The sequence below is a fragment of the Peromyscus californicus genome, unplaced genomic scaffold (genome assembly GCF_007827085.1).
Source record: "Peromyscus californicus insignis strain IS unplaced genomic scaffold, ASM782708v3 Scaffold_9__1_contigs__length_137607984, whole genome shotgun sequence".
Lineage (NCBI taxonomy): Eukaryota > Metazoa > Chordata > Mammalia > Rodentia > Cricetidae > Peromyscus > Peromyscus californicus.
The window spans coordinates 78698843-78816643 of NW_026294617.1; the positions used below are offsets into that span (position 1 = coordinate 78698843).

At 45.2% G+C, this 117801-nt stretch overlaps 1 protein-coding gene and 2 long non-coding RNA genes across 4 annotated transcripts; 2 read left to right on the top strand and 1 right to left on the bottom strand.

Moving 5' to 3' along the window:
* The first annotated feature begins 3989 nt into the window (after positions 1 to 3989).
* Vtcn1 (V-set domain containing T cell activation inhibitor 1) lies at positions 3990 to 95650 on the top strand. The gene is made up of 7 exons (XM_052732212.1): positions 3990 to 4028; positions 4394 to 4440; positions 73687 to 73751; positions 82328 to 82675; positions 88126 to 88404; positions 91614 to 91783; positions 94078 to 95650. Exons 1-6 carry the CDS (start codon positions 3990 to 3992, stop codon positions 91736 to 91738), a joined length of 903 nt encoding a protein of 300 aa, XP_052588172.1. The 3' UTR covers positions 91739 to 91783; positions 94078 to 95650.
* On the top strand, positions 23136 to 28322 carry LOC128106191 (uncharacterized). 2 transcript variants are annotated; one of them, XR_008216622.1, is made up of 3 exons: positions 23136 to 23501; positions 23634 to 23745; positions 23976 to 28322. It is a non-coding gene; the product is annotated as an uncharacterized LOC128106191 (long non-coding RNA). The 2 variants fall into 2 exon arrangements; XR_008216623.1 differs by having other exon boundaries at positions 23979 to 28322.
* Positions 39369 to 43553, bottom strand: LOC128106193 (uncharacterized). Its single transcript, XR_008216624.1, has 3 exons — positions 41906 to 43553; positions 41198 to 41392; positions 39369 to 40099 (listed from the first exon to the last, which is right to left on the bottom strand). It is a non-coding gene; the product is annotated as an uncharacterized LOC128106193 (long non-coding RNA).
* Positions 95651 to 117801: the final 22151 nt, after the last annotated feature.

Here is a 117801-nt window from a genome sequence, read left to right on the forward strand (position 1 = left end):
CCAATGAGGACTCTCCACCTCTCTCCTAGTTCAAACTACCTACTCCCTTCTCTATTTTGACAAGCTAGCCCCCTAAACAACATTCCTGTGTGACCACATGCCTCTGTTCTCAGGTTTCCTGTGTCATGAAAAATTCCTGTTCATGCAAAAAGAAGTTTATGGACAAAGATCTCTAACCACAGAGATGGACAGTCATCAAAAAGAGGATTCTATGTAGAGTTTACTAAGCTATTCTACAAAAAGTTTAGGTGGCTGTCTCAGCGTTTCATTGTGTTGTCCCTACATGGACAGTCATTTAAAAGTTGGGACTTTGTTGCTTTTCTGTTGGCTTAGCAGCTGCACATGAACTTACTGATATTTTAATTATTGTCTTCAGCCCCTTGGCTCCACACTTGGTGCCCTGCTGGCCATTCAGGCCATGGCCTGGCAGGGCTTTCAGCTCTGCCGCCACAGCAGAGCCAGGGCCATGACATGCAGGTTTAAATAAAGTCTCTGTTGTTCTATTTATCAATAAGATTTGGGAGTCAAAGGCTGGGGGTGAAAACCTACTAGCTCAGAGAGGCTGAATAGCAACTAGCCAACCTTGCTTTTTGGCCAGAGACACCGCAAGAGGCACATCTCTTACTTTGTCTCAGAGCCAAAAGGAAGCACCAAACTCTAGTTCCCACCCTTTCCTTCCTGTGCATCTTCTCTATCCAAATTGCTGGCTTCTCTATGGCCAATTCCAATCAGCTAGTCGCTGGCTCTGTCCCCTGATTCAAGGTTTAACTTTATTGGCAGTCTCAGGAGTGTGCAATCAAAATATCCCACAACAGGGCTTGGTCTATGATTTCCAGATCACGTTATAGACACTGTTTTCTTTCTCACATTGTCCAAGAGGTGCCTATATTAATTCCTCCTACAGCTTATAAGCGGTGCTGGTTCAATATGGAACTCAACAGGCAGCATTTAGACCCCACAGGGAACTTTCAGGATGCTGGTAACATATAGAATATATAACAAAGATGAAACTGAAGCAATTTCATTGTTTGTAGGCAAAACAGGGCATTGGACCAGAAGATCTCCAAGGAGTTTTCTAACTCTGAAAGTTTATGGTTTCTGGGCAGATGAGAACAATTTCAAGTGAATTGTGGAAGAAATAAGTTGAGGTTCTTTGTTTCACACACACACAAAATAAATAAATAAAATAAAATAAAATAAATAGAGTACCATAGTAACAAAGCTTAAAAAGAAATCTCAAAGCTTATCCCTGAAGCTTTAGAACGTTTGTCGTCTCATTTTTCTTGAAACGGCAAAGCAAATGGTCTCTTCCATCCCTTCAGGACAGAGGCCACAGTACTGACAGCTGTTCTGTACGGTCAGTAGGACCAAATGAGGACAGGAGACACCTTCCCTAGATGCTAAGTGTGTCCAGCATGAAAGTTGTACTGGCTAGTTTTTATTGTTGTTGTTTTGTTTGTTTGTTTGGTCATCTTTACACAAGCTAGAGCTATCTGGGAAGAAAAAATGCCAACTGGGAAAAATGCCTCCATCATAGTAGCCTGTAGGGCCTTTTCTTGACTAATGATCAATGTGGGATGGCCCAGCCCGCTGTGGGCAGGTGGTCCTGGGTTGCATAAGAAAGTCAGTCAGATGAGAAGCCATGGAAAGCAAACCAGTAAGCAGAGTTCCTCCATGGCTTCTACTTCAATTCCTGCCTCTGGTTCCTGCCTTGAGTTCTTGCCTTGACTTCCCTCAGTGATAGAGTGTGACCTGAGAGTTGTAAGCTGAAATAAACACTTTCCTCCCCAGGTTGCTTTTGGTCACAGTGTTTATCGTAGCAACAAGAAGGGAACTAGTTTCTTGGTAAATCATTTCAGCTCTATCTGTGGGCTGGAATTAAAAGATGTGTTTGCTTAAACCATCAAGGGATAGGAGGTTAGGTTATCAGGCTAGATTCCAAGAGCCTGTTATACTGTAATTATAAAAGGATCATTCAAATTTTCAGTCTGTACGCACAAAGATTAATTGATAATGCCTTGATAGAAATCCATGTCTCATTCCCTTTGTGGCTGTGTCTCCCGCAGCCCAGCAGTAGATGCTGACATGCTTGTGGTGGAGTTTGCGGTTAGAGATCTAATCAGACGGCTGCAGCCACACACTGTTCACCAAAGTTTGCATCTCCATAAAAAGGCAAAGTTTAATCAAACTGGAGAACGAGGAAGAATCACTCGGGAAGATGGCGTTCTAGGAGCCAGTACTCCCCACCCCTGTTTCAACTGTGCTATAAATTGATTACTCATAAGAAGCTGCATGTCTCTGCATTTATTTAGAATGTTTTGAGACCCTGATTGAGGACTCAAAGGATTTGTTTTGTCCTTTGTTGTGATTAGTAGATGGTTTTATGTTCCTTGATTATGATAGATTTGTTTTTGAAACCCATTATACTATCTAAATTGATCATTATCACAAACGGGTGTCAGTGCTTGGCTGTCAGTATTTTTCTTTGGGCAGAAATGAATAAACTAAAATTTTAAAATTAATATCGTTTGGGTTTCTGTTTTAACTACAGCAAGAGGGAAAAAACAGAGAATGATAAAGTATATTTTGAACTAAATGTGAACTCAATCATTTATTCAATAAACTTTTGTTGAGTATCAGCCATTGGGCTAAGTGCTTTGAAGGGTGTGATGGGGAATAAATCACATTGCCTGCATTTGTGGAAGTTATAGATTTGCGGAAATAAGACAGATGAATAAAAGTAAAATGAACAAATGCCTTAAGAGATGACGGGGTGCTCTGAGCTCAAGGGGGATGGAGACAAGTTCAGCTGAGAAGGAAGAAGATTCCAGAGATGTTGGCACATGATCTTTGTCTAGAGGTAGAGAGTCAAGATCTAGGAAGTGATGAAAGGGTGCTCTGGAGGGGAAGGGAAAGAAACCATGGATGATTTTAGAAAGGAGACGTGGCGTGGGTTGGCTGTGACATGGGTTGCCCACGTGGTGGAGAAAGCACAGATTTTAGCTCAGCAGCTGAGGCAGTGGCTTCATTGAAGTCTCACAGCTGACCCAGGTATGAGATCGAAAATGCATGCAGAGACCCAGATTCGGAAGTTGTTTGGGAGGCAGGATCAGCCCACCTTGGGGGCTCGGTGGAAACAGGGGGTGGAGGCACAGATTTGGAAATCAGCAAAAGAAATTCTTGAAACCAAAGAAGAGCCCAGGAACTCGGCTTACTGTGTGGAGAGTGTCAGTCACACTCAGCTCTGAGCATAGGAATCTGTACTTCTAAGGATCCCCAGAGGGGCTAGGCCCAGGGCTTGTCCTGTGATCAGAGACATTTACTGTGCCGTGGGAACCCTGCAGTGGAAACAGAAGTTACTGAGACAATGGATGAAAAACATAAGGTGAATGAGGATGACCCTTTGTGAATCTTCTGCAGCCAGGGATGGGGAAGAAAATTCCACTGTAAAGCTCCTACGGTGAGCTATGTCTCTGCTCTTCCAGGAGAGACCTTGTCATCTTGGAGCCTACATTCTAGTGCAAAATTATACACACGATAGACAAATAAACACATGAATTAATGTTACGGATTTTTATAAGCCATGGTAAAAATAAAGCAGGATGAATCTAGAGAGCAGTTGAAAAAATTGATTAAATAAAAAAGTCTCTAAATTGAAAAAGAAGAAAAGAAAATCACTCAGGACAGGACATTTGGGTAGAAATGGGAAGGAGGTTTTTCTAGAAATATCTGGAGGGAGAGTGCAGCAGGCAGAGGAAGGATGTGGCTAGATTCTGAGAGGAAAAACAGCTTGTGTTTGGGGAAAGGACAGGGCCAGGCCTGGTGAGAGCGACGGAGAAGAGGTCAGAAAAGCAAGCAGGACCCGGTGGTGAAGAAAGGCTTCCTCACAGAGCTGTTGGAGGCCACAGTAAGGGTCTCGGGGCATTAGGAAACTCATGCTAAGAGCTAGAGTTTGGAAACTCACTGGGGACTTTGAGTAGGAGAGTGACATGGAAGGATCCCTGGGCCTGCTGTGGGCGGTAGAGAACGTAAGTAGAAGAGGAGGCCAGTTCAGTGAGTAGCATGGGGACACATCTGGAAAGAAGAAATGACACCAGTGGCTGATGATGGTACTTGTGGAGGGTGAGGGGGGTTTGTAGGTTGTTGTCTGGAAGAAGGAACGGTTGGACACGTAAGAGGTGAGCTGTGTGATGGGATTGGAACTGGAGGAAAAAGCAGCAGACTTTAACGACTTGGCGTTCCTAACATCTCTCACTATGGTGCATGGGAACCCCTGAGTATTCAATTTATCTTTCCTTCTATTTATTTGTTTTTATAACAAGGTCTTGCTACCTTACCTTGCTGGTCTTCAACTCCTGGGCTCAAATGACCCGACCACCTCAACCTCCCGAAGAGCTGGAAGAACTGGTGTGAACTACTGAATGAGGCAGACACCTTAGGGTGAGTTCTTAGATTAATGCACCTCCAAAGCATCCTTGCATTTATTTTCAGCTAAAACTTGATGGTGCAAGTATAGCATGGATTGTTTAACTGAGCATGCTCAGACATTCCTATGTAGCTGTGAACAGACTCCCTAAGGGAAATCTCCATGACTGTTTTGTTTGCAGAAGGCCTTGATTTGAAAACAGCTCTGGTGTACTCCTTTCCTACTGCAGGAAACATATGTCTTAGCTGTGTTTGTTTTAGAATTCGTGATTGTTGAAATGCAAGGTTCTTGTGTTCAGTTACACGGGTGTACACCACTGGACTTGGCAAAAAATACTTCTCCAGTGAATTATCAGATGACTCATTACTTCAGCAAAGGCAAGGAGGTGTGGATTGGAAAGAGTCTCTAGAGGATGTGAGAAGGTTTGTTAGGAGATGGGTGGAGGGTTAACTAGATGGCACTAGAGGAAACTATGGTTTGGGGACCAGAAGAGCATAGATAGTATATAAAGGGTGTTGGAAAAATCAGCAGTAGAGAACAGGTCATCGTTGGGGTTAGTCAATACAGATGAAGGAAGGAAGCAGGGCTCTGGGCCTAGGACAGTAGCATAACCATGGCCAGGGAAAAACATCTGACACCCTATAGCAGTAGTTCTCAACCTGGGGTAGGTCTCAACTCCTTAGGGGGCCCCATATCACATATCCTGCATATCAGATATTTTCATTATGATCATAACAGTAGCAAAATTACAGTTATGAAATAGCAATGAAAATAATTTTATGGTTGGGGACTACCACAACATGAGGAACTGTATTAAAGGGTCATAGCATTAGGGAGGTCAAGAACCGCTGCCCTAGGGGAAGCTTAAATCTTTTTACTTTTGTGGTGTGTGTGTGTGTGTGTGTGTGTGTGTGTGTTATCCATGAGAACAGTCTTTGTTAAGAGCAGAGAGTGTTATATTTATGGAGATACATTTCTGTCAGCAAATTGCAGGTTTTTTGAGCAATTTTGTCCCATCCATTTGCCTCTTCTCTCTCCATCCTTTCTTCCTTCCCTCTTCCATGCATATTCCTTCATTAGTAATTTTTATACTGATTGTGTGCTGAAAAGATACTACTTTGAATGTATTTGACTAAAAGCACATCACTTGTTTCTTTTTACCTTTGTTGTTGTTGAGGCAAAGTCCTGCTCTGCTGCTCAAGCTCCTTCCTCATTCTCCCCGGCAGCTGTTTGAGCAGCATTTGCCAGTGTGTCCAACAAGCGTTTCTCTTTACTTATTTATATGTAGAGCCTCATACTCCCTCTGTAGCAATGAGCCTGCCTACCTTTAAAGATGTTCAATAAATGAGTGAAAATAACCTACGGAAGGAGGATCTAATTTAAATATCCTCTTAATCAAAGGGTATATAGGAATTTTGGCCAATGTCTGATTTTTCACATGGCTGAGGGTCCTATGGAATGTTGTCTCAGGTTGAATTGGCAGTATGAAGTGCTTCCAAAGAGCCTGTGGCTATGGTGTGACTAACAGGTCACTGGAAGTGTATTAAACATAAATGAACTCCTTCAAACCACTTCTATCAGAAGAAATACTTTCCAAAGCTCATGTATGTCAACCACCAGCATCCATCATTGCCGAGAGGCCAGGGTTCTGAATAAACAGTTCATTTGCATAACTGCTGGGTAGCTAGCAGGGTACCAGACCTCAAGGTGATGGAGGGTAGACCCTGTCCTAACAGTCAGCAGCTTGTGAGGTAGCCTGATCCTGTACCAGCTACTTGCTGTAGGCCTTGGAGTCCCAGCTCCCTGGCGCCTCTTCTACACCAAACCAGTCCACTGACATTGGAGGAACAGGAGCTTCACTACAGTTGGAGCTTGGGGGAGTGGGGTTAGACTGTTCAGCTCAAAGAAAGTTTGGCCAAAGGAAAGGTTTGGAACTGCGTAGGTGTCGGGTTAAGGTCCCCAGACTCAGCAGAGTTCTTTGTCCCACATGTGTTCTTTGGCCTGCAGATCTGGAGGCCTGAGGCTGGCTTGCTGTGGGATGTCTTTCAGTGTGCCGTGAACATATGTCGTTCCCACTGGTTAGTAAATAAAGCAGCATTGGCCTATGGCAGGGCAGGATGGAGCCAGGTGGGAAAATCCAAGAGAGAGAATGAGAGGAGAAAGGAGAGTGGGAGGAGATGCCAGCCACCGCCCAAGGAGCAGCAAGATGCCACCAGACTGGGAACACCACGGCTATGTGGCAACTTATAGATGAATAGAAATGGGTTAAGCTATAAGAGGTAGCTAGCAAGAAGCTTGAACCTTAGGTCATCCAGTTCATAATTAATATAAACCTCTGAATGATTATTTTATAGGCGGCTGCAGGACCACAGGGCTGGGGTGAGACCAGAGAAACTTTTGGCTACACTTGCTCTGTGGTTTTCTTGAAAATCAGCTCTCTGTCCTTGTATTGAAATTAGACTACAAAAAAAACAAACCAAACCAAATAAGGCAGGCAGTGGTGGCGCACGCCTTTGATCCCAGCACTCGGGAGGCAGAAGCAGGTGGATCTCTGTGAGTTCGAGGTCTACAGAGCGAGTTCCAGGACAGCCAGGGCTATACAGAGAAACCCTGTCTCAAAAAACAAAACAGAGACCAGACTTGTCTCTGCTCTAAGTTACCCGACATTGTGTAAATCAGTGTTCTTCAGGCCTGCCCTGAGACTCCACCTTATAAGCAACCTTTGACTCTATTTTGAGTATAAACACAGAAGCAGGATGACTCTGTGCCTTGATGGGCATATAGACAGCTCCAGCTATCCAACACAACCTAGAAGACACAGACTGACAGTTTACCCCTAAAAGTAAAATGTATACTATCCCATAAATTTATCAAAAAAAAAATGGACTCATATAAGCTCATGGATGTATTAAAATCATACGAGGAAAACCAGGCCTGAGAACTTATCAAGGAAAGGGTGCATCCCCTTCACCTGGACTCCATAAAGAGAAGGATTCCTAACACTGTGGTGATGGTGGCCCCACTGACCCATGATCTGTGCATCTGGTGTGTGCCTCAAGGGACCAGCCGTCAGAGAACTTCCAGGGGCTCCAGCTCAGCTGTCTCCACCACGGATGCGGCCTAATCAGCTGCTGTCTATGTGTCTATCCATTCATCCTCTGGAGCTGGCTCCACCTGTCTGGCGTCCACATCTTACACTTTGCTTCTGCTGCCCCATTTAACAAAAGGCTCAGTTCAACTCGGACCTCGTTTCTTGGCTCTGGGGCAGCACTCCAGCACCGATGGCCTTTGCATTTCTATCAGTTTCCCGCTTCTGTCTGTCAATCAGGCCTCTTAGGCTCCCTTCCGACTATGCCGTGCCTTATTCAACCCTTTGTAGCAGGCTTTAACCTGCAGATATACAAAAATACATGGACGATTTACTAGGTGATAGGCAATGTGTGATCTTAGAGTTAAATTTAGTAGCTACTATTGGAATCAAAGAACCTATCTCTGCCTTGGCCAGATAGCAAGGGAATTGGGACTATTTGGCAAATTGCAGCCAATGAATCAAGATGGCTTGTGAACTTATTGCTAGCCAGTAAGTTCTGATATGGAGAGAGAGAACAGGTCATGTTTGTCGGTGCTCCTGACAGAGCTCCTTCACAACCCCTGTTACCATGCTCATTTTGCAAGTGAAAACAATGATAGGTAAATGAAGGGGAAAGTGTAGCAGTCGTCGCCCCTTAGAGTTTGAAATAGCAGCTGATGGAGGGAGGAAAGCCTCACGGTTGCCTCCCTTTAGAATCTGAAATACTGTGATCTCTCACCCCTCATCTCTCTGCTGCAGATGGAGGTTATTCCAGGCAATCACAACTGGTCCGAGTGCAGAGAATAAGTGGCTGTGAAGTGGGACATTCCTAATACAGCCTCTCAACCCTCAGAGAACGTCATGGAAGGGGGTGGGGTGGGGCAGGATGACTAGGTAAGAACCAATGGACTGGGAGAGCCGCTGGGAACTAGTGTCCCCTGGACATAACAGGGTTGTTGTTGTGCTCATGAGCTCTCAACAACATGGCTGCCCACCCAAGCCATTCCCGAGACCTTCATCTTGGCTGCCATCAAAGCAGGGGTGGGGGAAGGGCTCACAAGGCCCCGCCCCTAGGTGAAGAGCTATAGGCAGTGAGTGACTGCTGAGAGAGAAACACAATTTTCTTCAGGGATGAGCCCATACCCAAGTGGTCAGCCCTGCATCCATGTACTTATCAGCAACACAAACTGGACTCAATAGTGTGTGTGTGTGTGTGTGTGTGTGTGTGTGTGATTACAGAAGCACAGAACACAAATTTGAGATGAGTTGTGGGGTGATGCAGAAGGGAGGGAGGAGTGGACATGACAAAAGAACCATTGTACTTATGTATGATATTCTCAAACAATTTAAAATAGCAGATGAAACGAGAGCTATAGTTTAGACAAAAGGGAAGGTGGAGGCGACGGGGCTTTGTGGAGTCCCAGCAAGGGAAGGCTGTTGTCTCCTGACAAAGCATGCCCATTTTTATAAATTCTCGTCTCTCTTTAATTATTTTCCAGCTTCTCCGTTACATGATTTCTAATCAAAAGACTGAGTCTGTCAATCATCAGGACAGGAAAAAGCCCGCCCCCCCAAGCTATCTGATTGAGAAACTTTGGAAGTAGGGTATAGCCTGCTTGACATGCAGGCCGGCGCAATTCCTGCTTTACCTTGTCATATGTTCTACCTAGCTTCTACACTGTGCTTGGTGACTGTCTAGACTATTTCCACGGGGATCACAGGGACCAGGGAGCTGGGGGTAGACCAGATTGAGCGTCTGGAACATGGCATTTAATCTTTGCTAAGTGGACCACTGAACTGGTTTAGAGTGTCTTGTAAAATGAGGCCGCCTGTTGGGTTTGCACCACTGGAAATTTAAATAATAGAGCATACAGGCTTTCCTCCCAGTGTCAGGGCTTGAGGAAGGAGAGGAAGATGGAGCATTAAGTCAAAAGGAAAAGGGAAGGAGGCCCCTCAATCTGGGATCTAATTTGCCTTTTCTATTGACTGGTAATTAAAAAAAAAATCTTCAAGACAATTAATAAAGCCAAAATTGCCTACAGAGATAATGTTTGTTTTCCTAAATACCTCTCAATCAAGACTGTTAAAAACAACAAGAACATTCTGCTGATGGGGAAATTGGGGTCCCCTCTTGGGGTCCTTAGCCCCATTAATAAAGAAGTTAAGAATGGACTCCAACAGAAGCACAGCAACAATTTTATTAGAATTTAAAAGACAATCTCCAGGGCAGGCCAGCTGTAAGTCCCAGGAGCTGCCATTAGGAGGATCATGGAGGGAAGCAGAAAAGGGTCATGCTGTTTAAGTTCCCAAGCCATGGGCTCTGTCACATAGCAGGCAGGTAGTCACAGGGCAGGGAAGTGGGGCTTGAGAGGGGGCAAAAAAAAAAAAGGACGTCCAAAATCTCAGGAAAAGCATACTTAGCTTTGGCCAGCATCCAAGAGAAAGAGACAGAAAAACAAAAAGAGAGTTGCTGGATTCCCACTCAGATGGGCAGACCCAATGAGCACCCTCCTGGCGACTTGAAGACACTCTGCTAGGAAGTGGGGGTGCCGGCATGGAAGAGCACAGATTCTCATGAAAGGAAGATTGATCCCACCTGTTTCTTTAACAGGGCTTAAGGTCACCCTAGTTTCCTAAGGGCAGCCCTTCCTCCTGAGGGGAGGTCCCTTGGCCAGGTGATTAGCTCACCTAGCTAGAATGTTAGGTCTCCCCCGGGCCAGGACTTGACCATAATGGGCCTTTATTGCTACTCTAACACTTACTTAGGGCCATATGTTTATATCCTTGATATTAGACCACATCAGCCCTCTTCTCTCATCCCTAAACCTAAACAGTACATCTCACAAACCCTTTAATGATTCTGTAACAAAAGAAAATTCTTTAAGATTAAAAAAATATATATAAGTAGCCAGACGATGGTGGCACACACCTTTGATCCCAGCACTCGGGAGACAGAGTTTTATAGAGCCAGTTCCAGGACAGCCAAGGCTACACAGAGAAACCCTGTCTCAAAAAATAAATAAATAAATAAAACAGGCCGGGAGGTGGTGGCGCACACCTTTAATCCCAGTACTTGGGAGGTAGAGGCAGGTGGATCTCTGTGAGGCCAGCCTGGTCTACAGGGCAAGTTCCAGGAAAGGCTCCAAAGCTACGCAGAGAAACCCTGCCTCAAAACAAAACAAAAAACAAAAAAAAGAAAGAAAAGATAAAAGAGAATTAAGCCAGCTTATGTGTTTCTACTTAACTTTTAAACCCCACTTAACTTTTAATCTCTGCTTCACCTTTTATTTTATTTTAAGGGATAGAGACTGTAGTTTGCAGGCTATGAGCTATATTTGTCAAATCTATCAACCAAGAGACTGCAACTAATATGGGGGAAAATGGACACATCTAACATCTCAGAATTTCATTGCTGAGCAAGCCTGAGTTGCCAGCTTCCTGGCTGCTACACTCGTGTCTGGAAACGCTGCATTTTATAACCCCTGGATCTGCCTAGAGAGACCCGAATTTTTGGCAGTCTTGCAAAATCACAAGAGTTTTAATTAAATTGCTTTCAACATAGCTTGACTTAATGAGTCGTAGGACAAAATGTTGAATTAACACAAAGAATTTCCTAATGGAGTGAAAACAAATAGGAGGTGGCTTCTCTGAGCTTTCTATAATTGGAATCACCAATCAGAAGTGTCAGCTGAAGGCTCCCCGAAGAAATCCTTTGTCTCTGAGTCAGCATACAAAAATCAAATGCTGAAAAAAAAAAAAGAGTGGACTTCTCAAGTGCAAAATCGTTCAGGGTCAGACAGAGATGGATCGGGCTTTCCTCACTTGCTGAGAACTCATAATCTAGATGTGGAGGTCAGAAGTGGACACGTATAAGATGGCTATAAATTTCAGTTGAATGTAAGAGACCTAAATATAAACACTCAGTGGCTTAAGTAGGGTGGAGGGTCATCGGATTGTTCACTGCAGGGTTTGGTGGGGACCAAGGGTGCTTCCTGAGCCTGTCCAGGAGGTAAGGGTAATTATGTTGGGATGGGTAGACAGTCGGGGTTTCAGGTGAAGAGACTGGTTCTTGTCCAGCTGACACAGAGATGAAAGACCGAGAGGTACTCCAGCCTCAGTGGAGCAGGGCGATCCACAAGGAAACTGCATGCCTTCAGGAATGGGCGGGGGGGAGCTGGAGATGGCTCAGCTATTCAGTACACCTGCTGCTCTCGCAGGGCACCTAAGCTCAGTTCCCAGCACTGGACACCTGCAGTCACCTGCACACAGACACGTGCATGTGCATAACTAAAAATACAATACATCTTATTTTAAAAGAAGGGCATGGGTGAATTGAGGATTAGATGGAGAAGGGGGCTGAGAATAAACAGAAATTGTACTTCATCCCGTAGGAAGGGAGAGTAATACTTTCGTGGTTATACTTACAGAAAAGCCAAGGTTCTCTAGACTGCCTTACAGGGAGAAAATAATAATAAGAGAAATAAGCCAAGACTCCTGAAATCGTTCGGCTGAGACCAGAAAGCTCATGCTGGCACTGTGGCAATAAAGATATTAAGAAAAGTGTAAGTGAGATGTGGGTTCAATAAATAAATCTGGAGGCTGGGTATGTAGCTCAGTAGTAGAGCACTTATCTAGTGAATGTGGGCCCCTGGATTCCATCCCTAGTACCATAAAATAAATAAACACATCCGTGTTTTCTTTAGTTTGACACCGATATTTCAAATTTTTATTTATTTTGTTTATGTATTTGAGTGTGGTATGCCAATGTGTGCATGTGTGTGTTAGGGGGATGCTTACCAGTGTAAGTGCATGTAGAGAGCAGAGGTCAACTTCCGGTGTCTTCTTCTATCGCTCCCTATTGTTTTGAGACAAGGTCTCTCACAGAACCTGGTGCTCACTGTTTCAGTCGGACTGGCAAGCCATCAATTTTTATGCTCCCACCACCCCAGTGCTGGGATTATGGGCACGTGCCATATGTCTAACTTTTGTGTAGGTGCTAGGGGGTCTTAGTTTAGGTCCCCATGCTTCTGCAGCAAACACTTTACCCACAAAACTGTCTCCTCATTCCAATTTCTAATCATTGTGTTCTCCAAACACTGCTCTGTTGCATATCAGAACCTCACTAGTGACCATTTAACAAAGATCTCAAGCAGCTGACATGTACATCCAGTTGTATATATGACCACCCTCAGCATGACCTTTTTCCTCAGTTTCCATTAGTCCTGAATCCTATTGGCCACCTCTGCACATTTCTCAGTGAATTCACTTTAGGGGGAATTGGTGTGAAAATGACTTTGATTCTACTCACTGGTCTATGGTGAGTTGTAATGGTACATGACACACTGCATGTGCAAGAATGGGGGTGTTCTTGGCATTAACAGCTGCAAAGGGAGATGTTACAGCCAATTTCCCAGGAACCCCTGAAGCCAAGGTGGCCTGCAGAAGGGGGTCAAGTTGAAGCCACTTGGCTACTTCTTTAGCCAACGAAGATCCTAGGTTTCCAAAGGAAGGGAACATGGCCTTGGTCAACGGATGCTCTTTAAGGAAATCGTGCAGTGGAAGCTGTTAAATGGATTCCATCGTTTCTGAGGAGGGATCCGAGCAGCTTGTCACAGTGCCAGAACGAACTTATTGAACCCCCCAGGAAGAACAGGTAGGGTGAGTGTTCATGATACCCAAGAGACAAAGCAAAGCAGAATCAGTTACACAAACCCTCATGTGCAAAGTTCTCCATCTGCATATTCACCCAGTGTCTGCAAGCAAAGCCCTGTGCTGGGTGTGCTAAAGGCTGGGATGTCACACACAATGCGGTCAGGCCTCAAGAAAGAGAGAACATCGGCACAGACACCCACCATGCTCCAAAGCAATGTCTTACAACTTAATGTGTATCCTAAGTGGATGCTTATGGAGGGAAAAGAGGGTGAAAACCCCACCCCTGTTGTGGAATATTATTCTAAGGTGTGTTACTTTTGTTTATATTGCATTTGTTTAACTCTGTGAAGCTGTGTTACTGTGCCTGTCTAAAACACCTGATTGGTCTAATAAAGAGCTGAATGGCCAATAGCAAGGCAGGAGAAAGGATAGGTGGGGCTGGCAGGCAGAGAGAATAAATAGAAGGAGAAAACTGGGAGGAAAGAGATCGAGGAGACAGAGAAGGAGGATGATTCCAGGGGCCAGTCACCCAGCTACACAGCCAGCCACGGAGTAAGAAACAAAGAAAGGTCTACAGGCAGAGAAAAGGAAAAGCCCAGAGGCAAAAGCTAGATGGGATAGTTTAAAGTTAAGAAAAGCTGGCAAGAAACTAAGCCAAGCTAAGATCAGGCATTCATAAGTAATAAGCCTCCGTGTGTGAATTTATTTGGGAGCTGGGTGGCAGTCCCCCCAGTACAGCAAAAGACCAAAAACCCCTAACAACAATAATTTGCTCAAAAAAGAGCAGAAACAAATAACAACATACCCTATGTGGGGGCAGGACTGAAACAATCTTCGTGGCTTCTGTGGTCTGAACAAGGGCTAATGCTGAGCAAAGACGTGGGAAAGATAGCTAAGCACAGAGGCAGCAGGCAGAGGCTCAGATGTAGGAACTCCTGAGCCCTGGGCTCAAACCTTCTACGAGCTCTGAGGTTGGAGGCTCAACTGCACATCCCTCAGATGCCATCGGACCCGGGGTGCGCTAGCCAAACCCTGGAAAATCAAAGTTTTGCCTTTCAGCCTGCTGATCCTTCAGCTTCACGGGGTGAGTCACGCAATCCTATATGACTTCTGCTATTAAAGCTCTAACCAGCCAGTCTCTCCAGCCATCCAAACTATAAATCAGGCCATTGTATTAGGAAGCAGAGTGAGGGTTATACAGAACAGAGGCGCTGGCTTTGTTTGCTTTGAGAAGTTTAGAATCGGAGCTGGGGGGACGGCTCAGTGGCGAAGGTAGCTTCTGGGCAAGCGTGAGGACCTGAGTTCAGATCCCCAGCACCACCCAGATGGGCATGGTGGTGCAAACCCATAACCCTACTGCTGGGGTCGGGGCAGAGACAGAGGTCCCTGGGGCTTGCTGGCAAGTCAGTCTAGTTGCAAATGTGAGCTCCAGGTCCAGTGAGAGACTCTGACTCAAAGAGAAAAAAAGGCAAATGATAGGGGCAGACACTGGATGTCAAATTCTGGCTTCTACACGAGCGCGCGCGCACGCACACGCACACACACACATACACACACACACACACACACACACACACACACACACACACACACACACACACACACACGTGAGTGCACCTGCACACACACATGCACATGTGCACACACACCCAAAAATTTTTTTTCAACCTTAAGAATCAAACAAGTAAGGACATGGGGCTGGAGAGATGGCTCAGAGGTTAAGAGCACTGACTGCTCTTCCAGAGGTCCTGAGTTCAATTCTCAGCACCCACATGGTGGCTCACAACCAGATCTGGTGCCCTCTTCTGACCTGCAGTCATACATGCTGTATACATAATAAATAAATAAATAAATCTTTTACAAAAATAAGTAAATACAAAGCTCTAATGCAACCTTGCGGATGAAGAAACTGAGGCAGAGGACAGTGAAAAGGCATCTTCAAGGTCACACAGCACAGTGGTATTAGAGGTGAAGCTTAACAATAAGCACACAGCCTCTGTGTCCCTCCAGTGACCTCCTAAATCTATGGCCAGGCCCCCCTTGTCAAGTCTGTCGCCTCTTTCTTTAATTACTAGTCACAGAGCCACCGGCCAACGGTCTTGCGGGGTCACATGGCAGCTCTCCTCTAAGTCGAGCCACTGCCCAGAGGAATGACAGTGGCTGAATTAGTTTTGCAGTGTGTTTTCCTGGAGCTCATGAATGGCAAAGCCAGAAATAATCTATGGGCTTTATTGTTGGGGTAAGAGAATGATTTACAAGGCCCCGGCAGAGGTCATCAGCCTTGGCTTTGATGGGAAATAAGAAATTGCTCAAAGCCTGTAATTCCAGAGAGTGATAAACACGGTAGTCACCTGAAACCATGGTTTCAGCTTGAGGTTCCAACTCGGCTTTGTGTCTGCCCACCAGTTCATTAATGTGTTTGCTTAACTTAATCAACGTGGGGACCTGCTTCCTGATAGGCTTCTAAAACCGTCTCCCCAGTTCCCTCCTACAAAGGACTCTGGCATTTCTTAGGGACCTAGATCCCTTTGATTGTTCTGTGGTGACCTCATTTTAACTCAGGGTGTGCGGGATACCTTGTGACCAGAAAGGAGCAAGATGAGGACTGGGTGCCAACCACGGTGAGTGTGTGACCAACCGGAAATGAAACAATAGAAAGTGTGTTCTCGGGACTCCTGAAACTTGAAAACAGGTTAATGTTTATCACTTGTCCCAAACGGGATGACTTCTGACCAGTGAAGAAAATAAACGCTTTTTCCTCAAGAGCAGTCCAGGTGGTCACAGATCCTGGGTATGAGCTGCTTGAGTCTTCTTGCTTGTTTTGTTTTGAGACAGTGTTCTGCTGCACAGTCAAGGCTGGCCTCAAAGTCTTCATCCTCCTGCCCCAGCCTTCTGAGTGCTGGAACTATAAACATGTGCTACCACATGAATCTTTTATTCCTAACTGTGGGGATTCAAATGTGTTAAGCCTGACTTACTAGTTCTAGCAGGAGCCAAGCACATGTAGAGGAGGCTTTGTGGGTCCCCGTTATTCTGTCTGTGAAGGCCCTCCACAGTGCCGGTTTTGAAATGAAGACTTGGGTAGAATGAAACTTTATAGAATTACATTCAGCTTTACTATCGTTACTTACAGATGTCTCCAACAAGTGTTGGACCAGGCAGAAACAGTCACACAACACTCTGATGCTGAAAGCCTGGAGAGTTCCTGGAGAACTTCTAGACTTCAGTCCATGTTAGAAGCCCAGAGACACTGGTTCCAGTAACAACAGAGGGTCAGCAGTGGCAGCAACAGGTAGATGAACGGGCCAGGAAAAGTGAAGGCTAATCTAGAAAGAAGCCCAGTCTCTCATCTTCCACTCTCCCTGTCGTTCACTTCTTTATGCCCAACGTTTGCCAAATTGTAGGGTTCAAAGGTTAACCAGGCTGGGAACTTACCCATTTTTCATGTGCTAGTTATCTGCTCCTTTTATTCTCCACATGGCTAGAAACATGCTCAACTTAATCACTTCTTAAAATTCAGATTTAACCAAGATGGGTGTGGTGGGACTTGCCTGTACTCTCAGCATCCAGGAAATGGTAACGAGAGTTCAAGGCCAGCCTCAAAACATCGTGAGTTTAAAAACATAATGGGCTTCGTGACTCCTTGTCTGTTCCCTGTCGCACAAAATTTAGATGTAACCAAGATATGTTGGGCTGAAGGGTAGCTCAATGATAGAGGACTTATGTTGCATGTGTAAGGTCCTGGATTCAATCCCCAATACTGTAAAAGAAACAACCAAGGTGTGCCCTGATGGGGGCCACATGATGATATGTGAGTCTACATGAGACACAGATTGACTCACTTCATCCTGCAAGCATCCATGTTCACCTGGCTCGGGGCATGAGATATATTTGCATGAATAGTATGCCGGTAAGAGACAGGAGAGGAAAAAATAGAGGTTAAAAATTAGCTATGACAGGCATCAGGAAAGAGCGCAGAAGAGAGAACGTCAGAGTGTCCAAGTATAGCCAAGCTTCTTATGACGCCACCATCCTGGAAAGAATGAGTCTGTGGCTCTGCCATACATTTTTGATCCTAACAGAAAGCTTCCAAGCAGCCATTGTAGCCTCTTTTCCTCCCCTCCATCCTCCCCTCATCACTCTTTCCTTCCCTCCATCTCCTAGTCTAGCAGACTTTGGCTTTCTTGGTGTTTAAGCAATTTCTGCACTTCACTGAAGCCTCTGGCAGCAGCAATTGGGGAATACAGCAACAGCCCGAGGTGCGTGGCATGTAGCAACCCAACGATCCACTGATGGCTGACTAGTCTATGCTGAGATTTCCTGCCTTTAAGGATCTTGCCAATCTCAAGGCTTGTTGGGAAGGTTAAATAGATAAGTATGTGGTAACCTATGATACACAGTCAGACTCGCTCAGTCACGGAAGTTTGTGAATCTGAGCTCATAAGGGTCTTTCTGCTACTGTTGAGTTACACCTGCCATTATCTATTTGGGCTAGGTAGATGTGTCCTTAGTCACCCATATGTAAGACTGTATACTGGAAAGTGGATATATTCCTAGTTGTGGGAGGCTGTCATAGAGTGCAGAACCCCATTTTTCTATTAGGACGTAAGCTCTGAGATTGATTACATTGGGCTGATACTTCTGAATCCATCTAATTGCATCTATGGATGCCAGTCAGTTTTCCTCCCTAATCTGTGTCCCATGGTCCTTCAGGGCACCTACATTTTCAAGAACCTAGCATTGCTACTCAGAACTCTGAGTGATGGAGCTGTAAGGAAGACCCGAAGATTTACTGTGAGCTGAGAGTTTTCTATGCAGCAATTCTGAGCTTGCCTATTTACCTCACTTACAAAGATGAATAAAGCAATTCCTGTCCATAAAGAACACAAGGAAATAAAATATACAGACACATTTTCCAAAAGATGGAAAATTATTCCAAGCACATGACAAGTGGAAGTCAGGGCAATAAGAGCAACAAGAATTTAGAAAAGGTTAACGCTAAGGGGCGTGGTCATGGATGTTTTCAAAGGTGAAGGTGGGCTGATTTTAGACTCTAAAGGATGGGAAATGTCTGGGCTATGAGAGAGAAGAAAAGTAGACCATGTGCCAGGATTGTGAAGAAACCTAAAGACAGGAAAGAACCTCACGTGTGCCTAGAAGACAGTGAAAAACAGACACAAGCAAAGGCAAAAGCGTGCGTGCGTGCGTGCGTGCATGCGTGCGTGCATGTGTGTGTGCATGTGCGTGCCTCTAGAGCTGGCGTCACGCACTGACATCTTGGCTAGCTTTTCATAGCAGCACACATCGGCATCCTTATCCTCCTACGTGTATGCACAGCATTCTATGGCTTGGATGACTCTCGCTCACTCATCTATTTCCCCTTGGGGACTGCTTAAGTTGCTGCCGGATTCTTGCTATTGGGAACGGCTGAAGGGAATCACATTGGGCCTTCGGTTTGTTGGTCCATTTGTAGGAGAAACCTCTAAAATGGCAATTACTGGACTAAACTACTTGTGTATTTCTAATTGTCACTGGTCGTACCAAATTGTCCTGTTGGACACTCCCATCTGTATCATAGAAGAGTGCCTGTCTCCCTATCCCATGGCCAGCACAGCCTGCTGGCCAGTCTGGAACATTAAAATGCCTATAGCTTTACTTGGCATTAATCTTATGGCTGAAATTACATTTTCACACATATTGAATGCTATTTGTGATTCCTTTTTAACGAAGAGTAAACTCATATCCTGCAGCCATTTTTCTCTGGGATTATCGGGAACTTTTATGTGAGAAACAGCTCTTCAGGGAAAGAGCTGTGAGACCTTCCCCCATTTACCGTTTGTCTTTTGATTCTCATTTGGTTTATTGCATCAATGATATTTTTTTTTCCCCTGTGTCACAAACCACCGCAGAAAGCATTCACTTGAAACAATGGCCACTTGTTTGCTCACGATGGACTCAGCTGAGGCAATACCTCCAGGTTCCACCAGGAGCCCTTGCCCTTTGCGGTCAGTGGAGAAGCCGGACGTAGCCAGCCACCTGGTAGTCCAGAAGCCTTCTCAGGGTGCTCACAAGACAGTTAGAAAAAGCTTTAAAAACAAGCAAAATACCAGCAAGTGAGTCAGTACCAGTATCCGTGTGTTTGAAGTCTCTGGGTTGTGTCTGCTGCTGACCCAATGACCACAGGAAATGAGAGTTCTGCGGCTGGAGACTGGACGAGAAGACAACACAGGAGAGTAAAGAGAAGAGAATGTGAGGTCATCAGCCCACCAGCTAGAACCCAACCTAAGTTCTTTTCCTTATTGATTCTCCTGGGATACTTTCTGGTTTTGTGCTATTTATCACTTTCTATGGTCTTAGGTTCTGGATTTTGAGCTGTATTTGGGAAGCCCTTCCCCGTTCTAAGATTACAAAGGTAATTATCATCTTTGTTTAGTCCTGTTGTAGACTCATAAACTACACTTAAACTTTGACTCACGTGGAATTCACCCTGTGTTTGCTACACAGTTGCAGATTTATGTTCTTTTTCTTGCAGTGCTGGGAATCAAGCCCAGGGTTTCCTCAGCAAGGCTTTACCACTGAGGTACAGCCACAGAACTGCACTTACTAATTAAAGCTCAGTTTTTCTCTATTTGAAAAGGTTGTGACATTAGCCAGGATTGGCAAGGCCAAGGCCAAAAACAAACACCTGTTAAATCTCAGTGGCTTTGGCACAAAAGGTGTTTTCCATGCTCATGCTCCACACCTACCATGGGTGAGCCCAAATTCCAGGCATCAGCTGTAAGGCCAGGCTGAGGAGCCACTCCCACCTAAGGGAACAGTGAGTCTTGCACCCCGCAAGAGTAGTCAAACCCCAACAGTCTCTGACAGCTTCCTACCGGGAGCACATGTCCCGCCTACACACATTCCATTGGCTAGGAAGGCACAGGACCAATCCCGTCCATAGGTTGAGGAAGACTTCTCCTCCCTTGAGTGACAGCAACGGCTCCTGGCTGTCTGTCTGTGGATGGGTAGCTTTGGGAATGACATGCTGACCTGAGGCCGCTGAGGACCTGGTCTCCCCCACGAAGTCCTGTGGTTATGAATGTCAGAGCTATCTCAGCCTCTTATCCAGCCTCTGGCCCCCACGTCTTAGACGCTGCTGAGAAAAGAGAATGGCCAAATAGACCGAGGCAGGGGCATTCAGGAAAGGAAGAAAAGAGGGCCTCAGCCAGGGGCTGTAGAGTTTACTGGCTGCCTTGGAACTGACTCTGTAGACCAGACTGGCCTCCAACTCACAGAGATCCTCCTGCCTCTGGCTCCCGAGTGCTGGGATTAAAGGCGTGCACCACCACCCTCTGGCCAAGGGGCTGTAAAGTTTTGTTCCAGCGTTTTGAGTTGTCACCTTGGGCTGCCATAACAAAATACCACATTCCAGGCAATAAACAACATTTGTTTCTCAGAGTTCGAGGGCTGGAAGTCCCAGACTGAGGTTCCATCATGGTCGAGGTTCGATGGGGGACTATTCTGGGATAGAGACTGCTAACCTTTTGTGGTTTCTTCACGTGGCAGAAAGGAGGGAGCAAGAGTTGTCCCTGGGGTTCCTTCTAGCAAGGCATTGATCTGATCCTAACTCAACTCCCCAAACACCCCCCCAATGCCCTGCAGGTTCAGATTTCAGCGTATAGGGAGGGTACTGGGGGTGTAGCTCAGTGCTGAACACTTCCAGAGCATACAAGGTTCTGGGTTCAACTCTCAGCTCTGCAAAGGGCTGACACAAAAAGATATCATTTCAACATGTGAGTTACGAGGAACAAAAAGATTTCGGCACCCACCAAAAGGATATATTGGAGCCTTGACAACCCCTCCCTCCTCAGGAGCCCAAAATGCGACCTTTGTTGGAAAGAGTCTCCTTACAGAAGTAACTGTGTTACAGTGAGGTCATCTGGATGGGTTATACACACAGGCGACAAGGGAGACATCCAGACATATGTGCCCAGGAGACAATGTGAAAGGAGGAATGGGGTCACCACCTATGGGACAAAGACAGACTCTCGTCCCACAGCCCTCAGAAGGAACAAACCTGCCATTACTTTCCCACTTCAGACCCTGCACCCAGAGATGTTACTCTCTCTCAGCCAGCCTCTTTGGTACTGACGACCTCCATGGACCACAACAGCCACCTCCAACTGCTGGGTAAGAGATGCCTGCTTGCTGTTCTCACGGGCACCATCCCCACTCCGATAGGAAAAGGGAACCGTGGCCAGTTAGCAATGTCTCCTAAGACTTGGCGGGGTGGCACTGAACTTGGAGTCAGCTGACCAGAGATTTCACCCAGCCTCCAATGTACTCCGCCTTAGTGAGTATTGCAAGGATGACATGAAACTGTCAGCTGCTAAGCCCATCATAGGTGGGCTTCCAGGAGTCTATGTCTGGGGGCTTGGGCTGAAAGGGAAGACTGAGAGAAGGCATGGCATCTGCCTCAGACACTGTTCTCCTCAGAGGAAGTGGTAGCTCCTTAATTTTTTTCGGGACTGTGGCTTGAAGCCAAGGCCTTGCACGTGCTACGTGAGTGCTTTATCACTGGACTGTATTTCAGTCCAACTCCTGAATATTGACTAAACAGCAGCAACCCTTGCTGAACCCTTTGAGGCTTGCAGTGATAAAATTACAAGGTCTGTTCTTGCTAGTTCTGCTGAGCATTATGATCTTCCCTCTAAATGTGCTTGACAATAATCGGTGGTATGTTTCAAATAACTAGTAGAGATAATCTGGAATCTTCCTCAACACAAGGCAAGGACGTATGACTGAGATGATATAATGCCAGTGACTCTGATCTGACCAGTTAAACTACACATGTACTAAATGTTACTCTGTCCTCTATAAAAATAGGTACAATTGCCGGGCGGTGGTGGCGCACGCCTTTAATCCCAGCACTCGGGAGGCAGAGCCAGGCGGATCTCTGTGAGTTCGAGGCCAGCCTGGGCTACCAAGTGAGTTCCAGGAGAGGCGCAAAGCTACACAGAGAAACCCTGTCTCGAAAAACCAAAAAAAAAAAAAAAAAAAAAAAAAAATAGGTACAATTAATTACTATGTATCAACTACAAATAAAAATACATTTAAAAAGCTGACTCTGTTGGCAGAGGTGCAGGTGAGGTAGCCCTGAGCGTACGAGAGTGGGATAGCTGGTCACACACCCCTGCCTGCCACGTGGTGGTGATGGCAAGGGAAAGGTGTCCTCCCCCTACCTTGACCCTGCCACCTGTGGTGAGTGATGGAGCTGGCCCTCCCCCTTACCAGCTGCAGCACTCAGGAAAGAGGACCCTGCACCTCAACTGGGCAGCACAGTAGAGCTGACCCTGGTGGCGGAGGTATGGGTGAGCCAGCTCTGATGTTGTGATCATGGGAGAGCTGTCCCCATTACTCATCTGTCACGGGGCAGCATGGGCGAGGGAGAAACCCCCACCCCTACTCCAACCCCCACCCCTAACCCCACCCCTACTCCCCTGCCCATCAAGCCTGAGGCGGGTGGAAGAACTGGCCCTGAGGTCATAAGAGAGAGAGACCAATCATTCTTTGCGATGAAAACCTGCATTTAAAAATATATGGGTAAAGGGGTCTACTGAGTGACTCACTGTGTCACACTGCAGCTTCCATGACGAGATGTTTCCCCTTCACCCTTCTTTCCCCTTTTTTCTCTCAAATTTTATTTTGTTTTATATTGGGGGAGGGGAGGGAGATGGGTGGGAGTGGGAGGCATGAAGTGAAAGGCACAAAGAATAAATAAAAAGAAAGTTAATAAAAAGTACATTTAAAAATATCTTCTCTAATAAACTATCTTAAAAAAAAAACAAAGCTTCGTGATATACTAGTCACTTTTCTGTTGCTGTGATAAAACATCCTGACCAAGGCAATCTATAGAAGAAAGAGTTCACTGGGGCTTTGGTTCCAGAGGGCTAAGAGTCCCTGGTGGTGAGGAGGCACCGCAGCAGGAAGCTGAGAGCTTCCATCTTTAAATTCGGCAACTCGGCAGAGAGAGCAAACCGGAAGTGGGGTGTGCCTATGTAATCTTCGTCCAGCAGGGCTGGGCTCCCTAAGCCTCCCCAAACAAGCAGAGAACCTCCTGTGCAAACACCCCAGCCTGTGGGGAACATTTCTCATTCAAACCACCACACCTAGCTAACCACAGGGGATTATTTTTAGAGCTGGTCTTGAGTTATAGAAGAGTGCCTGAAATCTTTCTGAAAAAAAGGTCTGTCTGGCTCTGGCTTCGGACAGCTGAGGGTCCTAGTATGGTTCGTGTATTGAGAGTCCTCCTGAAAGTTTGTGTGTTGAAAGCTTGCTCACGTCTAACTTCACCGAGGGCTTACACCAGAGGTGAGTTCAGAGTGGGCTGTTAGCGGCGAAGGCTTGGCTGGAGGAAGTAGGTCACTAGGCGTGTCTAGGAAGGGTCTACCATGCCTCGGCTTCCCTGTCTTACACTCTTTTCTCTTTCCTGGTGGCCATGAGGTTAGCCTCTCTGTGCCAGCACATCTGAATGCCATGATATTGCACCTTGCCTCAGGAGGAGGTGAAAGCGGAGGAGACAGCTGATCTTAGAACCATGAAGACATGAGCCAAGGTAGAGCCTTCCTATTTGACCCGGTTTTGCTTGGCTGTTTGTCAGAAAGACAAAACCTAACTAACATGGGCACCTCTGTATTGCTTCCCTGCATCCAGATCCAATAACAATTTTTTTTTCTTTTTTAAAACTCTGCGGCATGCATAGGCATGGTTGTATATGGGCACGCGGGTGTAACATTGTATCAGCATGCTTCCAGTTAGAAGCAGTGTTTCCGTTTTTTTTTGCAGCAGATGTTATGGTTGACTTAGTGTGTCCCGGCAACAGTGAAATGACACAGTAGGTTGCTCCAGAGAACTTCAGAGAGAAATGTGGAGCAGAGTAAGGTAAAGAACATGTATCTGTTTCCTACTGCTTACATAACAAACCACCCCCAAATGTAGTACCTCGAGACCACAGCCCTTTATTTGTTCACTGTTATGTAAGCTGGGCTGAGCTGATAGGTTCTTCTCACCCGAGGTTATCTGTGTGGCTGAAATCAGCTGCCAGGTCGGGTGAGGCTGTTGTTCCAGGGGTCTCAGCCGGAATGGCCGATCACATTTCCCCCTTTTCATGGGGCAACAGAAGAGTGCTCCATGGCCAGATAGGCCACCCCACCCCCGTCTGTCTGTCTGTCTGTCTGTCTGTTCATGTTACGGAAGCTGAGCATCAGTGCGAGCCTGGATTGCTCAAAGGCACCAGTATAGGAAAGCATGTTCCTAGGGGGCGGCCCTTGGTGGGTGAATCCTCAACAGTTTTTCTGAGACACTTTAGGCAATGTCTTAGCTAAGACTACGAAAGGTAAAGTTTAGAGATAAGCTGGAAGTTTGGTTTTAGAATTCAGGTTCAGGAACTTTGAAATCTGTGTTACTTTTGTTAGTATGATCCCATGTATACACATAAGCAAATAAGACCTAGGGAAACTCACACTGGTTGGCTTTGAACAGCTCTCTCGGTCCCTAGGGTTTAGTCTCTCCCGATTGTAAAACTCCTCGCCAAGGTTATTTGTGGTAAGGGTCGTGTGAGCTCAGGGTCTTCTGTGAGAACAGTGGAAGCCTCACACAGGTGTGGATGCTCTTCCTGTCATGGCCAGGATCCACTGTTTCAGGAGACATTAAGCCTGGTGCACAGAAAGACGTATGATACTCAGTGAGAAGTCTGAGGCCCAGCTGTGTAAATCACCTTAAAAATTCATGAGAGGACTTTTTTTTTTTCATTCCATATGCGTTAAATTTGTCTCTGTCACTTTCTCTCCCTAAGATCAATAAAAAGGAAACTGATTTTATTTCAAAAAACCAATTATTTCTGCTTTCGCTTTTGTGCTCAAGCCTAAATGGCTCCTTCTTTTCCAACACAGCATGTTTTCTTCTGCCTCTAATGGTGTCAATCCAACTCACCAGACAGCTCCAGGAAGTGCTTGATGGATCACAGCCCAAGCTGCTCCCTGTTCCCCATCCATCAAGTGTTACCAAGTCCTTTTTATGTCTGGGTGGGTGCTAGGACCTGGTGACAAAGAAAAAGATGGTTTTTATCCTCCAGGAGCTCACAGACCAGCAGCAAGACAGATGTAGAAACAGGAAACAGTGCCATGCTTGTGCACTTTGAAAGGAGCAGATGTGTCTATTCAGCAAATATTTAACGATCGCTTGTTCTGTGCATGCCTCAAGTTAGTGTGAAATACAAAGAGGGTTAAGAGACCTCTTCTGTTTTTATGGTGTGACTGGTCGAGGAGAGAGACAAGTCAACAGTCACAATTCAGACAGAACCTCGGGAGTCAGCACCAGTGTTGCGTGGGAGCAGAGAGAACAGAACCTGCCAGGTAGAAGTGGTTGGGGAAGATTTCCCACAGTTTCGTATAAACCAAGAAAAAGGCAGGGGGAGATTCCAGGGGGAGAGATATAGCCAGGTTGAGTGGCCTGGGAAAGTAGGACACTTGAGAGAAAGCAGTGCAGCCTGCCTGGCCCACAGAGTGAGAAGGGGCCAGGAGAGGGAAATCTGGAGAGCTGGGCAGAGGCCAGAGCCCAGGAGGAAGATAGATAGTTTCATTGGATCTTTGTTTTAGAAAGATCATTGCAGAAGTGGGTCAAATGCCCCCTAGGGGCTGCCTCAGGGAACAATGGCACTTGTAAACTAAATTTTTGTTTAATTCATATTTATTTTCTTTCGTATGTGTATGTGTACCTGAGTGTATGTGTATGCACATGTGTGTGCACGAACCCACAGACATCAGAGGAGGTCACGGAACTGAAGTCACAGATGGTTGTGAGTCACCTGTCAAATAGCTCTGCAGAAGAAGACTGCGAAGATTTAAGACCCCAAGCCAAGGCGAGGGGGTGGGCTTCAGGAGACATGGAGCCTGTCCACACATCATCCACAGACTGAACACCCAGCCTGTCGCACTTTGTTCTGACCACCGTACCAAAGCCATCAAAGCGGAAGAGTCAGGAGATGGGTGGACGCAGGGATGTACGGAGCAAGGGAAGAGGGAGGAAAACGTGACGCTCAAGTTCCTGACTTGTGCAGCCCCATGCTGAGCCTCAAAGGACGATACCACCCAAATACGGTGTTTGGAGACACAGGAAGCATTTGGCCTAGAGGAAAAGCTTGCTGCTGTCCACCCATGACTGAGTGGAAGCTCTGGAATTTCCCATCTCTGTTAAGAGAGCGCTGCCTTCCACCCTACGGTGAAGCCCCGGCAAGTCAGTGAGACTGAAAGGATAATGTCTCTCCTTGTGCACCTTCAAATTCCACAGAGGCCTCTTGGAAACCTCCTAATAAGCGCCTGTGAGCCTCTGAAACTGTCCTTAGAGCAAACAGGGCACCATGGTTTTTAATAATGTCAAGTGGGGGACTGTATCACTCCTGCGACTCTCCCTGTGCATGCATGCCTTTCTCCTTCTGGTTGTGAATCAATTGTGTGCCTTTTCTTTTTAATGGTCATCAGCTTATTCCCTTGGCCTTGACAATAGCACACAGGGCTGCTGTGTTCCGAGAGGTGTAACAAGGCAGACTGGCGAGGCTGCAGACGTAGATGATGCTGTCTGCTTGTGGCGTCTCTGAGGGAGAGCGCAGTGGAGATGAGCAGCTGGCTGTGTGGGGTCGGAGCTCAAGGGGCATGAGCCCAGGATGTGGTGTTGGGGATTCCAGATACAGGGCAGCTGAAGCAGAGCAGTGGTTGAGGCCACTCTAGGGGCATCGTGCTGTGTAAAGAGTGGGCAGAGGACTTAATCCCAGAGAAGCCCATTGCTTACGAGAGAGTGAAGGAAAATGACGGGGCATTAGCAGAGAGTCGTGGAGAACAGTGTCATGTCCCTCAAGTGCTGAAGAGGGATCAAAGCTTCTGGCATTCTGTCTGTCTCTCTGTGTCTACACACACACACACACACACACACACACACACACACACACACACACGCACGCACGCACCAATGCCCTTTCCCATTTCTTCATTGCGTTTACTGTTCCAGTTTCACAGCCAGAGCTGGAGTGATATCAGTTTACTTCTCCAGAAATGGCAGAATCTTCCCCCTGGTGACTTGCTCTCTCAGAGGGCTGTCTACTGGGTTGTCCTGCTTCCTTCCAGGGCCTTCCTTAGACCTTCCCTTGGTGACAGCCTGTGGCTGCTGAAGGAGTGTTGGGGGCGGGGCCCCTCTTCTTAGGGCTCTGTGCCTGAGTCAGAATGTATAGATCTAGGGAAGCTATGGCCTCCAGTGACCTCAGCTTCCCAGTCCCTACAAGTCCCATCTTCACGGGCACTTTGGATTCCAGGGCATTGCTCTTAGCTTTTTTTAGGGAGAGAGAAAGCACCGAACCCTCTCCTGAACCCACTAACCCTGGAAGAGATGCATTAGAGAAAGGCAGAGTGTTCATCTTGAAACTATCCAGGAAATTGACCTGCCTGTCCTTGACTGCAACGATCAGTTCCCAGGGAAACAGTCTCTCGTCTGAAGTCGTCTCTTCTTGCCACTCAGTCCTTCCTCCTCAGCTCTACTCCTTGGTGATTCCAAAAGCCCCTGGTCCAATCTGGAATGACCACAGAAGGCCTGAGGCACCTCTCCTCCTCTCCTATAAAGTCACTTTGCCATCGAGGACTTTCCCCTTCCAAGAGTAGAGGAGACAATATGTAGGAAGCAAGCTTTCTTCCTTTGGAAGCATCCTAGGCTGTAATACCAGTGCTTAGGAGCTAAGGCAAGAGGATTAACAGAAGTATGAGCCAGCCTGGGCTACATAGAGAGCTTAGTGAGTTTGAAGCCAGTCAGCCAGGACTAGTGTGAGATTCATCTCAGAGACCGGAGAGACCCAGAGACAGAGACAGAGAGACTGATCTGCCTTGCAGTTAAAAATCGGAATGCTAATCCATTCACTTTGAACAATTTTCCCTGCAATGTATCCTCAACATCTCTGGAACCTCAAAACAGCAACAAGAAATGGGGGTTTGGGGTGGGAGGACAGCAAGGAGGTCCTTTTCACTTTCACTGAAAGAAAACCAGAAGAGATTTGCTCATATGCTGGACTTTGTCAGAGATCTTCAGTAACATAATAGGGTTCTTGTCTCTTCAGCTAGCCTCTCTGTGGTGCCCCAGCATGAATCAGATGTGTGAGAATGACTCTATGGCATGGGGGGGGGGTAAAGAGGGGGTAAGGGGGGGGATGACGAGCCAGTCTACTGTCAGAGGTCAGCACTGGCCAGGATCAGATGCAGCAGAGAGAGACTCTATGGGGTGACCCAGCCTATGTCTGAGGTCAGCATCGGCAGGAATGGGCACTTCTATACCCCTGCAGTCTCCTGGACTCCTCTGACAGACTGTGAGCTTGGATCCCCCTTAGCTAGCTCTCCCTTATGCAGTTGGAAGCTAAAGACCTGTCTGAATTCAGGCCCCCTCCCCCTGCCCTCTGAGGTCGGGGCTGGGAAACTTCTCCTCATTCTCTCACAGGTTGGGGCCTGGACGGCTTCCCTGGGCCTTGGCTCCACGGAGCTGTTTCCTCATACCTGAGCTGTCCACAGCTGCATACACCCCTCCCGGCCTGCATTATTTAAAGCCGGCCCACAGGTGCTCCTTGTGAGTCACAACACGCAGGAGGGCAGCGGCAGGCAGCTCCACTCACCACCCCACTCTTCCCTCACCATGGCTTCCTTGGGGCAGATCATCTTCTGGAGGTAATGTGCCTGCTCATTCTCTCTCTCTCTCTCTCTCTCTCTCTCTCTCTCTCTCTCTCTCTCTCTCCCTCCTCCCTCCCTCCAGATTAAGAACAGGGATGGGGTCTTTGGGAGATACTGAGAACTTCTGGGCTGTGCTACAGGCCACACTTGCACCCTTATCTGATGCAGCATTGGGTCAGGAAGAGGTTAGTCAAATTCAGCAGTGCACACACAGCCTCTTGGGCACCTGCTCAGACTCAGGGAAGGTTCTGGTTGGTGGTTTATCGCAGAAGGTTTTATCATCCCTACTAGGGCAGTTGTGGGCTGAAAACTGTGTGCACCACACTTGGGGACCTCACGGAGATGTTCGGGCACACTAAAACCCAGTGGCATGGGGCTGCATAGAGTGGATGGAGAGCAGGGACTGGTGGTGGGTTTAACACAGGACACCCTCTATGCAGCCCTCAGGAGGAAGCAGGCAAATGTTCTTCGACTCTCCTGTGGTATGATTTCTCTGTACTACCGAGCAACTCACACCAATGCCCCTACCCCAGACCTGGCTGGAAATGGGGTCCCTTGCTTTCCCAGGAGAGCCTGGAGAGGAGACCCTGGTGTCCGTTGCTGCCTAACCCCCCCCCCGAAATGGAAACAAAATACAGTAAAAAAGAAGCAAGCTCCTCTGCCGCCTTTTGCTCCTCAGCTCTGTTCCAGTTGCCTTTCTCCTCAGGGCATCATTTACCTTTCTGACTGGAAAGAGATGGAAAATGAATGCTTTTGTTTTCCCTGAAATAGGTGGTGATTCGATGTCAGTCCCAACTCATTACAGTTTTTAAGATGATATGTATGCTGGTTCTAGGGGTTGTTTGAAGGACCAATCCTCCCATTTTTATGTGGCTCTTCCAGATTTAAAAAAAAAAAAAAAAAAGGAAAGGAAAGGAAAGAAGGCGAGGTAGAAAGGAAAATGATTAACAATGAGAAGTCTATAAAAAGACCAAGTGAACATCACTTCCCACAGACAGCCTAGAAAATTCTTTTCCCTGAAGCAGAATTCCCCCTCACTCAGGTTCAGCAAGAGAGGGGACAGGGCTCCACAGGACCAGCAGAGGGGGTCTGGACAGCACCCCTTCCGCACAGTGCTGGGCCAGTGCCCTGGAGAAGTAACAGGTGGCCGTCACCTCCATCTAGCATCCCAGCCTGTGAATGTCGTCAGAAAGTGCCTGTGTCAGGGGCTAGCCTCCTGCAAGCACCTCTTCTCCTGCCTTCTACCCACTGCCTTCTCATGGCATCTGAAATCTCACTATCCCTTGTGAAGGTTCAGTCACCTCAGAGAAATCAGTCATTTGTTCGCAGCCCTGGAGCTATGTGTATAAGGGGCAGGGCAGCTTTGAACCCACTCACCCTGCAAAGCCTATGAGATGCTCGCTCCTGCTGCCACCATCGCCCTCCTGCCCCATCACCCAAGCTTAGGTCCCCAGAATGGGAAACAAGAAACAAGTGTCTCTGTTGTTCCAAGGACTGGCGTGTGGGCTTTCTAATAATACATTACAACCAGCCCGGCTGGTTTTGCTGGTGGGCCAGCCAGAGGTGGGTGTTGAAAATGTGGGTCCTCCACCCTTTAAGGTTTAGAGGCCCATTAGGGTCAACAGAGGCTCCTCTTGTTGGCTCTGGTTGCCTTGTTCACTATTTAAATGCTGCATTGCAAAAACAGAGACAAACCATGAGGGTGACAGTCTGGGAAGGGAGCACTGAACATCTCAGTGGAAAGAGGGGCCAGAAGCTTTCCTCTAGATACAAAAAGAACCCACTTGGGGAAACCCAGTATCTTCCCTCAGTGCCAACCAATCCCCTCCCTTTTTCCATAATCCCCTTTATGGTTCCTCTCATTAACAATAGTTCCACGGCATAGCTCATGGGAGGGTCTGCCATCTTCTGCAGACCGAGCAGATTGCTCCCTTAATAGAGAGTTTAATCCCTTCAAACCTCTCTCTCAGAATGTATGCTCCCCAGGGGTAAAATGCCCTGGCACATGAGGAGCTGTGTGATCCAGACTCCCCTACCATCATGGCTGTCCATGACACCAGCCAGCCTTCACTCATGAAACTTCCGTCAAGTGCTGCTTGGAGTCCAAGGTTGGAGAAGTTAGACTCCCTTCTCTGAAGGTGTTGTGTTCTAGTGAACAATATATCAGGGTTTCTATTCTCTGTGGGGTGTTGCATTAGCCACTGGGACAAAGACACCAAGATGTTGACAAGTGTATGGTCTAACAATAGTCAAAGGCTCCCAAAGATGTCATGCCTATGTTATGGGATGATAGGCTCAGGATGCCAATGGGAGTCCTTTCTTGCTCAGTGCCTTGGGGAGGGTTGCCTAAGCCAGATGTCTGGGCTCCTTTAAAAGCGAGTTCGTAGGGACCAAGTTAAAAAGGGGTGAGAAAGTCACTCTCCAGGAAAGGAGGGGGACGAACTAAAACCTATGATCCAACACAGGAAGCTGCTCGCCACTGTGTCATACCATGACAACGTGAATTCTGAGAAGCGCTGAGAAATGGGGCAGGGAGGTGGCACCAGGTCACATGAGGCCTGATTTAGCAGACTGAGAGCTAGGGATTGGTTATTGGTGATGATGGGCCCTCCAAGATTCTCAAGCAGAAGAATTTTCACCCTAGGTAGGCAGAAGTCTGGAGGCAATGAGAGCAAATGGGAGGCAGCTGCCGTCAGAACGATAGGGGCAAGGAAGAGAGAAAAAAATACTAGAACCCGGGGGAAGGGAAATAGATTCGAGAAACGTGAGGAAGAGGTGAAGGGCAGACCCCGGAATGAGGTCCCTGGCCCTGGATGGGGCAGAGTGAGGGGGAGGAAAGGGGCATTACAGAGGAGTTCCTCTAAGTTTGGTGCATAATGAGTCTGAGGCTCCTCTGGGCCCATCAGGTGAAGGTGTTAAGGAAAGCAGAAAGTGTAAGGAAGAAACCAGGATGGGTCATGGATAGGGATTAAATGGTCAGCAGCTCTCAGGCAGGGAATGGTTACATAGGGGTGTCTCCTAAGGAAAGCCCTAAGAGGACAAAGGGCCAGGGACAGAGGGGTGAAGAACACTGCCATTTAGGGGTAGGCAGGGAAGGGAAGTGGGGGAAAGATTGACTGTCCGGAGAGGTAGAGAGATCAGAACCGAGAAATCACAACTATCCGCAGAGTAGATTTCCACGGACCACCAAAGCCTGGGGCTCCATGAAACCCCTCTCTCTGAAATTCAAGAAGATCATAGGACTGATAAAGACCTCCAAAGAAGAAAAGTACCGGACAGAAAAAGGGTGGGTGTCTCTCTATCGCATGAAGGTGGCTAAAATAGATGGAAACTTGAGCAAAGGAGACTCACGGGAGCTTTGCTCTGAGTCCTGGTCTTCCATGTCCCCCCACGAATTCAAGCTAGACAATCAGACAGAATGCCTGCCAGCACTGTCCACGCTTGTCTGGCTAGAGAGCTCAGCCCTGATGAGGTTAACACTTCAAACCCCACAGAGACAATACAAGATGAGTCCAACTTTTATCTCTCGGAGCCTATTAAACTGAAGGCTCCAGGGTCATCGGCTCCCATGAGTACTTGTGTATCATCTGAACACGTGCTTGTCCACACCTCTGCCCACTGTGGTGACTCTCATTTTTTCACCAGCCAGATCCTGTGCCACTTCAGCTTTGAAGTCCCCTTCGGCTTTTTCTAGGTATCTTAATTGCCTCTTTTATGTTTCCAGCCAGACGTGCTTATGAATATATGTTCCTGGGGCTTTTACTTCCCTCACTAAGGATCTGACATGATCATTTTTGTCAGGAAGAAGGGAATAGTTATCACTCTAGATACATATCTGAGCTCTGGCTTTAGACTACCTGGGCTGATATCATTGTGAATGCTTACCCTCCATACGCCTCAGTTTCCCTACCTGTAAAACAGGGCTGGTGACAGTAAATAACTGCTTGGGTTGTGTGAATGACATGTAATAATTATGTACCTGACACATCCTAATGTTCTACAGATATCAGCCATTACTATATTTATTTTATGCAAGTTCCTCTATAAAGTCCATTACGTGGCTGGCTGGCCATGAGATCCTATCTTCAACTCTGGCCATTGGTGTTTCTGTCCTTAACAAACAGATGCTGTAGTGATGGCATTGAGGATTTTTAAATAGCTAAGCATGTATGTGTGTGTGTGTGTGTGTGTGTGTGTGTGTGTGTGTGTGTGTGTGTGTACATGCATATGCACACACATGAGCATGCAGAGACCAAAGGACATTGGCTGTTTTCCTCTATTATTTTTGTTCTTTGTTTTTACGCTTGATCTGAGCCAAAAGGCTGAGAGATGATATCACTGGTTATCAATGATTAGAAGTGGGGTACCTGTTTGTCAACTTGACACATACTAGAGTCGTCCAGAAAGAGGGAATCTCAGTTGTTGGATTGCCTTTATCAGATGGCCTCTCAGTGAGTCTATGGGACATTTTCTTGATTAATGATTATGTGGGAGGTCTCAGCCCACTATGGGCAGTGCCACTCCTGAACAAATGGTCCTGGGTTGTATAAGAAAGCAAACTGAGCAAGCCATGAAGAGCATACCAGTGAGCAATGTTCCTCTGTGGTTCTGCTTTTCAGTTCCTGCCTCCAGGTGCTGCCCTGCCTTCCTTTTGAGACAGACTGTAACCTGTAGTATGTAATCCCACTACCCTCTGCCAAGTTGGTTTTGGTCAAGTGTTTATCACAGCAATAGACAGCAAGCCAGGTCAGTCTCTTACTGAGCCCAAGGCTCATTTTTTCCTGCTAGACTGGCTGGTCAGCCAGCCCCTGGGAGTTCTGCCAGTCTCTGTCCCCCAATTCTGGAATTATTGGTGCACCTGGCAGTGCCTTATTTTTACATGGGAACTGGAGGTTTGAACTCAGGTCCTCTTGTTTTCATAGCAAGTGCTCTTACCCACTGAGCCATCCCCCACTCCCCACGGTAGTCCATCTTAACAACACTCTATCCACGGAGTTTTTTTGAGGAAAAAAATGAAAGTCAAGTGGATCACACCTTTCACACCTGTCTGTGGATATGAGACTGTCATTTCTCAAATCCTCACCTGAGAAAACCTGTGTCTGACTGCAGCATTGAGCATCCAGACACAGTGGCCAGGGGCTTCCAGGTGAGCTTGGGAGGCCCTACTGTGTGCACAGCTCAGCATCTACATCTTCTGATGATACAATGTTGGTGACAAGTGTCAACCCACCCTGCAGCCAGGGAGGCTGTTTCCCAGGCTCGAAGGATATTTCAAAGATGTGATGTATGGGGACAAGTAGGGGACTCTAGGTGCCTGAGCTCAAATAGTGCAAATTATTTTTATTATTAAAGCAAGCAAAACATGAGGTGATGTTTACAGTTAGCTTAAGCAAAGCCAAATACAGTGAGGGAATATACATGGTTTTATATATCTTCTTATCTTTGGTCATGTGAAAAGAACCAAGAATATTTTTCCCAGGACTGTCTTTTCCACAGAGATAATGTAGACATGTTGGGGCACTTTCTTTTAAAAATCCTTGTTTTTAAGTGTATTTACATATATGTAACTTTTTTTAAAAAAAAAAAAAAAAGAAGAAGAAGGCTGCCTTGTGGGAAGAACTTCTTACACTCTGGCCCATCCAAGGTTTACAGTAAGTTCATAGCTTTCTTATACAGGTTTCCACAACAAAAGCAACACCCACCAGAACACAGTTAGAGCTGTGGGCCAATGACCCATAATGGTCACGTAGCTCAACTGCATCACACTTCTAATTATCTCCATTTCATAGCTGCAGATACTGAGGCATGATTGCCTCTCTGCCAACCCATGCTGGGAACCCACATGGTCCTAGCTTGTGCTGTCTACTGAGTTATAAAGATAGTCCTCCTTCTAACCAACTTGCTTCATCTCCTGCCACTAAAGCAGAACCCAACTCAATACTGTCAAAAACTCACTTCTTCAGTGACCAGTGACTGCCACTGCAGAAGACTCCAGGGGGCTGGCTGATGGGGAGTTAGGCTGAAGCCCCAGATTGGGGTCTCCATTATTTCAGTAGTTGCTCTATAGATGGTATCTTAGTGAGGGTTTCTACTGCTGTGAAGAAACACAATGACCATGGCAACTCTTATAAAGAAAAACATTTAATTGGGGTGGCTCACTTACAGTTCAGAGGTTCAGTCCATTATCATCATGGTGGGACATGGCAGCATGCAGGCAGACATGGTGCTGGAGAAGTAGGTGAGAGTCCTACATCTTGCAGGCAACAGGAAGTGGACTGAGACACCAGGCGGTATCCTGAGCATAGGAAACCTGAAATTCTGCCCCCACAGTGACACACTTCCTCCAACAAGGCCATACCTACTCCAACACAGCCACATCTCCTAATAGTGTCACTCCCTACGAGATTATGGGGGGCAATTACATTCAAATTACCACAGATGGTAAACATAGCAACAAAGAAGCATACTCTCACAGCACTTGAACTTTGTGTCTGTATACTCCTCAGGCAACTAAAATGAAGTATGTGGCTTCTCTGAAGTCATGCAGTTAAAGAATCACAGAAAAGGACATTTTCAGGGTCCTGTGACACTAGTTGCCTTAGATAAAAGCTGTGCTGCCCTAAGAAGATTGTTTTACTCAAGCATCGGGGTCTTCAGATCTGAGCATCCAAAGCTTCATTCATATTTACCCCTGATGTATGGAGAAATACTGGAGTTAGTTCGACCAGTCCCTTTCTCCATTTACTTGCTGTGTGACGTAAGTAAGCTATTCAATCTCTTTGTTCTTATTCCTCATCAGTAAATTGGGTGTCAGTAGCTCCCTAGCCTTTCGGGTTGATGTGAGACCTAAGTGAACTGGTAAAGGACAGACTTCTGCATTGTGTAGAATTGGCACTCAATGGGTCCCTGCTCTTGCTGAATTGTTCCTTCCCTATGTTTTCTGGAGAAAAACAATGATTTGGAGGGAGATAGGATCAGGACCATTCCAAGAAGAACCTTTGTGTCTAGAATGTTCTAGGTTTCACCAGATCAGAGGTGTCTTCTTCTTAGTCCTTGCTCTGTGAGACGTAGGAGAACTCTCTGTCTCCAGAGATGTTGAACTGGGTGGACTTGAAACCACATACCTTTCCATAGTCAACCCAATATTCCAAGTGTGGCCCGCATCAGCAGCACCTGGGAGCTGTTGCAAGAGCACATTCTTAGCCCCTCCAGGTCTACCGAACTGGAGTGGGCCCAGTGATCCCCACTCAATGGTCCCTCTAGGTGCCTCTGATACCCACTCAGGCTCACAGAGCCACGCAAAGCAGTTTCACTCAAGTCTGTGATGCCCCAGCAAAAGGGCAAAAGTTTAATCCAGATGGACATAAACTTCACCTGAGATCAGTTATGCCATATTCCTCTTTAAAAAAATGTTTAAAAGATAAAAAATGAAGGCAAAGGCATGGATTTCTACAGGTAAGAAGTCCTCATTCTGTTTGCCTTTATATTTTTACCTTTCGAAATCCCAAGCCTAGCATATGTCAAGATTTACGATAGCATCCTTTCCAGCTCGTTTCTGCTAGTCCCAGCAAGACAGTAACAGGAGAGAAGTTTCCTTTCTTTTTCTGTAGATTTAAAATGAAAAATTTCATGGAATAAAAGCCAAAGAAGACTTGAGAAACAGCGTCAGTAATATCTGGGGGCATCGAATGGTGCCTTTTATCTAGCTATCCTGATTCCTTGTTGTGTTTTCTTCCCACCCCTGCTCCCAGAATGGCTGTTCCATACATCTCATCTCTTGTCTCTCTTCGGTCCTCTGACAAACCCATACCTTCTCATCACCTTGGTCTCAGATGATTGTCTGACTTCATCCTTCATGGAGAAAATGGAAATGACCAGACAGGCACTCCTTTACCTCCTCATTTCCCAGCTGCCACATTCATGGGTGCCCTTTCTCTGACCTCAGACTAGACATCTGGGTACAGATTTGCCCAGCATTATCAAGGTCATTTCCACATGCTCCCCATCTGTCTCATCTCCCAGCTCATGCACACTTCCTCTAGCTGGCCCCATCAATCTTCCCTGTACCTCTATTTCCCCCAATCAGCACACAGACCAGGCATCAGGATTTTCCATCTTAAAGAGAAAAACTGTCTCTCAGCCTCACACCTGCTCTGGCTGTCCACCCCATCTTGCTCTTTCCATCCTCAGCAAACCTATTGCAAGGCTGGTCTGCAGGGATTGATCTGATGGGTCGGTGTCCTGGGGGTTCTGAACACAGAGTGGACCTAGCACATCTGTCCATTCCTGGGTAAGCTACTTTCTTACTGTGTGGCCTTGGGTGAGCTTCTTCTCTTCTTTGTGCCTGGTCTCCTGATCTGGGAACCATCTCTGAGCCAATACTACAGGATCGTGTGGGAAATATGCAAACTGAGTCTGTTCTTGCTTCTTTCTTCTTCCTTTACTTGCCTTTACAACAGCTCTCAATACAGATGCCCTATGACCTCCTGGAAATACTTCCTCCTTGGTTTCCATGACAGCATGGTCTTCTTTCCTGTTCCTTCCCTCCTCACCACGACATGGGCCCCAGCTCTTGGGGCCAGCCTCGGCTTCTCTACACCTGAGGTAGCAGTTAACATCCTGTAGCCAGGGAACTCGCCTCTGGCACAAGGACCCAGCACATCATTCCTGTCCTATGTTTGACGATGGATTCTTTCCTTTGCCAAAAGGCTTCAGGCTCCAGGAGCAGAAGGTAACAGCACTGGGACCATCACTCTTTGCAGTGACTGTCATACCTTTCATAAAGCACCATAAGGTGTGGGAGGGTGAGTCAAGTAAATAACAGACAGGGCTGGGCATGGTGCCTCATGCCTGTGATCACAGGGGTCTACCATGAGTTTAAGGCCAGCCTGAACCCTGTCTCAAAAAAAAAAAGAATGAAATTCATTCTTTTAAATCAAGCACTATGTAGTGTAGGAAGGAGCATCCTGGAGACCCCAGAATAGCCTCAGTCAAATGCCCTTAAAGTTTGGGACATTTCCAGACAGGTCCTGATGGAAAGCACTGTGGAGGGAGAGTCGGGTGAGGAATCACTTCAAGCAAGAAGCTGGTCTTTGATTTTAGCTTCTACCTGTCCAGAGAATCCATTTCCCATCCCTTTCTCCTTTTCTTCGAAGACAGGATATGTCTTGGTGACTGTCTTTTCAGTTAAAAAGATGCCACAGTCAATGGGAAAGTCTCGCTGTCCTCCTATTGGCTTGAGGCCAGGTGACCTTCATCTAATATCTTTAATGCAAGCTTGTGGAAATTTAGCAAAAGTCAGCCAAGGCCCTCTCCTTGCTGCCACAGACACCTTCATTTGGGGGCGAGCTCTGTGGGGCTCCGCTGCAGAGGAGCTCCACCTGGTGCTTATTAAGTCAGCCCCCTCAAAAGGACAGTGCATGAGGAATATGGGAGGTGGGCTTGCCAATCACTGCCAGACCAGAGCTTGTGACCTAGGCTTCATCTGGGAGCAGAACAGAAGGGAGAGAAGGAAATCAGACCCTCCAGAACATCCTTTATGCAGAGAAATTCCCCACTGAGGTCTGAGGAGAAAGGGCCTTCTTCAGTTAGCTGGGCCTTTCTGAGCAGCCCTTGCGGAGCTATAGTATCAAGGCTGTTCCGCAGGTCAGGCTTTGCCTGAAGGCATGGGCAGAGGAACTCCTGTGTGTTGTGATAAGGACATCCTCCACCAGCATCCCAACACTGCTGCAGCAGTGCCCTAAGTAAGAATGAGAAGCCGCTTTCCATGGCAACCGCTTTCTGAATGCCAGCCAGGTGCCAGATGAACCCACAAGGCTCTTCTGAGTGCTAGCTGTAACAGTGCACTTATGTTACTGCTGCTCTCCGCTGTCACTTCCCCTGCTAAGTGTACAGTATTTTGAAGCATTAAGATTCAGTGTTTGAGGCCTTGCTGAGACAGCTAATCATCCTATGTAAAGAGTGTGGCTATTTCAAAGAAAAGACTTAGAGGCTTTGGGAAGGAGCTATTGGCAGCCGAGGAGATAACTCAGAAGAGTGCTTGCTGGGCATACACAAGGACCTGAGCTCAGATATTCAACACCCACATAAAAAGCCAAGCAAGGCTGTGCATAGCTGTAATCCTAGCACTGAGGTGGTGGAGGTCGGAGGATCCCTATTGCCCAATCTGTGAGCTCCAGGTTCTGTGAGAGACCCTGTCTCAAAGAACCAGGTAAATGACAATAGAGGAAGACATCCAACACTGACTTCAGCCTTGCATAGTAGCATGAACGTGTGTGCACACTCCTACACAAATGTGCACACACATGAACATGTACACACATACCTTAAATGCGCACACATGAGCTGTTGTGTGCTGGGAATGACTACAGGTTTTAGAATCTATGTGGGTGGGCTGCTTCTGGGTGGGGGGGAGCTGCTCAAAGGATAACACTTTACCTTTAGGTCTTTTACTAGTGACTTTTCTCTTCTTTGTGACCTGATATTTGATAAGAGACAACTTAAGGGAGGAAGGATTTATTCTGGCTCACAGTTCGAGGGAACAGAGTCCACTGTAGCGAGAGCTGCACTTATCTGTGGGTATAAGGGTGGGTATTTAGAATGCAGTTAGAAATTATATTGAATAAATTAGGGAAACGGAAGTAATAGGCTCTCCTCTAGAATCGATGACTTCCTTAGCTATGGTTGGTTGGTTAGGTTAGTCAACATGGCCAGGAAGGCACGATGGCAGGTAGGATGACTGCAGGAACCCATGCCAGGGCTTGCTCACATCTCAGTATACCAGTGGAGAGGGAAGAATACTGGTACTCAGCCGGCTTTCCCCTTTTTAATTCAAGGACCCCAATCCATGAGATGATGTCATCCACATTAAAAGCTGATCTAACCCCCTTCAGTTAATTCTCTCTGGAAACACACTCATAAATACTTCCAAAAGTGTACTTTCTTAATGCCATTGGTGTTCTTAACCCAATCAAATTGGCAAATGAACCTTCCATCACAGGTGTTCAATTCTGCCCAGATCAGTAAGGAGGCTGGGAGGTCTCAACATGGTCATGCCTGGTGGTCTTCTCTTTGATCTTTCTCTCCCACCTGGAAAGATGGGAACAGGATCTTTGGGATTTGTCTCAGAGGATAGTCTGGTATGGACTCAAACACTGAAGGAATAATGTGTCGTCTGCATTTTGACCAGTTGGGGATCTCTGAAGTAGTCTCCACCTGTTGGAAAAAAAATTTCTTTGATGAGTGAGAGCTACCTTTATCTGTGGGCATAAGGATAAGTATTTAGAATACAGCTAGAAATTGTATCTAATGGTTTAGGGAAATGGAAGTAATAGGCTCTGCTCTAGGATCTAGGACTTTAGCTCTTGGTGGTTGGTTAGCTTTACACTATTACACATGAATTCCTTCCTATTGAGTGGGCCTTCAGTCCATCTAGACAGCTGTTGGCTACCCCCAAGATAAAGGTGTCATGATTGCACCACTGGAGACATCTTGCTGGGTGGGTCATAGGCTTTGCGACTGGGAAGGAATACTGATGGCTTTTCTCCCTTGGTAGCTTGCATAGCATTTTCCAATGCTCTGAGGGCTAGCTCTCAGGAAGGAGGCTTCCAGGTTAGTTCCAGCTTGATCCTTCCAAGTCCTGTGTCCAAAGTGTGTGGTGTCTTTAGCAATAGGGTCTCACATTCTTTTCTGGCTTCAGGGGCAATGAAAACTAACTATACTTTTTTGTAGTACCTTGGACTCCCATGACCAAGAATCAAAGGGAGGTTTCTCATGCCTAACACAAGGGTTTTGGTGAATCTATGGCTGTTGGAATATTATCATCCCATGTGTGTATCCTGCGGGGTGGTGTGTGTGTGTGTGTTTAAGTAAGCTTATAGACTAATGTTCTCTATGACTTTAAAAATATTCTTAGTGATATTTCTCTTTCCTTCCTCCCTCTCCCTTTGTTTTACCCTCCCTCCTCTTCCCCCTTTAAAGTGCTCCCCATTTTTCCCATTTCCTGCTTCTTAGCACCTGTTTCACTGTGAAATACAATTGTAACATTTAAGGAAATGCTGAAAAGAAAAAAACCCAAAGTCATTCATGGATTACTCACTGGAAGTATTTTCTTTTTGTTTCTTCCCTTTTAAAGCCAACTACAAATAATTTAAATAGTTGTTAATACTGGGGAAACCCTTTTATAGTCTGCTTTTCCTATTGAACGTTTGTGTTAATAAAACTAAATTTGAAAGTCATTGCACAATTAAGGAATTGTTGCTTAATGCTGCAACAGTCATAACCCTATATGGGAATATGTCTTTGTACTCCTACCCAGTTAGAAAATGCCATATTAGGCCACGTGTATTAGCTACTTTTGACATCACTCTGATGAAACTCTTGATGGAAGCAACATAAAGAAGACGATATTTCTTCTTGGCTCATAGTTTCCATCATGGCATGGAAGGCATGATGGCTGGTACGGCTTGGTCCATGGGAGTGGGAACTTAGAATGTAGCATGTTCACACCTTGAAGGAAAAGAAGAAGAGAACTTTTAAAGGCCTTCCCCAGTGAGCCACCAGCCAGGCTTCACAGCCTCCCCAAACAGAAAACCAACTGTGGTCGACATGTTCAAGCACACGACCCTGCGGAAGACACTTAGATCCAAACCATAACGACACTGCTCTTCCGGAAAACTTGTTCTCGAGACCTGATGGGATCCACCCTTCTGCTTTTTAGAAAGCAGTTCTACTCAACCCAGTGTCTAGTTGAATATGAGCTCCATGTGGGTTCAAGTAACATGCATGACGTGGGTACTCGGTAGTGTTTGTACATAGTACCTAAGACAGTACTTCCCAACTTGACATCCGGGCTTTCACCAGAAGAGTTCTGTAGTCAAGCAAATCTGGAAATGCTGAGTGACATTAGGATTGGCCATGTGACACTGACAAGGGCTAGGAGTTTTTGTTTGAGTTTCTGTTGCTGTTCTGTTTGTTTGAGACAGGGCCTGCTGTGTAAGTTCAGCCCACCCTTAAACTTACCATCCTTCCTCCATTCCTTGCCGCTCTGTAGTCCTGGCTGTGGCACTCATTATGAACATTAGTGCTCAAGGCTGGAAGAGTTCTACAGGGGTAAAGAAACCACTGTGATGAGCCTAATGTTATAAAAAACGCAATCCTTTAAAGTTATACTAGTTAGTACCCATCAGGACACCGTAGGCATAGGAAAGAATAGCAACCATTGTTCCACATGCAGGAAGAAGGGAAGCTGAGATATGTTTACCCTACATATGAGTTTTATTGGCAGAGTCACAACATTCTGGCCTGGAGGAGGAGAGCAGGTCTTCAGGTCTCAGGAAGAGCTTCGTTAGCCAAGATCGCCACCATGAGTAGCATGCCAGGGTCCTGAAGAGAAAGCGCTTTCCATGCCCTCAGTTTCCCCCAAATTAGAAGAATTAGAGCTTTGAACCACTCCCTGGAAGGGAGAGTTGAACCTTTCATTTCTAGGAAATCAAAAGGGTTGTTTGCTCTGATCGGCTTTCAAGGGAGCAAGTTCCGGACCATGGGACCCCACCTATATCCTAGAAGTTAGGAAGAGACTGGTAAAATCTAGCTATAGCTGGGCATAGTGATACAAACCTTAAATCTCAGCACTTGGGAGGCAGAAGCAAAGCCATGTCCATGAGTTTCAGGCCATCCTGGTTTCTACAGTGAGCCCCCTGACAGTCAGGACTACAGAGAGACCCTGTCTCAAAGACAACAAGGAAAAAATCGAGCTGTAACTCCAGGCCATCTTGGATCCGAGCAGTATGGAGGTAGGCAGGCCTCGCTCACAGCAGCAGAAGGGGAGGAGGAGGGAACCCAGTTATGTGAGAGCGGCAGGGTCACAGCACCCATTGCTTATCAACTCTCTGAAGACAGCTGTAGAGGTGTGTGCCTTGATTTCTGGGAGAGAGAAAGGAGCAGCCAGAGAGTCTTCAACGTAATAATCATTAGAAAAATAAAAAGCATATATTACTGTAGAAATCCCAGGGCAGAATTGAGGGCCTGGTCTGACGTCCAAATGACATGGGCACCGGCTGAGCAGGTGCCCGGGAGGCCACAGGGATTGGTATTTCCTTCCCAGGAATCCCAGCACATTTCGTATTCAAAGCTGTCACTCTTTTCAGACCTCCCCTTCTCTAGCAAGTCCTTGCTGCTGAGCCCCGTTTGTTGCATGTGGCTTTCTTTCCCTAGTAAACCAGTGGAGATTCCTCTGGTGGCACTGGTGGCTCACCTCAGATGATTTACTAGATAAACATGGCTGTTAGTTTGACCACTCTCTCGTTATTATAATTGCTAATTAGTTCCTCTTTACAGGAAGTGGCTATCACCCTAGTTTATGGGTGTTCATCTGATTTGCCTGAAACCTCACATTGACTTACTCATGGATGCAGAGAGGACACTCAGAGCTGGCTACTGCCACTTGTGTGGACACTGAAGACACACACAGCTAGAGCAGGAGTCTGGTATTTGACAGCCCCTGGATCAAAATGTCCAAGACACGGAATGGAAGTACTGGGCGGGGGTAGCTTCAGAGTACTGTGACAGCAGTTGGCCAGGACTAAATCAGGACCTCTAGAAATTTCCCTCCCTTCCCACTCTCCCTCCCTTCTGTGCTGATTCCACTACCCCACCGTCTGGAACTCTTTCTTCTGAGATAGCCTTTAACATCAATGTCTGGTTCTCAGGCTCCAAGACGGTCATCAGTGTGACCCCCACTCTATGGCAGCTGAGCATTTGAGTGTTTGTCAGATACACTTAGGAATAACAGTGGGACTCTAGGGAAGAAGATGAAAGGTAGATGTTACCGCTGAGAGGATGCAGAATTAATTGAACGATAGTAGTTGACTATAGCTTGGTGAGGTTAAATGAGATGAAATAGGGTCCTGGCAATTTTGTGCCCTTACAGAAAGCAGCACTGCCCAGAGAGGGCGTGCCTATGACAGACATCCTCTGACTTTCAGGGGCACTGCTACAAACATTCAGACACCAGGAAAAACCTTTCTGGGATCAATGGGATGGCTCATGTGGATAAAGGCACATGCTACCAAGCCTGATGACCCAAGTTCAGTGTCCAGGACCCACATGGCGGAAAGAGAGAACTGGTTTCCATAAATTGTCCTCTGACCACCACCTCTGCATGTGCACACACACACACACACACACAAATAAATATGATCTAAAATTAATAAAGAAATAAGCCTTTTTGATTTCTCATAAAGTAAAAATCCCCCCCCCCAAACAAACACTGGTGAATCTTGACCATGACATGGTCAAGGTCCCCTTCCCCCCCAAAAAAAACCCCAAATACCAGTGAATCTTGACCATGCCATGTCATATTTCATGTCCTCACGTCTCATTTCTCCTCGAGATGTAGAAGTCAAATCATCTTAACAGTATGCATGACGTGCTCTGAGAGCAACGGGAGAGGGAGACATGGACATTGCTATTTCTCTTTGGACATCTTTTTCCAAGAGTATTGTGTAATCCCGTGTTGGTCAGTTTCTCCAGGTCTCATATTTTCATCTGTCAGAAAGACAGTGAGTGGCCCTCGCTGTGTGCAGGCTTTCCCTGTGAGAGCTCTACGGAGTGCAAACCACTGACCCGGGCATCTGTTCACAGCTTCATGGGAGCATGAGATTGAGAGCTGATGGTTTACATCCTATGTAAGAGAGACATCAAACTTCAAGGAGCGAGGCAGAGGCGTGTAAGATGGTGAACGAGGGATGTGGGGTAGCACGGGGAAGTGCAAGAGACCACCATAGCAATAATGCTGATGGCTACACATACCCCTCTTGCATGGACAAGGCATATCTACATGTTGTCCTTTGGAGAAAGGAGAACCGAGCAAAGGCACCAAGACCCCTGTACCTTGAACTTCAAAATGAGCAGGAGTTTGGACAACACTTTCCCGAATGCCCACCGTTTATTTACCATAGATTCAGGTTTCAGTCATATCAGAGAAGCAGCATGACATTTTGCTTCTTGTGGTCGATCGTTGTTCATGTCAACGGCCTTTTGATGTCCTGCTGCCCCACAATCACAACCTTTAATGTTAAGCTCCTCCTGTGTGTTAGCGTTCTCAGAGCACTGCATACATTATTGATTTAACCAATGTTTGTGGAGCAGCTTCTAGGAGTTTTACATATATTATTTATTTATTTAGCAAACATTCATTGAACATTTATTATTGTACCTGGCACCACAGAGCCTAGGGAGGCAATCATGACTGAAGAATGAGGCCCAATATTTAGGAACAGACTAGGGAAAGGAGACAGATAAACAAATACACAACTACTGTACACTATGCTAACTGCCACCACAGGCTGATCTCAGAACCTTAGAGGATTCTTGGTTATGACAGTGGTACGGTGTGGTTAGAGAGACTGTTTAGAGGAAGTGGCCTCGAATCTGAGTGTGGATTGCCAAGCAAGGGAAGTGGGAAGAACATATAGGCAAAAGGAAAAGCCTGTGAGGTAGAGTAAGAGTGGAAGAAGAGAGAAGTGTGTGTGTGAGTGTGTGTGTGTGTGTGTGTGTGTGTGTGTGTGTGTGCTCACGCACACACACATGCACCAGGAACAGCAGTCAGGGAGGTCACCCCAAGCCAGGTGTGATCAGAGAGGTCACCCCAAGCCAGGTGTGATCAGTCAGACAGGTCACCCCAAGCCAGGTGTGATCCGTCAGGGAGGTCACCCCAAACCAGGTGTGATCTTCTCAACAAGGCAAGGTGGGTTCTCCCATCCTCATTTTTCACCTGAGTGAGTTAAGGCTTAAAGTGGCAGGAGAAAGCAAAAGAGGACACTTGGAAGGGTAATTAGACAACATGAAATCACATCGTTCTCAGAAAGATTTGCTAAGGAGAAAAGGGAAGTTGCTGTCTAGAGCCTGTCAGGACTCTGTTCAGCCCACGGTTTCCTTCCTGGCCACTCTCTCCCAGCGGTCAGCAATTTCATGTTTCCATGATCACTGCTTAATACAGCATACACAGAGGAAATACAGCATAGTTTGGGTCTATCGGCCTCCAGAACCTGTTCTTTCTTTAATTTGGAAAACACAGTGTGGTTTTATCGTCAGTGAAATTGTTCAGGGCACTGGGGAAGCCAGGTGCTTGGGCTTAGCCAGGAGGCAATCACCTCGGGCAGGTTCCTGGGTAGCAAAAGCTACTTCCCAGCAGTCCCTGGGAGTCCAAACCCCAGAGCCGGTTCTGCAGCCTTTCTGTAAAGCGCTTGAGGAGGGAAACACTACAGCGCTACAGCGTTGGTGGAGCGTAGTCAGTGTGAGAAAGGCACTCTGCTGGTCAAAGTGGCAAGACCTGGCAGCTTTTGAAGGACCAAAAGAACTTGCCTCTGAGAGTTCTCCTAAAATGCAAGATAAGACTTAAAACTTTGACCAAAAGTAAAAACTGCCTATGCTTTCGTGTATTTGCCAATGAATAGATCAGTGAAACAGTTTCACAGATGTAACAAACACTTTATTATCCAATACCAATAAATGTCACTTACTCTTTCCCCCTGTGCTCCCACACCTAGCTAGGCAAGAAAGCATCCCTCCCCTGAGCGGCACCCCCAGGCTTCACTTACCTTAATAAACCCTTTGTCTGAAGAAAAGCACTGTTTCCCAAGGCAGAAAGCGTGAGCCCTACATTTAATACACGTGGCCTATCTGCCAGCTTCACGGTTTTCTACCCTCAAGGCAAAAACACTCGTGAGGAACAGAATTGCAAGATGGTAGCTTTCATGGCTCCCTAAAGGCGTCACACTGTGGAGTGCTCAGCTTATCAGGGATCCCAGAGTGCCTGGTGCTGCACCCCTGGGCTGAGGGACAAGGCTGATGTCTAATCACCGCCTGGGGCTGCTGGCAGCAGCACGCTGAATTAGGGAGAACACGTGTGCTCACTTGAGTGGGGGGAAAATAACTTCTATGTAATTTATAGCACATGGTTTGCTTGGGAATGGGCTCTTGCTGTGAAAATTCTATTGAGTGCAAACCGCTGACCTGGCACACTGTTCTAACGGCCCCAGGGGAGCCTGAGTTTGAGAGGTGATGCCTCCGATCCAGTCTGAGATGTCAAACCTGGACTAACTTAAGGGGAGGTGTGTAGGATGGGGAGGGCAGCATCTGATGGTCCCACATTTTACAGCATTAGAGACTTTCCTGCTTGATTCCTAGCCTTCTTCCCCACCTCCCCTCTGCAGCAGAACTCTGTTGAGGCGTAGCGGACGAGGACAGAGCCTGTATTTAAGATGCATGGGGTTATTTGATATTCACTGTGAAATGACAGTGTGTAGAGTTAACTAGTCCATCTTTCACTCCAGCTAGCAGTTTTGTTTGTGTGTATGCCTGTGTAAACAGGTCAATATGTGTATATATGTGTGTGTATGTGTGTGTGTGTGTATGTTTATAGATGTGTGAGAGTATCTTTATGTGTGCATGTGCCTATGCGCGTGCTCTGTGTGTGTGTGTGTGTGTGTGTGTGTGTGTGTGTGTGTGTGTGTGAGATGAAAACATTGTCTACTCTCTCATCAGGTTTTGAATGTCTGATATCATTAGCTATAACTGTATCAGGTCCCTAGAACACATCCACTTCGTATGTAAAAGCTGACACCCTATGACCAATATCTCCCCATTCACCTACCACTAGCCCCTGACGGTCCCCACCACCTCTCTGCTTCTAAGATTTCGCACGCAGCTGAGCTCCTATTACTTGTCTTTCTTTGTCTATATTATATCACCTAGGATAATGTCTTCCAGGTTCATTCTTGTCACAAACGGTAGGTTTTCCTTCTTCTTAAGACTGAATAATACTCCATGGTGTTTTTGTGCCCCAACGTCTTCATGCATTAAACTGTTGATGAACACTCAGTGTTTCTGTGTGGGAGCTCTTCCAAACAGCATCACAATAGGTGTGGGTATACAGGCACCTTCTCAAGATGCTATGGCTTCCTTTGGGTTCATGCTCAGATGTGTGGTTGACGGATTATAGGGTAGTTGCATTGGTGATTTGGGAGGACTTTCCATGCAGCTTCCCACAATGGCTGGAGCAGTCAATGCACATCGCCATCAACAATGGACAGGGGTCCCACTTTCTCCATACCCTTGTTAGTCCTTTTGACTCTTTGTCTGTCTGATAAAGGCTTTCCTAAGAAGTGGAGGAACTAGCTCACTGAGGTCTAGATTTGTATTTCAGCCAGGCATGGAGGCTCACACCTATAATTCCAGTACTCAGGAGGCTGAGGCAAGAGAATCTGACATCAAGGCCAGCATATGCTACAAGACAGATCTTGTCTCAAAAGGCAGGGGATGGGGTAGGGTACTTCCATGAGGATTATGACTGGACACCTTTCGTACACCTGTTGGTTGATCATTCGGCTTCTTTGCCTATCAAAAGTAGGTTACTGGGGAGTTGCTACTGACTTGTGTAAATTCCTTATGTGTTTTGGACATTAACCCTTATCAGGTATATAATTAGCAAATACTTCTTCCTTTCTGTGGGTTTTCTCTTTATTTTGTTGCTTCCTTCATGATACAGAAATTTTCTTTAGTTTGAGGTAGTCCCATTTGCTTAGTTTTGCTTTTTGCATCATATGTTTAATAATCATCACTAAAACATGTGGGATTTTTTTCTCTGTATTGTTTTCTGTCATTTTAGGCTTTCAGGTTTTACATTAAGATGCAAACCCCTTTAAAGTTCATTTTGAATGTATGAGGTAGGTGTTTCTGGATTGTGGTGGGACCAGCCCTCTTCCTGATAGTTACAGCCTTTTGTTCTCCTACTTAGGTCAAAACTCCTATAGAGGCATCTGTAGTTGGAATTTTCTTTAGGTCACCAACCAGCTCCCAAATAAAGACACAGAGATATATTATTAATTATGAGTGCTTGGCCTTAGATTAGGCTTGTCCCACTAGCTCTTTAATTTAACCTGTTTCTATTCATCTACATTTTGCCTCGGAGCTTTTTACCTTTCTTTCATTCTGTATGTCCTATGTTCCTGTTTCTTCTGTGTCTGGCTGGCTGGTCCCTGCTGTCTCCCTGGCATCTCCTTTTCTTTCTTCTAAACTCCTCCTAATTACTCTCCCTGTCTAGAAGTTCTGCTTATACCTCCTCCCTTGCTACTAGTTCAGCCTTTTATTAGACCAATCAGGTGCCTTAGGCAGGCAAGGTAAAACAGCATCACATCTTTACATAATTGTTTAAATGCAACACATCTTTACATAGTTAAACAAATACTTCACAACATAAATAAATGCAACACATCTTTACCTAGTTAAACAAATATAAACACATCTTTGCATAGTTAAGTAAATATTCCACAATAGGCATCGTTGTCCACAATGACTATCAAGTTAGTGTTGCTGTTGGAGAATATGAGGACCTTCCCATTCTACCACTTTGCTGATATCAATTACTCAGTCTCCTTTCTCTAGTTTACCACTCTACCATGCTCTTAGCAAGGTATTCCTCATTCACCTAGGTATCAATGGCTAATGAGATAAAAACATCATAGTCAATACTTCAACTGGGAACAAAACCAAAGACAGCTAGCTTTTTTTCTCATTTCTTTATTATCAACCAAAGAATAAAAGTTACTACAAGGTGGCAAAAGACTTGCAGGGCTCTGGGACCATTGACATCTTCCCTAACATCTGATGCTGCCCTTAGCCAGGTCTGGGGTGACCGTAGAAAAGATACTCCCAGCCCTTCTGTCTACCAACTCCCCATGCTCTGACTCACAGTGATGAACCCTTCGGAGAAAGCCACACAGAGAAGTCTAAATAGACTGTGAGGGACAGGACAGAAAATAGACAGCAGGGGACACTAAGAGGGAAAAGAGCAGAAAGAGTCTTCAGAGAGTTTCGGGGAGAGGAGTTTCAGGGAGGAAAAATGTTATAGAGATAGAAGTTGAGAAAAAGGAATTTTTTCAAGGAAGGCTTGCTATGCATTGCTCATATAATTCCTTTGAGTATTTTCCTAGCTGTTCCCTGGTTTCACGTACAGTTTTCTGCTCTGTTGAGATTTATTCTTTTTGCTTTGTTTTTGAGATGGGGTCTTGTTAAGTAAGTGCTTGGCCTGAAACTCTTTATGTCTCCCCGGCTGGCCTTGAACTTGTTACTCTACCTTGACTTTTCAAGTGCTGGGGTCACAAGCATAGGCTGTCACACTCAGTGATTAATGCTCATTTGACTGACTGAATGTCAACAACTGGATCACAAGATATCTGGAGTTTATGTGGCTACAATAAGACAAGTTATGTGGATCTAGAAAAACATCTCTTTATGAGGGGGCAGGAGTAGAGAGCAAGCTCATGGCCTACACATATGCTAGGCTAGCGTCTACCATTCAGTGATAGTTCTGGCACAAAAGCTGACTTTAAATGCCAGCATATATTTAGTTAACTGTTCAAATCAATCCTATCCAAGGTGGGTTTTTTCTCTTTTTTGTTCTTCCTTTCTTCCTTTTTTTTGAGGCGATGTTGTTACCAGAAATAAAAGGATGGAGTGTCATTGAGTTTAGCTATCTCATGGACATAATTTGATCCTGTAGTGGAAGGCTAGCTCAGTTCCACATTTCCAGATGTCTGGGTGAGTCAGACTACTTATGAAAATTTGACTTCTTTAGTTGCCCGCTGTCACCTCAGCCCCTGATTTCTTGAACGTCCACCTCAGCATGACTCAGTATGTCAGCCCCCATTCCCAGGTGCCCTGCTGGTGAGCAGGCCGCACAGTTCTGGGCTGTCCAGCCTGCCAGGAAAACCCATGTGCCTTGCTTCATAAGACAGCATTGACTTCACAGGTGGAGATCTCTGTTCCCTCTGTCTGTCTCTGCTCTCTGTCTCTCTGTCTCTCTGTCTCTCCTCTCTCATTCATTCTAGGTCACATTCGTTTTACAAAGAATCATTTGATTTACACACTCATTAAAGCACATATCTGTATGTTTGGGAGAGAGAAGGATGTTCTCACAGCAAAGGAAAAAACAAAACAAAAAGATTCTCCAAAGAAATATGTTCACTAATCTCTCCCTGCTCTGAGCCCTTTTTATATCCTTTGTCTAAGGGATGTGGCTGAGAATTATGGAAGTGAGTCAAAGATTCCCTTTTAAGCTCTGTGTAATGAACCAGCGCCTCTTTGGCATGCAGCATCTATTGTATATTGGAACTCTGGTTCAAGATTTAAATTTAACACCTTATTGCACAAAAGTAAAAAGATACAGTTCTTGCTCCTGAAAACCCCCTGAGATTAGAGGAGACTCAAATGCAGGAACAAATCGCTTTAACACAGCGTGATAATGTCCATCTGGAGAAGTATACTGGGTGCTTCTGTGAGGATACAGACACATTCCCACTGGCTTCCCTCACAAACTGCCTAGAGGGAGGAAACATGCACAGGAGAAAGGAGGCTGGGGCTTAGCTGTGGGGTGCTACTGGGAACAACGGATTACTAAATACCTGGGGGAAAAAACAGTTAAATTACAGAGTGGCAGCTATCCTCCTTAACTTGTTAAAGTGACTAGGAAAAAAACTGGAAAAAAAGGCTTATTTTAGTTTAATTATTAGTTTATGTGTATGTCTGTATGCGGTTATGTGCACTTGTGACTGCTGGTCCGTGTGGAATCCAGAAGAGGGCATCAGATGCCCTGGAGCTGGGATTACAGGAGGCTGTGAGCTGCCCAGCATGGATGATGAGGACCAGACTTGGGTCCTGTGTAACAGTACCACATACTTTAACCACTGAGCCATCTCTCCACCTCCTAAAGCTCCTTTGAAAGAGTCTGAGAAGCGGTCCAAAGAATCCTAGCAGGCAAATGTGAAAATAGTAAGCCTGTCTGGTCTGCCCTAAGGGATCCTAAAACAGGGCCAGTCTGGGTCTCGATGGTTCAGACATGCCCCACTACGCGGTTCTCAACTTCTTAAGCATTGGTGAAGGGCATCTGTGATGAGGAGAGGCCCTGGCCACATCATCTCTGTCTTCATTTCCCAGACGTTTTCGACCCAATCTCCACTCCCTACACATGCTTTATAATAAATAGTCCATTTCATATTCTTAGTCTCCAATTCCAACATAAAATGTAGTGTTATGAAACAGAAAAGGAAACAGTGAAAATGCCTGAGGACATGCTTGTTCTCCAAATAACAGTGAGCCTGGGAAGAAGGAAAGAGTGGCCTACAGTTAAGGCGTTGGTCGAAGTTGCTGCTGGGCCCGAGTCCTGGAGCTGCCTCAGTCGTCCGTCCAAACAGGCACAATCTACAGTACACACTGAGTGCTCAGGCCGGGGGGGCTACGCGCCTCACATTTAACAAGCTTATTCTCACGTCAGCTACCCCATCTTTGTGTCCCTTCAATGACATGGCCCAGAAATGAGTCCAGACTATGCCTCTCTTGATGACTCACACCTACAAGTCCTGCTCTTTTCAGTTTGGGGCATAAGCGGTGCCTTTAACTGGGGACCACTGCCCAGAGCAGGGAAGCCCAATTCCATGCAAGCAGCGATGCCGCTTTTGGCCCTGGTGTGGGTATTCCCAACCCCACTAGACTTTGACTTTGATAGCAGACTGTGGGAACTTCTGCCAGAAGGCTGGGATTGACTTTCATGAGCTAGTTGGAGGGTTTGCCTGCATAGAAAAGGACCACCAGCCCCTGTCATTCCAACCTCTCTTCTGAAGCCCCGGTCTGTCCGCTCCAGACACGGAGCTTTCTTGAGTGTCTCGGGTCAATGTCTGCCGGAACTGTTGAATTGGACTGAAAGATGAAAGTGTCGTTTTTCTGTCCTTGTTTCAAGTAAGATGCCTGTCTAAAGAGGGAAAGAAACTGAGAAGCATCACAAATGCAAAACTACCAGCGCTAACTCATTTCTATTCTCTCTCTGGGTCGTGAGAGGCAAAGCCAATAGGCCTCTAGACTAAGGGAAATTTGGAGAGGCTGTGTTTCCAGGCCCAGTTCTCAGACCCTAGTGGAACCTGCCTCGAAGTGTCTCTGGAAGAGTGTCCTCCTCCAATCCCCCCCTCCACCACTCAGGCCTTGAAGTGCGCATAGTTCAGATCCACAGCTGTCCTAGCTCTTGCTGTGGCCTTAGCCTCGTGTCAGAAGTAAAACGTCTTAATCAGAGTTACCATTGCTGTGATGAAACACCATGGCCAAAGAAACTTGGGGAGGAAAGGATTTAATTCAGCTTACACTTCCGCATCACTGTTCATCATCAAAGGAAGTCAGGACAGGAACTCAAACAGGGCAGGAACCTTGAAGCAGGAGCTGATGCAGAGGCTATGGAAGGGTGCTGCTTACTAACTTGCTCAGCCTGCTTTCTTATAGAACCCAGGACAACCTGCCCAGGGGTGGCCCCCCACAGAATGGTCCTTACCCATCAATCATTAATTGCCAGATCTTATGGAGGCATTTTCTCAATTGAGGTTCCCTCCTTTCAGATGACTCTAGCCTGTCTCAAGTTGACATGAAACTAGCCCATGCTAGTGTTACTATTCTTGGTTTGTTGATATTTTTGGTTTTTCAAGACAGGGTTTCTCTGTGTAGCCCTAGCTGTCCTGAAACCCACTTGTAGACCAGGATAGCCTCTAACTCACAGAGATCCAGCTAATTACTTGGTTATTATTATTATTATTATTATTATTATTATTATTATAATATATCTGTTAATATTTTTCCCTAAATCTATTTAGCAGTTGGTGTTTGTTTGTTTGTTTGTTTGCTTATTTTAACATGCTGCATAGGCATGTTATTTCATATTCTTTATCTAATGATTTCTGTATCCAAAGCCTTTTGATTTAAAATTTGATTGTTTCTATCAACACTACTAATAGTAATGTTTTCCTTGTATATTTTCTGACTTAAAAAAATATTATGAACTTCTACTTGTGGGAATTTTGTCAGCTGAAATTCTTCGAGGTCTGGGCTACACAGTGCATTTCTTCAGAGAACATTTACTTTTGCTTCTGTTGAGCATTGGAGTGTTGCCAACCAGGCCCTTACAGCTAATTGTTGCTTTAGGATTCTTTGGGACTGGAGGCACCAGAGAGGCCTGTCTCAAATGGGGTCATTGCATTTGGGGAAGGGATTCTCGATCATGTAAGTCTCCAGTCAGGGGCCTGAACTTTTGTCTCTGGCGTTCTGTACATTTCAAATATGCTGGAATCCATGGACGGCCACCACGTTCAGCCTCTCACTGGTCTGAATTCATGCTTTTGCTTTATCCTTTGTCTCCTCTTTCCAGCAAAACCAAGAACTCAAATTTACACACGTGTGGTTTAGGTTGGTTTTTCAATTCAGTGTTCTGAGTGCATTTAAGTGATGGTTGATTTTGTTTTTAAAGGGCTATTTAGTTCTCCTTACTACTGAAAACTTGGCTTGCATCTCCTACAATGTTCTTTTTCTCTTAGAGGGAAAACTTTATTTGGGGCCTCATTTCCAGAGGAAAACGTCCAAGAGGACTCAGTTTTAACAAGTCATCACCCACCACTATGATTAGGTCCTTCTCCAGGATCCATTTTTGATCGTAGCCAACCTGGGATCTCTTATTCCAAAGTTCCAGAACATTTTGTTATAATTCATAACACCAACAAGATTTCACATCACAATCTTAAGAACCACAGTTTTCCTTTATAGAGAAAGACAAGTGATAATTTCTACCATAAATGGCTCCAAAAGTTCAGAATGGTTTTGCTTCCCATAGTAGCACAGTATGAATATTTATTAATCCAATGTGCTTAAGAAACCGTGTGTTAGACACTCTGAAGGAAGCTGTCTGCAAGGCAAAACCTTTATTTAAACAAGCATTATAAAAATCACATGTAAATTATTAAATGCCATGCTCCATGAACCTGTATATCAGTGTGAACAAGCGCATAGGGGCAAGAAACAGCCGGGCATATTAAATGGTCCAAAGTAATTTGGAATGCTTGGGGAATAGAGGTAGGGAGCCCAAAATGGAGGGAAATGGAATAAAGAATCCACAATCTATGGAAACTCTTGAATTTATATATATAGGTGAACTTTGTAAACATTTAGGGCCGATATACAGTCTCTTCTTTCTATAGTCAAATAAATATTTTTATATTCACATCATATTCTTTTTTAAGATAAAAGCAAAATATTTGAAAGTACAGACATTTTAAACAGGAAAAAGAGAAATTTTAATTTCATGATAGCTCAGTAACCCATGCCTGGGTCTATGCCAGGATTCTGGCTGTAGTAGATCAGGGCGGCCCCAAAAAGCAGAAGTGGAATTTGGAGGTAGATATGGGAGGATTATAAGTAGATACAGAGACTTCTGGCATATGGTGTCAGACATGGAGTTCCTTCAAGGAGGACTTTGTAGGAGAAAGCTAAGTCCCAGAAGTTAGCCTGGGTAAGAGGAAAAGGACAGTGGCAAAACCTGAAATCATGAGGGAGGCTATGGGTTAACCTGGCCCCAGGGAAGAGGGAGAGACAAGATCCCATCCTGGAGGCTCAGAGAAACTTCTATGTGTTTGTTACAGATGCCCAGGCCCATGGAACAGGTCAACTTAAGATGACTGTTGCTCCTAGGGCAGGAAGTGTCTCCCTGTCTTGGGTCTCAGGACAGTTCTTAAAGTGATCAAGCAAAAATAACAAGGGAAGTCCCAGAGTATAGAGGCCTTCCTCTATACTCAAGGACACAGGTCTGCCTGTGGTGACTGTGGCTCCAGTAGGCCAGGCCTTCATGGGATGGGTCTGGCAGCCTGATTTTACACCCGGATTCTCATAAGCTTTACAAGGCCGTATCTGCAGGACTGTGCCCAGTTCTCAAATACGAGAATATAGGTCCCAGCAGGTAAGAGTGAGCTCTAGGAAGCCTTCCTTTGAGAAGACTGAATAATAAATGCCCCGTTGACTCCCAGCATATAAGTGTCTGTTTTCATGGAGGACAGTCTGGTATGCCTGACAGAATGAATGACAGGAGCCTCAGAACACACAGAACCTGAAACCATGCCCTATTTCAGAGCCTAGAGGAGCTGGACCCCTAAGACAGGGGTGTCACCTGGCAGAGAAAAGCTCCAAGGGAGTCAGCTGGGCTTTGTTGTGAGCTTTATTAATGAGCCAACATCAAACTGACCCCAGGGCGAGGTTCTCTGAGAGGTGACCTGTCCAAGTGCTTCTGTGTCTTTTTCGGCGACAGGCCTGGGTTCCCAGGAGGCAAGAAGAGGAATGAGAAGTCAGAAGAGCCACTGTGGCTTTGGGGGGTTGGCAAAGGTAACCTCTATCGGGCCGTATGTCGGTCCGAGACCCAGATCACAGGGACTGACAGCCTTGATGAGTGACGGACTGCCCTGCCCTTCCCTTCTCTCCTAGCTCCACCCCTGTGCACTAGTGGTACCCTGGTACCTGTCCCGTCGTCCACCTCTCACAGGTCTAGGCTTCTGAGGTCCGCCTCTCCTTCTCCCTTCACAATGTAAATTCATGAAGGAATGAGAAGGGAGGGCAGCTAGAGACTGGCCACCAGGGCCGGTGCCTGAGGCTGGGAGAGATTTCCAGGGGTTTTAGGTGGCTTTTGGATCGATGGCTGCTCTAAGAAGAGAACAAAGGCAGATAATGAGCAAACCAGTTTGGTGAGAACACAGGGTTCCAGGCAGAGAAAGGTGAGAAAACTGGCTTGGGGCACTTTGAGATGGTCTTAAACTCTAACCTCAGTTTGAACTCAGAGATAGCGAGAAGGGACAAAAATAAATATTAATTTTACAGCTTAGTGATAACAGCTAACATTTAAACTTTAGAAAGCTTAAGCTGTTTATTTGGCCACTCACAACAACCCTGTAGAAGGAGTGCTTCGTGTAGATGTGGGTATAGGATGACATCGGTGAGGCTCACCTCTAAGCCCCCTGCTCTTGGGGAGCCTTGGTTAGGAAGGAAACCAGCTTCTCTTGAAGAGTTGATGTAGGAGAAGGACAGCAGCACCCTCTCCCTGTTTCTTCAGTTCCAGCCACGATATACCTGACTCCTACAGCCATCCATGGCTGAGCCACGTTCCTACCTCCATCCATGGTCGAGCAACGTTCCTACCGCCATCCACGGTCGAGCAACGTTCCTACCGCCATCCATGGCTGAGCCACACTCCTACCTCCGTCCATGGCTGAGCCACGCTCCTACCTCCATCCACAGTCGAGCCATGTTCCTACCGCCATCCATGGCTGAGCCACACTCCTACCTCCATCCATGGCTGAGCCACACTCCTACCGCCATCCATGGTCGAGCAACGTTCCTACCGCCATCCATGGCTGAGCCACACTCCTACCTCCATCCATGGCTGAGCCACGCTCCCACCTCCATCCATGGCTGAGCCACGCTCCTACCTCCGTCCATGGCTGAGCCAGAGGGATGAGATGAAGAGAGCAAGGCAACATGCCAGGGACTGTGAGTAAACAGAAGGGCCTCCAGGACTCCAGTCAGTCAGGAGAAGGGGGTGCTTGTTCACAGGCAAACCTAAACTGTTTGGGGGTGTGGTGTGAGCACCTCTCTCCTAACCCCCAGACTGGAGAACTTACAATTAGGAGGCTGTTTGGGTTTACACGGCATAGATTGCTGATGGGCTACCTGGCCTTCCTAACAGTACAGGTCCTTCTTCAAGGGAGAGTCATAAAATATTTGGAATGTTTGTTTTTAAGCACAATGGAATCAGTTGTATTGCTGAAGGAATCTTCTGGAAATTTTTTTTTTCCCTCTGTGCGTTGAGAACAGGAAATACAGGAAGGACGAGTAATCAGCCTTGCATTGCCTTTTGTCTGGCTCTGGTCCCACGGTAGAAACTACCAGGACAATGGCATGTGTGCTAATGTGTGCTTCACAGCAATCAGGGGACAGTTGAAAACGGACCTGGCCTACCAAGGAGAAGAACAGCTCCACTGCCAATTCAAATATTGTCTAGGGAAAGGAATCGGCGTATGAATATTCTGGAATTTTCCGTTTGATAGTCCCTTTTCGGCTTTCCCCTCACAGTCCCAGACAAAAGATAGCCTGCCAAGGGGGATGAACATTGTTTTCAATCTGTGTACACCCGGGCATCCCTCCGTCGGTTACAACTGCGCAGAGCACGAGGCTGGCAAGTGTGGACAGAAGACTAGATTTACATCAAACACAATACAATAATTAAAATTAATGGTGGTGGTGTCTTCGACCAGAGTCTAACCTTGCTCTGATTTCCCAAGCAAGAATCCTCGGGGGGGTTACTCCACATTCGGCCTCAGCTTGCTTCCTGTCTCACACAGTTGGGGGGGGGGGCTGAATGAAGTATCAGTTGTCACTCTCATAACAGGAAGGGGAGGTACGTAAGGAATATACGACTGGCAAAGACAAGGTCAGAACAAATTCCAGGACTATCAAATCACAGAACCACATAACGATCTAAAAGGATTCCAAATTTTCTCTGTCTTTTATCTGATGTTACAAACGCTTTGTCATCCGTGTCTGCCCCCGGGCTTACCCTCCCCCCACCTCTGCATGTTCGTCTAGTGCTGAGGGAGCTGCCATCTCAAGCCAATGCCAGAGAGCTCTGAATAATGAGTCTAAATCCAACCCCCCAGAACTTTCAACCCGGGGCTGCATTTCTGCCAGGGTCATGGAGAACAAGCCCATATGGCATCTTTCAAGTATTAAAATGATCACAGCTAGTATTCACTCTTCTTTAAATTTAATCAGTTTGAGTCCTTCAGTAGTTCTTCAAAAGATGTATGTTCTAATGGGGCCATGTATGTGACAGGCTTCTGGATACCAAGAGGGCAAAGATTTGTTACAAGTCTTTTTCTGTCCTGCCAGCCGGCTCCCAAATAATGACATGGAGACTTCTTTTTTTTTTTTTTTTTTTTTTTTGGTTTTTCGAGACAGGGTTTCTCTGTGTAGCTTTGCGCCTTTCCTGGGACTCACTTGGTAGCCCAGGCTGGCCTCAAACTCACAGAGCTCCGCCTGCTTATGCCTCCCGAGTGCTAGGATTAAAGGCGTGCACCACCACCGCCCGGCGACATGGAGACTTCTTATTATGAAAGCTCAGCCTATAGCTCAGGCTTGTTCCTAACTAGCTCTTATAACTTAAATTAAACCATATTTTTACTAATCTATGTTCTACCACGTGGCTTTCACCTTTCTCCCATTCTGTGTGTCCAACTCATTCTGCCTCTCCATGGAGTCTTTCATGTACCAAGATTCATCTCCTACTTCCTCTCTTTGCCCAGAAGTCCCATTTACACCTCCTGCCCAGCTATTGGCCATTCAGCTCTTTATTACACCAATCACAGCAATAGATCTTCACACAGTGTACAAATGCCCCACAACAAAGGTTAAGGACTAAAAGAGAGAAGCCAGGGAAGCTGACTACAAATACTCTACCATGCACAGGATTGTTGCCCCCAGCAACAGAAACTCATCCAGCCCAAGTAATCCATAGTGTCAAGGTTGGGAAACCCCATTCTAACTATGTGTGTGCCAATCAGAATTCTCAGTGTGTGCCCAAAATGTTCACAAAGAGTGTCGGTGGGCATTGCCATCACACCAGTGCTACCTTTGTTTTAAATTAGCCTAAGATTCTAGCAGTTTTGAGTTGCAGCCAGTTAAGGCACTGCTTCTCTTTTTGCTGACCCACAGCTGACATCCATAGGGTGTCATGTGAGCCTACATGCTCACATTTATCATGGCTGGAACCCTGCCCTGGGAGCCCTGAGGCTACCTTGAAATCTTTTCCAGCACAATATTCTGGGTCACCACTATCCATCACTCAGGTAGTTGTTGGAAATCTGTGTCCTGGCCATGTCTCCCTCCCTAGATCTGTGATGTTGGGAGGCAAGTCACAATGCAATCGTGGGGCCTGTGCACCGGAACGCCCCACGATACTGTGCTCTGATTCTTGGGGGGAGCTAGAGAGAACAGGGGACACATAAATAAATATCAGTCAAATGTCACGCATACTATTCCCTAACATCACCTTGCTAAACACAAAACCTGGCCAGCCACCACTATTAAAGCCATGTGGACAGAGCAGGACGTCTCTCACCTTCCTGGACACTCAGGTCCTACTGAACAGTGCCTCCTCTCCCAAGTGCACACTCAGGTCCCACTGAACAGTGCCTCCTCCCCCAAGTGCACACTCAGGTCCTACTGAACAGTGCCTCCTCCCCCAAGTGCACACTCAGGTCCCACTGAACATGCCTCCTCTCCCAAGTGCACACTCAGGTCCTACTGAACAGTGCCTCCTCTCCCAAGTGCATACTCAGGTCCCACTGGACAGTGCCTCCTCCCCCAAGTGCACACTCAGGTCCCACTGAACGTGCCTCCTCCCCCAAGTGCACACTCAGGTCCTACTGAATGTGCCTCCTCCCCCAAGTGCACACTCAGGTCCCACTGAACATGCCTCCTCTCCCAAGTGCACACTCAGGTCCCACTGAACGTGCCTCCTCCCCCAAGTGCATACTCAGGTCCCACTGGACAGTGCCTCCTCCCCCAAGTGCACACTCAGGTCCCACTGAACGTGCCTCCTCCCCCAAGTGCACACTCAGGTCCCACTGAACGTGCCTCCTCTCCCAAGTGCATGACGTTCACTCACCGCTCTCCATTCTCCTGCTTTCAGTTTCCTGAATCAAAGCTTCATCTTGTCTTCACCTTTAGGAAGAGTCATAATGGGGAGCAGTAGAGATCAGCAAACACTATAACCCTGGATTCTTTGGCCTGCAGGAAGGAAACTTGGGTAGACCATGGTTGGGGTTCAGAAGCTTGAAACTGGCACGTGTCAATACCTAGAATGTTTTTTTTTTCCTTGAAGCTCAATGCTGTGTTCTGCACGGTGTTTTAAAGACATTGTCCTCTGGAATCCAGGAAGGACTGGTCCTAGACCACCTGCTCCCTGCACAGACACAGAAATGTGCCGAGGTCAGATCCCTCACAGAAAGCAGCGCAGGGCTTGTGTACTGCGTATGCACCCTTTCAGATACTTTAAACACATCTCTAGATTATGTGTGCTGCCTAAACAATGTGACTGCCGTGTAAGCAGTTGCTACACTCTGTTTCAGTACAGACCCACGTTCCTCGGTCTATAGATGCTTAGGGAGTGCCACGCAGGACTTCCGAACCCATGCATAAGGAAGGATGACTGCTATTCCTTCTCCCTGCTAATGAGAAAAATCAAAGTAATGTCCTCAACTTTATTTACTCAGACAGTCTCCTTCACATATTGCTTTAAAGTAGAGTTGTTCAGATTGATTTCATTTGCTAACCTAACCTAGCTTTCAGAGTTTTAGACACTCTAAATTATGCAAGTAGAGCTAAGCTGATGGCCTGTCAGGAATGTAGTCGTGTCTACATGTGCTTGGGAAGGAAACAGGACCCATTCATACTGGAATAAAACAATGGACATTTATGTTTTCTAGACCAAGGGCTTTACACAGGATATAGCAGCTTCAAAAGGCCCTTGTTTCCACAAAAGGAGCTAACGGAGGTGTGCAAGGGTGGTGACAAGGGACCTTCCAACCTGTGGCCACCTTCCATATGGATCATTTGCTAGATAGCAAGTATCCAAGGGCACTGGGCTTGTAAGTCAGACTCCACAGGCCTGAAACCTAACACAGTCACAGCTGTGAACATCTGGTCTGCTACCTAAGACTCAGTTTCCTCACGTGAAAAGAGGTCATGGGGTGATGCTTCCTATATAGGGTTACTGTTAGGATAGAACAACATCTGTGCACAGAGCATTGTAACACAGAACATGCCAAAGAGCTAGGGCCTTTCAATAACAAATGCAGGGATATGGGCAAAGGGGAGCCCGTAGTCACTGCTGGTGGGGATGTAAACTAGTGCAGTCACTATGGAAACCATCATGGAGGCTTCTCAAAACAGAACTAATTGCCCTGTGACCCAGCTGTACCACTGTTTGGGATACACCAAACGACACTAAGTTCTACCATAGAGATGCACGCACATCCCTGTGTATTCACACTGTTCGTGTTAGCTAAGTCCTGGGACCAGCTTAGACATCAACAAATGTATGGGGCAAATGTGCTTTAGATACACAACGAAAGTTTGTTCAGCCATAAAGGAAAGTGGAGCCATGACATTTGAAGGAAAACAGATGGAAATGATTGTGTTAAACACAGCATCCGGAATCAGAGACAATTCTACATGTTTCCCTAGATTTTAAATTTCATATGCATGCACATATATGTGTGTATATATGGGTACGGATATAGGTCTAGGTCATGAAACTAAAAAGAAGCCTATGGGGGGCGGTAAAGAGGTGTAAAGGTGTGGGGGAGGGTAATAGAATACGTGTGAAAGGAAAGCAGAAAGGGTGTACAAGAAAAAAGAACACTAGCCAAAAGGGGGGAAGTGGGGGTAGGAAGGGAGGTGTGAGAAATGACAGTGTATGTGTCTCAGCATCTTCTCCTGTTGCCGTGATCAAATACCCTGGCAAAAAACAAGTTGAGAGAGAAAGGTTTGTTTTGGCTCACAGTTCAGGACCATGCACCACAGTGGGAAGCAAAAGCGGCGGCTGGGGATGGGCACAGCTGAGCATGTCACTTTCCCCATCGGGAAGCAGAGGGTGATGAATGCACACTGCTAGTCAGCTCACTTTCTCCTTTTTATTCAGTCCAGGATTCCAGCCCAGGGAATGGTGCCACCCACCGTGGGCGGGCCTTCCCACTCCAATTATCCTAATCAAGATCATCCTCCACCAGCATGCCCAGAGGCCACCTCCCAGGTGATTCTAGAGCTCATCAAGTTGACAGTTGAGATGAACTAGAATAGTTTGGCAATGCCGTAATGAAACCCATTTGTTTGTGTGCTAATTTAGAAACCAATTTTAAGAACGAGAGCTGTGATGTAATGAAATTTTATCTTTCCGAGATAGGGGTCTCTCTCCTAGTTTACATCTTAATATTTGCAGCAATATCGTCTGACATAAAATGTGTTTCTAGAACATGAGTAAGCTCTTTTGTAATTAGAAAGCAGGGGATTGGTGATGGTATTATGTGGAAGCTGTGTAGCTTCACACAGATTTATTCCCAATGCCAGGAAAGCTGAAATAGAAAAAAAACAACCACCTCCGTGGGAAAGGCTCTGCATGGCTTTCCATTTCATTTTCTCTTCAATTTTGAATGAATATCTGCAATTGAAACCACTTCCCTGGAGAAATGCACCCCAGCCTCACCTGTTGGGGCCTGACTTCTTCTGTGTATTTTTCTTCTCAGCAGGTCCACTGGCTCACGGTGCCAAAAGCCAGGGTACCCATTTTATTATTCTGTGCATATTTAATATTTTCTGGAGCACTGTCTGGTCCTAATGGGCTGCCTATCTTAGCTTCCAACTTACTGACCCGGGTATGGGTTACTGTTTCTGATGATGGGCCAATTACAAAGTTGCATAGGTTTTGAGTGCTCTGTCCTTTGCCCTACTTTTCTCTCCCTAAGCCTCATTACCTTTATTGCAGACTGTGAGATTTTTCAGGAACTCATGCAAGATATTTTAACAAATGCCCAATTTCTTTCAAGTCCTGTGGAAGGCAGCAACAGTAGAATCAAAGACACGTGAAGCAGCTAAACATGGCATCCTGGGGTAGGAGGGATGTGTTTCAGCAGCAAAGCTGGCCCCGCAGCTGGCAGGTTTCTGTTCTGCACCTCAGAAAGCACTTCTCAGCCAGGGACTGAAATTAGATGCCAGGATCCTGCCCCCCCCCCCCCCCCCCCCCCCCCCCCCCCCCGGTGTGGCCAAAATAGCACCTTTTCTTTGTGTTTCCGGCTCAAACAGACTCTGTGTAGTAACATGGCTTAGGTAAATATATTTCTGAGTAAAGTCTTTCTTTTCACTTTCTGGAAATGTACTAGTAAATGCCTTTTGATTGTCCTTGTTTCCCCCTGGCTTAAACAGTTCCTACCTCCCTAGATTTCCTGTGGAAATTGATTGTTTTTTATCAAAGCCTTAATCACATTCTGCATGCTATTAAATCATGCATGTGCATGCGTACGTGCATGCGTGTGTGTGTGTGTGTGTGTGTGTGTGTGTGTGTGTGTGTGATGGAAATCAGTGCCATGCAAAAAGGCACAGGGAAAAAAAGATTTTACCTAGCACATGAAAAGACAGGGAGAATATATTGAAATACACTGCAAAGAGGCAGCTGGCGAGCTCCCAGGGAGAGGAGATCGCTGCAGAAATGGGGTGAAGCTATTTGGTCTTAATCTTATGTGGCATTCCTGCTGGGTCGCTAGCCAGGCTGGCTTCTCACTATCTTGTTAAGTGGTGAGTTTTATAGTGTGCATTGTTTTCATGAGACTGGCCACCCCAGGCTGCATGGGTCATTAGGAGTCAGGTTCTGGGTGTCTGTATAAGACACCAAAAGCCAATATGGTCAGGCTTGAAATGATAATGACCTGGTTGTTAAAGCGGAGCTTTAGTTCTTCCTTTTGGCTTTTTGTCTTTATATTTGGTTTAACCATGAGTGCCCCTTGAAGACAGGGACTTCATTTACCCCAGCTCCATGTTGTAACTGTATTTCCTAACATCATAGCTTTCACATGAAAGATGTACATAATAAATATTTAATAAATTAGCAAGTCTCCCCAAAACATTGGTTCTCATTTGGACCCATTTTCAAAGAGTATCTAACAAAAGTGCCCAGTGAATTCTAGAGCAGAGGTTAGAAGACAGTTTTGTTTGTTTGAAGAGATTTTATGTGTATGGGTGTTTGGCCTGCATGTATGTCTGTGCACCATGTGCATGCATTGCCCTCAGAAGCCAGAAGAGGGCGTAGGATTCTCCAGAACTGAACTTACGAATGGTTGTGAGCAGGCATGTGTGTGTGCTGGGAACAGAACAAGCATCCTCTGCAAGCAAAATAAGTGCTCTTATCCACCGAGCCATCTCTCCAGTCCCGAGAACACAGTTTTACATTAGCATTTTTAACTAGCTTTTTTTCATTTATTTTATAAACTGACCACAGTTTCCCCTCCCTTCTCTCCTCTCATTCCCTCCCCCATCTATCCCCTCCCCATCCACTCCTCCTCTGTCTCCATTCAGAAAGGGGCAGGCCTCCCATGGGCTTGAACAAAGCATGGTACATCAAGCTGAGATAGCACCAGGCTCCTCCCACTGCATAAAGGCTGGGCAAGGCAATCCAGCATGGAGGACAGGTTCCCAAAGGCCACCAGGGACAGGTCCTGATCTCACCCGCTAGGAGCCTTACAAACAGACCAAGCTACACAACTGTCACACACATGTAAAGGGCCTAGGTTGGTCCTATGCAGGCTCCCTAACTGTTGGTCCAGAGTCCATGTGCTCCCAAGAGCTCAGGTCAGCTGTCTCTGTGGATTCCTCCATCATGACCTTGAATCCCCCAGCTCGTACAATCCCTCCTTCCTTTCTTCAGGAGGACTCCTGGAGCTCGGCCCAGTGCTTGGCTATGGATCTCTGCATCTGCTTCTGTTCTTACATTTGCATTTTTCAGTAGTGTTGCTTCTGAAAACTATTCTGAGAAAGTAAAAAACCAGAGAACAAGGTAAGAACATCTCTCATAAACCTTTTGTTCGTACCTGTTTTCTTAGGCCCACTTGCGTCTTATTTTACATCCTAAGAACACCCTGCCCCCAGAAGGGGTCCCCAGGACAGTTTAGGTAAAACCACTAATAAAATCCTATTGAACTAGAGAAAACAGTGTAGACTGGAGGCTAACATGGGCTTTGATATGCGCCACAGGTTAGTATGGACTTTGATATGTGCCACAGGCATACACCAATAGAGAACTAGATGCCCCATTCACCAGGGGCAAGAGGAGATGAGGGAAGTGACCTTTTGTCAGACAGAAGCCCATGTCACAGGTTTCTGAGGAATGCTAGATGGCAGCTTCTATCTATCGGCCAGTAGTCCTTCCGTGTCTAACCCGAGCTGAGCCCAGACTGTCATTTGGGGACATCACTGCTCTTTGAGGGGCCTGGGGCTCTCCCTTTGGACCTAACACTTCTCTCCACCAGTAACACACTGTGTGACTGGACACTGAAAGCTTCTACTTCCACCAGAGGTTTAATTAAGCTGAGTGTGTGTGCAGCTCTTTTACAAATCTTACGTGCATCAGGATGTACTGTAGGACACACAGAATTACCTGGGGAGTGACTGATAGATTAATGGACCATAAGACAGTGGACTTCATTCATTACAAAATGGGTGGCCTAAGGAGAAATGTATTTTTTTTTTTAATTAACAAGCCACAGACAGGAATTATTTAACTTGGCTGCTCTGACAGTTCCTGCATCCCTTTCCAAGACTCTGGAGGCTGAATGATTTCCCAAGAGAATACAAGTTTAGAAAAAACCTCCAGCTGGCGTCTTAGACAGAACACTTGCTTGCAGACAGATGGCAACGTCCTGTGGTGATGTCCAGGCACACATGTAGCCTGGGGTGGTGGGAATGGGCTCAACTCCTTTAACTGAGATACACAGCCTCCACCGACCTCCTGCTCTCGGTGAATGTGCTAGTTTCATTCTGCTGATGTGGTAAAGCTCTCTGGTAAATACCAACTCAGGGGAGAAAAGCGTTTCTTCCATCTGACTGGTTACAGTCCATCACTGAGGGATGGCAGGGTCCGAACTCAAGCAGGAATTTGAATTAGGAACCACGGTAGAGTGCTGCTTGCTAACAGGCTCACTCAGGTTCATGCTTAGCCAGCTCACTTACATAGCCCAGGGAATGGTACTGCCCACAGTGGGCTAGGCCCTCCTAAGTCAGTTAATCAATGCAATCCCTCACAGACATGTCTACGGGTCTGTCTGTTTCGGGAAATTCCTCAACTGGGACTCCCTTTTCAGATGACTCCAGGCTGTGTGAAGCTAACTGTTAAAGCTAACTAGGACAGTGAGTATGCAGACTCTATTCAGTGATTGCTGTCCTGCCACTTCTATTTTTTTTTTTTTTTTTTTTTTTTTTTTTTGGTTTTTCGAGACAGGGTTTCTCTGTGTAGCTTTGCGCCTTTCCTGGAACTCGCTTTGGAGACCAGGCTGGCCTCGAACTCACAGAGATCCGCCTGGCTCTGCCTCCCGAGTGCTGGGATTAAAGGCGTGCGCCACCACCGCCCGGCCACTTCTAAATTTTTAAGAATGAACAAAATAAAATTTTAAGAATGAACTTATAGGACTGGAGAGATGGCTCGGAAGATAATGTGTGTACTGCTCTTGCAGAGGGTGGTGGTGTTTGTTTTTTACTCTTTTGGGGAGCCCACCACCCAGCTCCCAAATAAATCACACACAGAGGCTTATTCTTACTTATAAACACCTGACCTTAGCTTGGCTTGTTGCTTGCCAGCTTTCCTTAACTTAAATTATTTCATCTACCTTTTGCCTCTCATTCTCTTACTTCTGTAAATCTTACTCCTACTCCTTGGCTGGCTGTGAAGCTGGGTGGCTGGCCCCTGGAGTCCTCCTCCTTCTTTGGCTACTTCTTTCTTCCCTCCCAGATTTCTCCCTCTGTTTATTCTCTCTGCCTGCCAGCCCTGCCTCTTTCTCCTGCCTTGCTATTGGCCATTCAGTTCTTTATTAGAACATCAGGTGTTTTAGACAGGCACAGCAACACAGCTTCACAGAGTTAAACAAATGCAACATAAACAAAAGTAACACACCTTAAAATAATATTCTACAACAAGAGGGTCTAATTTGAGTTCCAAGCACCTACATCAGGTGACTCACAACTGCCCGTAACTCCAGTTCCAGGGGATTCAAGACCTTCTCCTCACCTCCTCGAATACTGACTGTCCTTACATAATCATACACAAATGTACATGTGCACACACACAATTTAATAATAATAAATAATAAAATAACATTTAAAAGAATGGACTTACAGCAAATGGCTACAAGTAAAAATTATTTATAGCAAAAAGTAATGTATGGATAGCCCTTTGGGGATCATGAAATATCAACTGTTTGGATCCAAAATAACGTTTTTGTTAGTTTGTTGGGGGAAGTCATAGCAAAGTGACACACAATGGATGGCGTATACAACAACAGTAAGTATGTTGTCTCAGTCTAGACTGCAAGGTTAGTTCCGTCTGAGAGCTAGGAGAGAGAGAGTGCATGCCAGCCCTGTGCCCTGGACCCTGAGGATGGCCAACCTGATTTCCTCAGCTCACACCTCTCTGCTTTCATCTTCACCCGGCGCTCTCCCTGTGTGTATGTCTGTGTATATGTTTTTGCAACTTTTTAATTTTTAACTTAGTTACTTTTTGACACTGTCTCATTATGTTGCCTACACTGGTCTTGAGTCCCTGGGCAAAAGGGATCCTCCTGTTTCCGCCTCTGCACACGCTGGGATGATAGATGCACACAATGCTGCCAGCTTAACTTCTCCTTTTTGTAAGGATACCCACTCATCTGAACTCACTCTATCTGCAATGGCCCCATGTGGAAGTAAAGGCACATCTGTGGTACTAACCACAGATTTGGGGTTAGGGGAGTATATGCACACTGTGACATGTGTCTTGTAAGCAAAGCGGGAATTGTTCATGTCCCATTTTATGAAGAAATGAACCTCAGAAGGTTGTCGTATATTCGTAGGGAGTGAAATCCTGTCACAAAGGCCAGTGGCTGCCGTCAGCGCAGGCTGCAAGGCGCCTCTTGCTCTCAATTTGCTGAGCTAGTCTGAGGCCATGGGAGTAAGAGCTGCGGCTACACTGAGGGGTAGGGAGAAGGGGAGGGCTCACGGAGGTCTTGTGGAAGTAGGTTGTAGGAAGTAGGAAGTAGCAGATGCCCAGTTATTAAGAGCACCACTTGCTGCCCCGTGGCTGAACCTCAGCAGGACTTGCTCCAAGGCAACTGTCGACTCCAGGTTTTCCTTGCAAGTTAGCTCTCTTGGAAGGGAGGTGGGTACAAGGAGCTCATTCAGGACAGAACGTACAATGCTGTGCGCCTCCTTTCTCTCTCCATAACGTCACTCTTTGCTTCTCTGTGTCCCTCCTTTGTCCTGCCTGTTGAGTAACCACAGTGTGGGTGTCGGGAGCGTGTGAGCCGCCAGTGGCTGAGTGTGGCGGAGCCCACTCCTGATGATGTACGTGGCAGGGCAGGCCACAAAAGGGGAGCTTCTCGGAGAGGGCTTTGCCGATGCATCCTCGAACCTGCATCTTCTTCTTTGCCTGGTCACTCTTGCCAGGGAAACCCAGTGCCCTCCTGGAACACAGGATCCCCTGAGCAGAAGGAAAGGACACCCCCCATCACCCCCCGCCCACTGCGCACACCAGCCCACCAGCCTCCACTCTGAGGAATACAGGACAGAGTGGCTGAGTGCAGATCTGAGAGACACTCTAACCTTGGCTCTGCCACTTGCTAAGTGACTTTAGGGAAGCTGCTTAATCTCCATGTCACTCATAAAGTGGAGGTGATACACTTGTTTGCCTCATAAGGTTATTGAATGGGTCGATGATGTGAGCTGTAAGTGTGTGGGGGACAACACGTCTATCACACAATTCAAGCACCAGTGAGTGTAAACAACACTCTCCTGTTTAGCTACTTTCTCTCTCAAGTGTCACTTGTTAATCTGTTAATTAGCAGCTGTCAGGATACATGTCAAAATCAAACAGTGTTCGAGTCTGGATGATGGAATTGTGGGTGATTTTATTGTCCTATTTTTGATTCATTATTTAAGTTTCTAAACTTAATTGTTTAGAAAATATATATCACTTTTAAAATGTTTAGTGTTGGGATAGAACCTAGGGCCCTGAGCAGGCTAAACATGTTTTTTTTGTTTTGTTTTGTTTTGTTTTTTTATTGAAAAACATGGGCTGGAGAGATGGCTCAGAGGTTAAGAGCACTGGCTGCTCTTCCAGAGGTTCTAAGTTCAATTCCCAGCAACCACATGGTGGCTCACAGCCATCTATAATGAGATCTGGTGCCCTCTTCTGGCCTGCAGGCATACATGTAGGCAGAACACTGTATACATAATAAATAAATTAATTTAAAAAAAAAGAAAGAAAAACATTTTTTCATACACAGTATTTTGATCATGTTTCTCCTCCCCCAATTCCTCCCGGATCCTCTCCACTCACCCAACTTTATGTTCGCTCTCTCTCTCTCTCTTAAAAAACAAACCAAAAACAAGAAACACACACGCACACCCCACAGCCTCTTCTTCCAAACCACCCCACCCTCCAAATCAGAACAAGCAAAAGACTAAGAAGAACAAAACCTGCCAAAATAAAGCAAAATGAAACAAAAAGTCCACAAAACCACCAGAGTTTGTTTTGTGTTGGCCATCTACTACTGGGTCTGGGGCCTGCCTTTAAGTGTGTTTTATATGCCCAGTGAGACTCCGCTGGCCAAACTGATGTTCCCTTTGCCATCAGATGCCAATCGTAGATAGCTTCTGGGTCAGGGTGGGGCCCCATGTCCACTTCCCACTCTCAGGGCTGGGACCCCACCTGCCTTGAACCTATGCCCACCTTGTGTGTGATGCAACAGTCTCTGTGGTGGTTGTAATCCCCCCTTTCATCTCTATTTTTTTTTATTAATTTGGAGTTTGATCATTTCTTGCCCTCTACTCTTTCTGGGTGTCAGTTCTTCCCGTTGTTCTAGAGCCTTCTTTCGTGTCTGTCACTGTGTTGTTACTATGAGATCTCTCTAGTTTTCTGATGCAGGCACTTTGTGCTATGAACTGGCCTTTTAGAGACACTTTCATTGTGTCCCATAGGTTTGGGTAGGTTGTGTTTTCCCTCTTCATTTAGTCCTAAAAAGGTTTTAATTTTCTTCATTTCTGCATTGACCTATTTTTCATTTATTAGTGAGTTGTTCAGTTTTCATAAGTTTATATATTTTCTGTTGTTTCTGTTATTGATAGCTAGCTTTATCCATGGTGATCAGATAGGATGCAGTGTGTTATTTCAATTTTCTTATATATGTTGAGACTCACTTTGTGTCCTAGCATGTGGCCAATTTTGGAGAAAGTTCCATGACCTGCTGAGAAGAAATTTAAATTCAAGTGCTACTTCCTGGTGACTAAGCATTCAAATATATGAGCCTGTGGGAACCATTCTCATTCAAACCCCACAGTGCCCTTGTGTTTGGTGCATAAATGTTTAGAATTGCAATATCCTCCTGATTTTTTTTCTTTAATTTATATGCAGTGTCTTTCCTGTCTCTTCTGATTGTTTTGGTTTTGAAGTCTATTTTATCAACTATTAAATAACCTTTTCTGCTTGTTTCTTGGGTCCATTTACTTGGAATACCTTTTCCATCCTTTTACCCTGGGATGATGTCTATCCTTGATGGTAAGGTGTATTTCTTGAATGCAGCAGAAAGGTGGATCCTATTTTCTAATCCAATATGTTAGTCTGTGTCTTTTTATTAGGGAATTGAGACCACTTATATTGAGAGTTATCAATGAGCAGTGTTTATTGATTTCTGTTACTTTGTTGTTGTGGTGTGGGTCCTCCCCCTCTTTTTTTTTGTTTTTGTTGTTGTTGTTGTTGTTTTGAGACAGGGTTTCTCTGTGTAGCTTTGTGCCTTTCCTGGAACTTGCTTTGTAGACCAGGCTGACCTCAAACTCACAGAGATCCGCCTGGCTCTGCCTCCTCCCTAGTGCTGGGATTAAAGGCATGCGCCACCACCGCCCAGCTCCCCCCTCTTTTGATGAACTGTTCTATGAGTATTTATTCCTTGTGTTTTCTTGGGTGTACTTAGCCTCTACAGAGTGAAGTTTTCCTTCCAGTGTCTTCTATAGAGCTGGATTTATAGTTACATATTGCTTGAATTTGGTTTTATCATGGAATGTCTTTCTTTCCACACTTATTGTAATTGATGGTTTCGCTGGGTATAGTAATCTAGGTTGGCATCTGTGGTCTCTCAGTTTGTAGAACATTTGCCCAGGTCTTTCTGGCTGTCAGAGTCTTCATTGAGAAGTCCAGTGTTAATCTAATGGGCCTCCCTTTATATGTAACTCAGTCTTTTTTTTTTCATTTGGCAGCTTTTAATATCCTTTCTTTGTTCTGTACATTCAGTGTTTTGATTATTATGTTTCACAGGAAATTTCTTTTCTGGTCTTGTCTATTTGGTATTCTGTATGCTTCTTGTACCTTGAAAAGCATCGCCTTTAAATTGGGAAAATTTTCTTGTATGGTTTTGTTAAAAATATTTTCTGTGCCTTTAATGTGGGCTTCTTTTCCTTCTTTCCTTCTATTCCTACTATTCATCAGTTTGCTCTTTTCATAATTTCCCAGATTTCCTCGATGTTTTGTGCCTAGACATTTTTAGAGTTAACATTTTCTTTGACTGAGTAGTCCATTTCTTCTACCTTGTTGTCAAGACCTGAAACTCTCTCTCCCATGTCTTGTAATCTGCTAGGGAGTCTTACCTCTGTGGTTTTTGTTTGACCTCCTAAGCTTTTCATTTGCATTCCCATTTTATTTTAGCTTGGGTTTTATTTAGTGATTCTGTTTCTACTTTCACGTCTTGAAGTCTTAAAATGTTTTCATTATTTAACTGTTTGTGTTTTCACAGTCTTCATTAGGGTATTAGTTCATATCCTCTTGAAGTTCTTTGAACATATTCATAATTGCTATTTTGAAATCCTTGTCTTGTGCTTCAGTTAAACTGCATTTCTCAGGGCTTATTGACATAGTCTCACCAGCTTTTAGAGGAGGCATATTGTCTTGGCTGTTCATGTTTGTGTTTTTGCACTGGCATCCGTAGTTATAATATCTGGGGTGCTTTTGGGTATAGATATCTGATCTTTTTTGGGGTGGGTAGTTCTGTTCTTTGGTTCCTCTCACCCACTCTAGATCCTAGGAAAGTATGGTAGATGAGAAGTCTCTGGTAGAGATTGCTTCCTTCAATTGGCAAATAACACAAAGAAATGGAGGTGGTCTAAGAGGAAATGCAAAAGGGGCCAGAAGGAAATAGCTAGGGAGACAGAGGGTCCACACCAAGAGGCAGAGTCCCTAGGGAGTGGAGGTGGGGTGAGGAGAGGGGCTCCTTCCGGCAGGCTAAGAGCAAGTCTAGAGAGGTTGGAATGGGGGACAGAAAGGATGGGAGTCCCCACCTTTGTGGTTTCTCTGGTAGAAAGTGTTTCTGCAGGTCAGCAGCTGACGCAAAGGAATGGAGGTGGCCTAGAAGGGAAGAATGACTGGGTTAATAGGAAAGAGCTAAGGGGACCCGGGTCTGTACCAAGAGGTGGATGGAAAATGGGGATCCTGCAGGCGGGCTGCAGTAGGATAAAGAATAAGTCTGTAGGAACAGGAATTAAAGGGCTATAGGGACCCTGGGTTTGCACCTAAATGTGCTTTATTGCTACATCCTCAACCAATTTGTTTAAAATAAGGGACAGAAGACAGTCGCTGAGAACCTACAGGGCATGGTAGACCAGGTATGAGTGCACACAAAGTGGAGAAGGCATGACCAGGTGGAGGCAAGGGTCTACAGAAAGAATCAAGAAAGGAAAACAAATTATACAAGGAGGTGGGCAGTGTTGCTAAGGGTAAGTCTGAGTAGGACGCAAGTTCTCCTCAAGTGCCATTGGGCAATACAGAGAGATATTACCATTGTTCTTACTTCAACAGTGTTTATGGTCTTCTCTGATCTGGAAAGAGGAACGTGAGATGACACCATCAGATAAAAGGGAAGTTTTTTCACCTGTCCCTGGACTCTGGTGGGATGGGGATGGGATCACTGAGACTTCTAAGATACCTATTTCTAGGAAGGGCTTATGTGGGAGAAAAACTTGAGATGCCTTACATGGCATGTCTTACACAGGATGGTTGTAAGGCAGTGTGTCAGATGGAACAAAGAAATAACTTCCTGTTTCTCCATCTCTGTCCATAGTGTTATTAACATCATCATTATCCTGGCTGGAGCAATTGTACTCATCATTGGCTTTGGTATTTCAGGTATGTGCTCTCCAATCATAGTCCGTGCTGTGCCCACCTCTGTCAAACATCTTCTCACTCACTGTGACATGCGGGAAGAACAGGACTTCTCCTATGAAAACTTCAACATAGAGCACTTGCTCTATGTGCCTTGTCCTCTTTGTCTGAGACATTTATCTCCTTAGGATCTAGCCCTTTCTAACCAGAGCCCTTAGGGAAAGGTATAACTGGCCATGACTATTGTACCATGTAGGAAGCAGATGCCACACTAGCCTCTCTTCAAAGGCCGTTAGCTCAGGTCAGTCACAGGGAGCCCCCTGGTCCCTCTTTTGATAGGACACTTCTCTAGAGCATCTACTATGGATGCTATTAATTCTGATGAAAGACGGATGAAGAAGACAGCAGCTGTCTTCTCTGAGGTGGGTTGTTGGTTGTTTCCCATAAACCACCTGGCTAGGGCCAACATACTTATTTTAACCTGGTCTGTGGCCAAGCTGTCACTTGGTGATTTAGTCTTTATATCTGCAGCAGCCTCCTTCCTCCATCACTCTCCTCTAGTGTATGGCTTTGCTTATTAAATAGCAGCCACAAAGCCTGAACTAAAAAAGATTTGCTATATGTGTATTTGTTTACACAAGGCATCAGCACCCTTGTCCACTTTCCTTATCATTGAATATATATTCTACTTATTCTAAAATTGAGTTTCTCTGGTTTTTTTTTTGGTAAGATTTTAGTTTTACTTTTAGTTATGTGGATATGTGTCTGAGAGCAGGTTTATGCACATGAGTGCAGTGCCCAAGGAGGCCAGCAGAGGGAATTAGACCACATAGAGCTGGGCTACAGGCGGTTGTGACCTGCCCAGCATAGTTGGGGAGCCAAACGCAGGTTCTCTGAAAGAGCAGCATGCACTCTTAGCCTCTGAGCCATCTCTCCAGTCCCTTGTTTTGCTTTTTGACTTATAGTTCTTTATAGATTCTGGTTGCAAACTGGCTAAGTGTGTTACCAGGTCTCTCCTAATCTATGGTTTGCCTTTTCACTCCCTTCATATATTTCAATGAACAGATGGTCTTCATTTTAACATAGACAAATTCATCCATCTTTTCCTTCATATGTGGAACTTGATCTAATCAATTTAAACAATGTTTGCTTTCCTTGAGGTCATGAAGAGCTAAGTTTTTAGAAGCTTCAGTGTTCACCTCATGTGGGTATGTGTACAAACCAGCTAGAGTGGCTTCTATGGCATACAGGTCAAGATTCAAGATTTCATTGTGGTTGTCCAGTAGACCCAGCACCATTTACTGAAAACACATTCTTCTCTCTAATGCCTCCATCATCATAAACCAGCCATGCATGTGTGTGTTGATATATTTCTGAACTTGCTAATCTGTTTCATCCTAATACAGATCGTTCTTGATAATGTGGCTACACTCCAATGTACTGATTGTACGTTGGAAATACTGTAATTTTGGGATGTTTAATACACCCAACCTCTCAAGCACCATACTTAGTACACAGCACAGTGCAGGGTGTGGCCATTGGCTCTATGATCATGTAGCCAACTGGGAGCTACACTCACCACTGGTTCCAGCACCACCATACATCACCAGCACAAGAACACATAAAAGGTCAAAATTTGAAGTGTACTTTCTGCTAAATGCATATCAGTTTTGCACCATTGTAAGGTCTAATAGTCACAAACTGAGTCACCATAAGTGGGGGACCATCTGTCTTCCTTTTTACTTTCTTTTGATTGATGTTATTTCATCTCTTTTCCTGTCCCTAGATCTTAGGTGCCCTTCCCTTCCCTTCCCTTTCCTTCTTCCCTTCCCTTCCCTTCCCTTCCCTTCCCTTCCCTTCCCTTCTTCCCTTCTTCCCTTCTTCCCTTCCCTTCCCTTCCCTTTCCCTTTCCCTTTCCCTTTCCCTTTCCCTTTCCCTTTCCCTTTCCCTTTCCCTTTCCCTTTCCCTTTCCCTTTCCCTTTCCCTTTCCCTTTCCCTTTCCCTTTCCCTTTTTCCCTTTCCCTTTCCCTTTCCCTTTCCCTTTCCCTTTCCCTTTCCCTTTCCCTTTCCCTTTCCCTTTCCCTTTCCCTTTCCCTTTCCCTTTCCCTTTCCCTTTCCCTTTCCCTTTCCCTTTCCCTTTCCCTTTCCCTTTCCCTTCCCCTTCCCCTTCCCCTTCCCTTCCCTTTCCCTTTCCCTTTCCCTTTCCCTTTCCCTTTCCCCTTCCCTTCCCTTCCCTTCCCTTCCCTCCCCTTCCCTTCCCTCCCCTCCCCTTCCCTCCCCTCCCCTCCCCTCCCCTCCCCTCCCCTCCCTCCCTCCCCTCCCTCCCCTCCCCTCCCCTCCCCTCCCCTTCCCTTCCCTTCCCTTCCCTTCCCCCTCCATGAGGATTTATGTGCAATAACAATTGCTAGGGATGAGAGACTCACGAGCCCACCCCTCCCCCAAAGAGCCAGTGACAGTTCATGATTGCTGAGGGAGGGGAGACTCTTTCCTCAGTGGTGGGGCCACTACTGAGTCACTTACGCTCCTGTAGCTAATCCCTCACCCATGCTCATAGAAGAAACTCCAATTAAGCCTATTGGTCACAGAGAAGGAAAAAAGACAAAGTAGGAAGAGTCTTAGAAGAAGGGGATCCACAGGAGTGGCAGAGGGACAAGAAGGGGATAATGGGGTGAATATGACCAAAATTATGAAAACCGTAATGAAACCCATTATCATGTATCACTAATTAATATATGCTCATAAATAAAAGGGAAAAACACCAAACCACAGGCTGAGGATGGATCTCAGCAGCAGAGCACTTTACCCAATGTGCAAAATCCGGGGTTCCACCCCAACACTGCAAAAATAAACAAGCAAATAAATAAATAAACATTCTAAATGTGGGCCCCATACAACAGAAGCTGTGCTTAAGGTGAACTGTTTGGAAGAGAGGCTGAGAGACTCTCGTCAGCCCCTAGTTAGAGGATATTCAGGAAGAAAGGCGATGTAGTAGAAAGTTCCCTGGCCACAGTCAGCGCCCACTCCCCAGTACTACAGTCACTCCCTGGTCATCTCCAACAGTTCCACACAGTGGAAGAGTTTAAGGATCAGAGACAGGCGGGTCTCAAATTAAACAACTGCATGCCCTTTGGGAGGAAATGTAACTCATCAGAATCAGTCTTCTTACTGTTAAAATATGCAAGATCCATTTGAGAACCTAGAGACTGCTCACACATGCGTGGCATAAATGGCTGACACAGTTTGACGCCACAAATACTATTAATACACATTTCCTATTGTCAATGAGTTCATTTAGCACCTCTTGGGAACTACACAATTTCCTGGCCACCCCAAGGAAGACCTCTTTTGAAGCAACGGTAGTCAAGACAGACAGCCAAAAGACATCATCTAATAATGTTCCACCCTTGGATCCTGAATATGTCTCTGTGTTCTTACCAGAAACATTATACAAATTGTTTGGAAAACATTTGATATTTCCAAACATTACAGTCATCTGTAAAAACATCTCTTTGCACTTCTTATACGTGTGACTTTTAGTTGTTTTATTTTAACTTTTTTACATTTATGCACTGTGCTGTTGGGGCGAATCAAGCCTGGGGTCTGACACATGCCAGGCAAGCACTCTGTCCTGGAATTACACCCAGGCCCACTGCTTTTATTCTTAAAGTGGTGATGTCTTTATAATGGGTTGGCTCTCGACATATTTCAATCGGGCCTTAGTTATCAGCAAAATATGCCAGAAGAAGCCTGGGCTAAGCACCCGGCAGGACTGGCTTAGTCCTGCCCCCCCCCCCCCCACCTACTTGCTAGACACAGGCTACTAAGCAAGTCACTAACCTCAGAGCTTCTTTATACTCATTCATAAAATGGATCTGATGCTCATTCTTACCTCTTGTGGCTTAAAATGAGCCACTAAGGGTAAAGCATTTAGTAAGATGTTCCCTTCTGACCTCCTGAGGCCCTGATCTGCTGTCTTTCCAAATTGTTGGCGTTAATGTTTTCAATATCCATGATTTAAGGTTTAGCACAGTAAGTCAGGTACACTATTAAGCACTTTAATTGCATTGTATCATTTAGTCCTTTTAAGGGCCCCATGCCCTTTTAAGGGCATCCTCATTTTATACATAAAAGCGCTAATAAAGATCTTGGAAATATTTCCCAGTTGTCACATATCCAGGAAGTGACAGACAGTGTGTGTGATATCTTCGCCATGTTCCCACACACCCACATTCTGCCACTTCCCTACATCTTCCCTTTATTTCTCTTGACCTAGTATCTTTCCTAACTTCTTCGCATATGAGCAACTGCTACACATCCACTTTTCCTCTCTGGCTAGCATGGTACCCATAGTTATTATCCCACCCGGAAACAGGCTGTGTGTTTCCATCACTAAGACAAGTGCCATGGTGCATTCTGCACAGCTGCGCTCCAGTGGATGCTACAGGACCCTCTGATAATGGTGTCTAGCGTGTTCTATGCCATTGGAATGTACAGAACCTGGACTGCATTGTGTCAAGGGACAGTTCATTTCCTAAGTTTTATCCAGTGCCACCCCCACCACACTTTCTATGAAATGCTTGCCTCATGTTTCCTGGACTCCCAATCCCAAATATCCCTGCTCCCACAGGAAGAACCAATTAAATGTTACTCCCCTGCATGAAATTTGCGACACTGAGCTGTGAGCAGCTTGCTCACCTCTGATGCCCCTCACCGCTTTCCTCACATGACCAGAGCTATGGTAGGAACTGCCCTATGTCATAGCTTTAGCTGTCAACTTGACATAACCCTAGAGTCACCTAGAAAGAGGGAACTTCAACTGAAGAATTGCCCAGGTCACATTGGCATGAGGCTGTATCTCTGAGACATTTTCCTTAATTGCTACTTGATTTAAGAGGGCTTAGGCCACTGTGAGTGGTGCCATCCAGGGCCAGGAGGGCCTGGGCTGGGCTATATAATGAAGATAGCTAAGGGGCTGGGGATATGGCTCGGCAGTTAAGAACACTTGCTTCTCTTGCAGAGGGCCCAACTTTGGTTGCCAGAACCTACTTAGTGCATCACACCCACCTGGAACTCTAGCTCCAGCAGATCTGATGCCTTCTTCTGGCCTCCTGGGGCCCCAGGCATGCATATGGTATACATGCATATACACAGGCAAACACTCATATACATTAAAAATAAATATTAGAAAACATCGGAAAAGCAGCTGAGCAAGCAGAACAAGTGATCCAGGAAGCAGCATTACTCTATGGTCTCTGCTTCTGTTCTTGCCTCCAGGTTCAGTTCCTGCCTTGGGCTCTTGCTCTGGCCTCCCTCAACCATGGAATATGATGTGGAAGGAAAGCCCATTGGCCTCTCCCTCCTCCAAGGTGCTTCTGGACATGTTTTATTATAACAACAGACACCAAATTAGGATATCCTCATGAGCTAATCATTTATTTTCAGTAAATGCCCGCCTCCAAATTTCTGAGGAGTTTGGGGCAACCTGAGAGGCCGATGAGATGATTTAAATCTGTGTCAGCCACAAGAATTGTCTATACATAGACAGCGGCTTCTAACCCACCTCCATAGAACTCTCGTCCAGGCTCGGTCGGGAGCCTCTGGTGGTCAGAATGCCTAGAGAGTTGCATCAGGCCAGGATCAGGACGTAATGTTCTTTGAGCCAGGATGTGTTTGCACATTTGAATACAGATGCTGTTTTTTGCAAATTAAGTTCCATTTAATCACCTTGAATCTTCACTTATGTATATAACAAACAAGTATTTATTGACTACTGGCTGGATGCAAAGTAAGCCTACCTCTTTGTGATTTTTAAAGTTCTCACTGGCCTTTATTTCCTATGGATGAGAATTCAATCAGTGTTACGTTCATCCCATTGGCCACATCATGAATAAGAACTCAAATGACCTGAAGCTGCAGCAGGTCCCCAGGCATGCTAAAGCTGCCTATTTTTAATCACCAAATTCTCTAGAAGATGTGTCAGTGGATTCTCTACCTGCGGGCTCAAGGCCAACACATTAAAATGAATTCCACAACACAATTACCAAACTGAGATATGTCATTATCATTTCATTTCCTCCATAATTGTACTAATTATGTGGGTTTTTTTTTCTGAAAAGTAATTTTCCAGATTAACTTCAATGACACTTTATAAAGTACAGTCACCTTCACTCTGGCTCTGACTGAGTCCCAGTTTCATTGAGAATCTGTATGTATTTTTATTGCCATCTTTTTAAGGCTAACATTCCTCCCAAATTAGATGGGGTGACCTTGGCTCTTTACTCTTGCAATAGGTAGATAAGCAGTGCTTTGATTTGTGTTTATTCCCATTTACTTAGGAACTCGTAGAACATTATTTCTCTGTAGGACAGAGCAGTAAACACTATGAGACCTGTAGTTATGACTGAAACTATCCCCCGCTTGGACAAAGCTTGCAGACGAGTGTAAAGTCCAGATGTGAGTCAAGGAAGAAGAAGGCAGTTACCATGGTAAGGGGAATGAGGAGTTATGGGGGGGCGGGGGTGTATCTACCAGTTCTACTTTGACAGGCTAAATAGGGTTTCCCAGAAGGACTACCATCCTCACAGACTTGAATATGAGTGGAATGTAGGTAAGCGGGGTACAGGGGAGCCGAAACTCTGGACAGGAGAAAGATGAGCAGGGTTGGGAAGGCACGGAGTGTGACATAATCATGCAGCCCGTGCAAACCTGGACCTTCAAATAAACAAAGATAATTGAAAATAAGCCTGAACCTTTAAAGCAGTGTTCAAGAAAATACAAGGTGGGAAAACAGGGGTGCTTGTTATCACACAGTCAAAGCTCCTTTGGCCATCTTTCCTAGTTTTCCAAATCTCTCACACAAAAGGCCACACAGGGCAGCTGCTCCCCAAATCCCTTTTCTTCCACGCTGTCAAGCCTCAAAAACATCTTCCAGCCCAGCCTATGCGTGCACTCCTGCTTCCTCGGCCTCTTTTTTCTAGCTATACTTATTCTTCTATCCATAGCCTTCTGTTCTTTTTTATGCAAATCCATCTAGCTTAGTGTCTTTGGCTCTATTTCCCATTCATTACCCTCGTCTCTTTTACAAAGGTCTTGGAGTCAATTAGACAATCCCAAGCCTTAATGAGCTCCAAGTGCCAAGGACACCCTTATGGCCAGAACGTTTGCTTCTGTGTTTGAAAAGGAACATGTACTATTTGTTCATGAATCTTTAAACTGAAGAAAGAAAATCAACAAACCACTGGACACAGACAAAACAGACAGTGAAGGGAGACAGTGGGAGAGGAAAGTGCCAGGCAGGAACGAGAGGCATTCACTGTGTGCCAGGCAGTGCCTGGCACCAAAGGCTGGGCTGGGAAATCTGCAGCTCATTCCAGAGCCCATAGTAACCATGGGGAATTAGTGGCTAGGTGGCAGGTGCATTCGAATTGTACTTTACAAAAGCTATTGCAAGATCAGTGCATCGAAAATGTGTGGGGTGGAGGCAGACAGGCATGGTGGGAAAACAAATAAGAAAGCTGAAACGTACTGGTGAGAAGTGTCCAAGGCCCATCACGGTGACGTCTGTGAGTGTTTCAGAAAGGCTTGTGAGGACCATCTTAAACACTTAAACCAGGCTTTTGTGTGAAGAATATGCAGAGGTTGGGCAGCACCTCCTGCAGCCTTGACTGTCCTCAGCAGCCAACTCAGCTCTTAGGATGAGACTCTCCACAGTCTCTTCCCCACAGTTCCTTGTATCTGCTCCGTGATCCTCTTGGGCTCCACGGCCATCACCTTAGCTTCACATCCTTCACAGGAACCTCTAAAAATAGTCATCCTAGGGCGCCCTCAAACACAAAGAACCCCCAGCCTGGGTGGGCTGTAGGATAACAACTGAAGGAGAGGCCATAGAACAGAGAAGCTGCCATAGTCAATGATCTTCCAGGAGGTCGGATGGAAGAGGTGAGGAGGGAGCTTCTATCTTGGACCAAAGCATCACTAAGTACCATTCTTCATTACGATGTAGATAACACTCTGCCCCATCACTGCCCTTCCCCATGCCTGAGTTTCTCCATCATTCCAAGGAAGATAAAGGCCTAGTGCATTAGAATTTAACTTTCTTCAGAATTACTAATATTAATTAACAGGAAGGTTAGCTTTGCGTCACTTCTGGCTAGCTAAGAATAATACCTTACTTGTGGCATTGCCGTTTGCAAATCAAGTTTACACCATTTGATTTGTTCCTCTCAGTAACCCCTCAGAGGCCATTACCTCTGTTTTCCTGGGAGTCAGAGAAGTCACGTGACTTATTTAAGGTTACCTGGCAGTTAAAGAACAAAGCCAGGACTTGAATACTCGTGTTCCAACCCTCAACTCCGATGTGTTTTCCTCTTGCTGCCTTTCTGGGTTTGGGTAGATTGTTCTTACAAAAGCTATGATGTGCGGCAGATCTGCTGTAGATAGCAACATGGCTTCCTGCTCTTTCTAGTCATCTTTCTAAAATGTTTTTTGTGTCCTTCTCGACTTCTAATTGATCTGGACATCTCTGTCCAGCTTGCATTAATGAAGAGCTTAGCTGTCAAAGTACCAGAGCTTCACTGGCATTGGTCCTTCCTGAACCGCAGGCAAACACTTCATCACTGTCAGGACGTCCACTTCGGCTGGAAACATTGGAGAGGATGGGATCCTGAGCTGCACTTTCGAACCTGACATCAAGCTCAACGGCATCGTCATCCAGTGGCTGAAAGAAGGTACCGTGGGCTTGGTTCATGAGTTCAAAGAAGGCAAAGATGATTTCTCACAGCAGCACGCAATGTTCAGAGGCCGGACAGCAGTGTTCACTGACCAAGTGGTGGTTGGCAATGCTTCCCTGAGACTCAAAAACGTGCAACTCACAGACGCTGGCACCTACACGTGTTACATCCGCACCTCAAAAGGCAAGGGGAATGCAGACCTCGAGTATAAGACTGGAGGTGAGTTGCTTCTGCAGGGTCGGGGGAAGGGAGGACCCAAAGACAGCTGAGAATAAAGGGCATGAGTTTCTGATGAAATATCATGGTGTGTTCATAAATGACCAATATCAGACCAAAACTCTCTCAGTTCTGTTAGCAGTCATCTTGTTGTTATGCCCAAGACCATATCAACTTCCAAAAGTGACCTACTATAATAATATTGGGACTTAAAATATTGTGTTCTAGTCTCGCACCATCTTTGAATTTCTAAGTGTATTCCCAAATATTTTCTCCCCCCCCCCCCCCCACACACACACACTCTCTCTGTCTCTCTAGGGTCTCATCTTTATTCCTAGGGATCCTGCAACTCACTATGTAGACCACGTTAGCCTTGAACTCACAGAGATCTGCCTGCCTGTGCCTCCCAGCTACTGGGATTAAAGACATGGAACACCACTCCTAGCTAATAAATGGAGACTCTTTAAGGCAGGCCCTGACGTTGCTACTAAGAGAAGCTGCCACCTGTCCTGGGATATTTCTATACTAACTAGGCCCAAGCCCACACCTGAAATGAGTCCCTCCAGAGACTCCTGACAGTGAGCCATTTTAGGGGAGGTCCAAAAGGAGCAAACCAAAGCAATGCTGTCATACAGACTCAGTATCACCGCCCCAGTGAAACTCACACTTCCTTGCCAACACTATCTAATGGATGTTTTCCGAAGCTATACACAAAGGAGTCAGATAAATGCAATGAGGAACAGGAAGATGATTAATAAACAAAAGCGATTGCCCCTCCTCTCACGGTGCTTCCAGTACAGACCTTACAGAAGTGAAGGTCTGCCCAGGGGTAACAATAAAGAATAACAAACAACATCTTAAGAGAGGTAGAAAGAGAGTGACTGAGGGGTTCAGAGGAAGGGAGAGAGCCACCCAGATGCACATGAGGGAAGGGATAAGGAGCCCCCAGGGAGAAGCTGGAAGGGGCCTTGCAGGAGGGGCGTAAAGTGGCCTGTGCTCCCTCGTCTAAACCAGTCTTTGTGGGCCTGTCTTTCTTTCTTCCTTCCTTCCTTCCTTCCTTCCTTCCTTCCTTTCTCTCTCTCTCTCTCTCTCTCTCTCTCTCTCTCTCTCTCTCTCTCTTTCTTTCTTTCTTTCTCTCTTTCTTTCTTTTTAAAGAGGGAGCAAAGCCAATACTGCAGGGGTTTTCTTTAATTTATTTATTTATTTTTATTTCATGTGCATTGGTGTTTGCTATGGGTATCGGGTCCCTGGAACTGGAATTACAGACAGTTGTGAGCTGCCATGTGGGTGCTGGGAATTGAACTTGGTCCTCTGGAAGAACAGCCAGTGCTCTTAACCACTGAGCCATCTCTCCAGCTCCCGTAGGCCTTTCTTGAACACCTCCTGTGTATATGTAACACTACAAAGCATAGCCCTCGAGTCAGACCTGGATGAGGACAGAGACCCTAACAACACAAGCTCTCTGCACCTCGGCTTCTTCATCTTAAGAGGGAGATTAGTGAGCACTACCAACAGTAAGACCAACTGCACGAACTTCAGTGAAACCCCTAAAACAGTGAGACAAGAAAGCACAGTACTGAATTATGAGTCGGGGTTTAAAGCACACATTTAGACACTTACAATGAGGAGATGAAACAAATTCCGTGCAGACAGAAATTCCAAATAACTTGCTTCCCTCTCCCCTTCCAGGAGGTGGAGGTGTCATTTGACAACCTTCCCACTCAGCTCAGGCAGTGTATGCTGGAGAAGTGAAGTCAACTTCCAAAGGCACCTAACACGTGTTCCCTCACATCATCCGAAATTGGGTGTGGCGAGCTCCTGCCTTCTAGCATGCCATGTTGATGGGAGAATGGTCTTCCTCTCCAAAACCCACAACCCAACTCAAATCATGAGAAGAACATCCCATATATCCCAACAGAAAGGCGCCCTACACAATACCTGACCAGCACTTAGAACTGTTAGAGCCATAAAAAGTATGGGAAGACTGAGAAAATGCCACAGTCCATAAGAACTTGAGGTGACACAATGATTAAAAACATGCTGGTGTACAAGATGAGACTCTAGAACAACAGCAGCAAAAACAGTGTTCATGGAAATGGGTAAAATACAAATAAAGCCTGGAGTTTAACAGTAATGCTGGTTTATCCATTTTGACAGGACAATGTCTATTTACGAGTCTACATTAGAGGAAATTGAGTGAGAAATTTACAGGAATTCTCTCTTACCGCATACTGTCTTTGAAACTTTTATGTAAATCTAAAATTGTTCACAAAATGAAATCTTTTTATAAGCTAACTTTAAAAAATTAGTAAATTAGGACAGCCTGGAAAGATGGCTCAGTGGCTAAGAGCACTGGCTATTCTTCCAGAGGACATGGGCTTGGTTCCCAACATGCACATGGCAGCTCACAACCACCTGTAATTCCAGCTTCAGGGGATCTGATGCCCTCTTACATGTTGCATATACACACAAGCAGACAAATACTCAAATACAATAAAATAAAAATAAATACATTTTTTTAAGAAATTATAAACAGGCAATAGTAGCACATGCCTTTAATCCAAGCACTCAGGAGGCAGAGGTGGGTGAATATCTTGAGTTTCAGGCTGGCCTGGTCTACATAGGGCGCTCCAGGACAGTCAGAGCTACACAGAGAAACTCTGTCTTGAAAAACAAAAAAAGAAAGAGGGAAAGAAATTAGTAACATAATTCCAAAATTTAAAAGTTTTAGCATAGGTATAATAACAGATAATCATAGGATTATTTTGATGATCAAATAAAGTAATGCCTGGGATATACTTCTAGCACAAAGTATACTCTCACGACTTAGTTTCCCTGGGATATACTTCTAGCACAAAGTATACTCTCACGACTTAGTTTCCCTGGGATATACTTCTAGCACAAAGTATATTCTCACGACTTAGTTTCCCTGGGATATACTTCTAGCACAAAGTATATTCTCATGACTTAGTTTCCCTGGGACATACTTCTAGCACAAAGCATACTCTGTAGATGTAAACAACCTTCTTATTAAATAAGAAACACAGAACCAATGCAAAGAAAAAAGCCAAGAGGTCAGAGCTAAGAGCTAAAACCTTACCCTTCCTCCTGCGGTGGTCCTACCTCTCCGAACCAGAGCTACCCCTGTGTTAAAGTCTTTATATAGAGTTCCTGTTCTGCCTTCTCATTGGTTGTAAACCCAACCACATGACCGCCTCCTCACGGCTTGTCTGTATAGGCCTCCAGGTTTTCCATGATTGGTATTGAGATTAAAGGCATGTGTATCCAATAATGGCTGTATCCCTGAACACACAGAGACTTACCCAGCTCTGCCTACCAAGTGCTGGGATTACAAGCATACGCCACCACTGCCCTGCTTTCCTATGGCTTGCTAAGAGCTCTGACCCCCGGGCAACTTTATTTATTAACATACAAATAACATTTTAATACAAATAAAATATCACCATAATACTCTCACGACTTAGTTTCCCTGGGATATACTTCTAGCACAAAGTATACTCTCACGACTTAGTTTCCCACACTGCCTCCTATGAATGTGTCCCCAACATGCTCCAAGCATGTACATCATATCCCCCTTGCTATGGCAGCTCTATGGTGAGTTCAAGGCCAGAGTGGGCTACATGAGACTGTCTCAGAAACAAACAAAAAAAACGCACAACAGCGAGGGATAGGTTTCCTTTCCTTCTCATTCAGCACCAGCCTAGCCCTGAGCAAAGAAGCAGCTGAATGGCTTAATAAATGACTGACTACCTGGGGGCCAGATGGCTCGGCAGGAAAAGGTGCTTGATATTCAAGCCTGTGTTTGATCCTGTGTCTTGGTTACTGTTCAATTTCTCTGAATAGACACCATGACCAAAGCAACTATAGGAGAAAGAGTTTATTTGGGACTTACGGTTTCAGAGGGCGAGTCTATGATCATCACAGTAGGGAGCATGGCAGCAGGCCAGCAGACATGGCACTGGACCCATAGCTGGGAGCTTACATCTGATTCACAAGCACGAGGCAGAGAGAGCTCTAAGTTGGAATGGTGTGAGCATGTGAAACCTCAAAGCCCACCCCCAGTGGCACACCTCCTCCGACAAGGCCACACCTTCTAGTCCTTCTAAAACAGTTCCACCAACCTGGAGTATGAGCTGATGGCGGCAGCCCTCCTCATTCAAATGACCACATCATATAAAGACTGGAGAGGAGAACCAGCTCTACAGAACCATCCTCCAAGCGCCACAGGTGTGCTGTGGCCCATGTACCCTTACAATCAAAATCGTCACCATCATTACAACAATTTTTAAAAGTATTGTGAACTGCCATTTTGTCATAATAATAAGCCTAGACCCTTAACATATTTATATATTTGTTTGTTTGTTTGTTCTTCTCTCATGTATTACATCTATTCCTCTCCCTCCTCTCCTCCCAGACCCTCCCCACCACCTCCTCTCTCCCCAAGATCAACTCTTCCTCCATTTCCCTTCAGAAAAGAGAAGGCCTCTCAGGATTATTAACCAAACATAACAAGTTACTGTAGACTAGGCACAGCACCCCTCCCATCATAGCTGGACAAGATGACCTAGTAGGAGGAAAAGGTCCCGAAAGCAGGCAACAGAGTCAGAGACAGCCCCGCTCCCACTATGGGGAGTCCCTCAAGAGCACCAAGGAACACAACCATAACATATTGTGTCACTCTGTCTTGTTGGAGGAGAAGGAATGTCTTCATTTCCAGATGTTACTTTGATGAGTAGCATTTCTTAGAATAAAACCAACAGCTGCCACTCTATCATGGATATAGGTATCTGTTACAGATATCAGAGCTATAGTTTCTACCCAAGTAAAGTCCAGATCCCCATGGCGATGAGGCCTGTGCATAGACTTCTGTGGTGACAGGTTATGTTGTCACCACAGTCTGTTATGTTGTTTCTTTCTTCTTCCTCTTCCTTCTTTGTCTTAAAACATGAAATCCAGAAGCCTTCTGAGGTTTGGCCCTATTATCCTAAGGGAATAGACTTTTTCTTTCTTATCTCTCTCTTTTTTTTGATGACCCTTGTACATGGAGAACATTATCTATTATAACACTGATGTACACGACACTTGGGCCCCTGGAGTTTGTGGTACTGGCCGAAGGGACCATACACAAACATCACCATGGGGAATCCCTCAGTCACGTAAGTGATAGAAATGATTGTGGTTGGTTTTTTGGTTTTGGTTTTGGTTTTGCTGGTTTTTTGCTTTTTCAAGATAGGGTTTCTCTGTGTAACAGCTCTGACTGTCCTAGAACTCACTTTGTAGACCAGGCTGGCCTCAAACTCACAGAGATCTGCCTGCCTCTGCCTCCCAAGTGCTGGGATTAAAAGCATGTGGCTGATTGTTTTTAAGTCCTAGCACTATAAGGCTGTTTGTCTTTCCTTGACATTTGTCCTTTTTGACTTTTGACCCTGCAGCCTTCAGTGTGCCAGAGATAAATGTGGACTATAATGCCAGTTCAGAGAGTTTGCGCTGTGAGGCTCCTCGGTGGTTTCCCCAGCCCACAGTGGCCTGGGCATCTCAAATTGACCAAGGAGCCAACTTCTCAGAAGTCTCCAACACCAGCTTTGAGTTGAACTCTGAGAATGTGACCATGAAGGTTGTATCTGTGCTCTACAATGTCACAATCAACAACACATACTCCTGTATGATCGAGAACAGCATTGCCAAAGCCACAGGGGACATCAAAGTGACAGGTGGGTTTCCTGAGGCTTCCTGCCTCCCATGCTGCTGGAGATGAAACCCAGGATCTGGGGGTACTAGTCAAGCACTCTATTCCTAAAGCATGCCTCCCCATGTTTTTCACATGTGTTATTAGAGAGAAAATAATATGTCAATTAAAACTGAACTTACCTAATGTATACCAGGACACGAAACTCTCCAGTCTTCCAGATCCTCTAGAGCAGTGGTTAACCTGTGGGTTGTGACCCCTTTGAGACTGGAATTACAGGTGTGCTGCAATGCTCACCCACCTTTATGTAGGCTTCTGGTGATCACAAGTCCACTCCTCATGCTCTCATAGCAAGCATCTTTAGCCACTGATCCATTTCTCCAGCCCCCTGAGCTTTGAATTTGAAAATAAGCGTATGAGAAAGGGGCATTTTTTTCCAGTTATGTTATTCAAATGACCGAAAGGCACATCAAAATGTGCTTCATGGCATCAGTCATGAGAAGGAAGTTAAGTGAAACAGCAGGAAGTTAATCTCCTCAGCCCCCAGGCCCATTGAGATGGTCACCGGCACACAACCAAAAAACAAAACAAAACAGAAAACCAATGCACAGAATTTACAAGGGTTGGTGAGGAGGTAGAGGAACTGGACTACTCGTGAACTGTTTGGAGGGCTGACACTGGTACAATCAACAGAAAATGGCAAGCTCTAAAAATAGCCTAGCCATGTGATCTGACAATCATACTTTTAGGTATAGCAAAAAAGAAAAAAAAAGAAAAGTCTTAAATAAATATTTATATGCTCATAGCAAAAGTAATACTATTCATAATAGTCAAGAAAATTGAAGCCTGAAATGTCCATTGATGACATAGATAGGAAATATATAAAATGGATACAATACATTAAATGCACACAATGAAATACTAGTCAGCCCGGACAGTTGTTCAACAAGTATATATTTTGTGCCAAGTATGTTCATAGCACTTTTAAACCCCATGAGATACTTAGATAAATGGTACAAGTATCATTAACAAGTTAATCCTGGTATTAATATGGGACCTCTAAGAAAGAGTTGTTTCTTAGATCTAGATCAGAGCAGTAGGGAAGCAGAGTTCAAGACAGATTATAAAGAAGGAGAAAGTTGTTGCACAAATCCTAATTGGTCTTAATAAAAACCTGGAGCCAGACATCACAGTGAAAGCTGAAAGATCAGAGAAGCAGAGCAAGCCACAGCCACCACCTCTTACCTCACCAACTGCTCAGCCTGAAAGAGCCAGAGTTCCTGTCTCCTCTCGCCTTATATTCCTTTCTCTGCCTAGCCATATCACTTCCTGTCTCAACCTTACTAGTGCTGGGATTAAAGGCATGAGATCCCAAGTGCTGGAATTAAAGGTGTGTGCCACCACTGCCTGGCTCTGTTTCTCTTTTAGACTGGATTCATCTCATGTAGCCCAGTGTGGCTTTGAACTCACAGAAATCCAGATGGATCTCTGCCTCTGCCTCCTGAGTGCTAGGATTAAAGGTGTGTGCCACCACTGTCTGGCCTCTATGTTTAATCTAGTGGCTTGTTCTGTTCTCTGATCTTCAGGCAAATTTTAATTGTTCAAAATATCACCACAGAAAGTAAATGGCTTTGAGATATTAAGAAGGTATTACCCATCACATGTAGGCTTGGGAAGCTACATTCCTGTTCCATGTATTTCATCCTATGAGGCAGGATCCCTGTGTGTATAACCATCTTCCTTCCTCTTACACTCTCCCCTAGAGAAGTACCTCAGAGGCTGGACATACAGAGTCTGGCTCCTTTCCCTTTCTCCTCTGTCACTACCATGAAGTGCATATTCTGCTCTGTTCTCAAAGTCAACAGTGTTTTAGGGGCAGGATCTGTCCCAGAAGACAGAAGCCTGCCACACTCTGCTTCTGCCTGCCCCAGGGCAAGAGTCCAGGCTGCAGCCTACCTGCTTCCTACAAAGTGTCGCCCTTTATCACTAGGTTTTTAAGCAGTAAAGGTGTTATTCGGTCTTTCTGCTTGCCTTGCTTCTGTCCTCCTTTTCCTTGGCTCAGCCCTAAACTGAGGAGAGGATGTTATTTATTGGACTCCTCTGAAATCCGACAATATGGGGCTGGAGAGATTGCTCAGTGGTTAGGAACATGTACTACTCTCACAGGGCACCCAAATTCAGCCCCAGCACCCACATGGGGTAGCTCACAACCACCTGCAACTCTAGCTCTGGGGGATCCAACACCCAATTCTAGATCCTTCAGGAGCTGCACTCACACCTGCAGATACCCACAGCAGATATATATAAAAATAAATATATAAAAATAATATATACATAAAAATAAAATAAATCTCTAAAAAGATAGCACCCAGTAATAGGTACTAAAAAAATGTTTACTGACAGGTGGTGGTGGTGGCACATGACTTTAAATCCCAGCACTTGGGAGGCAGAGGCAGGCAGATCTCTGTGAGTAGAAGGCCAGTCTGGTCTACAGAGTGAGTTCCAGGACAGTCAGGGCTGTTATACAAAGAAACCCCTGTCTCAAAAAAACAAAGACCAAAAACAAAAATTTACTGAATAGTTATGTTTTAACTGACATACTTGGTGACAACAATAAATCCAGATGTGAAACTTTAGACAGAATTAAGCTAAAGAACTACATGTGTAAGTGAGGGTCGTGGAAGAAAAGGCTATTAGGCTGAGTGGGCCCACTATATTTGCTGTGTTTGCGGCTGACACTTGAGTGACCATGCGCCAGGCACCGTTCTAAGTCACGCAGAAATCCGTACAATAATCCTGGGAAGTGGGCCATTCTTATTTTAGCTTTCTTTGTAGAGAAAGAAATTGGAGCAAATGTGTATTGAGTTACTTGCTGAAGTTACACACCTAATGAGTGACAGAACTGGAATAGCTACATGAAATTGGATTGTCTGGGAAGAAAACAGTAGAAGATGAAATTGGGAAAAGGATGTCGAGCATCGAGGCGCTGGCTTGGGTCCTTTGGTTCGCTGCTTTTTCACACAGTAGCCTTCATTGGCGAAGTTTCTCATTTGGCTGTGTCCTCACTGAATGGACCACAGAATGGACCTTGCTCCATAGAAAGGGGAGAGGAAAACCAAACTGCCCTTGTTAGAAACAGATTGCTCCATTTTTCAGCTGTTCTTTCCTCGTCACGAGAAGGGGACACCCAGCGTCTTCTCTGCGGCTCTGAACTTTGTTTCTCTCTTTTCACAGATTCGGAGGTCAAAAGGCGGAGTCAGCTGCAGCTGCTGAACTCAGGGCCTTCCCCACGTGTTTCTTCTGTCTTTTTGGTCGTCTGGCCACTCCTAGCTCCCTCCACTTACCTGATGCTAAGATGAGGGGCCTTAGCCACACAGAAGCATGCCAAGTTACTGGTACAGCAGGTGAGATAAAGCACAGAGGGCGTGCCGGATGGTTGTAGCCTGTGCCCTTAACTGCTGGGCCATTTCTCCAGTCCTGCACTAATTGGTAGAAAACGGGAGTCAAACCGCTGTCGTCATCAGCCACAGGAAGAAACATACACTGGGTTAGGGAGGGCCTTTCTCCCAGCACCATGAAAGGCAAAGGTTTGATAGTGTCTAGTACTAACCAAGAGCAGAATCCTGAGTAACAGGGACGAAAACCAACTCCATACAATTCAACTATGCGTGCACATCCATTTGCTGAGTCACTAATGGACGCAAAAAAATACCTTTTCAAAGCAAGAGCTCTTAGCCCTAACTAATTACCCCAGACTTCACTGATATTTACAAAGCATAATGAAAGGCATGTAATCACTGGGTACAGGATCTTTTTCCCACCCCACCCTAGCCTGTCCACCTTGGGTCCAGGTGACTCACCAGCTGGCCTCCTGCTGAGATGTGTTCTCTGGCTCCAATTACTAACAGGGCATTTCCACCTAAGTATTCTACTACAAGCAAAAAACTGAGCTGTGAAGTTCCAGTCGGCACTCCCACGTGAACTCTAAGGCCTTCCGACATGGCCTGACTCTCCATCTGGGGTGGGGGGTGGGGGGGTGGTTTCCAACTACCCTCTGTCCTTCACGTCAGTGAGTTGCCATGGACCCTACCTACAGCATTTCCTCCAGGTTGTCTCTCAGACTGATCCCATTCCAGTTTTTAACCAGCTTATACCCAAGTTAATTCTAATTTATTTTATCTTCTGTACATGGGTGTTTGGGCCATGTCTATGTACCCTGTGTATGCTTGGTGTCCAGTTGTGAGCTGCCATGTGGGTGCTGGGAATCAAACCTTGATCCTCTGGAAGAGCAGCCAGAGCTCTTAACCACTGTGCCATCTCTCCAGCCCTAGACTAATTCTCTCCCTGTTATAGGTGATAGGAAACTAGGTACCAGAATGAAAATATTCCAACACTATTTCACCTTGGTGTCTTTTTCCTCACACAGAATAATGAGTCTGCATCAGAGCTATCGTCTTTGGCTGAGCAATAAGAGTCCTCTAACTTTTTTCTCTCAAATATCCCTCTGCCTCCAAAACACACACACACACACACACACACACACACACACACACACACACACACACACACCCCTTTTGGTTTTGCTCTCTCCTCCCTGCCCCTTCTGGGAAATTTATTCGGCAGCAATTCATATCCATGACTTCCTTTATCCATTTCAGGGAAGTGCTTAAGGTCCCTTTCCTGGGGGCCCTTGAATCCCACATCCACCTGCTGTGTATAGGGTGCATTCTACGCTCTATCTACTATCTAGGTAAGGCACGTGTATGCCTTGCCTAGATCGTTAAGATCTGGAGGCAGGCAGAGATCTGGTCAGATTTTCTTCTCTTCCCTCTGTTGTTCTCCAAGCTCTTAAGACTGTGCAGTGTAAAAAGTGGATTCTTTGTAAGGAAACCGGCCAGCTCCCGTCACTTCTGATCCCTTGGTTTTCTGCAGAAGGAGACTCCCCCAAGGGACTGTCCCTTAGGGACTTCACATGTGGAAAGGGTAACTCTATCTTCCCCCTTGATCCCTGCTTCCACTATAAATGAGTCTTTTAATAAGCAGCAACTGGATAAAATGACCTATAGAATATAGTTTATCCATCCTCCCTCATATTCCCTTAGAGCAATAATTTTCAGCTTTTTTAAAAAAGTCATGTCATACACGTAAAAGATGATGTTCACATATAGCACACATAGAGTTACATACATACTCAGTTACCACTTTGTTCTCTACAGAAAGTAACTTTCCTTATGGAAGAATAACTTTAAACCAAACAGATTTTTTTCTTGAGGAGATTTTGGTTTTTGGTTTTGTTGGTTTCTAAAGTACAGTAGATTTCTAAAGTACAGGGACAGATCATTATTTGAGACACACACTATTACTGGCCATGGTGTTTTAGGTCACACACTCTCTGGCTAGGAGTAGAGGCATACAGTACAGTGTCTTCCAACCTCACCCCAGGAACCTGTCCATCCTTCATCTCTCGGTTTCTATTCGTTCTCAGGACCTGCTTCTCTCCTGAGACTATAGCTGGATGGTCCTCCTTTAGTATAAAATTTAAGCCATCACCTTCCTACAGCAGCCCATAGACTCCAGAAGAATAAGCCTGTTTCAAAACAGGAAGTATGCTCACACAGAGCCAGGGGAGGGGGGCTCTGGGTTCTCAGGAAACATTAGCTGAGTGCCTCTCATGATGTCTTACTGCTGTTCTTTTCAGAATCCCAGGAATCTACAGAAATATTTTCCACAACATATGACCTAGTTTTGTATTTCTGGGAGGAAATGAATTCATGTCTAGAAGTCTGGAGTGAACAGACAGGAACAAGATGAAAAAAAGAAAACAAAAGCAACCCACAGATGCCTCCGATAGGAACAAGATGGACCTAGACAATAATTCAACTGAACTAGAGTGTGGTAAAAGTGCTATTACGATGTGTAGGGTGGGTGTTTTCCCATGTCTCAGGGACCTCCCCTTACCCACCAGCTCCCGGGGAGTGAGAGGATGGGTTATAATGTTGCTCTGAAAGTTCCTGGATGGTTTTGATCGCCATATACTCGTTTTATATTCAGAACATTAAATATAGTATACACTGTGAGAAGCAGCTAATCAACCACCACTTCACAACTCAGAGGTGGCAGCATCTGAGTGGCAGACCCAGTGATTCACTTCTCATTAGGATGCTTTCAAAAGTGCTTTGGCTTCTCCTCCTACCTGACAAATGCCAAAGATGTAGGGAGGGTGATCATAATTTCAGGGCAAACAAAATAGTTAAGTGAGGCTGATTTTCCAAATAATCTGAATAACTTCTCTCTCGAGCAAACAAATGCAACTTATTTCTCAGATGATTTGTGAATGGCCCAGGACAGGCACTCTCCTCATCCTGCTGTGTGGCCTTATGTCATCACAAGGTTTGAAGTTTCTACTTTCTATCCTGCTTGGATAGCTGTGACCTCAGCTTCCATCCTCTGAGCACCAGGAGTGAAGTGGGGTGATTTTCCCTCTTCTTATCTTTCATGTGACATTTGGCAAAGTAGAGAGACTAATTGCCACAACTAAAGGAAGAGAGAGAGCAGGGTTACTGGTGTCTAGAGGAAAGAGCTCAGAGATTATGTTCAACATCCTGCAACAGACAGGACATGTCCCACTGAGAAAGACTTTATCCAACTCCAAATGCCAACCACATCAAGGTTAGGAAATTCTGAACTGGATAGAAAAGATCCAGAAAAAGGTGAGTGCAAGCAAGCCCATTTGCTTCTGACAGTGGGCGTCGACTTCTGTCTCTGGCTACTGTTCAGAGAGCCAGATCTCTGCATTGTGTGACATCCTTCAGTGAACAGTTGGCAAGCCATGTGGGAGATTCTCCCCGGGATTACCTTCAGCTCACTGTACTGCTGCGGTCCACTCCCTTCGTTCTGTGCTACACAGGAAGTTTGCTTTAAATGCTGCCTGATTTCCATTTCAAGTTGCCTGGCTCTGGCTTTTTAGATCTCATGATCGTGTCTGGACAAAACACAAGTTAAGGCAACAAAAGCGGATCTTCCTTGAAATGCACAGAGACTTCTGGGTTTTGGGAATTCTGTTTGTTTTTAGGGTGCTAGAGATCAAACCACTGAGCTACACCCCAGCCCACACAGATACTTCTGAAAGAAAATGGGGTTAATGGCCTTTGAAATGAAGACTCGAGGAATGAAGCTTGGATGGACAGAACACGTTCTGCCAACCCCCTCCCCACGCTCATGTGTTGACCACTGCCTCCCTGGACTTTGAATCACGATGTCTGTATTTTGTTACAGAAATTTTGAGACCATTCAGAAGAATTATTAAATGCACATCCCCTACACTGCTGTCTGCCTGGTCTGTCACAGAAAGTGAAAACAGAGAGATGGATGAAAAAGCCATAGGACATGTTCTAAAGATTAACACCTCCCACAGATAACAGGCCTTCCATAAATGTTAGTTGGTTAAATGGGAAAGGATGGGGATCTGTATGGGCTAAGTGTCTGGGTAAGTTACTTAAGGAAATTCCTACAGGCTTGTACCAGCCTAACCTGTTTCTATCAGGGAAAACAGTCATGGCTCTTGATTTGAGATAGATAAATTCAGGGGCACACACACACACACACACACACACACACACACACACACACACACACACACACCAACTGCACTAGTGTCACAAAAGACAACTCTGTTGCTAGAGTTTTCCTGCCTGGCCCACAGTCAGGACAAATCTCTATCACCTGCCAGTACCACAGCCGCTCAGACCCAACCAAGTAAACACAGAGACTTATATTGGTTACAAACTATATGGCCGTGGCAGGCTTCTTGCTAACTGTTCTTGCAGCTTAAATTAATCCATTTCCATTAATCTATACCTTGCCACATGGCTCGTGACTTACCGGCATCTTCACATGCTGTTTCTCATCATGGCGGCTGGCAGTGTCTCTGACTCAGCCTTCCACTTCCCAGCTTTATTCTTCTCCTTGTCCCGCCTATACTTCCTGCCTGGCCACTGGCCAATCAGTGATATATTTATTGACCAATCAGCAACACATTTGCCATACAGAACATCCCACAGCACAACTCCTTTTTCTTGAGATAGGGGTCTCTCTCTATAGCTCTGGCTCTCCTGGAACTTACTGTATAGACCAGGCTGGCCTCAAATTCAGAGATCTGCTTTCCTCTGCTGGGATTAAAGGTGTGCACCACTATTCCAAGCAAGACAACTCTTACTATTGAGTTTTAGATCTGGAAGAACCCCAAAATCATCTTTTCTAGCCTCTTCATTATTCATATAAAGATCCAGGGGCCTACAGTAAAGTTCAGGTCACCAGCCAGCCTCAGGTTACATACTTTCTACTGGTCACTGGTGGAAAAATAATATCTATGGAGGGCAAATTTCCAAGGGACTCTTAGACCTGCTTCCTTTTTGAATTCCCAGCTGGGTCCCAGCATACCTTATGTAGGAAAGGGCTTTCTGTCACTGTGACTAAAGAATGAAGGGGAGTCAGAGGAGGAAGGATACATCGTGTTCAATTTGAGGGGACTTGGTACATGGCTAGTTGGCACCATTGTTTTGGGCCTGTGGGGATATGAGTTTGTTGCAGGGAGCACACAGTGAAGCAAAGCAACTCATCTCATGATGACTGTGAAGCAGAGAGAGGCACAGGCAAGTGACTCTTCAAGGTCACACTTCCAAGGGCCTGAATTCCTCTCTTGGTCCTACCTCCTAAGGCTTCCCTGCCTCTACTGGCTCCAAAGCACATGGACCTTTGCTTATATTTCAGAAACAGAGGCCAAAGGTGAACCAAATTGTGGAAGTATAAACACCCCTTTGGTCTTGTCCACATGCACATGCAGATGCAGTAGACAATAGATACGTATACCGCAAACCAGAATACGGTATAGACCACAAACACCTATAACTGTTCAGACCCAAGTGTTGTTAAAGTCAAACACATTTAAATGAGTAAACAATTCTACCTTCAAAGTGAATCATGAGGGTTAAGTTTGGAAATCAAATGGCCTCAAAGGCTCATATGTAGAAGGTGTGGTCCCCAGCGGGTAGCACTACTGAGTGGTGATTAGACCCTGAGGAGGCTAACTCTATCATGAGCTCATCTATTGATGTGCTAGTAATGAATGGGATATTAGGAGCTAGGGCCTGTTGGAGGAGGTAGATCCTGGGGAGCCTGCCCTTATAGGGTATATTCTACCCCTCGGTCCTTCCTGTCTTGCCGTCTCTGCATTCTGCTGTGAGGCCAGCTGTGATGTTTGACCAGTCATAGGCTCAATAGGGCCTGGAGCTAGAGAGATGGCTCAGCAGTTATGAGCACTGGCTGCTCTTCCAGAGGACCTGGATTTAATTCCTAGCACCCACAGGGTGGTAACTCAGTCCCAGGGGGTCTGATGACTTCTTCTGGTCTCTGTGTGCACTGGGCCCACATTCAGTGCATAGACATACATGCAGGCAAAATGTCCACAAAAAATAATACTTAAAAACAAATCACTGATCTTGGGCCACCCAGATGGCTTAGTGGTAAAGAGACTTCTGGTAAACCCAGGAATCTGAGTTCAATCCCTGGGACCCACATGGTAGAAGGACAAGTAGCAAGTTGTCTTTCGACCTCCATACACATACTTTGGAACATGCTCAGGTACTCCCACACACATACAAACAAATTGACTAATTAACTGTTAAGACAACAAGACTAAGTGACCATGGACTGAACTGTCTGAAATGATGAGTCAAAACAAATCTTTCCTCTTCTTAAAATGTTTATGTCAAAAATGATTTTGTTACAGTGGCAAAGGGATGATCAATAATGTGAACTAGCAACCACTCTGAGGTTGCAAGAAGACTTACTTTAAGTGTGTAATGACTGAAATCTGTGCATAAATAGGGGCCAGAAATATGTGCGGACTGTAATAAGGCCTTTGCATAATAAGGCCTTCGCTGGGGTTCTACCGATGATACCTGTAATTCCCACAGTCCCCTAACCACGCACAAGAGCATGAGATGAGCTAATTCAGGCTGTCTTATTTTGTGCCTGAACTGCTTTTGCTGAATCATTCCCATAAGTTTCAATGTAGAAGTCATCATTAGAGATAAACAGACTGTTCTTCTTCCATCTTTAAATTTCACCTATGCTCAAGGACCAGCAAAAATTCTTTCCTCATGATTCAGAGCAGTGTGACACATGGTCATCTTACCCTCTTCTTTAGTTGGTCTGTATAATTTAGCATAAAAATAGCATCTCTTCTTCTCATCTTGTGCACTTGAGTTCCCCTGACCAAGGTGATAAAATAAGCACAGGGACCCAGACAGCCTTTGGAGAGAGGTTGTGGCATAGATAGGGTCAGGCCAACATTCCCTGGGAAGGCTTGCTAACATTTAGACGCTGGAACACAGCAGTTGGGTCACAGCCTGGAAAGGGGGGTCTGTAGCTGTTACTCCAGGAGTCCTGTCTACTGGAAGGCATCACTGCTCCAGATGATGTGAATGCCTGGTTGTTTCTTTAAAAAAATTTTTTTCTTTTACACTTATCTGTTTTCTGGGGTTGGGAAAAGCATATGTGCTACTAACGCACAGAGGTCAGAGGACAATTCATGGGCATGAGTTTTCTCCACCATGTGGGTTCCAGGGATCAAACTTAAGTCACGAGGCTCGGAGGCTTGTACCTTTACCCACTGGGCCATCTCACCAGCCCTCTGTCTGACTGTTTCAAAATCATAATTCTGGGGGCCTGGAGAGATAACCCTGAGGTTCAGAGAACTCGTTGCTCTTACAGAAGACCAGAGTTTGGTTCCAGATGCCTGTAACTCCAGCTCCAGAGCATCTGACATCCTCTTTGAGCCTTCACAGGCTTGCTCACATTGGCATACGCACACACAAATTAATTAATATGATATAATAAAAAGTATAAATCTTGACTTTGACCATCAGCTTGATCATTTCAGTTTAAATCTGATTGCCTAGTCTAAACATTCTTAGTTTTTTCAATTACAATGTCCTTTACTCACAACTCTAAACATGATCATTTCATGGACACTTTGGTCCTCTACAATTTCCTCTGAACAAGAGAAAAGTGCTACTCAATGAATCTAGTCTGTAGCTACCCAAGTCACACCAAGACCATGTCTTTTCTCTCTGGTCTTTTATATGGGCAATTATCCAGCTTCCTTTGTAACCATCCACATCTACAGTGTAGGGAGAATTATTTCATTTTTGGCAGAGAATTTTCTAGAGCTTTATGGTATTTAATATGACCAATGAGATAGTTCAGGTAGCCATATATGACCCCAGTGGGAGGAGCCAGGACCCTTGGGTAGGTGAAACTGAACATGTGTCAGGGTTGGAGCAAAAGGACAGGACAGCAGTTTCTAGTGAGAGACGCATGTGCTCCCAGGGGACCCAGTCACATCCTGCTAAATAAGGCTCTATGAGACATGACAACTGTGTCCAGCTTCTCCTACCTTCCCTCTTAAAACACTTTCCCAATCAACTGTCCTCTAGGCCCTGCCTACTCTGTCTTTCCACTGTTCTTTCCATTATCCCCTTACCCAGGGCCCCAAAAGATACTCCCGAGTCCCAGCTACACATGAGAAGGCTTTTGAACACTGTTTTCTTATAGCTTAGTGTACCGCACTCCCTCAGACATCGTTTCTCTTCGCTGAAATCGACTGATGAGAATGAATGACAGGACATCACAAAGCTTTCAGCTAGTCAGAGATGCTTGAGGGCATCACAGCTACAGTACTGTGATTCTCAGCAAGGAGCTGAGAGATGTGGGATGCTTTCAACCGTGCTTCTATGCATCGTGGAGTTAAGAATCGCTGTGTAACATGAGGTACACTCAAAGAGACTATGTCTCCTGCATAAACATGGAGTTGTTATGGAAACCAGACACCAATAACCATCTTTATAGGAAGAAAGGAAAGTGACTGCCTGCTGCCCATCAGCATCATACTAGATATTTCTCCTGATCCATCTTTATCATTTGGTCCCTAGTACCATCACCATCACCATTTTACTGGAATAAAAAAAAGTCCCCGAGAATTGAAGTAACACCATGATTCCATAGTAAACAGGCTAGCCAGAATTCAAACCCCTACCTATCATCACAACCTATTTCTGAATGAGTTGAAGAACATACATGTTGCTGGATCCTAACGGCTCCCCCAGGGGAGGGAGTGAGAAGACTTGGTATCAACGGCACAGACATTGGGAGTCAGTTGAAGGCAAATAACGAATTCATTTATTTAATAATGGGGAAGGCCTTATATACCCTCCTCCCAGCACCCAGTCTGTGTCGCAATCTGGTGGCATTGTGTGGTCATCCCTCATTGGCTGGGCATGATCAGGAACTCTGACAGTACCTGATGTTAGGCCCTCAGGCAGACTCCAGGTTGGCCCATAAGGAGTATGTCATGTGCATGCCTTGGCAACTGGTCTGAGCCAATTTCCTCGACCCTATGGGCCTGTCCTACTACGTACAGAGGGTTCGGTGAAGTTTAAAATGTTATATAAATACTGGCTTCCACTTTGTTATTTGTTGTAAAGTGTGGGGAGTCATTGGAAGTTCTCAATTTTATTCCCAAGATAAAGAGAAATAACTTTATCTGTAGCTGTCTGGGAAGGTCTTGTCAAAAGAACTCTGCATCCTACCACAGGGATACCATAACTATAACATCATGTGAGAGCTGCATTTTTCACAATGCAATGTAAGGAAATAGAACTGGCCTAGATGTTCATCAGCCAATGAATGGATGATGAAAAAGTAACATGTATGCACAATGGAATGCTATTCAGCAGTGAAGAAAAACACTGTGCTGGAAAATTAATAGATCTAGAAAATATACTGAGTGAGGTGACCCAGACTCAGAAAGACAAACATTGTGTGTTCTTGTTCACATGTAGATCCTAAACTTTAATGATTGTATATACGTAGACAAGGGGTGTGAGAGTTAATATAGACTATGAGACTGAGGTCATGAGAAGGAGAAAGAACTATTGGGAAGGGTGGAAAGGGTAAAAGGACATATGCAACATTAAAGTAGAAAAGAGGCCATTGTAGGGGTGGGGTGGGTCTAAGGGTATGGAGATGCAGGACGTGGAAAAGAGGAAGGGGAAGAACCAACAAAAACAGATTCTGAGTTATTGGTTTGTATTTAAATGTTACATGTATGTGTGTATGCCTGAGTACATGTGAATGCCTGTGGAGGCCAGAAGGAATCCTATTGGAGTCCCTGGAACTGGAGTTACAGGCAGATGTGAGCCTAATGTGGGTACTAGAAACCACATCCTGGTCCTCTGCAGGAGTGCCTGTGCTCTGAACTACAGAGCCATCTCCAGGGCCCCAAACAGATTCTATTTGGAAAATACCATAATGAAACCTAAAACTGTGTGTGTTATTTTTTTTTCTAATTGAGAGAAACAAAAGAGGCCTTCTCTCCCTGAAGGAGGCTACCTTGGTTCCCAAATCATGCTCAGTGCTCTCCTGCTTCACAAAGGGTTCTCAGTGGACCTGCAAGACTCTTCTGACTCCCTCTAAGGCAGTGGCTCTCAGTCTTCCAGACTCTGTGACCCTTTAATACAGTGTTCCTCCTACTGTGGTGACCCCCAGCCATACAGTTACTTCGTTGCTGCTTGGTAACTGTAAGTTTGCTACTGTTTTCAATTGTAATGTAAGTATTTGTGTTTTCTGATGGCCTTAGGCCACCCCTGTGAAAAGGTCATCTGCCCTCCAAAGGGGGAATGACCCATGGGTTGAGAACCACTGCCCTGAGGCCTCTACAACATTACCTCACTGTAAGGGGTAAGGATATACACAGCTAGGCATATTCTGCATAAAGATCCCACAGCCTCATTGAATCATTTTGCTCAGTCTTCCAAGCAGACTATGATAAACTAGGTAGCTTCACAGCAGAAATTTGTTTTTCCACAGTTTCAGAGTCTAGATGTTCAAAATCAGGGTATGGGAAGGTCTCTCTTTGTCTTCTTGTCGTCTGCCTTCTCACGGTGTCCTCATATGGCCTTTTCTGTGTGGGTGTACCCCTGATCCCTCTTCCTACCTTTTTTTAAAAAAGACTGTGTCTTGCAATGCAGCCCAGGCTGGCCTTGAACTTAAGACCCTTCTGCTTCAGCCTCGCCAGTGTGGGAATTAGAGGCATGTGCTTCCCACCTGGCTCTCATTCTTCTTATGTCAGACAGCCTGGACTAGGGATTACACATATGTCACATCTAACCCAATTAACTGTTTAAGGACTTTAATACGTCACATACTGAGGCATACTGGGAGCTGAGAATTCAACATATACATTTGGGGAAACAATTTAGTCAGTAACAATCATGTGTGCTTGTGTGTGTGTGTACTAATAAACTTCAGCCATTATAAACTGTACATACTAAGCAGGATAAATGAGTATTAGGAATTATACCAGCAAGCATCTGAACAACCTTGCTATATTTCCTCTGTTTGACCAGAATAGACGGTTAGTGTTTGAACAGTCGGGAAACAACAGAGAGCCTGGTCCATCAGGCACCAACTGAAAGCAGGTCAGAGGACATCCGAGGGAGAGAGAGGAGGACTCGGCAGGCTGACGCTGCTGAGGGAACTAAGTCCATTAATGGCCTCCCCAAACCACCAGTTACTATGCTCAATGCTACAAAAGACCACTGTCATGAAAAGATGAAAATACAACCCGTGTGCCTCCGATTTCAAAGAAACAGAGCTGTGTCCGGGGAGCAGCTGCGTTCCATGTGAGCAAACCAAATGGCAGTACTAGGTCTATCTGTGGGTCACAATGTTTCTTCCTCGGCCTCTCAGAAGGGAAACTGTTAGATGTTGCTGTTGTTTCATCTTTTCAACCTTTCTTTTCTCACTAAGTCCTTGAAGATGAGGAACAATACAAGGGCAAAGTCATACAAATGAGGCACAAACACACTTACCGTAGTGTGTAGATGAAATTCTAAACCGTCTTAGTAAATAAAACACAGAGCCAGACACAGAGTTAAAGCCTAAGAGATCAGAGCACTAGTGAAGAGCCACGACTCCCTTTGGCTTACCACTCGCTGCCCTCCTTCCCCTGAGAGAGAGACCTTCTTCCTGTGTCTTGCATTTTATTGCTTTCCTGTTCTGCCTTCTTATTGGCTCTAAGCCTAGCCATATGACTTCCTCGTCCCTGCCTGTCTATACAGACCTCCTGGTCTCTATGGTTGGTACTGGGATTAAGAACTCAAGGGTCACCACACTTGGCTGTGTCCTTGACCACACGGAGACTCTGCTTGCCATGTGACTGGATTAAGAGCGTGGGCTACCACCACCTGACTTCTATTCCTGGCTTGCTAATGACCTCTGACCCCCAGGCAAACTTTATTTATTAACATACAAATAAAATCACATTTCAGCACAATTAAAATATCACCACATTTCCCCCTATTATTCTAATAAAAAGAAAAAAGGAAAAAAGTTATAACCAATATAAGAAAAACTATATACAATAAGTATAATAACTATATACAATATATACAAGCAATAAATACCTAAACAATGTCTCCCCAGCAACAATAGTGTGAGACATAGTGAAGTCACAGAAGAGCTGGGGTAAGGAAGATGGCCCGGGGCAAAGGCACTTTCCACACAAGCCCAGTGACCTGAGTGCAATCCCCAGAACCCATGTAAAAAGCCAGATGCGGTAGCGCGCATCTGGAATCTCCGCAGACAGAGGGCTATATGGAAGACAGGAGAATCTGCCAGAGCTCCCGAGAGGGTAGCCTCAGTCTGTCAAACAGCAAGATGAGCAACGTGGAAAGTGAGAGCCTACTCCTGAAAGTTGTCCTCTGACCTCTACACACAGGCTGTGGCACCTGCGCGCGCGCACACACACACACACACACACACACACACACAGTGTGCACTTGTGCTGTGCATTGGCAGAGGGTAACTGCATTACCTGTGTTGTGTAACCACCCTGGCAGGAAGGAAGATCTAAAGAGATGCTCTCGCCTTCCCTTCGGCCACCAGACTATTGAAACAGCAAACCCCAAGAAAGTGGAATTTCCTTCAGGAATCATATGCTGGGGGAAGGCCGAAGCCAGAGGGGAAGCTGGTCTCCCAGGAAGTTCACACCGCTGTGGCAACTCGTCAGAGAAACTGGAGTAGAGACACTGTGGATGGGACTTGACCAAGACTGTTCCTATGCTCGCTTTCTGCCCTCTGTTTAAACCTAAGACCTATACCAGAACCCCCAAGATGGACTTGCAAGGATCACTGGACCTCTTTATTACACCCAGTGCGAACACATTAAAACCTTTCGGTTTTCAATATTACTTGACTTTTTATTAACAAATGTTTTTTGGTTTGTGGCTGCACAAGTTTGTGTGTGTGTTCACATGTGCATACAGTTGTGCATGCGTGTGATTTGGGATCCAAGACCATGTACTTGAGGTATAGTGGGAACATAAGTAACTTGCTTCAAGAAGAGACTTAGCTCACTAATTCACTAGACTTAGCTCAAAATATATGAATGAGGAATTCTCAGCATGGCACAGTGCTTAGTCTGATCCAGTAATTCTGTCAGGTCCTCTGCATGATCCTGAGAGGAAACAGGAAGCAGATTGTCCTGTTTAGCTTTTATTGCCAACTTGATACAACCTAGAGTCACCTGGGAAGAGGGAACCTCAATGGAAGAATTGCCCCATCAGAATAGCCTATGGCCATGTCTGTGAGAGATTGCCTTCACTGATTATTAATAGGGCCCAGGCCACTGTGGGAGGCACCATCCCTAGGCTATATAGTAGGTCTGGGCTATATAAGAAAGCTAGTTGAACACAAGCCAATATGCATCCTTCCTCCCCAGTTTTTGCTGAATTCCTGCCCCGACTTCCCTCCATGATGAATTGTGACTGGGAAGTATAAACCTTTATGAACCCTTCTGCCCCTAAGTTGTCTTTGGTCAGAATAGTTTATCACAGCAACAGAAAAACAAACCAGAAGAGAGATGTTCCTGACTGCAACCAGTAAACAGGAAATACTGCTACTGTAAAAAGTAGCAAAGAAATCTATTAGGGCTCAAGACAAATGAACCTCAACTTTTCTTAATTGGTATGCAAAGAAACTTGAGTGTATATTTTGGCAATTTATATCATAGAGATAAATATTATTCTTCAGTTTACCTCCCTAGGCATGATTACCTTGTGTGCTCTATTCTTCATCCATTCACACTCATGGTTTATACAGTGTCCATTAGCGCCTCTTTCTTGAGTACGTATATAGAATTATGGACCTGAAGGATATTAGAAAAGCAACTGACTTCACCTCCTCTCGCTCATTCATCTGAGGAATGGTGAGTCTGGAATCCTGCTGGTGAAAATCGAAACTACAGCCCGAGTCCTACCTATATCTCTTTATACAGGGTGTGGGATCTGGGAAGTTGTAGAGTCAAGTTTTGTGGGCCCTAGATAGGGTGGATCTGTCTAAAAATCTAGAAAACTAAAAAAGAGCAACTCCTACTTTACCATTGCATTCAGGTTTTTCCTTCCATTGTTCTGACAGTGGGCTATCGTGGTTTGGATTGTAAATGCCCACACAGGTCTGGTTGCCCATTGTGTGCTATACTGGAAGGCGATGAGACCTCTGCAGGCTGAGGCATAGTGAAGAAATGCAGGCAGCTGCAGGCTCGGTGGATACTAGCTCTTTAACTCCTCCCTCTTCCTCATCCTGCTTCCCTGTTGCCACCAGGTGAAAAAGACCTCCTCTGCCACACACTCCTGACATGATGCACTGCGCCACCACAGGCCAAAGACACCGAGGCCAGGGACGACAGCCTGAAACCTCTGACTGGAGAAGCCACTCCAGGAAGCAAGAGGCATTCCTCTTTGACTGTTTCAGACCTTATGTCACAATGGTGGAGATCTAACGGGTGGGGCTAGTAGTATCTACCTTACGGTAACTGTGAATATGTATGCATGTCTTCATCACTATCTCTCTCTATTGGTTTCATGTGTTTCTTTCACTGACCTCCCAAGTCCTGAAAAGAATTCCCTAACGTTCTGTCTCTGCAGCCTCCACCCTGCTTCCCTTGGCGGTCCTGCAGAGTGCCGACTCCAGAGACCTAAGCAGGGCTTTGCTGGAGCTGAAGCCGCCTGGGCTTCAAGGCATTGTCAGGGATATCTCACAGAGACTTTTACCAGGATAGTAATGGGCATCTGGGAGCTATTTTTAATATTTTATAAAAGTCTACTGTGAAATACTGTTATCAGCGGTAAAGCTGTACAAAGCAAATAAAACAGTTTTTTTCTTATTTTGTCCTTTGGAATGGAATTCTATAAAACAACTATGCATTTTATGGAGAAATTATTGGGTTTTTTTAAATAAAATAAATATTGTTCTGAAACCCTGTGGTGAGCTGCTAAGGTCAGAGATGAATAAACCCTACCCTTTGCCTTCAAAGCATTCCTGGGGAAGGAAAGGTGGATAAGGTGTAAGTGTGATGATGTTTGAGGATTATTACAGTAATTTAAATATATTTGGGAGCTTAATCTAGACATGAGTGGTGTTAGGTGGTTATGGAAGACTTCCTGGAAGAAAGGGAACAAAAAGATTTCTGGGAAATATCCAGGCAAAGGGTGTGAGAAGTCTCCAGAAGGCGGCCAGATGAGCGGTTCATATACATAGGAGGGTAGTAAGTGCATGCGAGACGTGAGAGAAGCTGTGTTCCACAGGGCCCTAGACCAGGTCAGTGCAGAGGTGGGCAGAGGTATGTATGTGATAGCATTTTACCTCAACTTTATTTTAGAAGCCACCTGAAGATGGGTATGGTGGTGTACACCCAGAACTCAGGAGGCGGAGGCCGGAGAATGGCAAGTTTGAAGCCAGCCTGTATTATACAGTGAAACCCTGTTTCAAAGTAAACAAATAAAACAAGAAAACATTTGGGAAAAGGGTGCAACAAAAACCTACATACTCTTTACCAAGCTACTATAGGAGAGAGAGAGAGAAAAGAGAGAGAGAGAAAATATAAATGAGTTGGCAGTGATAACTTTGGTGAGAGTTTGAACACCCCTCAGTTGCTGTCTTCCCATGGCGGCTCCAACAGGGACGCAGCGCAGAACTGCAGTACAGAATCCAAAAAGATAGGGTGCAATACAAACGTAGATATTTCAATATAGTTTCTCTATGTCATACCCTTTCCTCTCCTTGGGAAATGTGGGGTGGTGACTGGTTTAAATTACAGAGTGCAGCTGTTCTGTGCACACGCTCGGAGTGTCTCTGTCGAACACAGGAGCTGTGCCTGTCGGCATGTCGTGATCAGCCCCCGAGGAACACTTACCTCACCACAGGAAGTGTTATCCAAGATATGCCGTATCTGCATTTGTACTGTGTGTGTGTAGAAATGTACAGAAATATATATGTGCTTTATACATTAAGAGGATAGACTTTTTTTTCCCACCACCTGCAAAACAACTTTTGCTCATTTGGAGACAATGTTGCTCCCACTGAGAGCAGAGGAGAGAAACAGATTGATGGTAAGAAGAAAAATGAATCAGATTGTAAGAGAATGAACTATTCCAGGTAATTTTTAGAAACAATATTAATATGAACTACATAAGATATATTCTAAGAGCTTTTTTTTTTTTTTTTTTTTGGTTTTTCGAGACAGGGTTTCTCTGTGTAGCTTTGCGCCTTTTCCTGGAACTCACTTGGTAGCCCAGGCTGGCCTCGAACTCACAGAGATCCACCTGGCTCTGCCTCCCGAGTGCAGGGATTAAAGGCGTGCGCCACCACCGCCCGGCTTATTCTAAGAGCTTTAACACATGTCTGTCTATTACTATTCTGTTTCATCTCTTCCCCTAGCAGTGTTCTGTTGGACACAAGCCACATGGGCACATGTCTATGTGTCCCCAAAGACCCAGTGCAAGGGTAAGAGATGGGATCAGCCAAGGCCACAGCTTACCTGCCGTAAGTGTCACTGGGAGGTGGGAACTGGGGGATGGGGAAACACACCCATCAGATAGGGCAGTCAAGGAAAACAAGCACACCACAAGCCTAGGACAATGCCCTTTGTAGGAGACAACAGAATCCAGGTGGCTGTTAAAATGGAAGGCTGTTCTGAGGCTAACTCTACTGATTATGTGGTTTTGCCAAGGCCCAAGGCAGAACTGCCCAAAGAGGAATTCAATGGAACTTATTGTGGTTCTGTTTTAGTAGCCATCTTAAAAGTGTAGCAGAACAAGTGGAAACGATTTAAATATTGATTTTATTTAGTAGAATTGTATTCACATCTTACCACTTTGGGATGAATAAGCTGCAATGCCCTCATACAAAGAAATATTCTTTGGAATAAGACAAAAAGAAAGGGCAAGGTGTGGTGGTGCGCCCCTTTAATCCCAGCACTTGGGGGTCAGAGGCAGGTGGATGTCATCTAGGCCAGCCTGGGCTACAAAGTAAAATCCTGTCTCAAAAAAAATAAAAAGAAAGAAAGAAGAGAGGGGGAAGAAAAAAGGGAAGGAGAGAGAAACAGGGTGTTGGGCAGAGGAAGGGAGAAGGAAGAAAAGAAAGCAGAGGTGGCCATCAAGTCATGAGTTTAGCAAGCTGTGAAACGCCATGAAGGAAACTTGAATACGAAGGACAGTGGGGATGAGGCAATCAACGTGAAAGGCTGTCTGTTTGATTCCAACTGGATAACACTGAAAAAAAGGCGAGTCCGTAGAGGGTTGCCAGGAGTCTGAAGAGAGGACTAAAGAAGAGATGCAGCACCGGGGACTTTGGAGACAGACACTCTGTGATGGCTGACACATGCTAGCATCTGTGAAAACCTAGGGAACATACATCACTAATGTGAACCCTGATGCAGACTGTGAAGTGTAAGCGACAATACAGTGACTTCTGTTCACAGACAGTACTTAGAGCACCACCGTGGTGCAGGGTGTTGATGAGGGAGGGGAGTTATTATGCGGGGAGAAAAATATAATCTGCTCAGTTTTGCTATGAATCTAAAACTGTTCTTTTAAAATGATTACTTATACTATGACTCAGTGGGTAAGGTGATTGTGGTGTAAAGGTGAGGCCCAGAGTCTGGATCCCCAGCCCAGAGGCCCAGGGTCTGGATCCCCAGCCCAGATGGGTGGATGTGGCAGCCTGCTTGGCTAGCTCGACCAGCTGAGTGGGTGAGCTCTGGGTTCAAGTGAGAGATGTTGCCTCTGTACATAAGATGGAAAGAGAGTGAAAACAGCATGGGCACACCCTAATGCTTGCACACACACATGCAATCACGCACACGCAGACAAGTTTCTACTTACAAATTATGAAAATAAACATAAACATGTATCATTTCAACATGCAATCAATGATATATATATATACTTTACATCCTTTTTCTGTATAAATCTTTGAAAGTCAGCACTTACTTTATACAGCGTGTCTGAATTTGGACTAACCATATTTCAAGTGATTAACAGCTGCATGAGGCAACTGCTTCTTCCCACATGTTCCCACATCCGCAGGCACAGGGCTGGGGTGTGGCTGGGCGGGGATGCTGCAAGGACCGCTCTCTGCCATCCCAGCTCTCCCACTCCAGCAGCACTGCTCCAGGCCACGCACGAAACAAGGAGAAGTGCTGTTTGCTCAACAAAGGCAGCTTCCAAATCAGCCTGTAAGCCTTTCCCCCGAGACTTCTGCCTCTCAGCCCCTCAAATACAAATATCTGGCAGTAAGGCCCTTTATCCTCAGCCCAGTTCAGCGTTACCACAGTCTATACCGAACATTTCCTTAGGAGATTTTAACAGAGCAACACTTAATGTTGAAGGAGAGAAGGGCTTTGTCACATCCGAATTTCTGGGAAATGGCATGTATTGCTCATTAAATAAGAGAAGAAAATGAGAGATGTTGCCTTCGTACAAAAGATAGAAAGTCCTTCCAGGTCCTACATACTGTGCAAATAAATGAACATTTTATTAAAATGCAGCGCTGATTTAAATGCTTCCTAGGAAATAGGTACTTAAGAAAAAATAGCTGCCGTCAATCTAGAATACATAACTAGGCTCTGCCTCAGTAGGTGAAGGGGATTTATATTTTCTTGCAGCTGGGAACATTATTTATATTTCCTACCAACATCTCTGGAACTAATGTATAAACGTCTCTCTATACTATGATGTATTATAATCTACTCATGCTGTAAGTGCTGTTACTAAGCTGTAGGCGACTTGTGCTCAGAAAAGTTAGCTGTCATTTGAATGAGAAGAGACACTGCATTCAATCACAGCCTGCCCTTTTCTAGTCATTCCGGGTTTCATCACTCAGAGAAATGAGGGGGAAAGGCATGCATTTGTTAACCATTTTAATAACTCTTCCAAAGGAAGGGGGAAAATCTGAAGGGGGTTCAAGTGTAAAATCAGAAGCAGCACGGCCCCACAAATCCTGCAGAAAAAGCAGTGCGGTGTGAATGGCGTGGTGTGGTCTGTGTGTGTGTGTGTGTGTGTGTGTGTGTGTGTGTGTGTGTGTGTGTGTGTGTGTATGTAGGCATGCATACACATTTTACTTACAGTCACAAATTCATTATTTTATTCCTAACTCTCATCTTGAACCTTCTTTCAAATGAAGGACATTTTAAAAATTAAACAAAATGTTAGGTTACAGTGTGTTTAAGTGAAGAAGTCTTCATGGAAATTTCAAAAATATTTTCCATCTAGCCTTTACAAATATAATATTGATATAACAAAAATGACTTGTCTTGGATTTGCTTTTAGATTTTTAGCAAAGAAGAGAAGTAAAAGGTGGGATGTATACTAGGCAAGAGGGACAGAATTTTGTTAGCCAGCAAAGCCAAGCGCTGAGAGCTTTGTTTCTGAGTTCGCTATGCTTTTCTTTATGAAAGTTTAGAAATCATTCATGGTAAGTTTTATAATATATGGATTTTGTTTTGTTTTGTTTTTTTCAAGATAGTTTCTCTGTGTAGTCCTGGCTGTTCTGGAACTCATTCTGTAGACCAGGTTGGCCTCGAACTCAAGAGATGAGCCTACCTCTGCCTCCAGAGTGCTGGGATTAAAAGTTTTCAAGATCACTGCCTGCATAATATAATGATATTTTTAACAACAAAAAAAATTAACTAGTTTCTCAGATTTCAGACTTGGCATAAGAGATGTTACTCATATATATTCTTCTAAATTCTTGGCTTGTTTAGCAAACATACATATTTTCTCGATAAAAATATATACTACACACATACACAGGCATGCACTCATACATACATACATACACAGTCATACATACACACATGTGCACACACAGACACATACACACACACTTAACCTTTGGTATTGTGGGAAATTGCTTCCAGGACATCCCAAGAGCTGCAGATGCCCAAGTCTCTTCTAGGGCTTGGTATAGTGTTTGCATGTCACATGTATGCATTCTCCTGTGTAGTTTTCAGCTTCTCTATTTATAACATTACACAAACAATGTAAATGCTAAGTGGTTGTTATATTGTATTTTTTAGAAGATAAGAAACAGCTATATATGTTTAGTACAGATTGAATTATTTTAGATTTAATTTATTTTTATCAGTTTTTTTAATACAAAATAAACTACAAGTCTGTCTTTGCTTATGGCCTTTCCTTGTTTTCTTTTACTGAAGTTGGGTGTCCCTCTCTACCTCCTCACAATTCAAGTCCAGACCAGAGCCCTCCCACAGCAAGCCCCCAGGGCAGACAGTGGTTTAGTCACTTGAGCCTGGCCTGAGTTGCTGGAGGCCTTGTGAGGATAACATGGGGGCAGAGAAGTGGCTGGGGAGCAGGGCTGCATCTTTATTACCACGTGTGAGACCTTTAAGGAACATTCTGCAGGGTTTTTTGCCTACACACATATATGTATTCTCACGATGTGTGTGCCTGGTGCCCTTGGAAGCCAGAAGAAGATGTCAGATCCTCTGGAACTGGGTTTACGGATGGTTGTGGGCTGCCATGTGGGTGCAGGGAACCAAATCCAGGTTCTCTGGAAGTGAGCAAGGGCTCCTAACCACTGAACCATCTCTCCAACCCAAGTGATTATTGTACCGATTGTGGAGTATAAGGTTTTCATTATGACAACTCCATATATATCTCATTTGGTAACAGTCACCTCTTCTATTAACCCTTTCTCCTGCCTTCTCTTCCCCTCATTCTGTCTCCACACCTCTGGCACTTTCATATACCGATTGTGGAGTATAAGGTTTTCATTATGCCAACTCCATATATATATATATCATTTGGTAATAGTCACCTCTTCTATTAACCCTTTCTCCTGCCTTCTCCTTCCCTCATTCTGTCTCCACATCTCCGGCACTTTCATACCTGTTTTTTTCTATCTCCCACATATGAGGGGAAAGCACACAATATTTGGGTCTTGGGTTTTTTGTTTTGTTTTGTTTGAGATATATTCCCAGAAGTGGTACAGCTGGATTATATGAAACTTTTATATTAGATTTTTCAAGGAGCCTCCATACTGATTTCCACAGTGGCTGAACTAATTTACATTTCCACTAGCAGTGAACAGATTGCTTTTTGTTTGTTTGCCTTTTTTTTTTTTTTTTTTTTTGGATTTTTTGAGACAGGGTTTCTCTGTGTTTAACAGTCCTGACTGTCCTGGAACTCACTCTGTAGACCAGGCTGGCCATAAACTCACAAAGATCCACCTGCCTCTGCCTCCCAAGTGCTGGGATTAAAGGCGTGCACACCATCACCTGGCCAAACATTTATTTATGTATTTTATGTATATGACTGTTCTACTTGCATGTATGCCTGCATGACAAAAGAAGGCATTATAGATGATTTTTAGCTTCCGTATGTATAGCAAGCTTTCTTGTTGGACTTTCTTTGAATTGCCAGCCCCAAGTAATGACATGGAGATTTCTTATTAATTATAAAAATTATGCAAAAGCTTAGACTTTTTCTTAACCAGCTCTTCTAACTCAAATTAACCTGCTTCTATTAATCTATGTTCTGCCATGTGGCTTTGACCTTTCCCCAGTATGGCACATCCGACTTGCTCTGATTCTGCTGGAGAAATCTGTGCACCTAGATTCCTCCTCTTACTCTCTCTCCCCAGAAATCCCACCTACTCTCCTGCCTAGCTATTGACCATTCAGCTCTTTATCACACCAGTCACAGCAATACATCTTCATACAGTGTACAAATATCCCACAACACATATGGTAACTGGGAATTGAACCCAGGTCCTCTGGAAGAGCAGCCAGTGCTCTTAACTGCTGAGCCATCTCTCCAGCCCCCTTGTTTTGTTAATGATTAGCCACTCTGACTGGGGTGAGATAGAATCTCAAAGTAGTTGGTGTGCATTTTAGCTAGGGGTGTTAAATATTGTTCGTGTATTTGCATATAACATGGGCACATGTGTGTATCTTCATGTAAAAAGTGTCTATTCATTTCCATTGCTCATTCATTGATTGAGCTAATTGATCTATTGTCCCCTTTTTAGTTCTTTATATATTATGGCCATTACTCCCATTAGATAAATGGCAAAGACTTTTATTTTATGGGCTGTCTCTTCTCTCCATTGATTGTTCTTTTGCTGTAGAGAAGCATTTTAATTTGATATATCTTTGTCAGTTCTTGCTTTTATTTCTTAAACTACTGGAGTCCTATTCAGAAAGCTATTGCTTGCCTCTATATCTGGAACAATTTCCAAAGTTTCGGGTCTTACCCTTGGTCTATTTGAGTTGATTTTTGTACAAGGTGAGAGATAAGGCTCTAGTTTGGATACCTAAACTTTATTACTAACACTTTTGCAGGAGGTGGTCTTTTTTCCAGTGCATGGTTTGGTACCTTGGTCGAGAATCAGATGGTTGCACGCGCATGGGCATCCATCTAGGTCGCATGGGTCTACAGCAGTAGCACCCTGCTTTTGTTACCTTGGCTGTAGCTGAGTTTGATGTCAGGTCTTGTGTCCCCTCCAGCCTTTTCATCAGGGTTGCCTTAGCTGTTTGAGATCTCTTGTGCTTCCACCTAAGTTTTAAATGTTCTCTTTATGTGAAGAATGTCATTGGAATTTTCAAGAGAAATGCATTGACTATGTTACTTTTGGTAAGGCAGCCATTTTAACAATATTGACTCTGCCAACCCACGAGCATGGGAGGTCTCTCCATTAGTCCTTGCCCATACTGACCTGCCATCCTGGCAAGGAGCAAGCCATAAAACTAGCCAGGGCATGGGCTGGAAAGATGGCTCAGTGTTTAAGAACACTGGCTGCTCTTCCAGAGGTCCTGAGTTCAATTCCTAACACCCACATGGTAGCTAGCACACAACGATCCATAATGAAAAGAGGTACCCTCCTTTGGCATAAAGTCATACATGCAGATAGAGCACTCATACACAAAAAATAAGTAAATAAATCTTAAAAAATAAAAATAAAAACTAACCAGGGCAAATGTATACCACACCAAAGGTCCAGTTTAAACCAGCATTTTCAAAACTATCCTTGAAAGTTGGCACACCGTTTACTAAAGTCAAGAGCTGGAGGACTCCTGAAAGGGAAAACAGTGTGTTAAATTAGAATGCAGTGTTTACTAGGAGCACAAAGCACGCTTTTGTGACCAATTCTCTAGCATAACAGCATGAGAACCCTACAACTGCTTCTCCAATTTTAATGACAAGCATTATCACCACATGCGGCATGAAATTTGACTTCTTAATGCATTGTTTCCTTTATACTACCCATTTTAGGCAATTATATATATTTTTCATGGGAGATAAATGTATGTGCAACTACTATAATAAAAAAGCATTTACTCATGTTGTTAAAAGTAAATATATAATGTACCCGATACCTTTTAAAAACACTTATTTCCAAGAAAGGTGGACAATGAGCTCCAGTGTGTGATAAACAGACAAAGTGGGTTTCAGAGAAAGACACAGACATGTGTACAATAAAGTGTACACAGTTTAAGGGTCGCTTAAGATTGACACTTTCTGACTAGTCGACTACAGGCTATTGGGGGCCGTGACATACACTTGTCAGTCAACAGGAGTCAGGTACGAAGGATGAAGTATTATAAATAAGACAGTAGAGACTTGTTCTGTAAGCCCATTCCCTGGCTAGTTTTATGGCTTGCTCCTTGCCAGGATGGCAGGTCAGTATGGGCAAGGACTAATGGAGAGACCTCCCATGCTCGTGGGTTGGCAGAATCAATACTGTTAACACGGCTGCCTTACCAATAAGTAACGTGGGGCTGATATCTTGTGCAGTTCAGTCCAATCCTCTCCTCTGGGGAGAGCTTGAAAACTGACATCATTCTGACTATCTCATCTTCACCATCTTAAAGAGGAAGAGCGGCCCATTTGTCACCAGTGTCGTAACGGGGCTGTCACACTTGCCGTGTCTCATAATCACATCACCTCATGTTCTATTCCTTCCTTCACTTCTTTCCTTCCTTTCTTTAATGGCCTTGAACTCCTGGTATTCCTGCCTCCACCTCCCAAGTGCTGGGACTATTGTCGAATGCCATACCTGACTCAGCATAGTGACTTTTTAAGTAAAAACCAAAACATCTAGAACTCACCGTGTCCTGGAGCCTATTCAATCCCTTCCTTCTCTCAGTTAAAAAAATATTTTTTTTTAAAAAAAATAAAGAACCAAGTGAGCACTATCCAAACTTATTGGAACTTTTATTTTGACAGAAGCTACTTCCACTAGATGGCATTAAAGAGTCGTATGTTAGGAATCGGGCCATGCGAACTTCAGAAAGCTAAAAAATGATCTCCCTGAAATAAGCAATGCATCTCCCTCATGGTTTGTCTGGATATGAACTTCTAGATATGAACCACGAGTCTCAGCCACGTATCCACTTATTGAACACGTTGTGTTTCAGGTGCTGTAGCCCGTGTTTGAAATGCATCAGACAGCAGGAGCCCATGTCATCAGAAGTTTGCTCAGCAGTCTAGAGGATCTGAGTTCAGTTCCCAACTCCTACACTGGGTGGCTTACAATCACCTCTAACTCCAGCTCCAGGGGAGCTGATGCCTCATGTGCACATACCCACGTACACACATCATTTTAAAATAATAAGAATAAAATCTTAAAGAAAAAAAAAAAGCCGAGAGGCACAGTGACGGCAGAAGGCAGCATCAGGTGAGTGCACAGGAAATGTGATGCAGCGGGTCGTGGAAGCGCACACCTTTAATCCCAGCAGCGAGGCAAGCGATTCCTGAGAGTTCAAGGCCAGCCTGGTCTACATACCAATTTCCAGGCCAGCCAGGGCTAGATAGGAAAAGAAAAAGAAAGAAAATTGAGGTGCATAGTGTTCTAGTGTGGTTTTCTGTTGCTGTGATCACACACACACACACACACACACACACACACACAACTGGGGCAGAAAGGCGTTTACTTGGCTTACATGTCCTGAATACAGGGCATCACTGAGGGAGGGCAGGGCGGGAACGGGAGCGGGGGCAGAGGCAGGAGCCACGGAAGAATGACCTTACTGGCTTTCTCTCCAGGCTCACATTCACACACCTTTCTTATACCTCCCAGGACCACCTGCCCAGGGGTAGCACCACCTACAGAGGTCTGGGACCTCCCAAAGCAATCACTAATCAATGCTTCACAGACTCATCTGTAGTTTTGTTTTGTTTTTCTCTTTGGGGGCCCACCACCCAGCTCCCAAATAAATACAAATTTATGAATGTCCAGCCTTAGCTTGGCTTGTTTCTAGCCAGCTTTTCTAACTTAAATGATCCTGTTTCTCTTTAACTATGTTTTGCCTCTGGGCTTTTTGCCTTTCTTTATTCTATGTCTTTGTTTCCTTCTTACTCTGTGGCTGGCCCCTGGCATCCTCCTCTCCTTCTCCTTTTCTCACTCCTCCCTCTTCTCTAGATTTCTCCTATTTATTCTCTCTGCATGCCAGCCCTGTCTATTCTTTTTCCTGCCTAACTATTGGCCGTTCAGCTCTTTATTAGCCCAATCAAGTGTTTTAGACAGGCACAGTAATATAGCTTTACAGAGTTAAACAAATGCAACATAAAAGAATGCAACACATCTTTGCATCATTAAACAAATACTCCACAGCATAAATGAGTGTAACACATCTTAAAATAATATTCCACAACACTCACCTACAGACCAGTCTGATGGAGGCATTTTCTCAACCAAGGTTCTCTCTTCCCAAATGTCCTAGCTTGTGTCACGTTGACAAAAATCTCTCCAGCACATATGGGTAGCACACATAGAGATACACAGCAAAGACTACATGAATGGAAGACTCCTGGAGAAGTAGATGTCTAAACAGAGGCACAGGCAAGTTACATTAACCAGAGCAAGTAGACTGGTCCAATCGTGTAGCGCAGGGGCAGTGCAGAGCTGGCTGCCAAGGTAAGGTCCTCAAAAAAGAAAATCCCTACTCTGTCCACCCACGAGCTGTTCGTGCCTCCCCTAGTACCCTGGCCTTCTGCTG

Excerpts from the sequence above, each read along its gene's own strand:
- Vtcn1 (XM_052732212.1), top strand. The coding sequence starts at position 3,990 with ATGGAAGGATCCCTGGGCCTGCTGTGGGCGGTAGAGAAC. Across the intron at positions 82,676-88,125 it reads CCTCGAGTATAAGACTGGAG|CCTTCAGTGTGCCAGAGATA; the intron begins GTGAGTTGCTTC and ends TTGACCCTGCAG. Across the intron at positions 88,405-91,613 it reads AGGGGACATCAAAGTGACAG|ATTCGGAGGTCAAAAGGCGG; the intron begins GTGGGTTTCCTG and ends CTCTTTTCACAG.